The 144,179-nt window shown below is 42.0% G+C and overlaps 14 protein-coding genes across 14 annotated transcripts in view; 10 read left to right on the top strand and 4 right to left on the bottom strand.

Moving 5' to 3' along the window:
• The window catches only part of LOC123757870 (ras GTPase-activating-like protein IQGAP1), a 51,032-nt gene extending 29,964 nt beyond the window's left edge, over positions 1-21,068 (bottom strand). The window contains exons 1-10 of the mRNA XM_045741765.2: positions 20,923-21,068; positions 18,141-18,237; positions 17,451-17,685; positions 16,967-17,111; positions 16,295-16,452; positions 13,114-13,248; positions 12,744-12,828; positions 12,122-12,216; positions 3,757-3,949; positions 2,396-2,556 (exon numbers count right to left, since the gene is read on the bottom strand). Coding sequence (XP_045597721.1) covers positions 2,396-2,556; positions 3,757-3,949; positions 12,122-12,216; positions 12,744-12,828; positions 13,114-13,248; positions 16,295-16,452; positions 16,967-17,111; positions 17,451-17,685; positions 18,141-18,237; positions 20,923-20,941 — 1,323 coding nt within the window. The 5' untranslated portion in view covers positions 20,942-21,068. The remainder of the gene's footprint in view (positions 1-2,395; positions 2,557-3,756; positions 3,950-12,121; positions 12,217-12,743; positions 12,829-13,113; positions 13,249-16,294; positions 16,453-16,966; positions 17,112-17,450; positions 17,686-18,140; positions 18,238-20,922) is intronic.
• Positions 21,069-31,852: 10,784 nt separating this feature from the next.
• Positions 31,853-33,783, top strand: LOC123757869 (cuticle protein 19.8). Its single transcript, XM_045741763.2, has 2 exons — positions 31,853-31,920; positions 32,506-33,783. The coding sequence occupies exons 1-2, from the start codon at positions 31,909-31,911 to the stop codon at positions 33,469-33,471; spliced, it is 978 nt and encodes a 325-aa protein (XP_045597719.2). The 5' UTR covers positions 31,853-31,908; the 3' UTR covers positions 33,472-33,783.
• A 3,454-nt stretch (positions 33,784-37,237) lies between these two features.
• Positions 37,238-40,671, top strand: LOC123758077 (cuticle protein 19.8-like). The gene is made up of 3 exons (XM_069338656.1): positions 37,238-37,293; positions 37,507-38,056; positions 40,003-40,671. Exons 1-3 carry the CDS (start codon positions 37,282-37,284, stop codon positions 40,386-40,388), a joined length of 948 nt encoding a protein of 315 aa, XP_069194757.1. The 5' UTR covers positions 37,238-37,281; the 3' UTR covers positions 40,389-40,671.
• Positions 40,672-41,948: 1,277 nt separating this feature from the next.
• Positions 41,949-49,755, top strand: LOC138372932 (uncharacterized). The gene is made up of 5 exons (XM_069338655.1): positions 41,949-42,543; positions 45,160-45,263; positions 45,441-45,553; positions 47,198-47,301; positions 48,226-49,755. The coding sequence occupies exons 1-5, from the start codon at positions 41,956-41,958 to the stop codon at positions 48,763-48,765; spliced, it is 1,449 nt and encodes a 482-aa protein (XP_069194756.1). The 5' UTR covers positions 41,949-41,955; the 3' UTR covers positions 48,766-49,755.
• A 14,598-nt stretch (positions 49,756-64,353) lies between these two features.
• Positions 64,354-74,040, top strand: LOC123757868 (uncharacterized). Its single transcript, XM_069338654.1, has 5 exons — positions 64,354-65,022; positions 69,158-69,261; positions 69,439-69,551; positions 71,217-71,320; positions 72,243-74,040. The coding sequence occupies exons 1-5, from the start codon at positions 64,387-64,389 to the stop codon at positions 72,804-72,806; spliced, it is 1,521 nt and encodes a 506-aa protein (XP_069194755.1). The 5' UTR covers positions 64,354-64,386; the 3' UTR covers positions 72,807-74,040.
• A 2,173-nt stretch (positions 74,041-76,213) lies between these two features.
• LOC138372918 (adult-specific rigid cuticular protein 15.7-like) lies at positions 76,214-77,580 on the top strand. The gene is made up of 2 exons (XM_069338593.1): positions 76,214-76,438; positions 76,547-77,580. Exons 1-2 carry the CDS (start codon positions 76,427-76,429, stop codon positions 77,339-77,341), a joined length of 807 nt encoding a protein of 268 aa, XP_069194694.1. The 5' UTR covers positions 76,214-76,426; the 3' UTR covers positions 77,342-77,580.
• A 1,245-nt stretch (positions 77,581-78,825) lies between these two features.
• LOC138372998 (uncharacterized) lies at positions 78,826-85,165 on the top strand. The gene is made up of 5 exons (XM_069339045.1): positions 78,826-79,494; positions 82,044-82,147; positions 82,325-82,437; positions 83,746-83,849; positions 84,641-85,165. The coding sequence occupies exons 1-5, from the start codon at positions 78,907-78,909 to the stop codon at positions 85,163-85,165; spliced, it is 1,434 nt and encodes a 477-aa protein (XP_069195146.1). The 5' UTR covers positions 78,826-78,906.
• A 5,351-nt stretch (positions 85,166-90,516) lies between these two features.
• LOC138372917 (adult-specific rigid cuticular protein 15.7-like) lies at positions 90,517-91,844 on the top strand. The gene is made up of 2 exons (XM_069338592.1): positions 90,517-90,658; positions 90,767-91,844. The coding sequence occupies exons 1-2, from the start codon at positions 90,647-90,649 to the stop codon at positions 91,559-91,561; spliced, it is 807 nt and encodes a 268-aa protein (XP_069194693.1). The 5' UTR covers positions 90,517-90,646; the 3' UTR covers positions 91,562-91,844.
• A 1,204-nt stretch (positions 91,845-93,048) lies between these two features.
• LOC123758076 (uncharacterized) lies at positions 93,049-101,799 on the top strand. Its single transcript, XM_069338591.1, has 4 exons — positions 93,049-93,691; positions 98,516-98,619; positions 98,797-98,909; positions 101,647-101,799. Exons 1-4 carry the CDS (start codon positions 93,056-93,058, stop codon positions 101,796-101,798), a joined length of 1,005 nt encoding a protein of 334 aa, XP_069194692.1. The 5' UTR covers positions 93,049-93,055; the 3' UTR covers position 101,799.
• A 7,210-nt stretch (positions 101,800-109,009) lies between these two features.
• LOC138372916 (adult-specific rigid cuticular protein 15.5-like) lies at positions 109,010-110,297 on the top strand. Its single transcript, XM_069338590.1, has 2 exons — positions 109,010-109,109; positions 109,218-110,297. Exons 1-2 carry the CDS (start codon positions 109,098-109,100, stop codon positions 110,010-110,012), a joined length of 807 nt encoding a protein of 268 aa, XP_069194691.1. The 5' UTR covers positions 109,010-109,097; the 3' UTR covers positions 110,013-110,297.
• A 1,228-nt stretch (positions 110,298-111,525) lies between these two features.
• LOC138372915 (uncharacterized) lies at positions 111,526-119,842 on the top strand. Its single transcript, XM_069338589.1, has 5 exons — positions 111,526-112,168; positions 114,669-114,772; positions 114,928-115,040; positions 117,967-118,070; positions 119,005-119,842. The coding sequence occupies exons 1-5, from the start codon at positions 111,581-111,583 to the stop codon at positions 119,542-119,544; spliced, it is 1,449 nt and encodes a 482-aa protein (XP_069194690.1). The 5' UTR covers positions 111,526-111,580; the 3' UTR covers positions 119,545-119,842.
• Positions 119,843-123,175: 3,333 nt separating this feature from the next.
• Positions 123,176-127,654, bottom strand: LOC123758074 (uncharacterized). The gene is made up of 5 exons (XM_045742260.2): positions 126,841-127,654; positions 126,124-126,233; positions 125,769-125,878; positions 125,302-125,405; positions 123,176-123,728 (listed from the first exon to the last, which is right to left on the bottom strand). The coding sequence occupies exons 1-5, from the start codon at positions 127,615-127,617 to the stop codon at positions 123,192-123,194; spliced, it is 1,638 nt and encodes a 545-aa protein (XP_045598216.2). The 5' UTR covers positions 127,618-127,654; the 3' UTR covers positions 123,176-123,191.
• A 4,512-nt stretch (positions 127,655-132,166) lies between these two features.
• Positions 132,167-135,673, bottom strand: LOC123757866 (uncharacterized). The gene is made up of 2 exons (XM_045741760.2): positions 135,546-135,673; positions 132,167-134,433 (listed from the first exon to the last, which is right to left on the bottom strand). Exons 1-2 carry the CDS (start codon positions 135,555-135,557, stop codon positions 132,619-132,621), a joined length of 1,827 nt encoding a protein of 608 aa, XP_045597716.2. The 5' UTR covers positions 135,558-135,673; the 3' UTR covers positions 132,167-132,618.
• Positions 135,674-140,787: 5,114 nt separating this feature from the next.
• Positions 140,788-143,471, bottom strand: LOC123757867 (adult-specific rigid cuticular protein 15.5-like). Its single transcript, XM_045741761.2, has 2 exons — positions 143,337-143,471; positions 140,788-142,548 (listed from the first exon to the last, which is right to left on the bottom strand). Exons 1-2 carry the CDS (start codon positions 143,346-143,348, stop codon positions 141,901-141,903), a joined length of 660 nt encoding a protein of 219 aa, XP_045597717.1. The 5' UTR covers positions 143,349-143,471; the 3' UTR covers positions 140,788-141,900.
• Positions 143,472-144,179: the final 708 nt, after the last annotated feature.

Here is a 144,179-nt window from a genome sequence, read left to right as displayed (position 1 = left end):
TGGGCAACACATATGTACATGGGTATATATAGTGTGTGTATATAGTGTAAGAACAGCAACAGGAGAATGTTGAGAGGAGCTATTTTGGTGAGGGAGGTGACGTAATCGTAGCGTCGTCTGTGTGATTTTTCATGCAGTGTATGGTGGCCACTGTACTGTTTGGACACAATACCGGCTTACTTGCATAGTTCTGGTAAATAAAACATGTAGATAGGTATATAGAACATGTGTAATAAGAACTATAACAATATGGTGGGAGGAGCAATGTTGGCGAGTAAGATGTTGGAGTGAGGGAGACTACCTGGGTGTGGCTGCTCTCACTCGAGGTGTTCTGAATGTGTTCATGGCCAAATGCTAATATTGGCCCATACGAAGCAGCTCCTATTGGCCCATACGAGGCAGCTCCTATTGGCCCATACGAGGCAGCTGCTATTGGCCCATACGCGGCACCTGCTATTGGCCCATACGAGGCAGCTGCTATTGGCCCATACGAGGCAGCTGCTATTGGCCCATACGAGGCAGCTGCTATTGGCCCATAAAAGGCAGCTGCTATTGGCCCATATGGGGCAGCTGCTATTGGCCCATACGAGGCAGCTGCTATTGGCCCATACGAGGCAGCTGCTATTGGCCCATACGAGGCAGCTGCTGTTGTCCCATACAAGGCAGCTGCTGATGTCCCATACGAGGCAGCTGCAATTGGCCCATACAGGGCAGCTGCTATTGGCCCATACGGGGCAGCTGCTATTGGCCCATATGGGGCAGCTGCTATTGGCCCATACGGGGCAGCTGCTATTGGCCCATATGGGGCAGCTGCTATTGGCCCATATGGGGCAGCTGCTATTGGCCCATACGAGGCAGCTGCTATTGGCCCATACGAGGCAGCTGCTGTTGGCCCATACAAGGCAGCTGCTGTTGTCCCATACGAGGCAGCTGCTGTTGTCCCATACGAGGCAGCTGCTATTGGCCCATACGAGGCAGCTGCTATTGGCCCATACAAGGCAGCTGCTATTGGCCCATACGGGGCAGCTGCTATTGGCCCATACGGGGCAGCTGCTATTGGCCCATACGGGGCAGCTGCTATTGGCCCATACGGGGCAGCTGCTATTGGCCCATACGGGGCAGCTGCTATTGGCCCATACGGGGCAGCTGCTATTGGCCCATACGGGGCAGCTGCTATTGGCCCATACGGGGCAGCTGCTATTGGCCCATACGGGGCAGCTGCTATTGGCCCATACGGGGCAGCTGCTATTGGCCCATACGGGGCAGCTGCTATTGGCCCATATGGGGCAGCTGCTATTGGCCCATATGGGGCAGCTGCTATTGGCCCATATGGGGCAGCTGCTATTGGCCCATACGAGGCAGCTGCTATTGGCCCATATGGGACAGATGCTATTGGCCCATACGAGGCAGCTGCTATTGGCCCATACGGGACAGCTGCTATTGGCCCATACGAGGCAGCTGCTACGCGGTGTTCTGAATGTGTTGATGATGAATGTATATAGTGTGTGACAGTGTATAGTATGTAAATAGATTGTATATATACACAAATTAGCATGATACATAGTAAATATGTGCTGCATATGTGTACACAAGTTTCATGCACGTAACACAGTGTCTACGGACAGTACGGATGTTGTACTGCGATATTATAGTGTACGTGTTCATTATACATTGGATTGGCACATAAAAACAATGAAAATGTATTTGGAAAGGTGCGCAAAAAATGAACGAAAATATATTCGCGGCAACTCGCGCGCCCCGCCCCGAGTGCCCCACCGCCCCCGAGAGCTTACGGCACGGGCGCACGGGGAATGATGACGTCACGCCCCAACTTCCAGATCCCATAGCAGCCAAAGTAAGTACAATTTCAACTTTTTTTTTACATACCCATACTGAGGGAAGTGTTTTTGACACTTTAAAAAGAAAAAAGAATTTTTTCCAGAGAATTTATTTCCTGCGCACTGCGGGGGTGTCACATTTGGAGGCAACGCAGTTAAGGGGTTAAATTCCTTGATTATGTTTACTGGTTGTATCAACAATGATATACCACTACATTCGGAACATATATACAGTAATCCAGAATCAATTTTCTTGGCCTGTGTAGTATTTTTTTTTTTTAACTATAATAAGTAAGCCAGAATTTTTAATGATATACCGTATATGAGAAAAGCAGGATTTTCCAAAAAATAAATAGAACAAAATATTTTTGTTTATCTGCCTTTCTATCCTTGATGGGAAATGAAAGGTTCATAGGTACTGCAGCTAAAGGGTAAAACAAAACTTGTACACTGCTTGAATTAACATATCACATTTTCACTAACAATATAAATCTGCATATTCATATTTGTAATCTTCACTAACTATAAGTACATCTTACAAAGTATTTTATACTAACCTGAGCATCCAAACGAATGGCAGCCATCTCTTCATGGTAGAGTTGTGCAGCAAAGTCTAGTAATGGAGGAAGATCTGAAGCTATCGATTGCAGTGCCTTTAGTGTGTGTACAGGAGAGCCTTGTTTTAAACTTTGATTTATGGTAGCAACTCCTTTCCTTACTGCAAAACACAAGACTTGTTTAATAAGGGAGCACTATAAGAGTGAGAAATGTTCAAGAGATTGTGCAGTGTAAACAGAGGAACACATTAAGGGTACAATATTCGTTACTAAAAATTGTGGGTACATTTTCCAACACATTGGACATGATCTCCACGGCAGCAATATGAAATATATAGTAAATGTTTAGGCCAGGCCAGCTTACTGCTTCAGTTATATATACAGTATACTAATCATATACATATAGTAGTTACAAACCATCTATGTAAAAATACAAAGAAACAGAACACAAACAACTATCCATCCCTGCAATTCATGATGAATACCACTAAACCCTTGCCCTTTTCATTTTTGTGCAATTTCTACAAGCCAGTACCACAACTGATGCAAAAACTATGCACAACTGGGGAATAAGCCATACAAAAAATTCATGTGGTACAGTTTCGTGATTGCTGTTACACCTTTTGCCGCTTTAGCACTTATAATTTTCTTTTTCTTAGCAATTAAGGTGTATATCGTTGACATACATTTGTTGTACTGCCTAGCTAGATCAACAACCCACATACTATTTTCATGTTTGCGAATGATCTCTTGTTTTCCTCTATCGTCATCCTCACAACTATTTTCTTAGGTTGAACTTTACCACTTACTCTCTTGGAACCCATGGCATGATATATAGAACTTTTATGTTCGGAAATCAAAAAAGCAGAAAAAACAATTTAATTATTCACAAAGAATTCAAGCGCAGTCGTCACTAGGCGACTACCACATACTGGTAAACGGTGTATGGATTACCATACACTGGTAAACTGAGTGTGCCTCGCCCCATGCCCAGCAGAACTCACGTGCCTGACCCATACAAGTACAGTACAGTATCAACAAACGACTCGTACTCCGAGGCAAACTAATACACCAAGTCAAATTTCACAATGAAATTGACTTCGTACACCAAAAAATTTGTATTCTGGGGCATTCGTAGTCCGAGATTCCACTGTGTAACGATTAATATAATTTCCCAGACTCATTATTAGTATTTCTAATATAATAGTATTTATTTAACCCTCCTTTCTAACCACACCTTTCCACATTTGCTGGACAAGTCTCTCTAAAACCCTTTAAAGTAAACATTTGACAATTACTATTATTGTATAATAATAATAATACAAAAAAAGTAATGTTAAAATAAATTGCTATTTCCTTACATTTGTTATGATATTCAGCATCTTTATTGCTTGACGAGATGATTGACTGTATGACAGTTTTGCTTAATGAAGTTGATTGGTATGACATATTGAAGCTGTAGTTGAAGCTGTGGTTGTAAGAATGGGTTTGAGAGTTGGCCAGCTCCTTAGACAAGGCCACAAGGTATTCTTTGCCAAGGTCTCGTCTAATGTCCTGTAGAACAAAATCATTAAAAACTTTATGGGAATTAACAAAACAAAAAAATCACATGCAAAGTTTGCCCAATAACCAGGTAAACTTCATTTCATTAGTTAAATTAATAAAAAAACATTCTATCACCAGTATTTGCGGCTGAATTGACAGCGCTCTGGAGTTGAAATCCAAAGAGTCCAGGGTCAATTCCCGGCTGAGACATATACAAATTATCAGGGTTTCTTTCATCTGATGCCTTTGTTCACCTAGCAGTAAATAGGTACTCGGGAGTTAGACAGCTACTATGGGGTGCATCCTGGGGATGCGTGAACTTTTGAAATTTTCATTAAGTTTATTGTATATTTCTTTTAGCATCTTCCATTTCAGTGTAATATTTTATTGTGAAGAGTAGAACCCTGACAGTATTTTATATACACAAATTATGTTTTCTCAAGTAAGTAAGTAAGTAATTATCAAAAGAAGGCACCAAACCGGGAAGGCTATGTAGCACCATCAAATACGCAAAATAATCAGAGGGCGCTAAATATCACCAAGGATGCCAATACGAGAACAAAAACGCATAAGGCGAACGATATCAAAAGTATCCGAGTCACCAAGAATTCTATCGAGGGACAGGTGACCGCGAGGGGCGGTCGGAAAGCAAGACACACGCTCGTCCTGGAAGTCAGGACATTCAAGAAGGACATGCACGACCGTAAGAGGGACAATGCAACTAGGACAATAAGGAGCAGGGCGGCGCTCCATCAAGTGACCATGGGTTAAGCGAGTATGGCCAATACGCAACCTCGCTAGAGCTGTTTCCCACCGCCGGTTACGGTGGAAGGAGGACGGCCACGAGGAAACACAACATTTAAGAGTACGTAGCTTGTTACCAGTAACAGACAACCAAGAAGCCCGCCAACGGGTAAGGACTGAGGAATGGATAACCGGGTAAAAGTCGGAATACGGAATGCCTTTACGAGAGATGGGACAAGAGCGGACAGCTTCCTTAGCGGCAGCATCCGCACGCTCATTTAAAGACACGCCAATATGGCTGGGAACCCAACAAAACTCAACCGACTTAAATTTACTGTGAACGAGAAACAGCCAATGCTGGATCTCGACAACTACCGGATGAACTGGATTAAAGCACCCGAGAGCCATGAGGGCACTACGAGAGTCAACAACAACCACAAAGGAAGACTGACAACGAGAAAGCAGGAGACGAAGAGCATAGAGAATAGCATAAAGTTCCGCTGTAAAGATGCTAGTCTCCGGAGGCAAGCGACACATATAAGTGCGATCAGGAAAAACAACAGAGTAGCCAACACCGTCCGCTGACTTAGACCCATCGGTGAAGACAGAAACGGAGCGGGAGTGAGAAGAAAAGTGCTCGAGGAAAAGGCGTTTTAGAACTGTAGGAGGGGTAAAAGCTTTAGTGATACGAGTCAAGGACGTACAAAACCGCGGAAGAGGGACCCTCCACGGGGGCAAAGAAGGAACAACACGAGGAGAAACATCAGAAATACGAACGGAAAGAGAATCCTGCAGGCGAGATAACCGGACAGAAAGAGGGAGGTGGTGAAGAGGAACAGGAACCGCAGGAGGGGTAAAAGTTAAAGCACGACAGAGACGAGAGGAAGGATGTTGCAAGGACCGCGCAAGATAGCGAAGACAGTAGCGATCACGGCGGTCCTGGAGAGACAGGAAGCCAGTGTCAACATACAAGCTAAGGACGGGAGTCGAACGAAAGGCACCAGAACTGAGGCGCAACCCAGTATGGTGCAAAGCATCAAGACGGCGAAGAGTAGAAGGAGAAGCAGACGAGTAAGCAGGGCAACCATAATCGAGCTTAGACAGGACGAGAGAGGAATGTAAAGCAAGGAGAGTGCGCCTATCTGCCCCCCAAGAAGTATGGGACAAGACCCGAAGGAGGGTAAGGGACTTAGAGCACTCAACACGGAGGTAAGAGATATGGGGAGACCAAGACAAACGAGTGTCAAGGAATAACCCCAAAAGCTTCGCGGAATCTTTGTATTCAAGGGGATGACCATAAAGCGACAAAGAGGGACGAAGAACAACCCGTTTCCGCGTAAAAGTCATGGCACAAGTCTTAGAAGTAGAGAACTTGAAGCCATGACCTGTGGCCCAAGACGACACGGCATCAATCGCAAGTTGAAGCCGGCGTTGAAGGAGAGGCGAATCATCACCCTGACAACAAAGGGTAAGATCATCGACATAGAGAGCGGAGAAGACACCAGAAGGAAGAGAGGAAAGAAGACCATTGAGGGCAACCAGAAAAAGAGTAGTGCTCAGAACACTACCCTGGGGCACACCTTCGTATTGCTGAAAAGGGGGAGAGAGAGCGGTACCAAGGCGCACCCGAAAGGAACGACGAGAGAGGAAGCTGCGGAGAAAGAGAGGGAGATGACCACGAAGGCCAAAAGAATGAAGTTGAGATAGGATATGATAACGCCAAGTGGTGTCGTAAGCCTTTTCTAGGTCAAAAAGGACGGCAACAACGGAGGTCTTCGCAGCAAAAGCAGTACGTATATAGACCTCCAAGTTCACCAGGACATCTGTCGTGCTGCGGCACTTGCGGAAACCAAATTGAGAAGGGGAGAGGAGGTGATGGTGTTCCAGGAACCACATCAGACGAACGTTAACCATACGTTCAAAGAGTTTGCAGACACAACTTGTGAGAGCAATAGGGCGAAAGTCCTTAGGGGAAGTACCCAGAGACCCTGGTTTGCGAACAGGGAGGACAACGGCATCGAGCCAGTCCTCAGGGACTGACGACGACTCCCAGATCCGATTATACAGACTCAGTAAATACTGAGACGTGCTCGGAGGGAGATGGCGAAGCATCTCATAATGAATACCATCGGAGCCCGCCGCCGTAGAACCGCAGAGGGCCAGGGCAGAACGAAGTTCAGAGAGAGAGAAGGGATCATTATAGGGAAGCTGAAGATGAGTGCAGAAATCTAAAGGACGAGACTCAAGGACAGGTTTACGAAGAAGGAAAGATTGGGGAAGATGAAGACCAGAGCTAACAGAAGAAAAGTGGGAACCCAGTTCGGAAGCGACCTGCAACGGGTCCGCCACAAGAGTATCACGGAGGTGAAGGACCGGTGAAACATCGGGAACGAACTTACCCGCTATCTTGCGGATACGCTTCCAGATCTGGGCCAGAGGGGTTTCGGACGTAATTGTCGAGACATAAGATGCCCAACATTCACGTTTAGCCGTACGGATGGCCCTACGGGCCACCGCACTCGCTTTCCGAAAGAAAAGAAAAGAATCGGTCGTCTGCCTACGGCGGTGCTTCTTCCAGGCTGCACGCTTACAGCGGACAGCCCGAGCACAGTCCGCATTCCACCAGGGAACGCACTTCCGTGGACCCCGAGAGGAAGAGCGAGGAATAGAGCGGAGGGCAGCGTCGAAGACAGTGTCATGAAAAAGGAGGAGAGCGCGAGAGAGGGGCAGAAGGGAGAGGTCAGAGAGAGTAGCACTGAGGGAAAACAGGGTCCAGTCCGCCTTAGCAAACTGCCACCTAGGGAAAGAGAGGGAAGGGCGAAAAGAGAAAAAGGAAACAAGGATGGGGAAATGATCACTTCCATGGAGGTCATCAAGAACCTGCCATGTGAAATCTAAGTAAAGAGAAGAAGAGCAGAGAGAAAGATCAAGACAAGAAAGGGTGCGAGTTCGAGAGTCCAAATGAGTGGGCTCACCAGAATTCAGAAGAGACAGGGAAGAAGAGAGGAGAAACGGCTCAAGGAGGCGACCCCGGGTATTCGTCAGAACGTCACCCCAAAGAGAATGACGACAATTGAAGTCACCCAGCAGGAGCACAGGCTCCGGCAAGGAGTCTAGGAGGTGTTTCAAATCAGGAAGAGAGAGCGGGACACCCGGGGGGAGATAAATGGAACAAACTGTGTACCATTTCCCCACAAAGATACGAGCAGCAGAACAATGGAGAGGCGAAGGAAAAAGTAAAGGAACAAAGGGAACATCAGCCCGAATCAAGAGAGCAGAAGAATTAGAAGCCCCAGCAATGGCTGGGGGGGGGGAGAGAAAGGAATAGCCACGAAAACGACCAGGGCGAGCACCAAGCATCGGCTCCTGGAGACAGACACAAAGGGGCGAAAACCGCGAAACCAGAAGTTGGAGTTCGAGGAAATTGGCGTAATAACCTCGAACGTTCCATTGAAGAATGGACAACGACGAGAAGAGAAAGGACAAAAACAGAGAACAAGGAAGAAACAAAGGCGAAAGACCAACAGAGCACGTTAAAGAATATCAGGGTCGGGATCAGGGTCAGCAAAGTCAGGGTTAGGGGGCATGGGTAAACTGAGCAAAGACGGAGGGAAGGAAACGGGAGAACAGATCAGAGGTGGGCGGGCAGGGTCCGGAGGAGGAGGAGGAGGAGGAGGAGGAGACAACGGAGAGGAGCAGTCAAGGACAGCAGCAGGAAGAGGGGGAGTAGAAAGAGAGGAGCGCACCCCAGCAAGAGCAGCAACCGAAAGGGAAGCAGGGGCCAAAGAAACCTCCATAGCAGGAACAGGGGGCGCAAGCACTGAAACGGGAGTGGAAGGAGCAACAGAGCCAGAAGGAGGAGCTGAGGAAGAAAGCGAAGCCTTCTTACCCGCCGGGGAAGAGGAAGGAGAGGAGCCAGGCTTACGCTTCTGACTTAAAGAGACCGGCGTCCCAGCAACTACGTACCGGGCAACGGATTCCAGTGTCTCAACAGGAGAAGCCGAACGAGAGCACACACGACGGCCGTTAGGAAAGCGATGGACATCCGCCCGCACCGACAGGCGGCGGGGAGAGCCGATAGATGGAGGAAGAGGATGGGAAGGAGGATCGGAGGGGGACGAGGAAGGAGACACAGAAGACACGACAGACCGGGTAGAAGGAAGGGGAACCCCAGACAGAGGACCAGGAGGAGGATCCTTCGGGAGAGAACCCAAAGGGACAGAGGAGGGGGCAGTGGGCGCATCAGGGTCCAAGGCCCGGAAACGGTTGTGAGTCTGAGGAAGGCGGGAAGGACGAGGAGAGGAAGAGCGCAACACGCGAGCATAAGAGATATTAGCATAAGGCGGGAGCCGGCGAACCTGGCGCCTCGCCTCAGGAAAAGATAAACGCTCCCGGTGCTTCAGGTTGAGGACGGCTGCCTCAAGCTTGTAATGGACACACGCACGGGAGAAGGCAGGATGGGCCTCACCGCAGTTGAGGCAACGAGCCTGGGGAGAAGCGCACTCCGACTTAGAGTGACCTTCGCCACCACACAAAGGACAGAGAGAGACAGTCCCGGAGCAGCGGAGGGCACCATGCCCAAACCTCCAGCACTTGTTGCAGAGCCGAGGAGAAGGAATGTACTCCTGGACAGAGCACCTGGCACCAGCAAGAATGACAGAGGGTGGAAGGGTCCTACCATCAAAGGTAATCTTCACAACCCGGAGGGGTTGACGGCGACTACCACGAGGGGGACGAGTAAACGTGTCCACCTGGAGAATAGAATGGCCCTGGGCAGCGAGGATATGTCGAATATCGTCGTGGCAGTCGCGTAGGCATTCAACTGGACGTTCTTCGAGACCCGAACGGGGGTCTCGCCAAGGCAGGATAAGGCAGCCAAGCGGGAAGCAGCATCCTGAGAAGGAGCAGCAACGACACGCGTACCGAGACGAGTGGGGTTAAAAGTAATGGAGGCATCCACGGAATCAATGAGATGTCGATGAAGGGAGAAATCGTCAGGAGGCGCAGAATCAAGAGGGAGGAGATCAAAATATTTGGCCCACGAAGCGGGACCAAACAAGGCTTGATAGGTAGCAGAACTGGAAGGAATCGAGCGAGGGCGGCCGTGACGAGAACGGCGGTGAGAACCCCCTGAGAGAGAGGGGTTAAAAGGCGCAGTAGTAACAACTAGAGAAGGAGCCGCGCCAGGGGACGAGGTAGTCACCACTGGGGGCTCGGGGCTCGACCCAACCACAGAGGAGGGAGGGGAGCCAGGGGAAGGAGTCAGAGAGGCCAAAGGAGGAGCAAGGTCGGGGCCCAATGCAGCGGAGGCTACAGAGCCCGGTCTTCCAATACGGACCGACTCGGGGGCTTGGTCGCCCACCCCACGAGCCTGAAAAGGTAAGCCGGAAACAGCCGAAACAGGGGTTATCATCTTGACGAAATTACGAATTCACTCACGAATGTGCCCCCACACCCACCATGGAGCCACAATTAGAGGCAGGACACCCAACAAGAAGCTATCGCCGATCTTGTCGGGGCCTCCTAGGGGTGCGTCGTGAGTATACGCCCCACAAACGCCACCTTAAGAAACCGACAGTCCGTCGAGATCGGGTTCAGTGACGAAGTGGGGATTGACAATAAAAGGTTCCCCTCGCTCTCGACGTCGGGTACCGCAGTTCTACGGGTGCAAGAGTATGCCTCCTCAAGCACCCGGGCGTCAAAGTAGAAGAAGTCCAAGGGAAGAACCAGAACGAGCAAAAGGTCGGCAGGAAACGGCAAGCAGATAGGAGAAGAGGGGGGAGAAAAACGAAACAGAAGGAAAAGGAAAAGATGCCCAGCAGAATTGGAGAGGACGGCAGCAGGAGCAGAAGGCTAGAAAAGGACAGAGGACTGTCCCAAGGAGCATCACACTCCGGCAGCCGCCCACTAAGCCCCCAGACGGCGACAACGAGCTGAGCGGGGAGGGGGTATGTTTTCTCAAGCTTTTCCATTGCATTGTATAAACAATTTAAGTGCTTGGAGGCTATTTAAATGCTTCTCCAATTCTATATTAGCCATAAAGCAACTCTATTTTCTCCTCAGGTACCTCAAATATTTTGCCTGCCTTGAAAGGAGATGCAACCATGGACCAATATTCAAGACAAGAGAGTATCTGTTCCTTAAAAAGTATCATTACTGACATAGCATCCCTAGTTTTGAAGTCTTTCATTATCCAACCTATTCATTTTCTGGCTGATGATGTGCTGTAAAGGCTTCATCAGGCATTACTGTTTCTTGATCTTTTACTTGCTCATTCTGCTCTTTGGCCATCTTGCAGGTTGTACTCATTTTGTCTTTTACATACCAGTTGAACATTGTGCATTCAGTTACTCTTCAGAACATATTCTTGACATCCGAGGTTATTTTTACATGCCTTGTACCAAGCACATTTACATACTGATTCTTATGATGCCAGGCATGAAACTAGCTTGCAAGGATGAGAACCATCATCAAATAGACTGAAAATTTTTGCAGAACAGTGTTTGTACCTTAATCGGTCTGGATTTTTGTTTGCTTTACTATCACTATAAATCCATTTTATTTTAAATTTGTCAGTACACTACTCATTTACCAGCATCCCATCCTCGTTTAGACAGTACTTATAGTAACAATGTAAATCATCATACATATATATTGATGTACATATATATTGACGTACATGTATATATATACTATACTATATATATAGTATAGTACATATATGTACTATAGTAGGCCTAGGAATATTTAAGTTTGGTTTTTAAGTTAACACTAGAAAGTGAATAGTACAAAATTCTACTAATTGGCCATAATGCCAATATATACATACAATGGTCCACATAGGTACAAAAAGTACTATCCAACCAGGAAGACGAGTTGTTTACCAGTCATTTCCTTAGAATTAATTTTCAGGGCTATGTCTCCATGATCACATGTCAAATACCAGTACTTTGCAAAATCTGTGTACAGTATAATGTCAGCGTTTTGCTTTTTTCCAATACCGCCGGGATTTGATCACATTTCTTAAAAACCAGTGTCTATGAGGAGCGAGAAACAGATTTGAACTATTTAACAAGACACTTAACTATGCCCAACCTTTTAGCTTTACCATTTAGTGTACGAGAACTTCCTTATGTTCCTTCATCTCAGTCACCTGTGACCTAAACTGACAAAATTTTGTAATCAGAAACCTATTCAATTGTTTTATTTTATATATTTCATTGTGATAAGACAATAAATCTGGTATTTCCTGTTTAAGCACTAGAAAAAATGGAGCAAGTGATACACCTGCAGTGGAAAAAATGGTGCTAAAACAGCAAACTTCACAAAAGATTAACAACAGGATGGGCAGAGTCCCACCATATTAACCATTAAATGCTCAATTTGTGTACAAGAAGTTGACATTAGTGCAATTACTTTATTTCAATTTTCACTAACCTTGAGACAAAGAACTGGGCAGTAGAGTGCTTGGAGCAAGGCCTCAACATTCTCATCTCTAATCGCATCTTCTAATCTCTCCATAGCAACAGAGGCTGAAGATATATGAATAATTAGATGAAACTTTACAGTCTTTTGTGTACATTTATAATAATAATAAAAAAATTACTATTTAATTAACTTATCATAATTGGCAATTACAGATAATTGGCTAAAACCAATCACTGGTATATATTTATATGTATATATATGCACATGTATATATAACATTAATAATTGTGTAACTAGCGTCAAAAGATTGTTATTTGCTTAGCTAAACAAACTAGAGGGCTCAGTTCCTGAACTGATTTTGTGCCTCTCTAATCCTTTACACCACCGCCCACGGGATGGGTATGGGGTGCATAATAAAGAAAGAAATTGAACTGAAACCAATATTTAAAAATCAACAGAAAATGTTGTTCATAAAGAAATCTCTTTTACTTAACCTGAGAATACGCGTTCTCAAATACAGAAGATTGTACAATTAAATGAATCAGTTTGCCAAGCTAATAGCATGTGCTTTTATCTTTAATAGAAATAAACTCTTAAAAAAAATATTTATAAAACAGTTGTGGGGGAGAACCATTGATGTTGCCGATGTGTCCCTGGATCTCGGCCTGGGTGAGAAGTTCATCATAAGCATCTGGTATGTAGTCTTGATCCCGGCTCTGAAATGTTTTGACAAAAAAATTAGCAATGTCAATTTCTATATGGATAACAGGTTGTAATAAAGTAACACATGGTGCACACAAGTGTTGTAATGAATGTTTGACATTAGGATGTAAACATTTTGTTGAAGATAGATGTATGGTAAAGGCTAGGCGAGCTAAAAATTTAAGAACATTTGACAAAATTCGGTTAAATATGACTGTACAAACAGCATGCTGCCAGCCATTATATTAAAGACAAGAAGCATCAGTGGTAAACAGTTTCTGACAAAGCCTGAATCCAACCTTATTTATAGCCATTTCTCTTTTATGCATCTTGACATCAGAAAGATATTGCAGATAGCTGTCAATATTCTCTTCAAGAATATTCTGCAAATGACATGAAGGATTGCGAAGAGTTTCAAGCAACTCGTAATGATCCTGTAAAAAAAATAATCTGCATAAGCATACTCGATACTCAATACTATACTGTTGTGTGATATGGCACCACAGTTTTACACAGATACATTCCTCGAAATCCTGCACAAAACCAAACCATTTAAAGTATTATATTTTTTTAATTATTTAAAGGGAAAAAACATCCACTTCAGACAAATATGAATTAAATAAATCATGCAATACAGTCAAATAGACTATTCAGTTGTGAAGTTAATTCTTATTGATTCCAGTTTGAGCACTGTAAAAAAATTTGCTTTTAGTTACAACTATCCAAGTTCCTTTATTTAAACATTTAAAGCAATTTACTGTATATATTTAAACAAAATGTTTACTTGATACTGACAACTCACAGCAGAGTATGCAACAGACTTGACTTGTTAAACTGAAAAATAATATAAATTTTACAACTATGTGGAAGTGAAGGGCATGAAATCCATGCATGGAACCAGACTACTACTATATTAACAAAGTTTGCCTTGATAATTCATCAAAATTTAAGCATATTATTCATAGTTTTGTCAGGAGTGCATGTCTTTTCAAAGGTACTGAAAAACTCTTTATTGCTTCTAAATAGCCTATTTCATCATACATTCCAACTACCCTCCAAAATTATCTAAATTTGTTAAAACTACTCACTTTTTACTCAAAATACAATTCAACAGTTTGGTTCAATATTCAGGCCATCATCCTGTTTTGGTAGTACTTAAAGGAAGGATGAGGACCATAGTACTGTACATACACCGACGTACAACACAATTAGAAAGTAGAAATCGGTACAGTACTATTGAATTTGAACAGAGCAGAAAAAAATTTTCTACTTTATCCTCTTTCTGGGTGAGCCCCAATGACTCTCTGAAGCTATACACTGAACTAGTTTCTATCTACCAGGTTGCATCAGCTATGAGTTCTTAGGCCTACCAGAGACCAGAGGCAGAACCTGGCCCCCATCAAAAAGGTACAGGGAGCAGAGTGTGTTCTCCACCTCACTGGGGAAGGAATCCAGAAAGTCAAAAACAAACAATTGCATCTTTAGAAAATAGTGTAACTCGTTTGCCCCACCTTTCCCACTCATTTGGGGGGGGAGGGAGAGGGCTCACCATCTTCAGGGGTCTAAGCTGTCGGTTCTGGAGCAGAAATTCAAACAAGACCCACTTAACGACCTGAGAGGGAAGGTGGAGGGAATCAGGTCGCCACCACGGCTCACACAGAAAGAGGCATTTCATTACAGTTAATGCTGGTTATCTGAGGGGAGCTCCTTGTGGCTCCCTGAAGCTAACTACCCATGGAGAAGTAGTAACACATGGGAACTTACCAGGGAGGAAGATTAACCGCAAGAGTCAGGGAGAAGAGGAGACCCCTGAACGAGAGACAACCCAAGGCCACACAAGGATCCCAATGCCCTGGAACTTTTACCAAATACTGGACCATCAGAACCCTGTGAGATTGCCAAAAAAAACCCGCATCCAAATATCGGCCCAGGACATATTAGGAAGCACAGCTGTGAGAGCAGAATACTTTCTAACATCAAGGGCACAAGAGTAGAACAATGGCTGGCAAGACTTTATAACGCTGCAGAAGAAAGTACAGAAACCTCCCATCCTCGTGATCAGGGTACAGAGCAACATCCAGAGTAAGGCACAGAGATTCTATGCTGATGCGAAGAGGTCCACCTCCGGGCACCCATACATCTCACAAAGCCAAAGGAAGGAGGCGGCATCGATGGTCCACTCATGTAGACAGAAAGGAACTGGGACAGACTATCTGTAAGAACGTTGGACATTCCATGAATATGAATTGCATGGAGAACCAAAACTCGAGAACCCAGCTGAAGAGTTACTCACAGCATCCAGCTCCAAAGGACAGGAGGCTGAAGTGAACCATCCCCAATTGAGGCAATGAATCACTGGAGAACAGTCACTACCCAATGATTGCGGCAGTAGTGAAAGGGACTGAACAGGAGGTACCAGACACAGCTGCAGAAGCCACACTTTGCCCAGAGGAAAAACTATGCAGGGAAATTTCAGGCTCCCACACAACAGCAAGAGCAACTTTCGAGTCACCTGGGCCTGATTCAACACCAACAGTCTCTCAAACGAGGCCCAGCCAAGTCTGAACTTGGTACTTGACCAACTGGGGCTTTTGCCAGTTCACCAGGAACCCAAACCTGGCAAGCTAGGAAAGAACCAGATCCCTGGTATACAGACATATGAATTGACTGGGAACCCACAACAGCTAGTTGTCGAAGTAGGCCACTTAGCTGAACAGTGGAGCCTGCATAGAAGAGGCAACCTGGGAACCACTACAGCAATCAAGTGACCAAAACCACATCAGTGTAGGAACTGACAGCTCAGACCCCTGGAGATGGTGAGCCCTTTTTCCCCAAACAAGTGGGTGAGGTGGGGGTGAACAAGCTCATGTTAGTTTCAAGAGATTTAATAATAATAATAATAATAATTTTTATTTAGGCAAAGGTACATACATAAAGAGATTTTACAAAGTTTGTTGGCTTTATAGATTGTTTATTAATAGATTTGTTAATAGTTTGTTTATATAGTTGGAAGAGTCCATTAGGTGGGTATTGAGGCTTTGGTCTCTCTTAAACCCAGCAGTGGTTTCTTTCGACTCAATGAGTTTCTGGATGCCTCGCTAGTGAGGTAACAAAATGTCACCACTCCCTGCACTTCTGTGAGGAAGCCAGGTTCTGGCTCTGGCTCTCAGTAGGCCTAAGAACTCCACAGTTGATGTGACCTGGTAGATGGAAACCATCTGTGTATAACTTCAGGGAAACACAAGGGGTTCCTGCAGAAAATGGCAAGGACTGCAATGATGAGAAAAATGGCAAGGACTAATACTGTGATATTCTAAAACATGTAATGGATTAATTTGTGAACTGAAAACTTAAGAGAAATCTCTAACATCAGCACTTATAAAATTAATTATAAAATAGCAAGTACTTAAAAAAAGAAGGCACCAAGCAAGGAAGACTATGTAGCACCATTAGAAAATAGTAAACACTTTTTATACATACAGCCTTTTCAATTGCCTCATTGACAGCAATTACAGCAGCATGTAGAGTTGCCTCATCTACTGGCAACTCATTTGCAAGAATGCCACCAATCTTCCCAAACTGAGGTAGCTGACAACCATACTTGCTAAGTTCCTTCATCATAGCTTGCATTACTTCCTCTGTAAATACATTTAAAATAAAATACAGTATTTACTGCAAAATAAACACATTAAGCTTGATTCACAAGATTTAGTAACATGCCTCAGCACAAAACAGCAACACAGATATTGCCTATACATTTAACCCTTAAACTGCTTAGCTATTTAAAAGTCCTACATCCACGTGTACATGAAAAAAAGTATTGAAAACTCATAAGGATCACTTGCACATTGCGATTTCCTCTTGTGCTCAAATTGCTGATAGCAAATGAGCAGTGGAAGGGTTAACGAGAGCATGTCATACATATTACACCGTGAATGTTTAAAAAATACTTATAATAAATATACCCAATAAGAAAATCAGTTGGAGCAATGAGGCGACTCAAATTAGCAATCAAGGTACTCCCAGCCAACATCTCACCCCTGTACCATGACTTAGTATAAGTTATACAACCGTGGATTCCACTATATCCACCGGAAGTCTTGAGTGAAATATGGTATTACATAGTAAATAAGCATAAATTATGCCTCTAACCTGAGAATATAACTTTTCCATACAGGTTCTGTATCTGAGGAGCAATCCCAAGCCGAAAAAGATAGAGACTGAGAGCATGAAGGCAAAACACAACTCGAGGCATGTTCTTCCGATCATACACATCTGTTGTTTCAGGATAGAAGCTCTGAAATATAAAAAAATCAGTCATTGTTAAATAACAGCACTACTGTATTATATTAAAAAGAGTAACTTTAACAATATCTCTTTGCCTATAGAATTTTTAATTAATTCACAAAGTTGTTAAATGTACCAATTTTTATTTGGTTATTTCATACCTGTATCACTGAAGCTAAATGTTTCCTTCACAGTATATTTCCTCCTATTTCCTACTATCAAATAATAGTGTATAAATATATTAACTTTTCCTGTTTTATACTTATTGTCATAATTCTAATTTGTTCTAATTCTAAATGCCTATATAATTAGTAATTTATTGTTTTATTTTTACTGTACAAGTACTTACACTTGGCAATTTAATTTTTTCTAGGGCCTTGAGAAAATAGTTAATATTATCTGTGTGTCTGAATGTTAGCCCACTTGTTCGAAATTTGGTCAGATCTGCATCATATATACGCCGCAGCGGAACAGTTTCTGGCGCAAAGAAATGAGCCAGCTTTGCCAAGTAGACACCATGGCGTAGGTGGTGTTCTAAATTCTCAGCTTCTGGCAACACTTCATTGATACATGCTTCCATCCACCTGTTGTGAAGTCATAAATAATAGCCATAAAATATAAATATTCCATCACTTGGTAACACTGATTAATAACACTATATATAGGTACGTAACAATTTTGTTTATGCAAAAGTTACTATATAAAATACTTTATGTTAATGAATATTATTACAGTAGCAGAATCTTTGGTAAGCCAGGAGGAGGACAATGTTTGGTATTAACATACAAAAACAAATCCAACAATCCCTTTTAAGAACTTGGGCTGGTTTAATTTATTGTTGAATTTTCCACATAATTTTTGTTAAATGCAATGAACAAATTAAAGAAAAAAGTGTATCTAGCAACATACTCAAAGAAGAGAATACAACCCTTCTTTTATTGAATGTAGTAATACTACATGAATGTAGTATTCATGTAGCTGCAAAGACATGCACATTCTAAGCTCAGAATACGGTAATACAAACAATAATTAGTCTTACTTCTTTGCCTCCTCAAGATGACACAGGTACTGGTAAGATATATTTTTCTGACGCTGCTCATCCATCTCTTGAGCACTCAGGCAACCCTGCTCTTGTCCTGTCAAATAATAACCCAATTAGTTATATACCTTTAAGGTAAAATGTAATATAAGTTACTGTGTATTTTCATACTATAATGTACATCACAGAAATTCAAATTTTATAACAATTAAACTAACAATAGCTTCATTGTCAAGTAACTAATACTGAATAGCATATACCAGTACATATTTAATGATACATTTTTCAAACAAAATTCATAATAGTACAATTTGAAAATGTACTTTGTAAATTTTTCAAACTGATTTGCTTTATTGCAGTGAGTGTATCCTAAACCATTATTATGTACAGAACATGTATAAGTAAACAAGCATACCTATATAGCTCTGATTAATCATAATACGGCTCCAATATAGTCTAGCCTATAATATACAGTACACAGCTATACTGTACAGTGCTGGTAAAATTTCATTATAAATGTGCAACATGTTTCGTTTAGAGACTGGCACTAGGGTGAAGAGATAATTTGATGTGCAATAAAATTCTGGTCATATTTTTTTTATTAATAGCTTTGTGAATTGCATGTGCAGCAGCCACTCCAGTGTCATTTTATGATGCAACATTCCTTTCATATTATTTGTACAATAAGCAAAACTTTTTATGTCAGCCATGAATGTGATAACCAAGTGTCTGGAGGATGGCGACTAAGTGTCTAGCTAAGCAAGAATGAAGCGGCTGAATATTCAAGAGGGTTTCAAGAACCCTCAAGAACACAATAATTAGCTATAGATTAGACTTACAGTTCTCAATATGAACAATGCTCTGTTGTTACCAGTCCATATGTATTTTTATTTATTTATTTATACTGTATATATATATGCAAAAGTTCTTACATTCTAGTACTGCCACTAGCACGCATAGCATTTCAGGGAGGTCCCAAATCCAAATTTTCCCCAGAATATGACCCCTCCAATTCGTTTAACAACCAGGTACCCATTCACTGCTGGGTGAACAGAGGCTACAGTTAGGAATTGGCGCCTGGTCAATCCGTGCTAGCCAAGACACGAATCCAGGCCAAAGCGCAAGATACGAACCCAGGCCAAAGTGCTAGATATGAACCCAGGGCAAAGTCTTACCACTGCGACACGGAGACTGCTTAATGTAATCATTGGCACCACGGGGACTGCTTATTGTATTCATTGGGTACAGTACCATCTTTCTGCACCACCAAAATAGTGTTTATGTATCATCTACAGTTAACTTTATACCAAACACACTGGCAGCCTGTTAGGCTTATTGGTATCCCCATGGCCAACAAGAGATCATCTTCCCGATGCAACCCACAACAGAAGCCCAACTCCTTATGCATTATCTACTGCTAGGTGAACAGACAACAGGTATAAGAAAATATGCTCAAACATCTTGCCCCTGCTGGGAATTAAACCAAAGAACAATAGTAGTGAGCCGACTGTGCTAACCACTGCACTAAAAAATTTACTCCGTACACACCAGTAATAATGGTTTTATCCTGTATATAAAACAGTGCAATACCAATGGGCTTGTATCCAGCAATATTAGATAGGAGCTCATTTAGATAATCCTCAAATTACAGCCAGTAAAATGCTGTGGATCTCTGATACAGTGAAAGACATATAGAGAATCAGTTTTTTCAGCATTGTATAAAATAATAGGCAAACTAACATTGAAGGGGAACATAACTGGCTCACCACAAATGTAAATTATTTAGCTTTGAGATACTGCAATTAGTTTTAATACTTTAACCCATTATGTGAATAACATTTCAATCTTTTGCCAACAGAATAAATATAGGACCTTAATGCTGTAAAAATATATTTTGGGTTTCTGTAGTGCTATTGGATTCATTCTCGACTCAATTGGAAATCCTGCGTTCAAATCCTGGGCAGGACAGAAATGGTTGGGTATGTCTCCTTTCATCTAATGCCTCTATTCACCCAGCAGTAAATAGGAACCTGGAAGTTAGTCAAACTGTTGTGGGGTTGCATCCCCCAGGGAAGGTCAGTATTTTGACCTTGGTAGGGGGGGGTTCTAGGGAGGGGGGGACCTTGATATAAGCCTATAAGCCTTGATATAGGCAAACTAAACAAATACTCTTACTCTTTGTATCATTCTTGGAGATCATGGTCATTTTAGTTTGATAAACTCTGAATATACTGTTAATATGTGTGCAACTAGCTCATCAAGACTACAACTTGCTGAGCACAATAAACTTCCTTAACCCATTAACTTTCCTTAGCCTCTTAACATTTTGCACCAGGGGTCATAGGATGGGTACCAAGTTAGTAAAAACTAAGCTTACCTGAAAGCTTCGTTATTGGGTCTTTCAGAAACCCTTATTTACCAGCATATATATAAATTATATACCTGTATATACATTCTCCTTTGCCACTCGTATACTACGCTCAAAGACAAATTTAGTCACCATTAATAATATCGTTAAGAATATAAATCAAGTGAAACAAGCTGGGCCACAAGCCACTAAACTCCAGTCAACATCACTAACACCTCTCCCCCATAACTGGTCAGGTTTAAGTCAAACATCACCTTCGATAAAACGTTAGAGATAACTGATCACAGGAAGAGGTTAATAATCTACCCAACACATTAGTGATTAGCGAAGGAGTTTGCCCCATAACAGTTTTGTTCAGTGTTACTCTAGTGTTGGTGCGTGTATGAAGGCCACGGCCGCCCTCCCTCCACCTACCTCTCACAGGGGACGCCATCCTCTCCTCGAATCCTCTAATATCACGCTCAAAATTCAATAAAACTTTCCAAGTGTGTCAAAAATCACACATATCCGTGGCGCCACATCTTCGTATGTGAGGAGCCGAGCCCTCATTGGTCCAGTAATCAAGGCTTGTGATTGGCGGCTCCAGTTAAACTCGGGGTTCCGACTGGCTGTCTCGTTAATTTTGAATTTTCATTGGTTGTTATCATCTAGGGCGGTGTTTTAGTGTTTATTTTCATTCAAATCAGCTGTTTATCTGAGTACATGAAAGAGGATCTTCATAGCATGCACAGATGACCGCTCGTACAGGGGGAAGATATATTTATAACATTCATAACCGCCAAGCTCTCCATATATGTATATAAACATATTATTTTTTAGTTATTTTTATTATTTATTTATATACAAGAAGGTACATTGGGTTTGTGAGGATAAATAGCATGGTATTTATATTCTTGTAAAGCCACTAGTACGCACTGTGTTTCGGGCAGAAATTTCGGGCATATATTCTATAAACCAAATCATCAGAGACAGACAAACAGACATTCAAGTTCAACTTCAAGTATGTTTATTGAGACAAGAAAGAAATACATCTCAAAGAGATAGAGTAGCTTAGGCTATTTCTAGCCCCCCCCCCCCTCAAACAGACATTCTGTAAGTAGCAATAATATTAGGAATTATACATTTGTTCCATATTCTCATTAGCTCTGTAGATAATTAGATGTGCACTTAACTTATCCCTAAGGAGTTCCGTTTTCCAGGAAGGTCTACATTTATCCTAGATCCACTAATTAAAATTATTAATATTCTTCCCAAGTGTCCAACTAATTATAATTAATATCTCATCCCAGTCTGCTAGATGTTGGTCAGTTTGACAAGGTGAAAAGCTTGTAATATAAGCCATTGACAGCAAATCAACAGCCCGCTCCTGTGCCAGGTAAGTCCACTACGAGCTCACCATAGCCCGTGCTACTTGCCCCGCTCCTGTGCCAGGTAAGCTACGGGCTCACCATAGCCTGTGCTAACGGGGTGAGAATAGCTTGAGCTACCTCATCCCTTTGTGTGTATTTTACCTCAATAAACTTATTTAAATTTAAATTTAAATTTTAATAGCCTGTGCTACTTGCCCCGCTCCTGTGCCAGGTAAGTTACGGGCTCACCATAGCCCGTGCTACTTGAAACTTGTTCCGAGTAGCTGAATTTATAACAACAACAACAACACTAAACTCTGAGTCTTGAACAAATCGTCTCTAGGTCATGTGCCTTTGAGTCTTGTCTCTAAGACACATCTCTAGTGTCTTTGAGTCTTATCACCCAAAACTCGTATACATAAACATATGTTACATATCTTATAGTATAGTTATATCTACAAGAGGGAATGCCTGTCTGTCTATTTGCCTATTTGTCCAGAGTTGGAGGCCAGATTCTTGGGGATAGCCTCACCCAAATTTGCAGGAGGAATGGTCTGGTATACTGAACGGACGTAGGCTGGTTGGGGTTGGATATTTCTCAGACCTTGTTCCCCCCAGCAACCCTTCAAGAGATGGCTCTTTTGCATCCACCTACTAATCCTGGACGTATAGTAACTATCTCCCAACTTTTCACTGTCCATTTATCCTCTTATATAGAACTTCTTCCTTTCTTCTTCCTTTCCTCCAATAGTATTAACTCTTCCTCTCACCACTCACTGTTCTTGTTCCCTTCTTCCTTGTTATTTATTTATTTATTTATATACAAGAAGGTACATTGGGTTAGAGAGAATACATAGCATAGTATTTGCAATCTTGTAAAGCCACTAGTACGCGCAGCGTTTCGGGCAGGTCCTTAATCTAACAGATAATTTTAAGTAGGTAAATTCTAGCAGAATTAATAAAATGATAACAGATACATTGCAAGAAAAAAAATGAGATGAGAGAGAATAGTAAGTATATTAAAGCACATTGGTATATTAAAGCTCTGGTTGATTACATTGACATTGTTGTAGATGTAATTAGTTTTTTGTTTATACAGGCGAGTTCAGAAGCAAATGACTTGTGACTTCTGTTATCAGGCTGAGAGCTTTCTCTTCCCATAGCTCATGGTAAGCTTTATCCCACTAGTTTTCCTTGGAATACGACAAGCAAATCGGTTAAGAACCAGGTATTCAATTGCTGCTTGGTAAACAGAGGCGAACAGATACGGATTGATGCACAGAGAAGTCTCCCTAGCCAGGACTCGAACCTAGACACATTGCTCGCTAGGCGAGTGTGTGTGTTACCACTGCCCCACCGAATTTTGTTAATTATGGACCCCATACCCCCATCCTGTGCATGGGCGGTGGGTAATTGCCAGTATGGTCGTCTCTGCATGTTCACCCTCTACATTTCAATGATCACAATATTCAAGAGCAACACCAGTTCAATGCCGAATCAATGCCATTAACGTTAATTTAACGTTGAATTAACGTTGATTCAATGTAAAAAATCCACACTTCGATAGTGTACCTGCTGATGATTGATTGATAAATATTAAGCCACCCTAAAGGTGGTACGGGCATGAATAGCCCGTAATGTGCCTACTGGGATCCTGCTCCTTATATACTAGAGATGTCGCTATCCCGCACTAATCACACTGAAAGTGGCCAGATTAATTGTAATTCTGGTGCATTCTTTGTGTGGATAAGGAGGGTTCAAGGGTCAGTTCTGGGCGCGGTTCTGTGCGAGTGAAGGCAAACCAGGTATCCGTTGCAACAGTCTATTCAGAGACGTGACGCTAATGACAATGTAATACTTGAGGTGAGGACTTGGGAAGGAAATAAGTCCGAACTTGTCACCTGCGGGACGAACTGGCGGGTGACATCCAGTCACCTGTGAGAAAATCTGAAGTACTTTGTATTGCGAGTGGGAAGACCTGGAAGAGAAATGCGTCTTCCTGACTACTTTTAAAAGATCTGAACAAAAGAGTAGGTCCTCCTCACCTGCAGGATGACCTAGAGACGACAGTGCCATTATCAGTGATAATTCAGTGATGTCAAGCACACACGACCTGCACGAGGGCGTGAGGTCATACATATCAATGTTTGCAGACGATGCAAAGCTGTTAAGGAATGTAAAAACAGAGGAGGACTCCAGGACGTTCCAGGAGAATCTTGACAAACTCCAGGAGTGGGCAAAAGACATATCTGCTTTGGAGAAAGTTCACCACCAGGCGACAAAAATAATTCCTGAACTAAGTCGACTCTCATACCATGAACGGTTGAGGGCCACAGGGACTAACAACACTGTAAACCAGACATGACAGGGCTTATAACATCAAAACTTTTAAAATACTGAACAATTTGGAGGTATTGATCCAGACCATTTCTTCAAAAGGTCAGATGTAACACTAACAAGGAGCACTGGTTTCAAACTCAATAAGCCGCAATGTAGGACAGAAAACAAAAGATGCTTTTTTTCACCAATAGGGTTATAAACCCTTGGAACCGCCTACCCGCCGAAGCCGTAAATGCCATCACACTGCTGAATTTCAAAATCCAATTCGATAAAGTCATTAGGATAAATGGGGGGAGACCTTTAACAAGCCGCCGGCTTCTTGCCCTCATCGAGGCCACTAGAGCCCTCAGGTAAATTCAGGTAAATCAAATGGTTGCTGGCATTCAATCCCATCAAGTATAAGATAATGAAGATGTCAAAGGAAGGAACAAAAAAAATTCAGACGGCACCACTCCTGTGCCAGGTAAGTCCATTACAGGCTCACTATAGCCCGTGCTATTTGCCCCGCTCCTGTGCCAGGTAAGTTACGGGCTCACCATAGCCCGTGCTACTTGGAACTTGTTCCGAGTAACTAAATCTATAACAACAAAGGAAGGCAGGAGACCAGGAGGCATCTACACTATAAGGGGAAGGAAACTACACGAGTCTGAAAGAGAAAACGGTTTGAGAGTTACTGTAACTCCAGCACTAATAACAGAGATTACGTTTTAAAATCCGACTTTGTGCAAGCTTATCTGTTGATTGCTCATTGTGTTACTTATTTCTATAAAAGTCCATTTTATTTCCATTAAAATTCCATAGTCCATAAAAGTGGTGGTCTCAACTGCTGATATTTGCCATGTATAAACTTAAAGAAAATTGTATTCCTTCTGTTTATTTTGTTAAAATTACTATCTGCTGTTCTGTTGTAATGCCAGCTGTTCCATTCAACAAGTAATTATTGTCATTTATTTCTACTTCAGTTCAATTTTTGCTTTTAATTTTCACGTCATGCCCGAAACGCTGTGCGTATTAGTGGTTTTAGGCATAGTATATACTTGCTCTATTTAGAAATACAAAAATTCTGCGTGTAACTCATTTTGTATGTATGAACTTTTCCATAAATAAACATTATTATCATATTTAAAGTCGCACAAACCTGTGGTTTACCTTTCCCAGGGTTTAATTTTTTTTTTTAGTTTCCAAAAGTACACTAGTTTCAATACATATCACAACATTTGAAAAATGAACTATTATTGTTTTGTGACGAAAAAACATCTTTTTTACTGCGCTGGTGGCCAGCGGGCGGGCGCCTGTGACGTCACCGGTGGGCAGATGGAGGGCACCTGTGACGTCACACGCCGGGGACTTACCCTTCCTTGCCCTTCGATTAAGCTGTTATAAATAGGTAGATAGAGCTGATAAGTTAGCCAAAGAATCTGCCTTTAAAGGAGCCGTTGAGTGTAACCTAGGATTGTCAATGAACAATCTGAGAGCAGCAGTACACCGAGAACTTCAACAAGATCTTGTAGATCTGAGGCAAAGTGAAATTGACACCAGTAATTCCATCTATCATCATACTATCATGCAAGAGGAGTCACACATCTATGGATCATCCAATAAAATCAGCAGACTTCTAGATGTTACTACTGCTCGGCTTAGACTCGGTTACAAGTATCTCTGGGAATTCTCATTATCTGCCGATGTAGACCTGACCAAATGTAAACTGTGTCAACAAAATTATTCGCACACCCTCCGTCACTATGTGATGGAGTGCGAAAAGATACGTGAATTTAGAGACAATTCTATAACCAATGTTCGAACGATGTGTAAATATTTCATTCAAAATGATCTGCTACCAGAAATTTTAGCCAAATATCCCCAGTTTGCTAACTGTAGGTAGTAACTAAGTGACTGTAACCTATCCACCGCTGCCCACTGGATGGGGGGCGGTGTGCAGGACAAACATCTCAATTGTGACACTAGCTCTCCACATATGTCAGTTGCTTAATTTAGAAACTGTACTTGTGGTCGATCTCGAACCCCATTGTTGATGTGGCGACTTATATTGAATTTTGTAACTAGCTCATCAAGATTGTAAGCTGCTTAGCTAAATGAATTGTAGGGTTCAGTCCCTGAGCCCATTATGTGCCTCTGTAACCCTTTCCATTACCGCCTACAAGATGGGTATGGGGTGCATAATAAATGAACTAAACTAACTAAAACTATTTGTATTACCTTCTGGGTTATTTGAACTTTATTCAGTAAGATCATATTGCAGGCACAAGTGATTATAAAATCCCAAGGTGAAAAGTAAAACTTTAGAAGATGAACAAAGACTTACGGATTGGTAGTTTCAGTTTAATTAGTTTATCCTGGACGTCATACCACAACCCGTCCTTAGACCGAGTCCATTCCATCCAGCGGTCGACCCCAAAAACGCATTCATAAATTTTAACATGCTGTTAATTTAAAAAAGGAATTTTCTTAAATATAAATGAATATTATTTTATATTACTATATTGTGCATATTTAGGCACTGGTTAGGTTAGGTGTTTAGGTTGTGTTGGCGATTATTTGTATTTGTAGTACGTGGGTGGAGCATTTACAGCGTTGTGGTTCGAACAAAATTCGTCACTGAAGCACTTGTTCCGGAAGTGTTCGAACGAAATCAGTTGTGAGTCGTGTGTAAACGGATTTTCATTCATAACAGGGGGTTTGACGGGTGCATGAAATCACTTTTGGAGGACGGGCTGTTACACCAGCCCTTCCTCCAAATGTAAATTACAAGAGTAATTTTTTTCCCTTTTGTTGTTGTTGTTTAGGGTCCGTCTAATTACCACAAGCTACCACAAACTACACAAACTTCAGAAAGCTTCCTGGCAATACGTTAGTAATGAATAAATATGATATATTAAGTTAGGCTGACCTAACCTAACCTATCCTATCCTATCCTAACCTAACCTAACCTAACCTAACTTAACCAAACCTAACCTAACCTAACCGAAGCTTGGATCATCGACTTGATTTGGCGTCACCAGCTTTTTATTTTCGTCTAATTTCTTTATGAAAAGATACTTTTTCAGATTAAAATTATGTTTTTTCGTGTTGTACATTCAGCACCAACATTATAATGAGTAAATATATCATATTTATTAATTACTAACGTATTGCCAGGAAGCTTTCTGAAGTTTGTGTAGTTTGTGGTAGCTTGTGGTAATTAGACGGACCGCCCGTAGTGGCCTTACCTGGCACAGGAGGGAGGCTGTAACTTTTTTTTCCCTTGATTGATAAAGATTAAGCCACCGAAGAGGTGGCACGGGCATGAATAGCCCGTAAGTTTTTCCTTTAGATTAAGATTAAGATGAAGATTAAGCCACCCAAAAGGTGGCACGGGCATGAATAGCCCGTACATGGTGGCCCCTTTTGAGCCATCACCAGTATCAATAGATGATACTGGAGAACTGTGGAGGTGCGACTGCACCCTGCGTGACGGGAGATGTCTCCCACGTGAATTTGTTAATTTTTCCTTTTCTCGTATCGAACTTTTATACCCGTCTATCCCCAATTTTCGGTTGAATGGACTGATTTAAATCTAGTAACAAGGGATAGCTTTCCAACCTTTGAAACTACTGGAGATGAGGTTTATGTTACCTTACCTCACCTCTCAGTGAATGTCTCGTAAGTCAGGTACCATCCCAAGTCTCTACTCAAGTCACCTCAACAACTGTTACCTGGCAAAGCACTCCCTTGCATTTGATTAATGCATCTGTTTTACCCGTTTAGTAAAGAATGAAATTTATATATTCAAAGTTGTAAAACAGAGACAAAAGGTTAACCAGAACTAAGATATGCCTTTAAACGACAGTTAACATGCAAATGCAAGAGAGTATAAACACAAGGACAATAATGATTGCCTAGTAAAGAGATATGAGTCACATCGTACACTAGACAGTTCGTCAACGGATTTTAAAACTTACCTAACCATGCGCAAACTAGCCTATCACACCCGAGCATAACATAACCTTGGGTAATATATCCTAACCACCTAATGATATATATATGGTTTTGACAACCAGAAAACGAAATGTGTGCAATTTGGCCATATCTCTAGTAAAGTGCTCTCACAACTCCTACTTAATCATGAAATCAACAAGAATAATTTGAACATTAGATTCTGCTCTTTGATAATTATTCTGATATACTTTATGATGCACCTTTTACACGTCGTGCGTTCTTTCACATACTTACATGGATTACATACGTTAATTAGGTATAGCTATCTACTGCTGTCGATTATTATGCTAACAATCTACCTTCAGTTCTAATATGACAATATTACTTTAATTCCTAAGTCATCACAGATTTCTCGACTCACAATCGAAGATACCGGGTTCGATTCTCGAATGGGACAGAAATGGTTTGGCACGTTTCCTTTCACCTGATGCACCTGATCACCCAGCAGTTAATAGGTACCCGGGAGTTGGGCAATTGTTATGGGTTGTATCCTGGGGAAGTAGTTCGACTTAGGGGGACCTCGATATAAGCCTTAGTACAGGCTAATTCCTGTCTCAGACAACGGGGAAAACTAAAAAAATACACCTAGCTCCATCTAGGTGCGTACATATACTCCATCACGTTATTTAGTGGTGAGCTGGCAGACTGTTCCACCTAACAGGTGGTGTGATGGTCCACTAACAGGTAGTGTAATGGTCCACTAACAGCTGGTGTGATGGTCCACTAACAGGTGGTGTAATGGTCCACTAACAGGTGACGTGATGGTCCACTAACAGCTGGTGTAATGGTCCACTAACACTAACACACCTTCAAAAAGTTTTACATGGCAGACGGAGTGCTGGTTAATTATGGAGTCATCAGGATAACCTGTCCTCAGGGAGTAGATCCGCTCAAGAGAATGGATAGGAAACACTATATAATTAGTGCTGTTATCTACTCTCTCTCCATAGTTAGGTTAGGTTAAGGGTTACTTTAGGTTAAGGTTTATTTAGATTAGGTTAGATGTCATTATGTTTGGTTACGTTAATACGATGTATTATTGACGATAATGTAAAATATGGAGTTCGAAAACTATTTCAGTATGCCCAAAAATTTGGTTTACAGAAAACCAAATTCTTAAAAGAAAACGTATTGAGCATGAACTTTTATATTTCTCATATTTTTAAGTACTTACTTAAAAGTATAAGTGGGGGTGGGGGGATGAAGGTTCTAATGGTAATGGATTTGCTGTAATGACGGGCTCATCAGTAGGGAAAACCCCCTCGAGCAAACTGCACGTACTATAAGAGTTAGGGCTAAGACATTATTTCCTAACTATATTTGATATAATTTACGTGATATTACTGTAGTTCCATCGACTTATATTCTTATACAAAACTAACATTTTCACAAACATATAGCGGGTGGGGTGATGATGTGTGGATCACTTAGATGAAAGTGAGTGACTAAGTAACGGGTGATGGGTAACTGCGCGAACAGCCTCTCTCTCTCCACAGCTTAGGAGAACCTCGATAAAGGAAATAGGCTTCCTGTCCCCGACACTGGTAGACGTGAGGTACCTACAAAATACTGGAGTAATTGCCACGGCTCTTTGTTCCACATGCAGGCGACGAGTCACAATAACGTGGCTAAAGTATGTTGACCAGACCACACACTAGAAGGTGAAGGGACGACGACGTTTCGGTCCGTCCTGGACCATTCTCAAGTCTATTGTGTGCAGTCGACGACGACGACGAAACGTCGTCGTCCCTTCTTTGTTCCACATTTGTTTAATTTATAGAAGGTATTTTTGCTTATTGTATTCCAGTTTTTAAAGATGTGGATGTTTTTATTTCTAATATTGCTGTTAATTACAGAGTACTTAATTGTAGTACAGTCAGGTTCGTTCTCGACTCATAATAAAAGATTTCGGGTTTGAATCCCGCGCGGAACAGAAATAGTTGGGCCGCAAAGTCTCTCTTCCCCACCCCAAGGCCGAATTACTGACCCCGCCCAGGATGCAACAGCACAACAAGCTGACTAACTCCTGAGTACCTACTTACTGCTAGGTGAACAGAAGCATTAGGTGAAAGGAAATGTGTCCAAGCATTTCTGTCCCGTCTGGGACTCGAAACCCGGAATTCTCGGTTTTGCGTCGAGAACGAACCCGACTGTACTACCAGGACCCTCTATATATATTGGAGCGACTACATTGGTTAGAAAAGCAGCTGAAGAATGGGACACACTAGTGAACATTGTGCATCTCTGTTACGAACTCCTCCGTAACCGGTTCTTTTAAACTCTACGATCCTTCTCAAGTTCAGAGATCCCAAACTTTGGTGGAAATGCAGTGTGATGTTTAAGGTAAGAAATTAAATTGCACTTAAAAATATCACTTATTATTATCTACAAATACTATATACAACCCTCTGACGAGGTTGTCCAGCGCATCACTAGCCCTCACGCTAGCTAGCTTCAAAGATGACGGACACTATGTACACTCCTCTGACGAGGTCTTCGGCCCAACACTAGCCTTCACGTTAATTGCAGTTATGGTGAAGTCTTCAGGCGCCCCACTAGCTCACTCGTTAGCACGTTCAAACAGTAAAGTCTTCCAGCACTCTACTAATCTTCTGGTTAACACACCCAAACGGCGAAGTCTTCCAGCGCTCTACTAATACTAACCCTCTGGTTAGTTCTATCTGCCACCAAGATAATGTTATTAAAACGAGACTAAAACCAGTGCGCTAAAGCAGAAGTAGAAAAGAAACGGGAGAAAATGAGGAAACCCCACCTCCTTTTAAAAATTTGACCCAAATATCACAGAAACAAGGTTATCACCAATAATCGAACTCAATTACGGGCTCACTATAGCCCGTGCTACATGAACATTTCGTTCTGAGTAGCTCAACCTAAAACGACAACTATGCGGGCTCACAATAGCCTGTGCTACATGGAAATTTCGTTCTGAGTAACTGAATCTAAAACTACAACAATAACTCTATTTCGGCACAGTTACAGCCCCGCTCTTGTGCCAGGTAAGTCCACTATGGGCTCACCATAGTGGACTTACTATGGTGCTACTTGGGACTTTCTGTTCCGAGTAGTTGAATCTAAAACAATAACTCTGTCTCGGATACCTACCTGACATAGGAGATACTGTGATCTCTGTTTCGGACAACGAATACCGTCTTCGTGTTTTATTGACTCGTAAACACTGCTCCGGTCCTTGCACCATGGACGGCAATTTGGCCTTGCAAGAGGCGTAGTCCATAAAACAATAGTTGCACAGTTGCTTGTTTCACACATTAGTTGGAATTCAGTTACAATAAATTAGCTTCATATGAATTCCAGAAAAATAAGAGGTCTTAATTACGATAACGACGATTTATTTATTGTATTATTTTCGTTCATTATAAATAGCGTATAACCAAATTCGGAAAACTGTAGATAACACTGTCATCAACAGTGAGAAATAGCTACAAGTGCTCAGGAAAACAATGCTTTATATATACAGTGCCAGAGGCAATGTACACGTGGACGAAATTATAAAGAGTTGACTGAATATTGACGCGGGTAGGTGTGTCTGTACTGAGGGAGGGGCAGGGCAAGTAGCCTGAGGAGGGGAAGACGTGGAGATGCTCCAGAAGCCCCGCCCGCCCTAGACCTTGACAACCCGTATATAAAGAGCGTCTTGGCCTGGGCCCAGCAGACAGCTCCTTCTTGGTGGGTCAACATGAACGCTCTGGTGAGTATATCATTCTATTGTCTTTATGTATGCATAGTCCCTAGGATGTTGCAATGTAAGCACTCGAACTTGAAAAATCGAGACCGTTGACCTGCCACTCAGGCAATGGGGGGTTCATTATAAGGATAATTGTGGGGAAACAGCGCTAAACCATTATGACTATAGCACATGGAAGGAATATGAGGGGCAGGAAACTGGGTTATGACGACTGAGGGAAGGAATGGTGCCCATACACTTGGACCGTCGGGTATTAAACGCCAACCTGCATGAAGCGAGACCGTCGCTCTGCCGTCCAGTCCAAGTGGTTATAATGAAATAGAATGAGTGATAAAGATAATGTACCTCTGAGATACAACACGGCTGGCAGTGAAAGACCTCACGGGTAGGTCCGTGACAAGCTTACATGCATATGACAAGAATTACTATATTTTTTAACTTGTCTCTTTTGTACAAGTGATGATTTATTAAATGTTTTATTGTAAATGATCCTGCACGAGCTTAAGCACTACATTCAGTACATTGTTTTTTAATAATGGACATTTAATTTTAGTCTGCAAATATTTTAAAGGCACCTTATTATTTCAGACTGTACTCTCTATTGCGGCTGCGGTGGCCTACAGCAGCGGGCAGCTTCTAACTTACTCTGGCCTGTATGGTGGCTATCCTGGGATACATGGCGCCTATCCTGGTACATATGGCGCCTATCCTGGTGTCTATGGAGCCTATCCAGGTGTGTATGGCGCATACCATGGGCTCCTTCCTGCAGCTTCACCAATTACATTTAAATCTGTGGCTGCTTCACCTATCACAATAAAGGCTGCTCCCTCTCCTATCACCATCAATGCTGTAGCTCCAACACCTTTGACGTACAACGTGGCTCCTGTCGCTCCTGTGACTCCCGTCCAGTCCCAGTACCACGCCCAGGACGAGCTGGGCCAGTATTCCTTCGGCTACTCCGGCGGTCCTTCATCCCGAGCTGAGACTCGTGACGCCTTCGGCATCGTCCGCGGGTCGTACAATTATGTTGACGCTAATGGTAAGATTCAGACCCAGCAATATGTGGCTGACGCCCTTGGTTTCCGTGTAGCTGGCACCGATCTGCCTGTGGCACCAGATGCCCCTCCCGCAACTCTAGGTTCCCTGCCAGAACCAGTACAGGACACTGCTGAGGTCGCCGCTGCTAAGGCTGCCTTCAAGACTGCTTATGACGAAGCAGCGGCCGCCGCTGCTGCAGCTCCAGACACCCGCAAAAAGCGCTCCATCTCGACCATCCCAGCTCTCGGGGCTTATTCTCCCCTTCGCTTCTCCTACGGGTTCAACGCTCCTTTGACTTACGCCCACGCACCTGTGATAGGCTCTCCTCTCACTTACACAGCCGCCTTCCCTGGTCTCACCACCTACAACGCCGCCCCCGCCATCCCAACCTACACAGGTGCTCCTGCCCTCGGTTACACTGCCGCAGTTGCCGCTCCTGCTGCTGCCCTCCGCGACGCTCAGCTCCTCCGAATTGTGCACAACCCTGGGCATGCTGTCTCCTACCGCGTAGACTAGGCGTCGCAGAGTAAAACTGTTCCCACTGTCTCCACTCATGTGGTTATGTGTTGTAGAGCATCTGTCATAGATCACTTGATGTTTGTTGGTTCTAAGGCATCGCTGAAGATTTAGTTTGATTAAAATATCGTCAAGAAGTTGAATTCAAACTTTTCGATTAATTAATGCAGCATAAATTGTTTAGTAAGCATCATACCATCAAAATCTTTATGACTGACGTTGACGCACTCTCACATGTACTTATTGCTCATGTTGACCTAAAAAATTTTTTTTAAATGATATAGTTAAAATAAATGATTTCTGAAAATATAATGTTTCTATCATTCCCAAATAAACTGGGGCAATATTTTGTCCAGTCATTTACATCAGTTTGTCATTTACATCAGCATCTCTCATTCATTACCTATATGTCTTATCGACGGTGTCAGGAGTCATCTGTTACCACTAGTTTTGAGGGTTAAGACTGCATAGGGCTTGGGCATAACACTTTTACATATATGTTACTAGAGGGTTCCCGGCGTTGCTCGGGTGTCGAAGACATTCCAAGTAAACATTCATCTTCACTAAACGCTATCTCACAGTGACTATCTTAACAGCACACAACCATCATCACTACACAGTCTTCATCACTGTAACCATCATCACTACACACGCCCTACACTGTAGTCATCTACACTATCCACGATCATCTTGCTCAATCTCTCCGGACTGTCTTTATCACTGTAACTATCTTCATTTGCTGAAAATTAGCTCTATAATGGAATACTTGCTACAACTTTGAGTGCTTTTCCGTGGTGTAGTCTATTAAGTTCATATAATGCCTTCTTCTACTTAACCTCGCTGCGACACCTTGTCTTAAGGAAAACTCTAAACAAGAGGCGCGATATTTGACTTTCAAATGTTACCTTTGCACGAACAGAGTAATTTCGACGTAAATATCATCCAAAATACACAATTATGGAACTCGTTTTTGGCAACAGATAACACCCAAAACATGTTCACTTCATAAATTCAAACACTGAGTAAATGAATGGCTAATAACACTAAAATGGTATTTGATCAATTTCAAATATAACTGCACTGAGACAGATAACTTTAAAGAAAAAAGTGCAGTTCTTGCTTTGCAACAATCGAGATAACTATTAAGTGATGTGGAAAAATCGTAATAACCAAATAGGATAATAATTATTTAATAATGAGAGGCAGCGGTTGAGTTGTGAACTTGTAGTTTCTTGACACTTAAGCAACATGTTCATTATCGTTAATTATATCTAATCGTCATTAACACAAATAATACTTCTTTTCCCTCATTTAACCTACAGTTCCATGCACTCAAATTCATGCCACAACGAGACCGTTGTTGACGAACACAAATGATTTGCCAAAACCTTGTTTTTGGATCTTGTTCATCAAGATGACGTGAGGCATCTTGATGACAAGATGAATATTCATACTCAATTATGGATATTCATTCTTATGCTGTTGTTGTTGTTAAAGATTTAGCTACTCAGGACGAAGTGTCCATGTAGCACGGGCTATGGTGAGCCCGTAACATTCTTATGCCTTTCATACCCAATTAATACCCACCTCACCCAAAACATTTGTGTCATATCACCTCACCCAAAACAAATAAAAAGCATGATGTATGTTATGTGTAAACCAAGTCTTTGAAAATGTAAGAAGCCTTACGAAACGCTTCTAGGCGTCAGACCAAAAATAAAAGGAAAAGATGAATTTTGGAGAGTTAATATTTCAATTACCCTCGACAGCGAAGAAAAACGTAAGAAATATTGAGAAGATGTATGTCTTGTGTAATGTGTAAGTACTCAATTCATGGTAAGGTACTGCTTGGAATCTTAGCCAAATATGCAAAACTTGCTTACTGTAGGTACAGCCTGCACATGACTGCAAAGTTGCCGCCCAGTTGGGTGGGTGTAGAGCAAGATTAGTAAACGTGTAACTGACTCACCATAAATATAAACTGAGACTGTTGTGGGTCTCTTCTTAAATCACTTGTGATATAAAAAGACTCGATATGCATATGTGTATACATGTATGTATATATATATATACATTTAAATGTGTATGTAATATTAACAATTGAGTAACTAGTGGCACAAGACTGTCCCTTGCTTAGCTAAATGACGTTTACGGTTGAGTTCCTGAACCCATTATGTGCTTCTGTAACCATTTCCACCACCGCCTACGGGATGAGTATGGGGTGCATAAATAAAAAAATAAATGAATGAATGATTGGTAGTTCATACTAACCCAATCGCACTCTCTACCTCGCATATTATTACTAGCACCTCACATTGCTTCAAGGCATCAGCCTAATGCGCCACCGTGCGCGTGTAGTAGCCTCTGCTGTGGTGATCTAAATCGATCAAGATCATAATTGTAACTGCCAGTTAAAATCAATAATTTCGTTTCCTTCTTCAATAGCGGTCGGTTTCTTTCGCTTTACCATCAACAACAAAGTCCTCAACTCTCTTTCACGTCTTTCTTCATTCTATCTATTATTTAGTCACTTGTCCATCCTTTGTTTTATCATTAAGAAAAAATGGCGGGCAATATAATGCTTGTGCCGGTCCACCTATAGACGTAAGCCCGGCTGAAGGGCAACGCCACAGTATGCGGCTTGCGTGACGTCAAGAGTGCCCGGCCATCATCACTGTAAAAACTAATATCCTGTTTTGAACACAATAGATTGACAACTTAAACCCTTCCCCTATCTACGGGCTCACCATAGCCCGTGCTACTTGGAACTTTGTTCCAGGTAGAGAATCTTGAACAACAACAACAACCTTCCCCCAAGTTGGCCACTTATTTAAAAGAGACACTGAGAATCATGAAATACCAGCTATCGATATATTCTCCGGGTTTATAAAGTTTTTTGGCTAGTTTATGTACTGTGCACCCCCATACCCATCCTTTGGGCGGTAGTGCGAAGGATTACATATCCACATAATGGATTCAGGAACTGAATCACAATATTCGTCTAGCTAAGCAAGTTAAAGCATTGTCGAGTTAGTTACAGAGTTCATTAACATTTACATCAGCAGTGTATTTATAATTCTGGCTAGTCTTAATTAACATGGTTACAGAGACGCATATTTTGTGGTCCAATATGCTGTTGTTGCTGGAACTGGGTATGAGGTTTCTGGATCTGTGTGTGATGTGTCTGGAGCTTGGTATGGTGAATCTGGAGCTAGGTGTGGTGTCTGAAGTTGGATATAGGGAGTTTGCAGCTGGGGTATGGGGCGTCTGGAGTTGGGTGTGGAGTGTCTGGAGCTGGGTATGAGGGTCTGGAACTTGGTATGCATTGTCTAGAGTTAAATGTGAGGTGTGGAATATGTGGAGCACCGTGTAGAGTGTCTGGAGCTGGGTATGAGGGTCTGGAACTTGGTATGCATTGTCTAGAGTTAAATGTGAGGTGTGGAATATGTGGAGCACCGTGTAGAGTGTAGAGTGTCTGGAGCTGGATATGGTGTGTCTGAAGCCCGGTGTGGAGTGTCTGGAGCTGGATATAATGCGTATGAAGCTAGGTGCTGGGTATCTGATGCTCGGTGTGTGGGTGTAAGATGCCTGGAGCTGAGAGTAGGGGTATCAGCAGCTGAGAGTGGGATGCTTGCAGCTGGATATGGGATGTCTGGAGCAGGATATGGGAAGTCTAAAGTTGGGTGTGTGGTGTATGGAGCTGGGTGTTGAGATGCTCCAGAAGCCCCGCCCGCCCTAGACCTTGACCACCCGTATATAAAGAGCGTCTTGGCCTGGGCCCAGCAGACAGCTCCTTCTTGGTGGGTCAACATGAACGCTCTGGTGAGTATATTATTCCTTCTACATATCTCTCTTAAGAACAAGTGGTACTTGGTGTTATGTACACATAATGGCGTAATGAGTTATTTATTGCAAGTAAAAGTACGAAAAAACATTAGGAGGCGCACAGCACATTATTATGTCGTATATAATATACATTTAATTTCATAATTAATTTTTATTTGCCTTAATTTTAAAAGTACCTTATTATTTCAGACTGTACTCTGTATGGCGGCTGCGGTGGCCTACAGCAGCGGGCAGCTTCTAACTTACTCTGGCCTGTATGGTGGCTATCCTCGGATATATGGCGCCTATCCTGGTGCATATGGCGCCTATCCTGGTGTCTATGGAGCCTATCCAGGTGTGTATGGCGCATACCATGGGCTCCTTCCTGCAGCTTCACCAATTACCCTTAAATCTGTGGCTGCTTCACCTATCACAATAAAGGCTGCTCCCTCTCCTATCACCATCAATGCTGTAGCTCCAACACCTTTGACGTACAACGTGGCTCCTATTGCCCCTGTGACTCCCGTCCAATCCAAATATCACGCACAGGACGAGCTGGGCCAGTATTCCTTCGGCTACTCCGGCGGTCCTTCGTCGCGAGCTGAGACTCGTGACGCCTTCGGCATCGTCCGCGGATCGTACAACTACGTGGACCCTGAGGGTAAGGTTCAGACCCAGCACTATGTGGCAGACGCGCTCGGCTTCCGAGTAGCTGGCACTAATGTCCCCGTGGCACCCGATGTCCCTGCGGCTACTCTAGGTTCCCTGCCAGAACCAGTACAGGACACTGCCGAGGTCACCGCCGCTAGGGCCGCCTTCAAGGTTGCTTATGATGAAGCCGCGGCTGCCGCCGCTGCTGCCCCCGATAGCCGCTAAAAACATTGCATTTCGGCCGACCCAGCCGTCGGCATCTACTCTTATCACTTCTTCGGGTTCCACATCTAAATGACCTACGGTCACTTGTCTGTAATAGGCTCCCCTCTCCTACAGAGGTCTTTTCTGGACATACCACCTACAACACCGTCCCTGCCTTCACAGCCTTAACCGATGATCACAACCTCTGCTGCACTGCCACAGTCGCCGCCCCTCGTTTTTGCTGTCCGCGAGTCCGCGATGCTCAGCTTCTCCATATTGTTTACTACCAAGATGTCATGCTGTCTCCTGCCGCGTGGACTATTGGCATTGCATAGCAGAACTGGTCATGCTGTCTCTCCTGATGTAGGTTTGAAAAGGTGTTGTAGAGCATCTGTCATAAAGCACTTGGTGCCTGCTAGTTCTAAGAAAATGCCGAGGGTTTACATTGATTCCAGAAATTTTGGATCAGTAAAATCATCAATAATTCGGCGAAACGTATTTTATAACCACCAGCGCGTCAAGATGTTTGTGTTGGATGTTGACCTACCTTCATATCTGCATGTTACTCATGTTGACCTAAAGTTTTTTTTAAGTGAATATGTCAAATATATATATATATATATATATATATATATATATATATATATATATATATATATATATATATATATATATATATATATATATATATATATATATATATATATATATATATATATAACTGAAAACTCACACCCCAGAAGTGACTCGAACCCATACTCCCAGGAGCCACGCAACTGGTATGTACAAGACGCCTTAATCCACTTGACCATCACGACCGGACAAAATGAGGTGATAGCCGAGGCTATTTGAACCACCCCACCGCCGGCACTCGGATAGTAATCTTGGGCATAGCATTTTACCAAATCACCTCATTCTTTGGGGCACACGTGAGGAACACAAATTCCTCACGTGTGATTTGTGTTCCTCACGTGTGCCCCAAAGAATGAGGTGATTTGGTAAAATGCTATGCCCAAGATTACTATCCGAGTGCCGGCGGTGGGGTGGTTCAAATAGCCTCGGCTATCACCTCATTTTGTCCGGTCGTGATGGTCAAGTGGATTAAGGCGTCTTGTACATACCAGTTGCGTGGCTCCTGGGAGTATGGGTTCGAGTCACTTCTGGGGTGTGAGTTTTCAGTAGCATATTGTCCTGGGGACCATTCAGGCTTGTTCGCGTCTCATATATATATATATATATATATATATATATATATATATATACATATATATATATATATATATATATATATATATATATATATATATATAAAATATCTATTTTGTATATCATTGTTAATAATCCTATCCTAGGTAATCGCCAGTCATATTCTAATACCCTGGTAAACAATACCTTTTGACAACATGACTCCTACATACCCCACCAAGAAACTAATCACACACAACCCTCATGCTCAGCTTGCTTCTAAATTAAGAATCCTAGAACACATACACAATCTACAAACTGAAAACGACATTACACATACCATATGTATCGACATATCATATCACCTATCGGCCCAAAAACAACATTGTGTCAGTTGCACTGTTAGAACACATACGAAATGGAACTAGCGAGTCTAAATGGATTCAAAGAACTGCCACTCATATTAAAATGATGGGACTGCACGATGTATATACAGATGAAAGAGTACAGCACTTCCTTCCACCCTGGCAGATAGTACCTTTTGACATCCTGACCCCTGCTATGTTGACGCTAATGGCAAGGTTAAGACCCAGAACTATGTGGCAGACGCACTCGGCTTCCATGTGGCTGGTACCGATCTGCCCGTGGCACCTGATGCTCCCAAAGCTGCTGATCCAGGTCCTCTGCCCCAGCCCGTTCAAGACACCGCCGAAGTGGCAGCAGCTAAGACCGCTTTTAAAGCTGCTTACGACAAGGCCGCAGCCGCCGCCGCTGCGGCCCCTGACAGTCGCAAGAAGCGTTCAGTCGTGGCCGCCCCAGTTGTCTACTCTCCCAACGGCTTCTCCTACGGGTTCTCAGCTCCCTTGACTTATGCCAGCCCATCTATACTAGGCGCCCCTCTCACTTACTCGGCCGCCCTGCCAGCATATACCGGTGTTCCCGCCCTAGGCTACACTACAGCGGTCGCCGCCCCAGCTGCTACCCTTCGCGACGCTCAGCTTCTCCGTATCGTGCACAACCCTGGTCATGCTGTCTCCTACCGTGTTGACTAGATGTTGTAGAGTACGTAGCCCAGAGGCTGGTCGCTACCGTGTTGACTAGGTGTTGTAGATCACGTAGCTCAGAGGCTGGCTGCTTGGTACCTGTTGTACAGTTAACCTTTGTTAGTTGTGTTTTCGCAGGTAAAAACTAAATCAGGTATCAGTAACCGGTGAATTGCCTCTGGTCTGCTGTTAACAACCCATCCAGGCGTCACACAGTAGAGAGCGTATTCATGTTTCCACAAGTAAACATTATAAGCACTTTGTCAAAGACTTTAATAAAAGATTATTTTTACGCAATGATGTAATTATCCATTTTTAGAGTTTCCCAATGTGAAGCTTGTGTTCACATTAAATGGTAGAACAAATATTTAACAAGGGTAAGCCTTTAATGGACGACGTTCCGCTGTAGCGGTTATTTTCACAGGTAACATATGAACATACAAAGAGAACTTAAAATTTCATATGTTTGCAAACACTGGAGGGGCTCTGTGCCAACTACAGTACTTATTAGCAGTGTTTACTTAATGCATGGGTAGTGTGTAGTTGCCTGGGTACCCCATGATGCTATACAGTTCATGAGAGAGCTCATGGCAGAGTAGAAAATTAGTCGACCTCTCGCTGGAAAGTCCAGGGATTTATACCCCATTTCGAATTATATTTATAATGTGCTAGGAGGGGTCCCCCTAGACCTAGGTCCTAGACCAACTATTAACCTTTCTCATGATGCCTTGAAACAATTCACAACAGTTACTTAGCCTCCCAGTACTTATTTACTGCTGGGTAAATAGGTGTGAAGAACTGAATAAAGCGGGATAGAACCCCCACATTTTTCCTCAACTTAAATTTCATATTTTCCTCTGCCAACCACAAGTGAGTTAAGTCTCACTTTTTTCAAGGAGAATTTACCTACATCATTTGTGTATGTGCACAAGTAAAGAGTTACTGTTGGCATCAGCAGCATATTAGAGATAATATAAATCCACTGCCTCCCCAAAATTTAAAGGGTTAGGCAGTGATTTTAGGTTATTTTTCCAGAAAATCTTACATTCAGATCGCCTGCGATAGCTAGAATTGTTATAAAATAAGTTTGTTTTGTTGGAGAAGAACGTATATTGTTAGGATTTCTTAAGGTCGCTATATATTAACCTGTAAGATACAACTAAGATAGCATTTGTTCTCATAATGTTTACATCCACCAGATGACGTTACCAGTTATACTGTGCGCATCTTACGGTGTCCGAACTCGCGAGGCGAGACTTTACTTCTGAACTTTTGGTTTAAGAGAAATGTTCCCAAGTGCGTGGGGTAGAACTTATCTGTAGAGGTTATTAAAAACAAAGCAGCATCCATTATTAGTTCTGTTGTTTTCCTAACTGTTATTATAACGTTACACATATTTTTTATTTTTCTGGTGAACGAACGCGTAGTAGGAAAGTCAGCAAAAACTGTTTGTAAATACAGAGAATATTTTCCTCAAGTTGCCCTGTGACTCAAACTGATTACGTTTGTCGATACGTTTTAAGCACAAATAAGACGGAAAAACACAATCCACTATTGGCATACTTCCAAAAGAAACATGAAACATTTCATAAAATTATGTGCCGTAATTTCATTGACAACATTAATATCATTGATCAGTGTTTACAAGATTCCACCAGCGAGGCGGGCAACAGGTGGGTCAGCTCTCCCAGGCCACGCCAGCTGCCGCTCCCTCTTCACCATCACCCGGGCCGCAGACAACAACCTGTGGTTCCCAGAAATGTCTGAAGCTATCAGGAGGGTGCGACATCTTCTTCAGAAGAGGTCATCACCAATGGGAGCTACATCAGAGGATTACCGTCGTCTTGGGGAACTGCTGCCAGCTCTCTTAACCATTCAAGACAACAATAGCACTAATGGTCAAGGGGGCAACCAGACAAAGAGAGAACCATCAGCCACTCTTCGGTCAACTACCAGACTTGGTGCTACAGGCGGAGTGCTGCCGTATGTCCCTTGTACTATAGCACCCTTTGACGACCCTGCTACCGTCACCGCCTGTCTCAGGAAGAGACTGGCCAAGGGCGCTCTATGGATCGATTTCTTTGGTGACTCTAAACTCAGAGTGCTGTTTTATGAGTTTCTTCGACGAACAGACAGTGAATACCACTACAGGGTCAAACTTCAGGTATGTCGTAGGTTGCTAACCTTGGTTGTTGTGGGTGATGTTTGTGGTGAGAGAACAAAAGCCACGCATCCTCGGTTCTTGATAATATTCACGTTCACGAATCACATTCATTTGAACGTGATTCGTATACCACTAGAAATACAACAATCGTGTATTATAAGACTAAATAGACCATCTTTAATCACACATACTTTAAACGTACATAAGTAAACAATAAACTAGCAAGGATCTAACCAGCAATGTTAGGAGATTTCTCAACATTTTGTCGAGGTATGAATGTGGTGGTGAAGAGAAACTGGTGTAGTCTATCAAATGTTTTACTAGATCAGAGGGGGAACGGTTAGATATATAATAAAAATTTCTGGTGTGAAGTGGATATTTGTGCACATCGCTGATGCTAGGAGGATGGTGTTGTAGAAGGCAGATGTTGTGGGTGACATGTCCTACTGTAGAAGGCATGTGTTGGGCGCGACATGTCCTACTGTAGAAGGCAGGTGTTGTGGGCGACATGTCTTACTGTAGAAGGCAGGTGTTGGGGCGACATGTCCTACTGTAGAAGACAGGTGTTGGGGGCGACATGTCCAACTGTAGAGGGCAGTTGTTGGGGGGGGGGCGACATGTTCTACTGTAGAGGGCAGGTGTGGTGGGCGACATGTCTTACTGTAGAAGGCAGGTGTTGGGCGACATGTCCTACTGTTGAAGACAGGTGTTGTGGGCGACATGTCTTACTGTAGAAGGCAGGTGTTGGGGGCGACATGTCTTACTGTAGAAGGCAGGTGTTGGGGGCGACATGTCCTACCGTAGAAGGCAGGTGTTGGGGGCGACATGTCCTACTGCAGAATGCAGATAACTTCTTCACATTGTCTGGTCCGGTTACTGTGTTGACCACACAAAATACATATTATTACAAAGTTATCACAATTTTTAATACAGCGGCTTTCAGGTCTTTGGGCATTTCTTAGTTATTCTAAATCTGAAGTAATTTCTTTAATTTGAATGTTTTTAATAATTGCAGTAGATGGTACAAAGTCATATTCTATGTTTTCTCTCCTGCAAGCCTCATTGACCAATCAGTCTACATAGTCATCCAAAGTTACCAACTTCATCATAGGATGGGATTCACACGAATTTTATACAAAAGGAATTATCATTGGCAGAAATTACATTTAATATATATTACAAGGTACTTCATACATTTACTGTGATAAGTTATTTAAAGACAGCAGAGCACTTTTAGAGTCATAAAATATCACTCCGCCCCCATTGAGCTCAAGGTACTCAGTGGCTAGATTCTCAGCGTGCTTGTGATGTGCTTTAGACTGTGTAGTGCTGCTCAGTCGTCCAGTCTCTGCATACTAGTTGTTGTTGTTGTTGTTGTTTTAGATTTAGGTACTCAGAACGAAATGTCCGTGTAGCACGGGCTATAGTGAGCCCGTAAAGCAAGCATACTAGACATTTCATTTGCTTTATATACTGCACACGCACAACCTTCTCTACATGTGCTAAGTTGCACAGAACCATCAGTAGAAGCATACAATTCAGTTGGTTTGAGATCTTGAAGATGACTGCCAATAGCTTTCAGTGTTATGCTTCACAGTGTTATGCTTCATAGTTTCAGTGTTATAGGTTTGCTTTAAGCCAATGGGGTATGAAATGTATAGTGACCTACACATCATTACAAGGGGAATATAGTTAACAATTTTATCAGGATTAAGAAACACATTTAGTTGCAAAAGATTATTGGCATAACAGCTGAGCATACACTATAAACAACACTATAAGTTGTTTGTCGAGGATTTAAGGAACAGTCAGAGTTGTTTAGAATAGATCTAATTTAGAATTTAGTTTGAATAGTGCTGGGGGATCATTAATTTTCAAAATTTGGGCATACAAAATATTATTAAGTAGAACTATTCTCTCATAAATAGAGGATAGTCTTAGTTCTTTTCTCGTGTTAATATTTAGGAGTTCTAGGACAATCCAGGATGATACGCATGGCATCATTTTGTACTACATCAAGGCATTGTAATTGTTTAGGGGAAAAATTAACAAGGTGTAAAACGTATTAATCAACAACATATTGTATAAAGACAATATAAAAGTCACGAGAATATATTATGTTAATGCCAAATCCTTTGCCCACGAGAGTTTTGGGAGGTTTAAGGCGATCAACAAATGTTTTGCGAATGTTGCTGATAACATTTGTATCACTGACCTCGATTCCAAGATATTTCTAAGACTCGCAAGCCTCCACGGGCTCTCCATTAATAGTACAGTTAGAATGATGAAGAGAATGGGGAACAAGAACCCTTGTTTTATCATCAGAGATAATGAGACCACATTCTAATATTTTCTTGGAAAATGCATCAAGTAATGCTTGTAGTCTAGTTTTACTGTGTGTCATAATACAAATATCATCAGCAAAACTAATAACATAGGCACATCTTAATTCTTCTGGGCGTGAGGAACTCTGACTTGGTGCCTGTACCTGGGACGTGCAAGGGACGTGCAAGGGACGTGTCTGGGTGTGTGGATCACGTCAGCCACGAGACTAGTTTTAATAATACGATCAATCCTTCCTAATTGTTATTAATTTTTTATTGTTCTTATTTTTAGAATTCAACAAAACGTTTTGAGGAGTTAAGACTAAATTTCGGCAATCTACATCATGACATGGAGGCTACAACAGACCTCGAACCGCGTCTGCGCATTACATTCAGGTAGATAAAAATAATTGTGGATGAATGTGATATTCAACCTCCAAGTGTTGATACTCAAGTACATTCAATGGGATATCCAACTACATGTGCCCTCAACCAGACTCAGGGTAGACGTAGTCCCTGTTACTACTGCTACCACGACTATCACTGCTGCTCCTCTAGTAACTCTCGTCACAGTTTCAGACCGTTTGTGGAAATGGTGCCATCGTTGGTGAGAGAGAGCGTTGAGCTCCGACAGCTGGGCAAGTGGGCCAGGGGAGAGGAGAGACCACCTCAACTCTTGCTCCTTGGTAAGATCTCAGACAGTAATATATATCTTAAACCCCAGTTCGTGTCCCACGATATTCTTAAGCAGTTTTCGGGTGAATACAACATGTTGCCTGCCACTGTTTCATTTATTGTTAACCCAGTACTGAGGAAACTCTGCCACAGCTAGTGTGACGGCATACTAATTATCGTGTGAAGGGCTGGATTAAGACCGGATCAGAAACCTTTAGAGGCCCTAAGAACTTAAAAGATTTTGGTGGCCCCAAACATATCTAATTCAAAATATAAACAATCGGAAAGCGTAAAATAAAATTAATTTTTTCAAAATGAAACAAAACTTAGAGTAAGATGGAAAATAATGATTTTTTGTTTGTATATCACTATTTATATATGGAAAGTGTTCTCTTACTTTTTCTAATTGCAAAAATCTTTGATCAGATCCTCAAAACTCATCTTACGTAACTCATCTGATTCTATACCTAGTACAGATAAGGCATCCAGCCTGCCTTGTTATATTGTTGATTTCTTGGAAATTTTAATCTACTTCAACTGAGAAAATGAACGCTTAGCTGAGTAATTTGTGAAGTTTAATGTTAACAAATAAAATACAACAAATGTCTTCATTTGAAAAGGCACACTCGGTATTGCCTTCTACAATTATTTTATAAAGTTCAGCATGACTGAATCTTGTTTTTACCTTTTTATTTCACTGAACGTATGACGCATATATGAGCGAAACATCTGAAGCTCACATGAGAAGTTGTTTATATCCTCTGGGATATATTCAGTCCATTTTTGACAACACTAAAAATAGCTTTCAAGTTCAGATGATGAAGTAACATGATGTGGCACATCTCTTAGAAATGAAGATCTCTGCTATTTCTTTGTATATCTCTCCTCTTCTTATCATCTCAGTTTTAAGTTTGTCAACAATTGTGAAAAAGGAGGTGATACGAAATTTATCTCTAACATTCAGATCTGCTTCTGGCGAATCTACATCATTGGGTACCTTCTTTCTGATACATTTGCGAGTTTGAGCTGTTATGTGAATTAGTGATCCACGATCACGGTAGTGTGGTTGACAATTTATATGATGTGGGTGTGGATCAATAATTCCTCTGGGCTTTAGTAGCAGTCAGGGAAAGTCGAAAATTCCAGCTGGGCAGCGGTTAGTTGCGTCTGAAATATGTTTATAATAAGACTGCTCACAGCAAGGTGGATAGAACTTTTGTCTTCCATTTGTAGGGTCCGTTGTTCAAGTCTCCTAGTGCCCAGGTGAATGAAATGTTTATATATATATATATATATGTATACATATATATATATATATATGAGATGGTCCCCTTTCGGTCCCTCAACTGTTAATAAAATAAATATATTTTCTCGCGTTTGTTATATTATTTTTTCTGTTTCTATCAATATTATTGTTGAATAAATTCACAAGGGCCGTGATGAAGGTTCGAACTTACGTCCAGGATGATCCCTGACGCGCCTTAATTGACTGAGCCATGACTTGGTCAAAATCCCTTGTGGATTGATTCATATGATATATCACGCTATTGTGATTTCTGTGTGTATCTATTATTGTTGTTCTTACCATATTAGCAAACATTTGGAACTTCCATCAACTAAGCCGTATTTGGGCGCTATTTTTCAATATTCTTTAGGCTACACCACGTGGATGATGCAGAGAATGTTTGTAGCCTATTCCCATGACGTCTACAGCTACATTATGCAGATGCACAGGGCTGTAGTGCCCCTTCTCCAGCAGGTAAGTAAACATGGGTCACCATCTTTTGGAAACATTTTTGTCACATAATTGATTGCGTAACGCAATAAACAACTGTGTAAATTTGGGAAGAATGTATATATAGTGTGCGGGAGGGCGGACAATTGGTGTCGTGTTTACAAGGTGTACCGTCCATTCCAGCAACCTTCCTTGGGCGCTTGTGGGCGCGGGGGTGATATAGCCAGTTTAGTTCACTTATTATACACCCCGTACCCACTCTGTGGGCGGTAGTTGAAAGGGTTACAGAGGCACATAATGGGCTCAGGGACTGAACCCCACAATTTTATATCTTGATGAGCTAGTTACAAAATTCAATGTGCATCGTCACATAAACAATGGACTCGAGACCGACCACAAGTACAGTTTCTAAATTAAGCAACTGACATATGTGGAGAGCTAGTGTCACAAATGATAGCAACGGCTCGCTCAGACATCTTTAGTAGATCAAAATATTTAATGGATTGTTCCTCAGAGCCATATTATCTATGGGCCGTGTGCAATGTCCTGTTATGGATTAAATTCTGTAGTGCATGTGCAATGTGTTTAAGAAATATTTCGGTTCTTGCACGGCTCCATGTAATTTAGTACCTAAACTGGCAAGCTCACGCATTGTATTCTCCAATTATATTTCTTTATTATAGCATGTATTACAATGAACATTGGCAATTTAACACTTAATGTATCTAGAAGAAAGTATTATCAAGATCTCAGAGCACTAGGCACAGTGACAAGTAGTCACGTAACTTACTAGGTACGTACTGCCATTGGTAATCTTAACAAGTTTCAAAAGAATTCTTGGCCATCAAATACTATAGAGATTAAAAGAGAGAATTGAAACAGATAACACAGGATGTACAACATTTATTGCGTAAAAAAGTGTTGGAATAATATAACACTCTCTTTCAGATTTCTCAGAAGACCCGCGTCTTGGTGATCGCTGAGTCCCGTTACCGAGAACATGCGGTCAGCAACCTCTTGAAAAACTACAGGATTCTCTATGGAGATGCCTCCATAGACTGGAGCGCGATGGTGTTCCTGTATTACTTGCAGCAGTACAAGCAGCAGCAGTCTCCTCATCCACCGTCTAGGGCTTCCACTGCTCACACAACACCAGTTACTTGGTCACAAGATGAAAACCTACACCATGATGGTCCAACTCCCAAAGCACATAGTCAGACCATCCTGGACCATATGGTGCCCAGAGAGGCCGATGGTGGAGTGTGGTGGTGGGACACTGGCCTGCCCCTCAATATGGCTGCGATCGGTGAGTGTGATGAACTCTACCATCGTGGCCTGGCGTCCATTCCCGCCTATAATGGAGCACACCTTAATTGTTACGACTTTCATCACGCGGGCACAGCTACCCTCAGCGACATGGTGACCATGTTGTTCAATCTCATGTGTAATTCGCTCTCGGGTGCACACAGCACCTTCTGTTGCTCATGAGGAGTTGAGCAAAATAAAATATAAAGATATAATTGGGTTCCTTATGAACAGCAACAAGAAAACGGCCTCCTCTTAACACAGCATTCAACTTCGTATTTGGTCCGAGTGATGGTGAAGCACATGTCCAAATTTAAACAGGTCAATTACACACAAAATAAGCATGGACCATTCTAACTTGGGAATCCAACCACATCAGTTGATTTTTGGAGGCATGGGTCTGACCAGAATCTTTAAGCAATACTAATTGTTACGATCCCTTTCAGTAAATGACAGACATAACATAGAATAAAATTAATCATAAATTCTCCAGTTCCTTCGTTGGCTAAATTTCCTTCCGTTAAACTTGAAATTTTTCCTGTAGACGAGTCCAGGTTGACAGGTTTGAGGAACACCCTCTAGTGCGTCTTGTTATGACAGTCATCATTGGCCAGATGGAGACGAAGGTGTATCAATAAGAAGGGAAATTCATACGTCAGGAAGTGACATGTCTGAGAGAAGACAGCCCACACGGCCAGGCTCAGTACACCCCAAGATGACGCATGTGGACACTCAAGTCCTGGTGTGGTCGCTGTTTCAAACGGTTGTAAGGATTGTCCTCTGTTTTGGGGTTAATTAATGTACTATGTGGCGGGACACAGGATGCAAGTGGCAATTCAACTTAACATTCTATACAGCAATCATGTGTCACGTAACCATGCAGTAAAATTGTTGGTGGTAAAAATATTTTATTTAATCATTGATGCTGTGTAATGTGGAACAGACGAGGTCTTTGAAGTATAATCACTGAGCTCGCACACAACAGTAATAATAATCTAAGATGAGAGTAGCGGGTATATTGACTGTAATAAGAATGTAATCATCTCAGCTCATAGTAAAGCAAAAACCACATGTAGTCTATAATTATTCCATACTGAAAGTAATGTATGTGTTGGTGTGTGTGTGTGACAGTGTGAGCGGCACTGCTGCAGGGCAGTGAGAGTGCGAGCCGACCCTTGATCACCATCGTTTAATCACTCGGATTTGTAAGTTAATTATAGAATCTTTATCGATTTTGGAGCAGACGGGGGAACTATCGCTTAGTTCCGTCACCTGAGACTACTGTCTTGGACCTTTCCGTCACCTGAGACTACTGTCTTAGATCCTTCCGTCACCTGAGACTACTGTCTTGGACCTTCCGTCACCTGAGACTACTGTCTTGGACCTTCCGTCACCTAAGACTACTATCTTGGACCCTTCCGTCACCTGAGACTACTGTCTTGGACCCTTCCGTCACCTGAGACTACTATCTTGGACCCTTCCGTCACCTGAGACTACTATCTTGGACCCTTCCGTCACCTGAGACTACTGTCTTGGACCCTTCCGTCACCAGAGCTCACAAAACTAGCTAATTTGAAACAAAATGAACTAAACAAATATGAATAATTAAGCGATGGTAATAGCCCATTGTCAATAATTAATTGGTGTATATTTTGTCCTATTCCATAGATTATATATTTCATTGCTAAATGTAACTAAAGATGATTAGCTCAATAATATTCAATAAAATATTTATATTGAATAATTTAATTTAGAATATCATTATAGAGTAATTTTAAATAAAAAATATAAGTTATTAGATGAAAGGAAGAAACACAGAGGCAAGAGGTTTGAGTTTTGAAACAAGTGGGACTAATTTTGTCAGGGATTCAAATTCAATTTCAAACAAGTTTATTGAGGTATAAATACACACAAAGGGATGAGTTAGTTGAAGCTATTCTCACCCCGTTCAGTGCAACGTGTCCATATATATACATATATAACTGAAAACTCTACACCCCAGAAGGATTTGAACCCAGACAGCCAGGAACACTGTAATGAAGTATAATCGCCCTGTAATGAAGTAAGAGCGAAGAGGTAGAACAGCTTATTGATAGAGCTCGGGTTATCTTGAGATGATTTCGGGGCTTAGCGTCCCCGCAGCCCGGTCCTCGACCAGGCCTTCTTTTTGTTACACCCCCCTCCCTAGGAAGCAGCCCGTAGCAGCTGTCTAACTCCAGGTGCCTATTTACTGCTTGGTAACAGGAGCATCAGGGTGAAAGAAACTTTTTGCCCATTTGTCTCCACCTCTACCGGGGATCGAACCCGGAACTTCAGGACAACGAATCCGAAGCGCTGTCCACTCAGCTGTCAGGCGCCCAATTCCCCCAGATGCATGGGGGAATTGTGTAAAAACCTGGTTTGTGTCTCGGAGTGACTGCAGGATCAGTGGTAGGTCAAGTTGATTTCCCGGTTACGATTCTTTTATCATGTCATGTCGTAGTTCAGTCGATTAAGGTGTGTCTGGGATCCTCTCGGACGTAGGTTCAAACCTTCGTCACGGCCCTTGTGGATTTGTTCAGCACTATGCACCTTGGCGTATTTGGTACTTTAACCACTCGACCACCGTGACTGTACAAAAGTCATTGGAAGCCGAGGCTATATCTTTAACAACTGATCATCACTTGGTGGTAAGCTTGGGCATACCAAGCCCAAGCTTACCACCAATATTAAATATATATATATATATATATATATATATATATATATATATATATATATATATATATATATACATATATATATATATATATATATATATATATATATATATATATATATATATATATATATATATATATATATATATATATATATATATATATATATATATATATATATATATTACAAAGATATTTCATCGAATCACTTCACTTTGTGGGGCCACGGGAGCAACACAAATCGCATTTGTGTTGCTCACTTGGCCCCACAATTTGTAATTAACGGATTGGCTTTCTGTAACCATCCATTAGGCCCTTTCCTGGCGTGCTAGAACGCAACCAGCCATGAGGTCCTTTCCTGACATTTTGGAAACAACAAACACAATACCATGTAACTGCACAGTGCAACAAATAAATAGATGCCATATATATCTATGGCACAAGGATATATCTGCATTGTATACATTTTCAGCTTATGTTTCACCTCTAAGATATTGGATTGTTTCGTCATGAATAATGCATTTAAAGTAATTATGCATTCCTTCAACACTGCGCAAAAATATTCTCAAATAATGTTTACCAATGTCTTCTTAGATTCTCTGAGTACAGTGTACAGGTCCGCTAATAATATATGATATTATATTTTTGCTTCGAATTACCTTAACAGATTTCCTGTGTTTGGTGGATGGGAGCGTTCAGATTGTTTGTCCGTTATCATCATACATTCTTATATTATATTTTGTCATTAAATTGTAAGTGAAAATACTTAAAAAACAAACGCATACTTTAGGTCAAATTTGCTAAACGTCAAGCGGAAGATTTCGAAAAACATGAAAATCCTTGATCGACACCTTACCGAACTTTTCGCCATATATTTTTAATTTTTAGACGTTTGTTTAATTACTGTTTATGTCTAATGCTGGAGCTAATACCCCATGAACAATGAACAACAATAATATTCGTGCATATTTAACTTTTTTCATTTGCAACTATAACTCGTTTATGCAATTTTTTTCACATGTTCGAATATTGGATAAAACTTTGCTTGACCTATTACCTCTTATTAGTACTGTATATTAAATAGCTTATTCAAAATTAACAAATCTACAACTTATACAGTATTTCATATCATATGACTGATCCATTTTTATTTATTATTACTATCCGAAGTAAGAAAAACCATTTATAAGTTAGCTGGACTCATTTACATGTACGAGCGTATTCACCAAATGGTTAAATGTATACAATATACATAGCATGGTCCTGAAGCAACATGTCTTGCAGGTATAACAGTAATATATGCGGCACATGGAGGCTGTGGCGACGTCCTTGTTGGTAGTGGCGGGCTAGTATATAAGGGGCGCCAGCAGCCACTCTGGCAGGCAGCTCCTCATTGTGGATCAACATGAACGCTCTGGTAAGGCTTCCACTACTTACTATCAGTTTTTGCTGAACTCTTTACTCAGCCCCTGTGATACTTATGTAAGAACATTAAGGAGAATGTTATATTTTTCCCTCTCGCCAGACTGTGTACGCTTTCGCGGCTCTTGCGGCTTGCTGCGGTGCCCAGCTGTTTGGATATCCAGGAGCATACAGCCCCTACTTAGGCAACTTTGGAGTCTCTCCGAATAGCCTATTCGGTGCTCCAGTCCCAGTGTCCTCACCATCTTTCAGTCCTCTAGTGTACAACGCAGGAAACTTCGCTCCCGTTCAGTCCCAGTACCACGCCTAGGACGAACTGGGCCAGTATTCCTTCGGTTACTCCGGTGGTCCTTCGTCCAAAGCTGAGACTCGCGACGCCTTTGGCATCGTCCGCGGGTCATACAACTATGTTGACGCTAATGGCAAGGTTCAGACCCAGAACTATGTGGCAGACGCACTCGGCTTCCATGTGGCTGGTACCGACCTGCCCGTGGCACCTGATGCTCCTAAAGCTGCTGATCCAGGTCCTCTGCCCCAGCCCGTTCAAGACACCGCCGAAGTGGCAGCAGCTAAGACCGTTTTTAAAGCTGCTTACGACAAGGCCGCAGCCGCCGCCGCTGCGGCCCCTGACACTCGCAAGAAGCGTTCAGTTGTGGCCGCCCCAGCTGTCTACTCTCCCAACGGCTTCTCCTACGGGTTCTCAGCTCCCTTGACTTATGCCAGCCCATCTATACTAGGCGCCCCTCTCACTTACTCGGCCGTCCTGGATTCCTGGCTGCGCCACCAGAGGGTGCAGACGTCGAGCTCTGGCTGTCAGTGGTCGTTTGCCGTTGCTGAGTGGCGGTTGCTGTGGGGAGGGTGTGGAGCTCCCGCTGGTCGGGGCCCCACCTGCCAGTATGGACGGGGCTGGTACTAGCCGTATCAGAAGACTAGACACAGTGCGGCTGGATTTTTCTGCTGATGTGGGTTGGCCCGTTGTAGAAGTTGCCCTCCTCGACGTCCTCCGTGTTGACGTCCCCGAGCTCCTGGGCCTAGAGAAGTTGTCGCCCGCCCGTGTTGCGGTGTCGTTCGCCAAGTCAACTGTATACCGGGAGTTTGTGGCCCGCTGGAATGGCCGCACGCTTCCTCTTCCGGATTCGGCTGTGTCTGTAGAGATCTCGGATCCCTGGGGGCCCTTGACGTTTGTGAGTATTCACGGCGTGCCGGTGACCTTCCCCGAGGCGGCCCTCATGGCCTTGTTTACGCGGTTTGGGTCGGTGGTGAAGCACCGGTTCAATACTTTGAGTGCGGGCCGACTGAAGGGGGTCCGGCTGGGTTCACGCACGCTTGCAATGCGGCTCACAAGCCCTATACCGTCCAGGGTCTCATATCGTGGGCTGTCTCTGAGGACCTTCTATCAGGGGCAGACCCGGACGTGTTTCCGGTGTGGTGCTGAGGGCCACGTCGCGGCCGGTTGTGACGCTCCTCATACAGATGCCCCTTCAGTATTCCTAGAGGATGATTTTCCTCGCTTATCTGTGCGTGTGGACTCCCCGGCGGATTCTCGCTCTGTGTTCGTGCCTGGTGTGGATCCTGCGGCGGTTCCGGATGTCGCTACGTCTGAACCGGATGTGTCTGCCCCGCCGGTGAGCTCGGGGGACTTAGGGGCGCCTGTTTCGGACCTTCATCGTTCGATGCCTGTGGACGTGCATCCGCATCCGGTGACCTTGGGGGATGCTGTAGGAGTGGTGCCTGAGTCTCCTGCTGGAGGCCGTGTGCTTCCCGGGGCTGACGGTGCGGTGGTATGGTCGCCATCCCTGGATACCTCACGTGTGCAAACGTCTTCCCTTCCGCCTGTTGTGTCTCTTCCTTCTCCGACTCCGGTCTCCGTTCCTAGTGGTGGCTTTTTGCCCCGCGTTGTTGAGGCTGCTGTTCTGCGGGAACGTGCTGCCCCGATTTTGGGGCCGCCTGTCGATGGTTCTTCTGGGTCACCGCTTGTTGGGGGTGACAGCTCCGACGATCAGCAGCCTCTGTTTAAGCGCCGTCGCTCGGCTCGGGGTGCGTCACCTCGCCGGTCGTGGGCAGAGGAGCGGGATGAAATGGAGGATGATGATGTGGCCGACGCTGTGTTGCCTCCTGTGGTGCCTTCTGAGTTGGATGCTGTGCCTCCTGCTGGTGGCTCCCCTCAGTGGGCTGTTGCCCCTGGTAAGAGCGACCTTGAGGTGGTGTTGACGAAGGATGTGAAGCGGGGGGCCTCTGCTCCTGTTCCGGTTGGTGGGGGCTCTAGGGCCCTTGCGGAGCCACCCTCCGCGGGTCTCGGTGCGGTTCCTGACACCGAACGGTGTGCACGCCCTAGTGGGCGGGCCGGTGTGCGGCCTGCAGTGCAGTCAGAGGTGCTTCAGAGTGTGCGCCCGTGTGCCCAGCGTCCTCGGGGGAAACCTGTCCCTTTTGTCCTCTCGACCGGAGAGGTGCTCGACGGATCTACGGCAACTGTGACTTTTCAGTGTGATGACTTGGTGCGTCCTGTTCCCTGGTGCCCTTCTACCATCTGGGTTCCACGAGAGCAGTGTTTTGTCTCGGGTGTGCCGAATTCGATGCCTCGGCCTACTGCGACTCCTGGGTGTCCGATTTCTGACAGTCTCCAACTTGTTTGGGAGGCTTATTGTTTACGGTTTCCTGCTCGGGAGTACCCGGAGAAGTATGAGTGATTGGTTTATTGGTGTGTTTGGTTTCTGTCTGTATTGTGCATGATGTTTCCCCGGTGCCTGCGTGCACAGGAGGGTGACCTTGTCTGTGCGTGTGGGTGGTGTGGGTATTGTTCTTGCCCCTGCATGGCTTGTTTTCTTGTATGTTTTGTGCTATGCACTTGGTGTGTGTGTTTGTGTTGTGTTTTATGTTATTTATGTGATATTTATTTGTCACATTCTGTTTGTGTGTGTGTGTGTGTGTGTGTGTGTGTGTGTGTGTGTGTGTGTGTGTGTGTGTGTGTGTGTGTGTGTGTGTGTGTGTGTACTCACCTAGTTGTACTCACCTAGTTGTGTTTGCGGGGGTTGAGCTCTGGCTCTTTGGTCCCGCCTCTCAACCGTCAATCAACAGGTGTACAGATTCCTGAGCCTATCGGGCTCTGTCATATCTACACTTGAAACTGTGTATGGAGTCAGCCTCCACCACATCACCCCCTAATGCATTCCATTTGTCAACCACTCTGACACTAAAAAAGTTCTTTCTAATATCTCTGTGGCTCATTTGGGCACTCAGTTTCCACCTGTGTCCCCTTGTGCGTGTTCCCCTTGTGTTAAATAGACTGTCTTTATCTACCCTATCAATCCCCTTCAGAATCTTGAATGTGGTGATCATGTCCCCCCTAACTCTTCTGTCTTCCAGCGAAGTGAGGTTTAATTCCCGTAGTCTCTCCTCGTAGCTCATACCTCTCAGCTCGGGTACTAGTCTGGTGGCAAACCTTTGAACCTTTTCCAGTTTAGTCTTATCCTTGACTAGATATGGACTCCATGCTGGGGCTGCATACTCCAGGATTGGCCTGACATATGTGGTATACAAAGTTCTGAATGATTCTTTACACAAGTTTCTGAATGCCGTTCGTATGTTGGCCAGCCTGGCATATGCCGCTGATGTTATCCGCTTGATATGTGCTGCAGGAGACAGGTCTGGCGTGATATCAACCCCCAAGTCTTTTTCCTTCTCTGACTCCTGAAGAATTTCCTCTCCCAGATGATACCTTGTATCTGGCCTCCTGCTCCCTACACCTATCTTCATTACATTACATTTGGTTGGGTTAAACTCTAACAACCATTTGTTCGACCATTCCTTCAGCTTGTCTAGGTCTTCTTGAAGCCTCAAACAGTCCTCTTCTGTTTTAATCCTTCTCATAATTTTAGCATCGTCATGTGTGTGTGTGTGTGTGTGTGTGTGTGTGTGGGTGTGGGTGGGTGTGTAACCTCCAGTGCCCGTTTCGGGGTTTTCTCATTGTGCCTTAATTTGTTTCTTGGTTCTTGTATGTTTCGTTTGCATCCGTGTTTTCGCACTTTGCTATGTTTGTCCTGTATGTATGTATGATTTGTTTTCTATTGTCTGGTTTATATATTGTGTATTTCTTTTATAAAAATCTAATTTTGTATATGTATGCGTGTCTGGTGTATTCTGTGTATGGTTGTTGTGTCTTTCCATGTCCGTATGCGTCCGTTTGTTGTATGTCCATTATTATGTTTAAATTTGTATTCGGTCTTATGTCCCTGGAGTTTCTAGGGTCTTGTACTGCAATGTTCTTTTATGCCTGTGTTTCTACTTATGTTTTGTTGTTCTGTTCTTGTTCTTCTGTTCATGTCTTGTATATTGTGCTATAAAAACAAAAAAAAAAACTTACTCGGCCGTCCTGCCAGCATATACCGGTGTTCCCGCCCTAGGCTACACTACAGCGGTCGCCGCCCCAGCTGCTACCCTTCGCGGTGCTCAGCTTCTCCGTATCGTGCTCAACCCTGGTCATGCTGTCTCCTACCGTGTTGACTAGATGTTGTAGAGTACGTAGCCCAGAGGCTGGTCGCTACCGTGTTGATAAGGTGTTGTAGATCATGTAGCTCAGAGGCTGGTCGCTACCGTGTTGACTAGGTGTTGTAGATCACGTAGCCCAGAGGCTGGCTGCTTGGTACCTGTTGTACAGTTATCCTATGTTACTTGTGTTTTCGCAGGTAAAAACTAAATCAGGTATCAGTAACCGGTGAATTGCCTCTGGTCTGCTGTTGGCAACCCATCCAGGCGTCACGTAGTAGAGAGCGTATTCATGTTTCCACAATTAAACATTATATGTGGGAACCGACCTGTGAGATTTATATTTATTTAATTTATATGAATTTATATTTACGTTAATTTATATACTTCGATAGCAATTTGTATAATGATAAGTGGACTGTATTTCTGCAATAATCTCATAATCTCACAAATCGATCCTCTACACATTAGGGGGGGGTTATTAAATTAATATATGCAGCCAATCAAACTACAGTAATAGCTACATACATTGATGAGGTTCCTTATCTTATAGTACAGCAGGTTAGTCCACCAGGTATAACTAGGGTGTAGACACCAAATTATCCTCTTTGAGGTAGCTTCCATATCACCCAGTAACTGGTGCACAAATCTTGCATCCTCGTCTTGACCTGTCAAAAGTGCGCTAGCTGTGAAGCCAGATACCTATATATGACAAGTATATCAGAGAAAACAGTACATGGAACATGAAGACCTGGCTTAATTACCTTTAGTATGAGGCGATTTCGCGTTCTAACCGGGTCACCCTATATAATGACATTAATGGCCACTAATGATAGATAATGGGTTTCGGAAAGAACACTTAACTTGATTTGTTGACAGCGTGTTGACAGATGGTACACCTTTGGTATCCATAACACTACGTCCAAGTAAAATTAACAGGAGCCGAATTTGCTCCCGTGTGAGCCTCTGGTCTCTATATAAACAACAATGGCTGCCCTCCTTCCCCACTGACGCCTGGCCTACTTTGTCCAGATTTCAGAAAGTGATAGAAGGGTTACATTTACTCTACTTTAATATTGATAATTAAGTTATTTTATATAAGATGTTTTTATGATGGTAAAGTCCAAAGACTAATGTATTTAAGAACAATTCCCAGCAGAATAGCTGGTGAATTATAATAGTATGTGGTGATGATATCCCGTTTTCTATAGACGGTAATTCCACTACAAGTTACGTTTTCTATGGGTAACTTGTTGGTAATACAGTTATTATCTGTATGATTATTAAATGGTGTCGGATTTTCCGACATAATTCCCCAGGGGCTGCTCACGGGTCGAAGTCCTAATTAGAACAGACGAACACCGATACTCCTCCATCGAATTATTACATTAATTTGATGTTAGTAGTTAGTAATCACACATTTGTGTGTCTGTTCGTACAGGACGGATGTCCCGTACTAGAGTTGCAGGGGTTAGAAGTCTAATGCAATTTCATTTCCCTGTCAACTCTTGAAACGCTAATATTCAAGCCTAATTACATATTATTTAACCCAGAAGACTGGATGTGATCAAGTACTACAGTCAAGTATGATTCAGGGACTGCAGTGAGATCAGTGACATTAGATATAACTTGAAGTTTCTTCAGGTAACTGGTCACTGATATGTAAACACTGAGGCCCATGGAATACATCTTGATTAAATAATAAATGTATCAAATCAGTCATCAGATTTATTAGGGTTTAATTTAGTTAATTGATTCAGAGGATTGAATACCTCATCATTAAAGTAAAGTATGGTTCTGAGACTGCAGTGGGATCAGTGACATTGGTCGCAGTGACTTGTAGCTGTTTTAGGCTACTGTTCCCTGATTTGCCACTGAGGCCTCATGAACTCATCTTCAGCTTTAAATGATGATACTAACATCAACCTCTGTTGGTATAGTCAGCTGTAATCTCCTTAGTATAATGCTACTGGAGAAATATAATCAGCTGACAAATTTAGATTTCTACTGGTATTGTTTATCTGCAGGCATAGGTCTCCTCAGGCTTGATACTGGGCCTGAGAGTAATTTACCTCCTGCAGAGTTTAACATGGTTATACCCTGATATTTAGTAGGGCTACCGATGAATCGATGACAATAGTCTGTCCCTACAAGGAGACCGAAGTCGGTGAGGTGATCAGACTTAATATTATCTGCCAATTTTATTCCTCTATTTCTCAGGAATTTGGCTGTTGCTCTCAGACCTTGAACTTGTAGGTCTACTGGTATTTTGTCCACCACAATGGCTTGTACTCGACAGACGTACCTGCCTAAGCGTACTGATGGTTGTACCACCTGGTAGACTTGAGGTCCTGCATCTGTTACAAACCCTGAGATGTTGAATGACATCTGGGCTACAGGCCTTAATTGTAATTCATCTGCCAACTTTTTGGTGATATATGTTCTCTGGGATCCTTGGTCAAACAACCCACGGGTATGGACCTTGGCCCTCTTATTCAGGATGGTAATTTGGGCAGTAGGCAAAGTCGTATTACCTTTAGACTTTGCCGATTGGACACTCTTTGTTGGTTGCACCTTGCAGTACTGTACTGTGGTGGGAATGCTATCTTCCACCTTGGGGTTTGGAGACGTTGTTTTGGTGTCTCTGCACAATGCTGCATGGTGCTGACCTTTGTTACACTTATTACAAGGGTGTAATTGGGTATCACAATCCTTGATGTTATGTTTCCTGAGGCACCTCGTGCAATGTTGCAAATCTTTGAGTCGCTCAACACGGGCGTCACTATCAGGAAAATTAGAGCAGTGGTACATTGAATGTTTCTCATTGCAGAACAAACATGTTCCATAGCTTCCAGTACCCTTTGGTGTCACGTTCTTGGGTGACACAGTAACTATAGGCTTGGAGGGTCCCACTGCATATACGCCCACACTGCTACTGTTCCACTTTGGTGTTGAATTATATTGTCTAGATTGATTTGGAGTACCTTTGGTACTCTGTGGTTTACTATTATTGGTTTCTGAGGGTATACTTGGTGGTTTTAATTTGTCATGTGTTCGTAATTGATGAACTACTGACTTTAAACCTTCAGATATTTCATTCATGGATAAGATGCTATTATTGTAATGAGCACTCATTTGTCTCAATATGTCCCTAGGTATTTTCTCCTGGACAATTATTTTCAAGACCCACTCAGCCCCGTTTGTATCTGCTGTCAGGCTGAGGGCATTGATCAATGATTCTACCTCCAGCTTGAAGACTTGGAGTGAATCAGCTGAAGCCTCAGGTGGGGGTAAATGCAACAGCTCATGAACTAAATGTGATGTTCTTACTTCTGGATCAGCATAATTATCCTTGAGGAGTTTTACTGCCAGATCATAGCCGTCATTAGTTAATCTCAGATGGGATACTACTGTTTTAGCCTCACCTGATAATTGGCCTTGCAAATAAGAGAATTTACTACTCTTTGGTAAAGATTGTTTTGAGTCTACAAGGTCAACGAATTTGTTCCAAAATTCGTCCCAATCTTCCTCATCTTTTCCTGAGAAAGTGGGTAAATTAATTGGAGGGAGTCGAGCTTCTGCTTGACTCGTATTAGATGCAACTGTTGTTGTTGTTGCTGTTGCCTTGTTCTGGGCAATTAATTTGACATAAGGCTGTAACGTGGCCTGAGTGTGATCTTCATAATTCGCAAGATCAACCATAATGTCGTCTATTTCTGTTTCTGATAAATTGGTGTTGGCAAGTTCAGCCACATATGTTGCTATTTGACATTTGATTTGCTCAAATTTACCTGCAGCTGCTTGATAATAGCTTTCCAGGTCAGCATAATCAACTGTTGATTGTTGTGACAAATCTTCACATTTCTTGATCTGTCTTGTTAAGTGGCCTTTAAGACCTGCAAGGGTTCTTTTCATTCTCCCTGCATTATCCATACTGGCTCGTTGGTGAAGCCTTGTGGGGCTTGTACTTGGGCTGCTCATAATACTGAACAAGCTCTAATGGTAGCCTAGGGTTAAATTCTGCACTCACTAGGCAATAATCCTACCTCTACTAGAGGTTAGCACTTAAAATTAATACACATTATATATATACAATCATACACACTAATGATTTGAGTGATAAACCAGTGTCACTGGAAGTACCTTTAGGTTAGCTCTTCTATATCACCCTAGGATGGTAGAGACACTAATTAATCACTCAAAGGTGTAATGATCATAAGTAATTTATTATATATACAACTCAACTCGAGTTGTTAAAAATTACACCCAAAATAGGGTCTGGACCATGCATTAATGGTGTTAGGTTGTTCAATATAGTACAACTGACTATAGTAATAATGGGACTAGGATGAACAATAATAGTTCAACTAGTCAATGGTAATATCCTACCCTGTTGTGGGTTGGCAATTAGTAAATATTATACTGTGATCACTAGTGCAATATATATTAAATAATTCTCTATTTTGGAGAAATAATATACACAATTATTGATAATAGCCTCTTAATTAGCCTCTATGAAACTTCTAATATTATCTAGAAGTATTAAATATTATTAGTGACCTCGCGAAATAAAGTCCACAAAATTCGTAGATAATCTCTCGCGAAATGTAACACCACGAAATCCGTGAACAATCTCGCGAAGACACAGTCACTAATTTGGCTGGATTCTATATTAGCGCTGTCATTTCACGAAATAACACGCCACCAAATATCTGTGGGTGTGCATGAAACCGCTGACGAAGCTGAACTGGGCTGAGGGAGGCTCCTGAGCTCCCTCGAGGCTACGCTGCCGTCTATGACTGGCTGGCTTTGTTTAAATAACACTGCACTAGTATATTTAATGAATCCACTGGTTAACTGGTTCATCCGGTACTAAGATGACCAAATGTGGGTTCAAAGGACCGAATATTCCGGTTCCGAAGGACCAAATAATGTGGGAACCGACCTGTGAGATTTATATTTATTTAATTTATATGAATTTATATTTACGTTAATTTATATACTTCGATAGCAATTTGTATAATGATAAGTGGACTGTATTTCTGCAATAATCTCATAATCTCACAAATCGATCCTCTACACATTAGGGGGGGGTTATTAAATTAATATATGCAGCCAATCAAACTACAGTAATAGCTACATACATTGATGAGGTTCCTTATCTTATAGTACAGCAGGTTAGTCCACCAGGTATAACTAGGGTGTAGACACCAAATTATCCTCTTTGAGGTAGCTTCCATATCACCCAGTAACTGGTGCACAAATCTTGCATCCTCGTCTTGACCTGTCAAAAGTGCGCTAGCTGTGAAGCCAGATACCTATATATGACAAGTATATCAGAGAAAACAGTACATGGAACATGAAGACCTGGCTTAATTACCTTTAGTATGAGGCGATTTCGCGTTCTAACCGGGTCACCCTATATAATGACATTAATGGCCACTAATGATAGATAATGGGTTTCGGAAAGAACACTTAACTTGATTTGTTGACAGCGTGTTGACAGATGGTACACCTTTGGTATCCATAACACTACGTCCAAGTAAAATTAACAGGAGCCGAATTTGCTCCCGTGTGAGCCTCTGGTCTCTATATAAACAACAATGGCTGCCCTCCTTCCCCACTGACGCCTGGCCTACTTTGTCCAGATTTCAGAAAGTGATAGAAGGGTTACATTTACTCTACTTTAATATTGATAATTAAGTTATTTTATATAAGATGTTTTTATGATGGTAAAGTCCAAAGACTAATGTATTTAAGAACAATTCCCAGCAGAATAGCTGGTGAATTATAATAGTATGTGGTGATGATATCCCGTTTTCTATAGACGGTAATTCCACTACAAGTTACGTTTTCTATGGGTAACTTGTTGGTAATACAGTTATTATCTGTATGATTATTAAATGGTGTCGGATTTTCCGACATTATAAGCACTTTGTCAAATACTTTAATAAAAAATTATTTTTAAGCAATGATATTATTATCCATTTTCAGTTTCCCAATATGAAGCTTGTGTTCACGTTCCATGGTAAAACAAATATTTAACAAGGATAAGCCTTTAATGGACGACGTTCCGCTGTAGCGGTTATTTTCACAGGTAACATATGAGCATACAAACAGAACTTAAAATTTCATATGTTGCAAACATGGGAATGGCTCTGTGCCAACTACAGTACTTATTAGCAGTGTTTACTTAATGCATGGGTAGTGTGTAGTTGCCTGGGTACCCCATGATGCTATACAGTTCATGAGAGAGCTCATGGCAGAGTAGATAATTACTCGACCTCTCGCTGGAAAGTCCAGGGATTTAAATCCCTTTTCGAATTATATTTATAATGTGCTAGGAGGGGTCCTCCTAGGCCTAAGTCCTAGACCAACTACTAACTTTTCTCATGATGCCTTGAAACAACCCACAACAGTTACTTAGCCTCGCGGTACCTATTTACTGCTGGGTAAATAGGTGTGAAGAACTGAATAAAGCGGGATAGAACCCCTACATTTTACCTCAACTTAAATTTCATATTTTCCTCTGCCAACCACAAGTGAGTTAAGTCTCACTTTTTTTTTCAAGGAGAATTTACTTACATCATTTGTGTATGTGCGCAAGTAAAGAGTTATTGTTGACACGAGAAGCATAATAGAGATAATATAAATCCACTGCCTCCCAGAGATTTAAAGGGTTAGGCAGTGATTTTAGGTCATTTTCCCAGAAAATCTTACATTCAGATCGCCTGCGATAGCTAGAATTGTTAATAAATAAGTTTGTTTTGTTGAAGAATGTATATTGTTAGGATTTCTTAAGGTCGCTATATATTAACCTGTAAGATACAACTAAGACAGCATTTGTTCGTCATAATGTTTACATCCACCAGATGACGTTACCAGTTATACTGTGCGCATCTTACGGTGTCCGAACTCGCGAGGCGCGACTTTACTTCTGAACTTTTGGTTTAAGAGAAATGTTCCCAAGTGCGTGGGGTAGAAGTTATCTGTAGAGGTTATTAAGAACAAATCAGCATCCATCACTAGTTCTGTTATTTTCCTAATTGTTATTATAACGTTACACATATTTTAAATTTTATTAGTGAACGAACGCGTAGTAGGAAAATCAGCAAAAACTGTTTGTAAATACTGAGAATATTTTCCTCAAGTTGCCCTGTGACTCAAACTGATTACGTTTGTCGATATGTTTTAAGCACAAATGAGACAGAAAAACACAATCCACTATTGGCATACTTCCAAAAGAAACATGAAACATTTCTTCAAATTATGTGCCGTAATTTCATTGACAATATTAATATCGTTGATCAGTGTTTACAAGAGTCCACCAGCGAGGCGGGCAAGAGGTGGGTCAGCACTCCCAGGCCACGCCAGCTGCCGCTCTCTCTTCACCATCACCCGGGCCCCAGACAACAACCTGTGGTTCCCAGAAATGTCTGAAGCTATCAGAAGGGTGCGACATCTTATTCAGAAGAGGTCATCACCAATGGGAGCTACATCAGAGGATTACCGTCGTCTTGGGGAACTGCTGCCAGCTCTCTTAACCATTCAAGACAACAATAGCACTAATGGTCAAGGGGGAAACCAGACAAAGAGAGAACCATCAGCCACTCTTCGGTCAACTACCAGACTTGGTGCTACCGGCGGAGTGCTGCCGTATGTCCCTTGTACTATAGCACCCTTTGACGACCCTGCTACCGTCACCGCCTGTCTCAGGAAGAGACTGGCCAAGGGCGCTCTATGGATCGATTTCTTTGGTGACTCTAAACTCAGAGTGCTGTTTTATGAGTTTCTTCGACGAACGGACAGTGAATACCACTACAGGGTCAAACTTCAGGTATGTCGTAGGTTGTTAACCTTGGTTGTTGTGGGTGATGTTTGTGATGAGAGAACAAGAGCCACGCATCCTCGGTTCTTGATAATATTCACGTTCACGAATCACGATTCATTTGAACGTGATTCGTATACCATTAGAAATATAACACTCGTGTATAATAAGACTAAATAGACCATTAATACTTTAAAAAGTACATAAAGAATAAACTAGCAAGAATCTGGCCAGCAATGTTAGAAGATTTCTCAACATTTTGTCGAGGTATGAATGTGGTGGTGAAGAGAAACTGGTGTAGTCTCTCAAATGTTTTATTAGATCAGAGGGGAACAGTTAGATATATAATACAAATTCTGGTGTGAAGTGGATATTTGTGTACATCGTTGATGCCAGGAGGATGGTGTTGTAGAAGGCAGATGTTGTGGGTGACATGTCCTACTGTAGAAGGCAGGTGTTGGGGGCGACATGTCCTACTGTAGAAGGCAGGTGTTGTGGGCGATATGTCTTACTGTAGAAGGCAGGTGTTGGGGGCGACATGTCCTACTGTAGAAGACAGGTGTTGGGGGGTGACATATCCTACTGTAGAGGGCAGGTGTTGTGGGCGACATATCCTACTGTAGAAGGCAAGTGTTGGGGAGGGACATGTCCTACTGTAGAAGGCAGGTGTTAGGGGCGACACGTTCTACTGTAGAAGGCAGGTGTTTGGGGGCGATATGTTCTATTGTAGAAGGCAGGTGTTGGGGGGTGACATATCCTACTGTAGAGGGCAGGTGTGGTGGGCGACATATCCTACTGTAGAAGGCAGGTGTTGGGGGCGCGACATGTTCTACTGTAGAGGGCAGGTGTGGTGGGCGAAATGTCTTACTGTAGAAGGCAGGTGTTGGGCGACTTGTCCTACTGTAGAAGGCAGGTGTTGTGGGCGACATGTCTTACTGTAGAAGGCAGGTGTTCGGCGACATGTCCTACTGTAGAAGACAGGTGTTGTGGGCGACATGTCTTACTGTAGAAGGCAGGTGTTGGGCGACATGTCCTACTGTAGAAGGCAGGTGTTGTGGGCGACATGTCTTACTGTAGAAGGCAGTTGTTGGGCGACATATCCTACTGTAGAAGGCAGGTGTTGTGGGCGACATGTCTTACTGTAGAAGGCAGGTGTTGGCGACATGTCCTACTGTAGAAGGCAGGTGTTCGGCGACATGTCCTACTGTAGAAGACAGGTGTTGTGGGCGACATGTCTTACTGTAGAAGGCAAGTGTTGGGGCGACATGTCCTACTGTAGAAGACAGGTGTTGTGGGCGACATGTCTTACTGTAGAAGGCAGGTGTTGGGGCGACATGTCCTACTGTAGAAGGCAGGTGTTGGGGGAGCAACATGTCCTACTGTAGAGGGCAGGTGTGGTGGGCGACATGTCCTACTGTAGAAGGCAGGTGTTTGGGGCGCGACATGTCCTACTGTAGAAGGCAGGTGTTGTGGGAGCGACATATCCTACTGTAGAAGGCAGGTGTTTGGGGTCGACATGTCCTACTGTAGAAGGCAGGTGTTGGGGAGGGACATGTCCTACTGTAGAAGGCAGGTGTGGTGGGCGACATGTCCTACTGTAGAAGGCAGGTGTTAGGGGCGACACGTTCTACTGTAGAAGGCAGGTGTTTGGGGGCGATATGTTCTATTGTAGAAGGCAGGTGTTGGGGGCGACATGTCCTATTGTAGAAGGCAGGTGTTGGGGGCGACATGTCCAACTGTAGAAGGCAGATGATTTCTTCACATTGTCTGGTCCGGGTATTGTGTTGACCATACAAAATACATATTATTACAAAGTTATCACAACTTTTAATACAGCGGCTTTCAGGTCTTTGGGCATTTCTTAGTTATTCTAAATCTGAAGCAATCTCTTTAATTTGAATGTTTTTAATAATTGCAGTAGATGGTACAAAGTCATATTCTATGTTTTCTCTCCTGCAAGCTTCATTGACCAATCAGTCTACATAGTCATCCAAAGTTACCAACTTCATCATAGGATGGGATCCACACGAATTTTATTCAAAAGTTATTATCATTGGCAGAAATCACATTTAATATATATTACAAAGTACGTCATACATTAACTGTGATAAGTTATTTAAGGACAGCAGAGCACTTTTAGAGTCACAAAATATCACTCCGCCCCCATTGAGCTAAAAGGTACTGAGTGGCTAGATTCTCAGCGTGTTTGTGATGTGCTTGTGGTGTGCTTGTGGCGTGCTTGTGATGTGATTGTGGTGCGCTTGTGGTGTGCTTGTGGCGTGCTTGTGATGTGCTTGTGGTGTGCTTGTGGTGCGCTTGTGGTGTGCTTGTGGCGTGCTTGTGATGTGCTTGTGGTGTGCTTGTGGTATGCTTGTGGCGTGCTTGTGATGTGATTGTGGTGCGCTTGTGGTGTGCTTGTGGCGTGCTTGTGATGTGCTTGTGGTGTGCTTGTGGTGTGCTTGTGGTGTGCTTGTGATGTGCTTGTGGTGTGCTTGTGGTGTGCTTGTGGTGTGCTTGTGGTGTGCTTGTGATGTGCTTGTGATGTGCTTGTGGTGTGCTTGTGGTGTGCTTGTGGCGTGTTTGTGATGTGCTTGTGGTGTGCTTGTGGTGTGCTTGTGGCGTGTTTGTGATGTGCTTGTGGTGTGCTCGTGATGTGCTTGTGGTGTGCTTGTGGTGTGCTTGTGGCGTGTTTGTGATGTGCTTGTGGTGTGCTCGTGATGTGCTTGTGGTGTGCTTGTGGTGTGCTTGTGGTGTGCTTGTGGTGTGCTTGTGGTGTGCTTGTGGCGTGCTTGTGATGAGCTTGTGATGTGCTTGTGATGTGCTTGTGGTGTGCTTGTGGTGTGCTTGTGGTGTGCTTGTGGTGTGCTTGAGGCGTTCTTCAGTCTGTGTCGTGCTGCTCAGTCGTCCAGTCTCTGCGTACTAGTTGTTGTTGTTGTTTTAGATTTAGGTACTCAGAACGAAATGTCCGTGTAGCACGGGCTATAGTGAGCCCGTAAAGCAAGCATACTAGACATTTCATTTGCTTTATATACTGCACACGCACAACCTTCTCTACATGTGCTAAGTTGCACAGAACCATCAGTAGAAGCATACAATTCAGTTGGTTTGAGATCTTGAAGATGAATGGCTATAGCTTTCAGTGTTATGCTTCACAGTCTTATAGGTTTGCTTTAAGCTGATGGCTGTGAAATGTATAGTGACCTACACATCATTCCAAAGGGAAATATAGTTAAAAAAAATTTCAGGATTAAGAAACACATTCAGTTGCAAAAGATTATTGGCATGACAGCTGAGCATACACTATAAACAACACTATAAGTTGTTTGTGGAGGATATAAGGAACAGTCAGAGTTGTTTAGAATAGATCTAATTTAGAATTTAGTTTGAATAGTGCTGGGGGATCATTAATTTTCAAAATCTGGGCATAAAAAATATTATTAAGTAGAACTATTTTCTCATAAATAGAGGATAGTCTTAGTTCTTTTCTCGTGTTAATATTTAGGAGTTCTAGGACAACCCAGGATGATACGCACGGCATCATTTTGTACTACATCAAGGCATTGTAATTGTTTAGGGGAAAAATTAACAAGGTGTAAAACGTATTAATCAACAACATATTGTATAAAGACAATATAAAAGTCACGAGAATATATTATGTTAATGCCAAATCCTTTGCCCACGAGAGTTTTGGGAGGTTTAAGGCGATCAACAAATGTTTTGCGAATGTTGCTGATAACATTTGTATCACTGACCTCGATTCCAAGATATTTCTAAGACTCGCAAGCCTCCACGGGCTCTCCATTAATAGTACAGTTAGAATGATGAAGAGAATGGGGAACAAGAACCCTTGTTTTATCATCAGAGATAATGAGACCACATTCTAATATTTTCTTGGAAAATGCATCAAGTAATGCTTGTAGTCTACTTTTACTGTGTGTCATAATACAAATATCATCAGCAAAACTAATAACATAGGCACATCTTAATTCTTCTGGGCGTGAGGAACTCTGACTTGGTGCCTGTACCTGGGACGTGCAAGGGACGTGTCTGGGTGTGTGGATCACGTCAGCCACGAGACTACAGTTTTAATAATACGATCAATCCTTCCTAATTGTTATTATTTTTTTATTGTTCTTATTTTTAGAATTCAACAAAACGTTATGAGGAGTTAAGACTAAATTTCGGCAATCTACATCATGACATGGAGGCTACAACAGACCTCGAACCGCGTCTGCGCATTACATTCAGGTAGATAAAAATAATTGTGGATGAATGTGATATTCAACCTCCAAGTGTTGATACTCAAATACATTCAATGGGATATCCAACTATATGTGCCCTCAACCAGTCTCAGGGTAGACGTAGTCCCTGTTACTACTGCTACCACAACTATCACTGCTGCTCCTCTAGTAACTCTCGTCACAGTTTCAGACCGTTTGTGGAAATGGCGCCATCGTTGGTGAGAGAGAGCGCTGAGCTCCGACAGCTGGGCAAGTGGGCCAGGGGAGAGGAGAGACCACCTCAACTCTTGCTCCTTGGTAAGATCTCAGACAGTAATATATATCTTAAACCCCAGTTCGTGTCCCACGATATTCTTAAGCAGTTTTCGGGTGAATACAACATGTTGCCTGCCACTGTTTCATTTATTGTTAACCCAGTACTGAAGAAACTCTGCCACAGCTAGTGTGACGGCATACTAATTATCGTGTGAAGGGCTGGATTAAGACCGGATCAGAAACCTTTAGAGGCCCTAAGAACTTAAAAGATTTTGGTGGCCCCAAACATATCTGATTCAAAATATAAACAATCGGAAAGCGTAAAATAAAATTAATTTTTCTTACTTTTTCTAATTGCAAAAATCTTTGATCAGATCCTCAAAACTCATCTTACGTAACACATCTGATTCTATACTTAGTACAGATAAGGCATCCAGCCTACCTTGTTACATTGTTGATTTCTTGGAAATTTTAATCTACTTCAACTGAGAAAATGAACGCTAAGCTGAGTAATTTGTGAAGTTTAATATTAACAAATATAATAAAACAAATGTCTACATTTGAAAAGGCACATTTAATATTGCCTACAATTATTTTATAAAGTTCAGCATGACTGAATCTTGTTTATACCTTTTTATTTCACTGAACTTATGACGCACATATGAGCGAAACATCTGAAGCTCACATGAGAAGTTGTATATATCCTCTGGCAAAGCATCAGTCCACTTTTGACAAAACTAAAAAGAGCTTTCAAGTTCAGATGATGAAGCACGTCTCTTAGAAATGAAGATCTCTGCTATTTCTTTGTATATCTCTCCTCTTCTTATCATCTCAGTTTTAAGTTTGTCAACAATTGTGAAAAAGGAGGTGATACGAAAGTTATCGCTGACATTCAGATCTGCTTCTGGCGAATCTCCATCATTGGGTACCTTCTTTCTGATACATTTGCGAGTTTGAGCTGTTATGTGAATTAGTGATCCACGATCACGGTAGTGTGGTTGACAATTTATATGACGTGGGTGTGGATCAATAATTCCTCTGGGCTTTAGTAGCAGTCAGGGAAAGTCGAAAATTCCAGCTGGGCAGCGGTTAGTTGCGTCTGAAATATGTTTATAATAAGACTGCTCACAGCAAGGTGGATAGAACTTTTGTCTTCCATTTGTAGGGTCCGTTGTTCAAGTCTCCTAGTGCCCAGGTGAATGAAATGTTTATATCTACTGTAGTGTGGTAAAATATATATATATATATATATATATATATATATATATATATATATATATATATATATATATATATATATATATATATATATATATATATATATATATATATATATATATATATATATATATATATATATATATATATATGAATGGTCCTCTTTCGGTCCCTCAACTGTTTATAAAATAAATTTATTTTCTCCCGTTTGTTATATTATTTTTTCTGTTTCTATCAATATTATTGATATATATTATTGTTGAATAAATTCACAAGGGCCGTGATGAAGGTTCGAACTTACGTCCCAGACGCGCCTTAATCTACTGAGCCATGACTTGGTCAAAATCCCGTGTGGATTTATTCATATGATATATCACGCTATTGTGATTTCTGTGTGTATATATTATTGTTGTTCTTACCATATTAGCAAACATTTGGAACTTCCATCAACTAAGCTGTATTTGGGCGCTATTTCTCAATATTCTTTAGGCTACACCACGTGGATGATGCAGAGAATGTTTTTTGTCTATTCCCATGACGCCTACAGCTACATTATGCACATGCACAGGGCTGTAGTGCCGCTTCTCCAGCAGGTAAGTAAACATAGGTCACTATAATTTGGAAACATTTTTGTCACATAATTGATAGGCATAACCCAATAAAAAGCTGTGTAAATTCGGGAAGGATATATATATAGTGTGCGGGAGGGCGGACAATTGGTGTAGTGTTTACAAGGTGTACCTTCCTTGGGCGCTTGTGGGCCCAGGGGTGATATAGCCAGTTTAGTTCATTTATTATATACCCCGTACCCACCCTGTGAGCAGTACTGGAAAGGGTTACAGAGGCACATAATGGGCTCAGGGACTGAGCCCCACAATTCATTTAGCTAAGCAAATTACTATCTTGATGAGCTAATTCAAAAATTCAACGCACATCTTCACATAAACAATGGACTCGAGACCGACCACAAGTACAGTTTCTAAATTAAGCAACTGACATGCGGAGAGCTAGTGTCACAAATGATAGCAATGGCTCGCTCAGACATCTTTAGTAGATCAAAATATTTAATGGATTGTTCTTCAGAGCTATATTATCTATGGGCCGTGTGCAATGTCCTGTTATGGATTAAATTCTGTAGTGCATGTGCAATGTGTTTAAGAAATATTTTCAGTTCTTGTACGGCTCCATGTAATTTAGTACCTAAACTGGCAAGCTCACGCATTGTATTCTCCAATTATTTATCTTTATTATAGCATGTGTTACAACGAACATTGGCACTTTAACACTTAATGTATCTAGAAGAAAGTATTATCAAGATCCCAGAGCACTAGGCACAGTGACAAGTAGTTACGTAACTTACTAGGTATTTACTGCCATTGTTAATCTTAAGTTTCAAAAGAATTCTTGGCCATCAAGTACTGTAAAGATTAAAAACGAGAATTGAAACAGATAACACAGGATGTACAACATTTATTGCGTAAAAAAGTGTTGGAATGATAAAACACTTTCTTTCAGATTTCTCAGAAGACCCGCGTCCTGGTGATCGCTGAGTCCCGTTACCGAGAACATGCGGTCAGCAACCTCTTGAAAAACAACAGGATTCTCTATGGAGATGCCTCCATAGACTGGAGCGCGATGGTGTTCCTGTATTACTTGCAGCAGTATAAGCAGCAGCAGTCTCCTCATACACCGTCTAGGGCTTCTACTGCTCACACAACACCAGTTACTTGGTCACAAGATGAAAACCTACACCATGATGATCCAACTCCCAAAGCACATAGTCAGACCATCCTGGACCATATGGTGCCCAGAGAGGCCGATGGTGGAGTGTGGTGGTGGGACACTGGCCTGCCCCTCAATATGGCTGCGATCGGCGAGTGTGATGAACTCTACCATCGTGGACTAGTGTCCATTCCCGCCTATAATGGAGCACACCTGAAGTGTGGCGACTTTCATCACGCGGGCACAGCTACCCTCAGCGACATGGTGACCATGTTGTTCAATCTCATGTGTAATTCGCTGTTGGGTGCACACAACACCTTCTGTTGCTCACGAGGAGTTGAGCAAAATAAAATATAAAGATATAATTGGGTTCCTGATGAACAGCAACAAGAAAACGGCCTCCTCTTAACACAGCATTCAACTTCATATTTGGTCCGAGTGATGGTGAAGCACATGTCCAAATTTAAACAGGTCAATTGGACACAAAATGAGCATGGACCATTCTAACTTGGGAATCCAACCACATCAGTTGATTTTTGGAGGCATGGATCTGACCAGAATCTTTAAACAACACTAATTGTTACGAACCCTTTCAGTAAAGTACAGACATAACATAGAATAAAATTAATCATAAATTCTTCAGTTCCTTCTTTGGCTAAATTTCCTTCCGTTAAACTTGAAGTTTTTCCTGTAGACGAGTCCAGGTTGACAGGTTTGAGGAACACCCTCTAGTGCGTCTTGTTATGACAGTCAGCATTGGCCAGATGGGGACGAAGGTGTATCAATAAAAAGGGAAATTCATACGTCAGGATGTGACATGTCTGAGAGAAGACAGCCCACACGGCCAGGCTCAGTACACCCCAAGATGACGCATGTGGACACTCAAGTCCTGGTGTGGTCGCTGTTTCAAACGGTTGTAAGGATTGTCCTCTGTTTTGGGGTTAATTAATGTACTATGTGGCGGGACGCAGGATACAAGTGGCAATTCAACTTAACATTCTATACATAAATAATTCGTCACGTAACTATGCAGTAAAATTGTTGGTGGTAAAAATATTTTATTTAATCATTGATGCTGTGTAATGTGGAACAGACGAGGTCCTTGAAGTATAATCACTGAGCTCGCACACAACAGTAATAATAATCTAAGATGAAAGTAGCGGGTATATTGACTGTAATAAGAATGTAATCATCTCAGCGCATAGTAGAGCAAAAACCACATGTCTATAATTATTCCATACTGAAAGTAATACATGTGTAGGTGTGTGTGTGACAGTGTGACCGGCACTGCTGAAGGGCAGTGAGAGTGCGAGCCGACCCTTGATCACCATCGCTTAATCACTCAGATTTGTTAATTAATTATAGAATCTTTATCGATTTTGGAGCAGACGGGGGAACTATCGCTTAGTTCCGTCACCTGAGACTACTGTCTTGGAACTTTCCGTCACCTGAGACTACTGTCTTGATCCCTTCCGTCACCTGAGACTACTGTCTTAGATCCTTCCGTCACCTGAGACTACTGTCTTGAACCTTCCATCACCTGAGACTACTGTCTTGGACCTTCCGTCACCTGAGACTACTATCTTGGACCCTTCCGTCACCTGAGACTACTGTCTTGGACCCTTCCGTCACCAGAGCTCTTAAAACTAGCTAGTTTGAAACAAAATGAACTAAACAAATATGATTAATTAAGCGATGGTAATAACCCATTGTCAATAATTAATTAGTGTATATTTTGTCCTATTCCATAGATTATATATTTCATCGCTAAATGTAACTAAAGATGATTAGCTCAATAAAATTCAATAAAATATTTATATTGAATAATTACATTTAGAATATCATTATAGCGTAATTTTAAACAAAAAATTTAAGTTATTAGATGAAAGGAAGAAACACAGAGGCAAGAGGTTTGAGTTTTGAAACAAGTGGGACTAATTGTGTCAGGGATTCAAATTCAAAATCAAACAAGTTTATTGAGGTATAAATACACACAAAGGGATGAGTTAGTTCAAGCTATTCTCACCCCGTTCAGTGCAACGTGTCCATATATATACATATATAACTGAAAACTCTACACCCCAGAAGGATTTGAACCCAGACAGCCAGGAGCACTATAATGAAGTATAATCGCCCTGTAATGAAGTAAGGGCGAAGAGGTAGAACAGCTTATTGACAGAGCTCGGGTTATCTTGAGATGATTTCGGGGCTTATCGTCCCCGCGGCCCGGTCCTCGACCAGGCCTCCTTTTTGTTACCCCCCCCCCTCTCAGGAAGCAGCCCGTAGCAGCTGTCTAACTCTAGGTGCCTATTTACTGCTAGATAACATTAGCATCAGGGTGAAAGAAAATGTTTGCCCATTTGTCCCCGCCTCCACCGGGGATCGAACCCGGAACCTCAGGACAACGAATCCGAAGCGCTGTCCACTCAGCTGTCAGGCGCCCAATTCCCCCAGATGCATGGGGGAATTGTGTAAAAACCTGGTTTGCGTCTCGGAGTGACTGCAGGATCCGTGGTAATTCTAGTTGATTTCCCGGTTACAATTCTTTTACCATGTCATGTCGTAGTTCAGTCGATTAAGGTGTGTCTGGGATCCTCTCGAACGTAGGTTCGAACCCTCGTCACGGTCCTTGTGGATTTGTTCAGCACTATGCACCTTGGCGTATTTTGTACGTTAACCACTCAACCACCGTGACTGTATAAAAGTCATTGGAAGCCGAGTCTATATCTTTAACAACTGGACAGTACTTGGTGGTAAGCTTGGGTATACATATTTCATCGAATCACTTCACTTTGTGGGGCCACGTGAGCAACACAAATCGCATTTGTGTTGCTCACTTGGCCCCTCAATTTGTAATTAACGGATTGGCTTTCTGTAACCATCCATTAGGACCTTTCCTGGCGTGCTAGAACGCAACCATCCATGAAGACCTTTCCTGACATTTTGGAAACAACAAACACAATGCCATGTAACTGCACAGTGCAACAAATAAAAAGATGCCATATATATATCTATGGCACAAGGATATACCTGCATTGTATACATTTTCAGCTCATGTTTCACCTCTAAGATATTGGATTGTTTCGTCATGAATAATGCATTTAAAGTAATTATGCATTCCTTCAACACTGCGCAAAAATATTCTCAAATAATGTTTACCAATGTGTTCTTAGAATATCTGAGTTCAGTGTACAGGTCCGCTAATACCATATGATATTATATTTTGCTCCGAATTATCTTAACGGATTTCCTGTGTTTTGTGGGTGGGAGCGTTCAGATTGTTTGTCCGTTATCATCATACATTCTTATATTATATTTTGTCATTAAATTGTAAGTGAAAATACTTAAAAAACAAACGCATACTTTAGGTCAAATTTGCTAAACGTCAATGCGGAAGATTTCGAAAAACATGAAAATCCTTGATCGACACCTTACCGAACTTTTCGCCATATATTTTTAATTTTTAGACGTTTGTTTAATTACTGTTTATGTCTAATGCTGGAGCTAATACCCCATGAACAATGAACAACAATAATATTCGTGCATATTTAACTTTTTTCATTTGCAACCATAACTCGTTTATGCTATTTGTTTCACATGTTCGAATATTGGGCAAAAATTTGCTTGACCTAATAACTCTTATTAGTACTGTATATTAAATAGCCTATTCAATATTAACAAATCTACAACTTATACAGTATTTCATATCATATGACTGATTCATTTTTATTTATTATTACAATCCGAAGAAAGACCATTTATAAGTTAGGCCTCATTTACATGCACGAGCGTATACACCAAATGGTTAAATGTATACAATATGCATAGCATTGTCCTGAAGCAACATGTCTTGCAGGAATAACAGTAATATATGCTGCACGCGGAGGCTGTGACGACGTCCTTGTTGGTAGTGGTGGGCTAGTATATAAGGGGCGCCAGCAGCCACTCTGGCAGGCAGCTCCTCATTGTGGATCAACATGAACGCTCTGGTAAGGCTTCCACTACTTACTATCAGTTTTTGCTGAACTCTTTACTCAGCTCCAGTGATACTTATGTAAGAACATTAAGGAGAATATTATATTTTTCCCTCTCGCCAGACTGTGTACGCTTTCGCGGCTCTTGCGGCTTGCTGCGGTGCCCAGCTGTTTGGATATCCAGGAGCATACAGCCCCTACTTAGGCAACTTTGGAGTCTCTCCGAATAGCCTATTCGGTGCTCCAGTCCCAGTGTCCTCGCCATCTTTCGGTCCTCTAGTATACAACGCAGGAAACTTCGCTCCCGTCCAGTCCCAGTACCACGCCCAGGACGAACTGGGCCAGTATTCCTTCGGTTACTCCGGTGGTCCTTCGTCCAAAGCTGAGACTCGCGACGCCTTTGGCATCGTCCGCGGGTCATACAACTATGTTGACGCTAATGGCAAGGTTCAGACCCAGAACTATGTAGCAGACGCACTCGGCTTCCATGTGGCTGGTACCGACCTGCCCGTGGCACCTGATGCTCCTAAAGCTGCTGATCCAGGTCCCCTGCCCCAGCCCGTACAGGACACCGCCGAAGTGGCAGCAGCTAAGACCGCTTTTAAAGCTGCTTACGACAAGGCCGCAGCCGCCGCCGCTGCGGCCCCTGACAGTCGCAAGAAGCGTTCAGTCGTGGCCGCCCCAGCTGTCTATTCTCCCAACGGCTTCTCCTACGGGTTCTCAGCTCCTTTGACTTATGCCAGCCCATCTATACTAGGCGCCCCTCTCACTTACTCGGCCGCTCTACCTGCATATACCGGTGTTCCCGCCCTAGGCTACACTACAGCGGTCGCCGCCCCAGCTGCTACCCTTCGCGACGCTCAGCTTCTCCGTATCGTGCACAACCCTGGTCATGCGGTCTCCTACCGTGTTGACTAGATGTTGTAGAGTACGTAGCCCAGAGGCTGGTCGCTACCGTGTTGACTAAGTGTTGTAGATCACGTAGCTCAGAGGCTGGCTGCTTGGTACCTGTTGTACAGTTAACCTTTGTTACTTGTGTTTTCGCAGGTAAAAACTAAATCAGGTATCAGTAACCGGTGAATTGCCTCTGGTCTGCTGTTGACAACCCATCCAGGCGTCACACAGTAGAGAGCGTATTCATGTTCCCACAATTAAACATTTATAAGCACTTTGTTAAATACTTTAATAAAAGATTATTTTTACGCAATGATGTTATTATCCATTTTCAGAGTTTCCCAATGTGAAGCTTGTGTTCACGTTCCATGGTAGAACAAATATTTAACAAGGATAAGCCTTTAATGGACGACGTTCCGCTGTAGCGGTTATTTTCACAGGTAACATATGAGCATACAAACAGAACTTAAAATTTCATATGTTTGCAAACATGGGAATGGCTCTGTGCCAACTACAGTACTTATTAGCAGTGTTTACTTAATGCATGGGTAGTGTGTAGTTGCCTGGGTACCCCATGATGCTATATTGTTCTTGAGAGAGCTCATAGCAGAGTAGATAATTACCTCTCGCTGGAAAGTCCAGGGATTTAAATCCCCTTTTCGAATTATATTTATAATGTGCTAGGAGGGGTCCCCCTAGGCCTAGGTCCTAGACCAACTACTAACCTTTCTCATGATACCTTGAAACAACCCACAACAGTTGCTTAGCCTCCCAGTACCTATTTACTGCTGGGTAAATTAGGTGTGAAGAACTGAATAAAGCGGGATAGAACCCCTACATTTTACCTCAACTAAATTTTCATGTTTTCCTCTGCCAACCACAAGTGAGTTAAGTCTCACTTTTTTCAAGGAGAATTTACTTACATCATTTGTGTATGTGCACAAGTAAAGAGTTGTTGTTGGCATGAGCAGCATAATAGAGATAATATAAATCCACTGCCTCCCCAAAATTTAAAGGGGTAGGCAGTGATTTTAGGTTATTTTCCCAGAAAATCTTGCATTCAGATCGCCTGCGATAGCTAGAATTGTTAATAAATAAGTTTGTTTTGTTGGAGAAGAACGTATATTGTTAGGATTTCTTAAGGTCGTTATATATTAAACTGTAAGATACAACTAAGACAGCATTTGTTCTCATAATGTTTACATCCACCAGATGACGTTACCAGTTATACTGTGCACATCTTACGGTGTCCGAACTCGCGAGGCGCGACTTTACTTCTGAACTTTTGGTTTAAGAGAAATGTTCCTAAGTGCGTGGTGTAGAACTTATCTGTAGAAGTTTATAAATACAAATCAGCATCCATTACTAGTTCTGTTGTTTCCCTAATTGTTATTATAACGTTACACATATTTATAATTTTACTGGTGAACGAACGCGTAGTAGGAAAGTCAGCAAAAACTGTTTGTAAATACAGAGAATATTTTCCTCAAGTTGCCCTGTGACTCAAACTGATTACGTTTGTCGATACGTTTTAAGCACAAATAAGACGGAAAAACACAATTCACTATTGGCATACTTCCAAAAGAAACATGAAACATTTCATAAAATTATGTGCCGTAATTTCATTGACAACATTAATATCGTTAATCGGTGTTTACAAGAGTCCACCAGCGAGGCGGGCAACAGGTGGGTCAGCTCTCCCAGGCCACGCCAGCTGCCGCTCCCTCTTCACCATCACTCGGGCCCCAGACAACAACCTGTGGTTCCCGGAAATGTCTGAAGCTATCAGAAGGGTGCGACATCTTCTTCAGAAGAGGTCGTCACCAATGGGAGCTACATCAGAGGATTACCGTCGTCTTGGGGAACTGCTGCCAGCTCTCTTAACCATTCAAGACAACAATAGCACTAATGGTCAAGGGGGAAACCAGACAAAGAGAGAACCATCAGCCACTCTTCGGTCAACTACCAGACTTGGTGCTACCGGCGGAGTGCTGCCGTATGTCCCTTGTACTATAGCACCCTTTGACGACCCGGCCACCATCACCGCCTGTCTCAGGAAGAGACTGGCCAAGGGCGCTCTATGGATCGATTTCTTTGGTGACTCTAAACTCAGGGTGTTGTTTTATGAGTTTCTTCAACGAACGGACAGTGAATACCACTACAGGGTCAAACTTCCGGTATGTCGTAGGTTGTTAACCTTGGTTGTTGTGGGTGATGTTTGTGATGAGAGAACAAGAGCCACGCATCCTCGGTTCTTGATAATATTCACGTTCACGAATCACATTCATTTGAGCGTGATTCGTATACCACTAGAAATATAATAATCGTGCATTATAAGACTAAATAGACCATTAATACTTTAAAAGTATATAATTAAAGAATAAACTAGCAAGAATCTGACCAGCAATATTAGGAGATTTCTCAACATTTTGTCGAGGTATGAATGTGGTGGTGAAGAGAAACTGGTGTAGTCTCTCAAATGTTTTATTAGATCAGAGGGGAACGGTTAGATATATAATAAAATTTCTGATGTGAAGTGGATATTTGTGCACATCGCTGATGCCAGGAGGATGGTGTTGTAGAAGGCAGGTGTTGTGGGCGACATGTCATACTGTAGAATGCAGGTGTTGGGCGACATGTCCTACTGTAGAAGGCAGGTGTTGGGCGACATGTCCTACTGTAGAAGGCAGGTGTTGGGGGCGACATGTCCAACTGTAGAAGACAGATGACTTCACATTGTCTGGTGCGGTTACTGTGTTGACCATACAAAATACGTATTTTTACAAAGTTATCACAACTTTTAATACAGCGGCTTTCAGGTCTTTGAGCATTTATTAGTTATTCTAAATCTGAAGTTATCTCTTAAATTTGAATGTTTTTAATTATTGTAGTAGATGGTTCAATTTAAAGACAGCAGAGCACTTTTAGTCACAAAGTACCACTCCGCCCTCATCGAGCTTAAGGTACTCAGTGGCTAGATTCTCAGTGTGCTTGTGATGTGCCTGTGGCGTGCTTGTGGCGTGCTTGTGGTGTGCTTGTGATGTGCTTGTGGTGTGCCTGCAACGTGCTTGTGGTGTGCTTGTGGTGTTCTTGTGGTGTGCTTGTGGTGTGCTTGTGATGTGCTTGTGGTGTGCCTGCAACGTGCTTGTGGTGTGCTTGTGATGTGCTTGTGGTGTGCCTGCAACGTGCTTGTGGTGTGCTTGTGGTGTGCCTGCAACGTGCTTGTGGTCTGCTCGTGGTGTGCTTGTGATGTGCTTGTGGTGTGCTTGTGGTGTGCTTGTGATGTGCTTGTGGTGTGCTTGTGGCATGTTGTGGTGTGCTTGTGATGTGCTTGTGGTGTGCTTGTGGCGTGCTTGTGGTGTGCTTGTGATGTGCTTGTGGCGTGCTTGTGATGTGCTTGTGGTGTGCTTGTGGTGTGCTTGTGGTGTACTTGTGGTGTGCTTGTGGCGTGCTTGAGGCGTTCTTCAGTCTGTGTCGTGCTGCTCAGTCGTCCAGTCTCTGCGTACTAGTTGTTGTTTTTGTTGTTTCAGATTTAGGTACTCAGAACGAAATGTCCGTGTAGCACGGGCTATAGTGAGCCCGTAAAGCAAGCATACTAGACATTTCATTTGCTTTATATACTGCACACGCACAACCTTCTCTACATGTGCTAAGTTGCACAGAACCATCAGTAGAAGCATACAATTCAGTTGGTTTGAGATCTTGAAGATGACTGTCTGTTGCTTTCAGTGTTATGCTTCATAGTTTCAGTGTTATAGGTTTGCTTTAAGCCAATGGGGTATGAAATGTATAGTGACCTACACATCATTCCAAGGGGGAATATAATTAACAATTTTATCAGGATTAAGAAAAACATTCAGTTGCAAAAGATTATTGGCATAACAGCTGAGCATACACTATAAACAACACTATAAGTTGTTTGTCGAGGATTTAAGGAACAGTCAGAGTTGGTTAGACTAGATCTAATTTAGAATTCAATTTAGTTTGAATAGTGCTGGGGGATCATTAATTTTCAAAATTTGGGCACAAAAAATATTATTAAGTGGAACTATTCTCTAATAAATAGAGGATAGTCTTAGTTCTTTTCTCGCGTTAATAATTATGAGTTCTAGGACAACCCAGGATGATGCGCATGACATCATTTTGTACTACATCAAGGCATTGTAATTGTTTAGGGGAAAAATTAACAAGGTGTAAAACATAATAATCAACAACTTATTGTATAAAGACAATATAAAAGTCACGAGAATATATTATGTTAATGCCAAATCCTTTGCCCACGAGAGTTTTGGGAGGTTTAAGGCGATCAACAAGTGTTCTGCGAATGTTACTGATAACATTTGTATCACTGATCTCGATTCCAAGATATTTATAAGACTCGCAAGTCTCCACGGGCACTCCATTAAAAGTGTAGTACAGTTATAATGGGGAAGTGAATGGTGAACAAGAACTCTTGTTTATCAACAAATAATGAGACCACACTCTAATATTTTCTTGGAAAAGACATCAAGTAATGCTTGTAGTCTAGTTTTACTGTGCGTCATAATACAAATATCATCAGCATAACATACAAATATCATCATTCTTCTGGGCGTGAGGAACTCTGTCTTGGACGTGCAAGGGACGTGTCTAGGTGTGTGGATCACGTCAGCCACGAGACTACAGTTTTAATAATACGATCAATCCTTCTTAATTGTTATTAATTTTGTATTGTTCTTATTTTTAGAATTCAACGAAACCTTTTGAGGAATTGAGAAAAGAGCACGTCAATATACATCATGACATGGAGGCTACAACAGACCTCGAACCGCGTCTGCGCATTACATTCAGGTAGATAAAAATAATTGTGGATGAATGTGATATTCAACCTCCAAGTGTTGATACTCAAATACATTCAATGGGATACCCAACTACATGTGCCCTCAACCAGACTCAGGGTAGACGTAGTCCCTGTTACTACTGCTACCACGACTATCACTGCTGCTCCTCTAGTAACTCTCGTCACAGTTTCAGACCGTTTCTGGAAATGGCGCCATCGTTGGTGAGAGAGAGCGCTGAGCTCCGACAGCTGGGCAAGTGGGCCAGGGGAGAGGAGAGACCACCTCAACTCTTGCTCCTTGGTAAGATCTCAGACAGTAATATATATCTTAAACCCCAGTTCGTGTCCCACGATATTCTTAAGCAGTTTTCGGGTGAACACAACATGTTGCCTGCCAGTTTCATTTATTGTTAACACAGTACTGATGAAACTCTGCCACAGCTAGTGTGACGGCATACTAATTATCGTGTGAAGAGCTGGATTAAGACCGGATCAGCAACATTTAGAGGCCCTCAGAACTTAAAAGATTTTGGTGGCCCCATTCATATTTAATTCAAAATATAAGCAATAGGAAAGCGTAAAATAAAATAAAAAATTTCGAAATGAAACAAAACTTAGAGTAAGATGGAAAATAATGCTTTTTTGAATGTCTCTATTTATATTTGAAAAGTGTTCTCTTACTTTTTCTAATTGCAAAAATCTTTGATCAGATCCTCAAAACTCATCTTACGTAACACATCTAACTCTATACTTTGTTGAATAGTTGATTTCTTGGAAATTTTAATCAACTTCAGCTGAGAAAATGAACGCTCAGCTGAGTAATTTGTTAACTTTATTATTAACAAAATAATAAAGACATTTGCTATATTAAAATATAGCAAATGTCTTCATTTGAAAAGGCACACTCGGTATTGCCTTCTACAATTATTTTACAAAGTTCAGCATGACTGAATCTTGTTTTTACCTTTATATTTCACTGAACGTATGACGCACATATGAGCGAAACAGCTGAAGCTCACATGAGACATTGTTATTTAAATCCTCTGGAAAAGCGTCAGTCCACTTTTGACAACAATAAGAGTAGCTTTCAAGTTCAGATGATGAAGTAACATGATGTGGCACGTCTCTTAGAAATGAAGATCACTGCTATTTCTTTGTATATCTCTCCTCTTCTTATCAACTCAGTTTAAAGTTTGTCAACAATTGTGAAAAAGGAGGTGATACGAAATTTATGTCTGACATTTAAATCTGCTTCTGGCGAATCTCCATCATTGGGTACCTTCTTTCTGATACATTTGCGAGTTTGAGCTGTTATGTGAATTAGTGATCCACGATCACGGTAGTGTGGTTGACAATTTATATGACGTGGGTTATATATATATATATATATATATATATATATATATATATATATATATATATATATATATATATATATATATATATATATATATATATATATCACGCCTTCTGGGTCCCCTGAACTGTTAATTAGATGAATTTTTTTCTCACGTTTGTTATATTATTGTGTTAATATTTTTTGTTTCTATTAATAATATTATTATATATTATTGTTGTTCTTACTACATTAGCAAACATTATTCTTCAGGCTACACCTCGTGGATGATGCAGAGAATGATTGTAAACTATTCCCATGACGTCTACAGCTACATTATGCACATGCACAGGGCTGTAGTGCCGCTTCTCCAGCAGGTAAGTAAACATGGGTCACCATGATTTGCAAATATTTTGTCACATAATAGGCGTAACGCAATAAACAGCTGTGTAAATTCGGGAAGAATATATGTGTGTATATATATATATATATATATATATATATATATATATATATATATATATATATATATATATATATATATATACATATATATATATATATATATATATATATATATATATATATATATATATATGTATATATATATATATATATATATATATATATATATATATGTATATATATATATATATATATATATATATATATATATATATATATCTTTAGTAGATCAAAATATTTAATGGATTGTTCCTCAGAGCCATATTATCTATGGGGTCGTCTATGGGCCGTGTGTAATGTCCTGTTATCGATTAAATTCTGTAGTGCATGTGCAATGTGTTTAAGAAATATTTCAGTTCTTGCACGGCTCCATGTAATTTAGTACCTAAACTGGCAAGCTCACGCATTGTATTCTCCAATTATATTTCTTTATTATAGCATGTGTTACAATGAACATTGGCACTTTAACATTTAATGTATCTAGAAGAAAGTATTATAAAGATCCCAGAGCACTAGGCACAGTGACAAGTAGTCACGTAACTTACGAGCCACTTACTGCCATTGGTAATCTTAACAAATTTCAAAGGAATTCTTGGCCATCAAATACTATAAAGATTAAAAGAGAGAATTGAAACAGATAACACAGGATGTACAACTTTTATTGCGTAGAAAAGTGTTGGAATGATATAACACTTTCTTTCAGATTTCTCAGAAGACCCGCGTCCTGGTGATTGCTGAGTCCCGTTACCGAGAACATGCGGTCAGCAACCTCTTGAAACACTACAAGATTCTCTATGGAGATGCCTCCATAGACTGGAGCGCGATGGTGTTCCTGTATTACTTGCAGCAGTCTCCTCATCCACCGTCTAGGGCTTCCCCTGCTCACACAACACCAGTTACTTGGTCACGAGAGGAAGACCTACACCATGATGATCCAACTCCCAAAGCACATGATCAGACCATCCTGGACCATATGGTGCCCAGAGAGGCCGATGGTGGAGTGTGGTGGTGGGACACTGGCCTGCCCCTCAATATGGCTGCGATCGGCGAGTGTGATGAACTCTACCATCGTGGCCTGGCGTCCATTCCCGCCTATAATGGAGCACACCTGAAGTGTTACGACCCTTATCACGCGGGCACAGCTACCCTCAGAGACATGGTGACCATGTTGTTCAATCTCATGTGTAATTCACTCTCGGGTGCACACAGCACCTTCTGCTGCTCATGATGCGTTGAGCAAAATAAAATATAAAGATATAATTGGGTTCCTTATGAACAGCAACAAGAAAACGGCCTCCTCTTAACACAGCATTCAACTTCATATTTGGTCCGAGTGATGGTGAAGCACATGTCCAAATTTAAACAGGTCAATTAGACACAAAATGAGCATGGACCATTCTAACTTGGGAATCCAACCACATCAGTTGATTTTTGGAGGCATGGGTCTGACCAGAATACTTAAACAACAGTAATTGTTACGGACCCTTTCAGAAAATGACAGACATAACATAGAATAAAATTAATCATAAATTCTCCAGTTCCTTCTTTGACTAATTTTCCCTCCGTTAAACTTGAAATTTTTCCTGTAGACGAGTCCAGGTTGACAGGTTTGAGGAACACCCTCTAGTGCGTCTTGTTATGACAGTCATCATTGGCCAGATGGGAACGAAGGTGTATCAATAAAAAGGAACGTTCATAGGTTAGGAAGTGACATGTCTGAGAGAAGACAGCCCACACGGCCAGGCTCAGTACACCCCAAGATGACGCAGGTGGACACTAGTTCTGGTGTGGTCGTTGTTTCAATCGGTTGAAAGGATTGTCCTCTGTCTTGGGGTTAATTAATGTACTATGTGGCGGGACGCAGGATACAAGTGGCAATCCACCTTACATTCTATACAGCAATCATGTATCACATAACTATGCAGTAAAATTGTTGGTGGTAAAAATATTTCATTTAATCATTGATGCTGTGTAATGTGGAACAGACGAGGTCTTTGAAGTATAATCACTGAGCTCGCACACAACAGTAATAATAATCTGAGATGAGAGTAGCGGGTATATTGACTGTAATAAGATTGTAATCATCTCAGCTCATAGTAAAGCAAAAACCACATGTAAGGTTATCTTGAGATTATTTTAGGGCTTAGCGTCCCCACGGCCCCAGTTCATGTAGGTTATCTTGAGATGATTTCGGGGCTTTTTAAGTGTCCCCGCGGCCCGGTCCTCGACCAGGCCTCTACCTCCAGGAAGCAGCCCGTGACAGCTGACTAACACCCAGGTACCTATTTTACTGCTAGGTAACAGGGGCATAGGGTGAAAGAAACTTTGCCCATTGTTTCTCGCCGGCGCCTGGGACCGAACCCAGGACCACAGGATCACAATTCCAGTGTGCTGTCCGCTCAGCCGACCGGCTCCAATAAGCTCCATGCTCCTCCATGTAGTCTATAATTATTCCATACTGAAAGTACTGTATGTGTAGGTGTGTGTGTGACAGTGTGAGCGGCACTGCTGCAAGGCAGTGAGAGTGCGAGCCGACCCTTGATCACCATCGCTTAATCACTCAGATTTGTTAATTAATTATAGAATCTTTAACGATTTTGGAGCAGACGGGGGAACTATCGCTTAGTTCCGTCACCTGAGACTACTGTCTTGGACCTTCCGTCACCTGAGACTACTGTCTTGAACCTTCCGTCACCTGAGACTAGTGTCTTGGACCTTTCCGTCACCTGAGACTACTGTCTTGAACCTTCCGTCACCTGAGACTACTGTCTTGAACCTTCCGTCACCTGAGACTACTGTCTTGGATCTTCCGTCACCTGAGACTACTGTCTTGAACCCTTCCGTCACCAGAGCTCTTAAAAGTAGCTAGTTTGAAACAAATGAACTAAACAAATATGATTAATTAAGCGATGGTAATAACCCATTGTCAATAATTAATTAGTGTATATTTTGTCCTATTCCATAGATTATATATTTCATCGCTAAATGTAACTAAAGATGATTAGCTCAATAAAATTCAATAAAATATTTATATTGAATAATTACATTTAGAATATCATTATAGCGTAATTTTAAACAATAAATATAAGTTATTAGATGAAAGGAAGAAACACAGAGGCAAGAGGTTTGAGTTTTGAAACAAGTGGGACTAATTTTTTCAGGGATTCAAATTCAAATTCATATAAGTTTATTGAGGTATAACTACACACAAAGGGATGAGTTAGTTCAAGCTATTCTCACCCCGTTCAGTGCAACGTGTCCATATATATACATATATAACTGAAAACTCTACACCCCAGAAGGATTTGAACCCAGACAGCCAGGAGCACTATAATGAAGTATAATCGCCCTGTAATGAAGTAAGGGCGAAGAGGTAGAACAGCTTATTGATAGAGCTCGGGTTATCTTGAGATGATTGCGGGGCTTAGGGTCCCCGAGCCCGGTCCTCGACCAGGCCTTCTTTTTGTTACACCCCGCCCCCCCCCCCCCCCCCCCCAGGAAGCAGCCCGTAGCAGCTGTCTAACTCCAGGTGCCTATTTACTGCTAGATAACATTAGCATCAGTGTGAAAAAAACTTTTTGCCCATTTGTCTCCGCCTCTACCGGGGATCGAACCAGGATCTTCAGGACAACGAATCCGAAGCGCTGACCACTCAGCTGTCAGGCGCACAATTCCCCCAGATTCATGGGGGAATTGTGTAAAAACCTGGTTTGTGTTTCGGAGAGACTGCAGGATCAGTGGTAGGTCAAGTTGATTTCCCGGTTGCCATTCTTTTAACATGTCGTAGATAAGTCGATTAAGGCGTGTATGGGATCCTCTCGGACGTAGGCTCGAACCCTCGTCACGGCCCCTGTGTATTTGTTCAGCACTATGCACCTTGGCGTACTTGGTGTGGGGAAACTCCAGGCAGCTAATCTCTTTTTTTAAATTGATTTTAATAAGATAAAGTTATGTCTGATTTATTTTTCTTAGTAAGTAAGAATTAATGGAGTGAACTGTATATACTTGTAAACTGCCTGTAATTATCTTACTCACTAATGGGAGGGACAATTGGTAGCCTAAACCACTTTAATATGGCTCCTTCTTAAACTACCAATTGTTTACCTTTTATTATTATAATATACCACATGTGGTGGTCTAATCTACTAGTAATAATTACTAATTATGACTACTAATACTGTTAAAAAATGGCTTAGCTGTGCCAGTAGTGTGGGCCTGGTAAGGCGTGTAGGTGTAACCTCCAGATTGGGTGTGGCTCTGTGCCTCCTTGTGCTACGTAATGGCGGCTGGTGGGAAGAACAAAGCTTGTCAAACAAATAGTTAATGTGTATGAACCAACTGTCTGCTTAGATTCTTGCTGCTCCTCTCACAATTTACCTGTATGGAATGCAAGGAATTAATCAAAGTTCCCTAAACATATCAATTACAGGTATGGCATGAAATAGGTGGGTGTAATCTGGGGTACACGTACATTGTGTTTTGTTTTAGTCCTGTATTATGACCGACTTATTTATAAATGAAAAAAAGTGCACACTGTAATTTCAAATACAATACTTGATAAGCCGGATACTGTCGTTGTTGTGATGTTGATAGGCTGTGTTGCTGGTTGTTGACAGGTAATTGGGGTGTCTAGTTATTTCACCAGTCCTGGAGCCAAGTACAGCATATAGCTGCTGCTTTGTTATCATTGTGGAGCGGGAGCCTTGCTCTCAGTGGAGCCAACGCCCTGTTCCTGGTTCCTCTCTCATAGTAATTTTACATTAACAAGGGACCTAGCTACAATTTGATGTAAATAATTATATTCAGTCTTATTGATTACTTTTTTGTTAATTCTAGATACTAAACTAGTCTATTAACAATGTTTCATAATGTAAATATACGATGACATCCATGACGTCACGGAGTCCATGACGTCACGGAGTCTCCCATTTTCCATCCTGAAGGGATTACAGACTAAGGGAGACTGTGTTATATGTGAGTGTGTGTGTGTGTGTGTCGGTTTCCCGACACTTGGTACTTTAACCGTTCGACCACCGTGACTGTACAAAAGTCATTGGTAGCCGAAACTATATCATCAACGACCCGACAGCCGTTGGTGATTGATTGATTGATAAAGATTAAGCCACCCAAGAGGTGGCACGGGCATGAATAGCCCGTAAGTGGTAAAAAAAAAAATTCAGTATTCTGAGGTTGCATTTAATCATCAAGCTGTTATCGCGGGGGCGGATACTGCTTCACAGTCTTTATGAGGGTGTCCAACTGCTGGACACCTTTGTTGACCAGGAGAGTGGCTGTGTTGATGGCTTCAGTGTGGCCACTGCAAGATTCAGAAACTCTTCAAAAGTTGTAGCACTTGGTGGTAAGCTTGGACATATATATTTCATCGAATCACCTCACTTTGTGGGGCCACGTGAGCAACACAAATCGTATTTGTGTTGCTCACTTGGCCCCACAATTTGTAATTAACAGATTGGCTTTCTGTAACCATCCATTAGGCTCATATATTAACACGTTGTACTGAATGGGGTGAGAATAGCTTGAGCTACCTCATCCCTTTGTGTGTATTTTACCTCAATAAACTTATTTCAATTTCAATTTCAATTTCAATCCATTAGGCCCTTTCCTGGCGTGCTAGAACGCAACCATCCATGAAGACCTTTCCTGACATTTTGGAAACAACAAACACAATGCCATATAACTGCACAGTGCAACAAATAAATAGATGCCATATATATCTATGGCACAAGGATATATCTGAATTGTATACATTTTCAGCTCATGTTTCACCTCTAAGATATTGGACTGTTTCGTCATGAATAATGCATTTAAAGTAATTATGCATTCCTTCAACACTGCGCAAAAATATTCTCAAATAATGTTTACCAATGTCTTCTTAGATTCTCTGAGTTCAGTGTACAGGTCCGCTAATATCATATGATATTATATTTTGTTTCGAATTATCGTAACAGATTTCCTGTGTTTTGTGGATGGGAGCGTTCAGATTGTTTGTCCGTTATCATCATACATTCTTATATTATATTTTGTCATTAAATTGTAAGTGAAAATACTTAAAAAACAAACGCATACTTTAGGTCAAATTTGCTAAACGTCAATGCGGAAGATTTCGAAAAACATGAAAATCCTTGATCGAGACCTTACCGAACTTTTTGCCATATATTTTTAATTTTTAGACGTTTGTTTAATTACTGTTTATGTCTAATGCTGGAGCTAATACCCCATGAACAATGAACAACAATAATGTTCGTGTATATTTAACTTTTTTCATTTGCAACTATAACTCGTTTATGCTATTTTTTTTTTACATGTTCGAATATTGGACAAAAATTTGCTTGACCTAATAACTCTTATTAGTACTGTATATTAAATAGCTTATTCAAAATTAACAAATCTACAACTTATACAGTATTTCGTATCATATGACTGATTCATTTTTATTTATTATTACAATCCGAAGTAAGAAAGACCATTTATAAGTCAGCAGGACTCATTTACATGCACGAGCGTGTACACCAAATGGTTAAATGTGCACAATATGCATAGCATGGCATGAAGCAACGTGTCTTGCAGGAATAACAGTAATATATGCTGCACGCGGAGGCTGTGACGACGTCCTTGTTGGTAGTGGCGGGCTAGTATATAAGGGGCGCCAGCAGCCACTTTGGCAGGCAGCTCCTCATTGTGGATCAACATGAACGCTCTGGTAAGGCTTCCACTACTCACTATCAGTTTTTGCTGAACTCTTTACTCAGCCCCTGTGATACTTATGTAAGAACATTAAGGAGAATGTTATATTTTTCCCTCTCGCCAGACTGTGTACGCCTTCGCGGCTCTTGCGGCTTGCTGCGGTGCCCAGCTGTTTGGATATCCAGGAGCATACAGCCCCTACTTAGGCAACTTTGGAGTCTCTCCGAATAGCCTATTCGGTGCTCCAGTCCCAGTGTCCTCACCATCTTTCAGTCCTCTAGTATACAACGCAGGAAGCTTTGCTCCCGTCCAGTCCCAGTACCACGCCCAGGACGAACTGGGCCAGTATTCCTTCGGTTACTCCGGTGGTCCTTCGTCCAAAGCTGAGACTCGCGACGCCTTTGGCATCGTCCGCGGGTCATACAACTATGTTGACGCTAATGGCAAGGTTCAGACCCAGAACTATGTGGCAGATGCACTCGGCTTCCATGTGGCTGGTACCGACCTGCCCGTGGCACCTGATGCTCCCAAAGCTGCTGATCCAGGTCCCCTGCCCCAGCCCGTACAGGACACCGCCGAAGTGGCAGCAGCTAAGACCGCTTTTAAAGCTGCTTACGACAAGGCCGCAGCCGCCGCCGCTGCGGCCCCTGACAGTCGCAAGAAGCGTTCAGTCGTGGCCGCCCCAGTTGTCTACTCTCCCAACGGCTTCTCCTACGGGTTCTCAGCTCCCTTGACTTCTGCCAGCCCATCTATACTAGGCGCCCCTCTCACTTACTCGGCCGCCCTGCCAGCATATACCGGTGTTCCCGCCCTAGGCTACACTACAGCGGTCGCCGCCCCAGCTGCTACCCTTCGCGACGCTCAGCTTCTCCGTATCGTGCACAACCCTGGTCATGCTGTCTCCTACCGTGTTGACTAGATGTTGTAGAGTACGTAGCCCAGAGGCTGGTCGCTACCGTGTTGACTAAGTGTTGTAGATCACGTAGCTCAGAGGCTGGCTGCTTGGTACCTGTTGTACAGTTAACCATTGTTACTTGTGTTTTCGCAGGTAAAAACTAAATCAGGTATCAGTAACCGGTGAATTGCCTCTGGTCTGCTGTTGACAACCCATCCAGGCGTCACGCAGTAGAGAGCGTATTCATGTTTCCACAATTAAACATTATAAGCACTTTGTCAAATACTTTAATAAAAGATTATTTTTACGCAATGATGTTATTATCCATTTTCAGAGTTTCCCAATGTAAAGTTTGTGTTCACATTCCATGGTAGAACAGATATTTAACAAGGGTAAGCTTTTGTTGGACGACGTTCCGCTGTAGCGACTATTTTCACAGGTAACATATGAGCATACAAACAGAACTTTAAATTTCATATGTTTGCAAACATGGGAATGGCTCTGTGCCAACACAGTACTTATTAGCAGTGTTTACTTAGTTGCCTGGGTACCCCATGCTGCTACACTGTTCATGAGAGAGCTCATAGCAGAGTAGATAATTACCTCTCGCTGGAAAGTCCAGGGATTTAAATCCCTTTTCGAATTATATATATAATGTGCTAGGAGGGGTCCCCCTAGGCCTAGGTCCTAGACCAACTACTAACCTTTCTCATGATGCCTTGAAACAACCCACAACAGTTGCTTAGCCACCCAGTACCTATTTACTGCTGGGTAAATAGGTGTGAAGAACTGAATAATGCGGAATAGAACCCCTATATTTTACCTTAACTTAATATTCATATTTTCCTCTGCCAACCACAATTGAGTTAAGTCTCACTTTTTTTCAAGGAGAATTTACTTACATCATTTGTGTATGTGCACAAGTAAAGAGTTGTTGTTGGCATGAGCAGCATAATAGAGATAATATAAATCCACTGCCTCCCAGAGATTTAAAGGGGTAGGCAGTGATTTTAGGTTCTTTTCCAAGAAAATCTTGCATTCAGATCGCCTGCGATTGCTAGAATTGTTAATACATAAGTTTATTTTGGAGAAGAACGTATATTGTTAGGATTTCTTAAGGTCGCTATATATTAACCTGTAAGATACAACTAAGACAGCATTTGTTCTCATAATGTTTACATCCACCAGATGACGTTACCAGTTATACTGTGCGCATCTTACGGAGTCCGAACTCGCGAGGCGCGACTTTACTTCTGAACTTTTGGTTTAAGAGAAATGTTCCCAAGTGCGTGGGGTAGAACTTATCTGTAGAGGTTATTAAAAACAAATCAGCATCCATCACTAGTTCTGTTGTTTTCCCTAATTGTTATTATAACGTTACACATATTTTTAATTTTACTGGTGAACGAACGCGTAGTAGGAAAGTCAGCAAAAACTGTTTGTAAATGCTGAGAATATTTTCCTCAAGTTGCCCTGTGACTCAAACTGATTACGTTTGTCGATATGTTTTAAGCACAAATGAGACAGAAAAACACAATCCACTATTGGCATACTTCCAAAAGAAACATGAAACATTTCTTCAAATTATGTGCAGTAATTTCATTGACAACATTAATATCGTTGATTAGTGTTTACAAGAGTCTACCTGCGAGGCGGGCAGCAGGTGGGTCAGCACTCCCAGGTCAAGCCAGCTGCCGCTCCCTCTTCACCATCACTCGGGCCCCAGACAACTACCTTTGGTTCCCGGAAATGTCTGAAGCTATCAGAAGGGTGCGACATCTTATTCAGAAGAGGTCATCACCAATGGGAGCAACATCAGAGGATTACCGTCGTCTTGGGGAACTGCTGCCAGCTCTCTTAACCATTCAAGACAACAATAGCACTAATGGTCAAGGGGGAAACCAGACAAAGAGAGAACCATCAGCCACTCTTCGGTCAACTACCAGACTTGGTGCTACCGGCGGAGTGCTGCCGTATGTCCCTTGTACTATAGCACCCTTTGACGACCCGGCCACCGTCACCGCTTGTCTCAGGAAGAGACTGGCCAAGGACGCTCTATGGATCGATTTCTTTGGTGACTCTAAACTCAGAGTGCTGTTTTATGAGTTTCTTCGACGAACGGACAGTGAATACCACTACATGGTCAAACTTCAGGTATGTCGTAGGTTGCTAACCTTGGTTGTTGTGGGTGATGTTTGTGGTGAGAGAACAAGAGCCACGCATCCTCGGTTCTTGATAATATTCACGTTCACGAATCACGATTCAATTGAACGTGATTCGTATACCATTAAAAATATAACACTCGTGTATAATAAGACTAAATAGACCATTAATACTTTAAAAGTACATAATTAAATAATAAACTAGCAAGAATCTGGCCAGCAATGTTCGGAGATTTTTCAACATTTTGTCGAGGTATGAATGTGGTGGTGAAGAGAAACTGGTGTAGTCTCTCAAATGTTTCATTAGATCAGAGGGGAATGGTTAGATATATAATAAAATTTCTGGTGTGAAGTGGATATTTGTGCACATCGTTGATGCCAGGAGGATGGTGTTGTAGAAGGCAGATGTTGTGGGTGACATGTCCTACTGTAGAAGGCAGGTGTTGGGGGCGACATGTCCTACTGTAGAAGGTAGATGTTGGGGGCGACATGTCCTACTGTAGAAGGCAGGTGTTGTGGGCGACATGTCTTACTGTAGAAGGCAGGTGTTGGGGGCGACATGTCCTACTGTAGAAGACAGGTGTTGGGGGGGCGACATATCCTACTGTAGAGGGCAGGTGTTGTGGGCGACATGTCTTACTGTAGAAGGCAGGTGTTGGGGGCGACATGTTCTACTGTAGAAGACAGGTGTTGGGGGGGGCGACATATCCTACTGTAGAGGGCAGGTGTGGTGGGCGACATGTCCTACTGTAGAAGGCAGGTGTTGGGGGGGGCGACATGTCCTACTGTAGGGGGCAGGTGTGGTGGGCGACATGTCTTACTGTAGAAGGCAGGTGTTGGGCGACATGTCCTACTGTAGAAGGCAGGTGTTGTGGGCGACATGTCTTACTGTAGAAGGCAAGTGTTGGGCGACATGTCCTACTGTAGAAGGCAGGTGTTGTGAGCGACATGTCTTACTGTAGAAGGCAGGTGTTGGGCGACATGTCCTACTGTAGAAGGCAGGTGTTGGGCGACATGTCTTACTATAGAAGGCAGGTGTTGGGCGATATGTCCTACTGTAGAAGACAGGTGTTGTGGGCGACATGTCCTACTGTAGAAGGCAGGTGTTGGGCGACATATCTTACTATAGAAGGCAGGTGTTGGGCGATATGTCCTACTGTAGAAGGCAGGTGTTGTGGGCGACATGTCCTACTGTAGAAGGCAGGTGTTGTGAGCGACATGTCTTACTGTAGAAGGCAGGTGTTGGGCGACATGTCCTACTGTAGAAGGCAGGTGTTGGGCGACATGTCTTACTATAGAAGGCAGGTGTTGGGCGATATGTCCTACTGTAGAAGACAGGTGTTGTGGGCGACATGTCCTACTGTAGAAGGCAGGTGTTGGGCGACATATCTTACTATAGAAGGCAGGTGTTGGGCGATATGTCCTACTGTAGAAGGCAGGTGTTGTGGGCGACATGTCCTACTGTAGAAGGCAGGTGTTGGGCGACATGTCTTACTATAGAAGGCAGGTGTTGCTAGATATGTCCTACTGTAGAAGACAGGTGTTGTGGGCGACATGTCCTACTGTAGAAGGCAGGTGTTTGGGGGCGACATGTCCTACTGTAGAAGGCTGGTGTTGGGGAGGGACATGTCCTACTGTAGAAGGCAGGTGTTGGGGCGACATGTCCTACTGTAGAAGGCAGGTGTTGTGGGCGACATGTCTTACTGTAGAAGGCAGGTGTTGGGGCGGCATGTCCTACTGTAGAAGACAGGTGTTGGGGGGCGACATATCCTACTGTAGAGGGCAGGTGTTGTGGGCGACATGTCTTACTGTAGAAGGCAGGTGTTGGGGGGGCGACATGTTCTACTGTAGGGGGGAGGTGTGGTGGGCGACATGTCTTACTGTAGAAGGCAGGTGTTTGGGGGCGACATGTCCTACTGTAGAAGGCAGGTGTTGTGGGCGACATGTCCTAATGTAGAAGGCAGGTGTTGGGCGACATGTCTTACTATAGAAGGCAGGTGTTGGGCGATATGTCCTACTGTAGAAGACAGGTGTTGTGGGCGACATGTCTTACTGTAGAAGGCAGGTGTTTGGGGCGACATGTCCTACTGTAGAAGACAGGTGTTGGGGGAGTAACATGTCCTACTGTACTCACCTAATTGTGCTTGCGGGGGTTGAGCTTTGGCTCTTTGGTCAAAGGGGGGGAGGGGGAGGGGAGAGGGGACGTGTGGTGGGCGACATGTCCTACTGTAGAAGGCAGGTGTTTGAGGGCGACATGTCCTACTGTAGAAGGTTGGTGTTGGGGAGGGACATGTCCTACTGTAGAAGGCAGGTGTGGTGGGCGACATGTCCTACAGTGGAAGGAAGGTGTTTGGGGCGCGACATGTCCTACTGTAGAAGGCAGGTGTTGGGGAGGGACATGTCCTACTGTAGAAGGCAGGTGTTGGGGGCGACATGTTCTACTGTAGAAGGCAGGTGTTTGGGGGCGATATGTCCTACTGTAGAAGGCAGGTGTTTGGGGGCGATATGTCCTACTGTAGAAGGCAGGTGTTGGGGGCGACATGTCCTATTGTAGAAGGCAGGTGTTGGGGAGGGACATGTCCTACTGTAGAAGGCAGGTGTTGGGGGCGACATGTTCTACTGTAGAAGGCAGGTGTTTGGGGGCGACATGTCCTACTGTAGAAGGCAGGTGTTTGGGGGCGACATGTCCTACTGTAGAAGGCTTGTGTTGGGGAGGGACATGTCCTACTGTAGAAGGCAGGTGTTGGGGGCGACATGTTCTACTGTAGAAGGCAGGTGTTTGGGGGCGATATGTCCTTCTGTAGAAGGCAGGTGTTTGGGGGCGATATGTCCTACTGTAGAAGGCAGGTGTTGGGGGCGACATGTCCTATTGTAGAAGGCAGGTGTTGGGGGCGACATGTCCAACTGTAGAAGACAGATGACTTCTTCACATTGTCTGGTCCGGGCACTGTGTTGACCATACAAAATACATATTAATACAAAGTTATCACAACTTTTAATACAGCGGCTTTCAGGTCTTTGGGCATTTCTTAGTTATTCTAAATCTGAAGTAATCTCTTTAATTTGAATGTTTTTAATAATTGCAGTAGATGGTACAAAGTCATATTCTATGTTTTCTCTCCTGCAAGCCTCATTGACCAATCAGTCTACATAGTCATCCAAAGTTACCAACTTCATCATAGGATGGGATCCACACGAATTTTATACAAAAGTTATTATCATTGGCAGAAATCACATTTAATATATATTACAAGGTACTTCATACATTAACTGTGATAAGTTCTTTAAAGACAGCAGAGCACTTTTAGAGTCACAAAATATCACTCCGCCCCCATTGAGCTCAAGGTACTCAGTGGCTAGATTCTCAGCGTGCTTGTGATGTGCTTGTGGTGTGCTTGTGGCGTTCTTGTGGTGTGCTTGTGGTGTGCTTGTGGTGTGCTTGTGGTGTGCTTGTGGCGTTCTTGTGGTGTGCTTGTGGTGTGCTTGTGGTGTGCTTGTGGTGTGCTTGTGGCGTTCTTGTGATGTGCTTGTGGCGTGCTTGAGGTGTGCTTCAGTCTGTGTCGTGCTGCTCAGTCGTCCAGTCTCTGCGTACTAGTTGTTGTTGTTGTTGTTTCAGATTTAGGTACTCAGAACGAAATGTCCGTGTAGCACGGGCTATAGTGAGCCCGTAAAGCAAGCATACTAGACATTTCATTTGCTTTATATACTGCACATGCACAACCTTCTCTACATGTGCTAAGTTGCACAGAACCATCAGTAGAAGCATACAATTCAGTTGGTTTGAGATCTTGAAGATGACTGCCAATAGCTTTCAGTGTTATGCTTCACAGTCTTATAGGTTTGCTTTAAGCTAATGGGTGTGAAATGTATAGTGACCTACACATTATTCCAAGGGGGAATATAGTTAACAATTTTTTCAGGATTAAGAAACACATTCAGTTGCAAAAGATTATTGACATAACAGCTGAGCATACACTATAAACAACACTATAAGTTGTTTGTCGAGGATTTAATGAACAGTCAGAGTTGTTTAGAATAGATCTAATTTAGAATTTAGTTTGAATAGTGCTGGGGGATCATTAATTTTCAAAATTTGGGCATAAAAAATATTATTAAGTAGAACTATTCTATAAATAGAGGATAGTCTTAGTTCTTTTCTCGTATTAATATTTAGGAGTTCTAGGACAACCCAGGATGATACGCATGGCATCATTTTGTACTACATCAAGGCATTGTAATTGTTTAGGGGAAAAATTAACAAGGTGTAAAACATAATAATCAACAACATATTGTATAAAGACAATATAAAAGTCACGAGAATATATTATGTTAATGCCAAATCCTTTGCCCACGAGAGTTTTGGGAGGTTTAAGGCGATCAACAAGTGTTCTGCGAATGTTACTGATAACATTTGTATCGCTGACCTCGATTCCAAGATATTTCTAAGACTCGCAAGCCTCCACGGGCTCTCCATTAATAGTACAGTTAGAATGATGAAGAGAATGGGGAACAAGAACCCTTGTTTTATCATCAGAGATAATGAGACCACATTCTAATATTTTCTTGGAAAATGCATCAAGTAATGCTTGTAGTCTAGTTTTACTGTGTGTCATAATACAAATATCATCAGCAAAACTAATAACATAGGCACATCTTAATTCTTCTGGGCGTGAGGAACTCTGACTTGGTGCCTGTACCTGGGACGTGCAAGGGACGTGTCTGGGTGTGTGGATCACGTCAGCCACGAGACTACAGTTTTAATAATACGATCAATCCTTCCTAATTGTTATTAATTTTTTATTGTTCTTATTTTTAGAATTCAACAAAACGTTTTGAGGAGTTAAGACTAAATTTCGGCAATCTACATCATGACATGGAGGCTACAACAGACCTCGAGCCGCGTCTGCGCATTACATTCAGGTAGATAAAAATAATTGTGGATGAATTTCATATTCAACCTAAAAGTGTTGATACTCAAATACATTCAATGGGATATCCAACTACATGTGCCCTCAACCAGACTCAGGGTAGACGTAGTCCCTGTTACTACTGCTACCACGACTATCACTGCTGCTCCTCTAGTAACTCTCGTCACAGTTTCAGACCGTTTGTGGAAATGGTGCCATCGTTGGTGAGAGAGAGCGCTGAGCTCCGACAGCTGGGCAAGTGGGCCAGGGGAGAGGAGAGACCACCTCAACTCTTGCTCCTTGGTAAGATCTCAGACAGTAATATATATCTTAAACCCCAGTTCGTGTCCCACGATATTCTTAAGCAGTTTTCGGGTGAACACAACATGTTGCCTGCCACTGTTTCATTTATTGTTAACCCAGTACTGAGGAAACTCTGCCACAGCTAGTGTGACGGCATACTAATTATCGTGTGAAGGGCTGGATTAAGACCGGATCAGAAACCTTTAGAGGCCCTAAGAACTTAAAAGATTTTGGTGGCCCCAAACATATCTGATTCAAAATATAAACAATCGGAAAGCGTAAAATAATTATTTTTTTCAAAAAACAACAAAACTTAGAGTAAGATGGAAAATAATGTTTTTTGTATATCACTATTTATATTTGGAAAGTGTTCTCTTACTTTTTCTAATTGCAAAAATCTTTGATCAGATCCTCAAAACTCATCTTACGTAACACATCTGATTCTATACTTAGTACAGATAAGGCATCCAGCTTGCCTTGTTACATTGTGGATTTCTTGGAAATTTTAATCTACTTCAACTGAGAAAATGAACGCTTAGCTGAGTAATTTGTGAAGTTTAATGTTAACAAATATAATAAAACAAATGTCTACATTTGAAAAGGCACATTTAATATTGCCTTCTACAATTATTTTATAAAGTTCAGCATGACTGAATCTTGTTTTTACCTTTTTATTTCACTGAATTTATGACGCACATATGAGCGAAACATCTGAAGCTCACATGAGACGTTGTTTATATCCTCTGGGAAAGCATCAGTCCACTTTTGACAACACTAAAAATAGCTTTCAAGTTCAGATGATGAAGTAACATGATGTGGCACGTCTCTTAGAAATGAAGATCTCTGCTATTTCTTTGTATATCTCTCGTCTTCTTATCATCTCAGTTTTAAGTTTGTCAACAATTGTGAAAAAGGAGGTGATACGAAAGTTATCTCTAACATTCAGATCTGCTTCTGGCGAATGTCCATCATTGGGTACCTTCTTTCTGATACATTTGCGAGTTTGAGCTGTTATGTGAATTAGTGATCCACGATCACGGTAGTGTGGTTGACAATTTATATGACGTGGGTGTGGATCAATAATTCCTCTGGGCTTTAGTAGCAGTCAGGGAAAGTCGAAAATTCCAGCTGGGCAGCGGTTAGTTGCGTCTGAAATATGTGCATAATAAGACTGCTCACAGCAGCAAGGTGGATAGAACTTTTGTCTTCCATTTGTAGGGTCGGTTGTTCAAGTCTCCTAGTGCCCAGGTGAATGAAATGTTTATATCTACAGTAGTGTGGTTATATATATATATAAATATATATATATATATATATATATATATATATATATATATATATATATATATATATATATATATATATATATATATATATATATATATATATATATATACATATATATATTGGTGTATACTGGCAGCAGGTTTTCTTTCAAACATGTTTCATTGAATATGACCGCATATTCTGTATTTATTATTTTCATGCTAATGCTGATGCTAAGAAAATAGTTAGAGGGATAGTAGCCCTAAACCAGAAAATAATAAATACAGAATATGCGGTCATATTCAATGAAATATATATATATATATATATATATATATATATATATATATATATATATATATATATATTTGTATCAACCCATGTATATCTTGTAACCATCAAACACATAATAAAGCACAAAAAATAAAAAAGGAAGGGGGTGGTAGGAGAAAAGCACACAGAAACTGTATTGGAGGGGATCTAAACATTCCCTCTAATGCGTTATGCGTGGTTTCTTATGAGGCTATGGGTCCCCCTTCTTCCAGCTAGAGGTGGTACTGTGTTTATTTATATATATATATATATATATATATATATATATATATATATATATATATATATATATATATGAATGAAAACTCACACCCCAGAAGTGACTCGAACCCATACTCCCATGTATATAAGCGCCCTTATCATCCGCTTAATCAAGCGGATTAAGGCGCCCTGTAGTTACCAGTTGCGTTGCTTCTGGGAGTATGGGTTCGAGTCACTTCTGGGGTGTGAGTTTTCATTCGCATATAGTCCTGGGGACCATTCAGGCTTGTTCGCATTTGTGTTCCTCACGTGTGCCCCAAAGAATGAGGTGATTTGGTGAAATGCTATGCCCAAGATTACCATCCGAGTTGCCGTCGGGGAAGTGGCTCAAATAGCCTCGGCTATCACTTCCTTTTGACGGCCGTGATGGTCAAGCGGATTAAGGCGCCCTGTAGTTACCAGTTGCGTTGCTTCTGGGAGTATGGGTTCGAGTCACTTCTGGGGTGTGAGTTTTCATTCGCATATAGTCCTGGAGACCATTCAGGCTTGTTCGCATATATATATATATATATATATGTGTGTGTGTGTGTGAATGGTCCCCTTTTGGTCCCTCAACTGTTAATAAAATAAATTTATTTTATCGCGTTTGTTATATTGTTCTTTCTGTTTCTATCAATATTATTATTATATATTATTGTTGAATAAATTCACAAGGGCCGTGATGAAGGTTCGAACCTACGTCTAGGATGATCCCAGACGCGCCTTAATCGACTGAGGCATGACTTGGTCAAAATCCCTTGTGGATTTATTCATATGATATATCACGCTACTGTGATTTCTGTGTGTATATATTATTGTTGTTCTTACCATATTAGCAAACATTTGGAACTTCCATCAACTAAGCCGTATTTGGGCGCTATTTCTCAATATTCTTTAGGCTACACCACGTGGATGATGCAGAGAATGTTTGTAGCCTATTCCCATGACGTCTACAGCTACATTATGCAGATGCACAGGGCTGTAGTGCCCCATCTCCAGCAGGTAAGTAAACATGGGTCACCATGTTTTGGAAACATTTTTGTCACATAATTGATTGCGTAACGCAATAAACAGCTGTGTAAATTTGGGAAGAATATATATATAGTGTGCGGGAGGGCGGACAATTGGTGTCGTGTTTACAAGGTGTACCGTCCATTCCAGCAACCTTACTTGGGCGCGGGGGTGATATAGCCAGTTTAGTTCAATTATTATACACCCTGTACCCACTCTGTGGGCGGTAGTTGAAAGGGTTACAGAGGCACATAATGGGCTCAGGGACTGAACCCGACAATTTTATATCTTGATGAGCTAGTTACAAAATTCAATGAACATCGTCACATCAACAATGGACTCGAGACCGACCACAAGTACAGTTTCTAAATTAAGCAACTGACATATATGGAGAGCTAGTGTAACAATTGATAGCAACGGCTCGCTCAGACATCCTTAGATCAAAATATTTAATGGATTGTTCTTCAGGGCCATTGTCTATGGGCCGTGTGCAATGTCATGTTATGGATTAAATTCTGTAGTGCATGTGCAATGTGTTTAAGAAATATTTCAGTTCTTGCACGGCTCCATGTAATTTAGTACCAAAACTGGCAAGCTCACGCATTGTATTCTCCAATTATATTTCTTTATTATAGCATGTGTTACAATGAACATTGGCACTTTAACACTTAATGTATCTAGAAGAAAGTATTATCAAGATCTCAGAGCACTAGGCACAGTGACAAGTAGTCACGTAACTTACTAGGTACTTACTGCCATTGGTAATCTTAACAAGTTTCAAAAGAATTCTTGGCCATCAAGTACTATAAAGATTAAAAGCAAGAATTGAAACATATAACACAGGATGTACGACATTTATTGCGTAAAAAAGTGTTGGAATAATATAACACTTTCTTTCAGATTTCTCAGAAGACCCGCGTCCTGGTGATTGCTGAGTCCCGTTACCGAGAACATGCGGTCAGCAACCTCTTGAAAAACTACAGGATTCTCTCTGGAGATGCCTCCATAGACTGGAGCGCGATGGTGTTCCTGTATTACTTGCAGCAGTACAAGCAGCAGCAGTCTCCTCATCCACCGTCTAGGGCTTCCCCTGCTCACACAACACCAGTTACTTGGTTACGAGAGGAAAACCTACACCATGATGGTCCAACTCCCAAAGCACATGATCAGACCATCCTGGACCATATGGTGCCCAGAGAGGCCGATGGTGGAGTGTGGTGGTGGGACACTGGCCTGCCCCTCAATATGGCTGCGATCGGCGAGTGTGATGAACTCTACCATCGTGGCCTGGCGTCCATTCCCGCCTATAATGGATCACACCTGAAGTGTAGCGACTTTCATCACGCGGGCACAGCTACCCTCAGAGACATGGTGACCATGTTGTTCAATCTCATGTGTAATTCGCTCTCGGGTGCACACAGCACCTTCTGTTGCTCATGAGGAGTTGAGCAAAATAAAACATAAAGATATAATTGGGTTCCATATGAACAGCAACAAGAAAACGGCCTCCTCTTAACATTCAACTTGATATTTGGTTCGAGTGATGGTGAAGCACATGTCCAAATTTAAACAGGTTAATTAGACACAAAAGGAGCGTGGACCAGTCTAACTTGGGAATCCAACCACATCAGTTGATTTTTGGAGGTATGGATCTGATCAGAATTTTTAAGCAACACTAATTGTTTCGGACCCTTTCAGTAAATAACAGACATAATATAAAATAAAATTAATCATAAATTTTCCAGTTCCTTCGTTGGCTAAATTTCCATCCGTAAACTTGAAATTTTTCCTGTAGACGAGTCCAGGTTGATAGGTTTGAGGAACACCCTCTAGTGCGTCTTGTTATGACAGTCAGCATTGGCCAGATGGGGACGAAAATGTATCAATAAGAAGGGAAATTCATACGTCAGGAAGCGACATGTCTGAGAGAAGACAGCCCACACGGCCAGGCTCAGTACACCCCAAGATGACGCATTTGGACACTCAAGTCCTGGTGTGGTCGCTGTTTCAAACGGTTGAAAGGATTGTCCTCTGTCTTGGGGTTAATTAATGTACTATGTTGCGGGACGCAGGATACAAGTGGCAATTCAACTTTACATTCTATACAGCAATCATGTATCACATAACTATGCAGTAAAATTGTTGGTGGTAAAAATATTTCATTTAATCATTGATGCTGTGTAATGTGGAACAGACGAGGTCCTTGAAGTATAATCACTGAGCTCGCACACAACAGTAATAATAATCTAAGATGAGAGTAGCGGGTATATTGACTGTAATAAGATTGTAATCATCTCAGCTCATAGTAAAGCAAAAACCACATGTAAGGTTATCTTGAGATTATTTCAGGGCTTAGCGTCCCCACGGCCCCAGTAATTATGTAGGTTATCTTGAGATGATTTCGGGGCTTTTCAAGCGTCCCAGCGGCCCGGTCATCGACCAGGCCTCCACCCCCAGGAAGCAGCCCGTGACAGCTGACTAACACCCAGGTACCTATTTTACTGCTAGGTAACAGGGGCATTGGGTGAAAGAAACTTTGCCCATTGTTTCTCGCCGGCGCCTGGGATCGAACCCAGGACCACAGGATCACAATTCCAGTGTGCTGTCCGCTCGCCGACCGGCTCCAATAAACTCCATGGCTCCTCCATGTAGTCTATAATTATTCCATACTGAAAGTAATGTATGTGTAGGTGTGTGTGTGACAGTGTGAGCGGCACTGCTGAAGGGCAGTGAGAGTGCGAGCCGACGCTTGATCACCATCGCTTAATCACTCAGATTTCTTAATTAATTATAGAATCTTTATCGATTTTGGAGCAGACGGGGGAACTATCGCTTAGTTCCGTCACCTGAGACTACTGTCTTGGTCCCTTCCGTCACCTGAGACTACTGTCTTAGATCCTTCCGTCACCTGAGACTACTGTCTTGGTCCCTTCCGTCACCTGAGACTACTGTCTTAGATCCTTCCGTCACCTGAGACTACTGTCTTGAACCTTCCGTCACCTGATACTACTGTCTTGGACCCTTCCGTCACCTGAGACTACTGTCTTGAACCTTCCGTCACCTGATACTACTGTCTTGGACCCTTCCGTCACCTGAGACTACTATCTTGGACCTTTCCGTCACCTGAGACTACTGTCTTGGACTCTTCCGTCACCTGAGACTACTGTCTTGGACCTTTCCGTCACCTGAGACTACTGGCTTGAACCTTCCGTCACCTGAGACTACTGTCTTGGACCTTTCCGTCACCTGAGACTACTGTCTTGAACCTTCCGTCACCTGAGACTACTGTCTTGGGCCTTCCGTCACCTGAGACTACTGTCTTGGACCCTTCCGTCACCAGAGCTCTTAAAACTAGCTAGTTTGAAACAAAATGAACTAAACAAATATGATTAATTAAGCGATGGTAATAACCCATTGTTAAAAATTAATTAGTGTATATTTTGTGTATATTAATTAATATTTGTGTATATTAATTATTAATTAGTGTATATTTTTGTCCTATTCCATAGATTATATATTTCATCGCTAAATGTAACTAAAGATGATTAGCTCAATAAAATTCAATAAAATATTTATATTGAATAATTACATTTAGCATATCATTATAGCATAATTTTAAACAACAAATATAAGTTATTAGATGAAAGGAAGAAACACAGAGGCAAGAGGTTTGAGTTTTGAAACAAGTGGGACTAATTTTGTTAGGGATTCAAATTCAAAATCAAACAAGTTTATTGAGGTATAAATACACACAAAAGGATGAGTTAGTTCAAGCTATTCTCACCCCGTTCAGTGCAACGTGTCCATATATATACATATATAACTGAAAACTCTACACCCCAGAAGGATTTGAACCCAGACAGCCAGGAGCACTATAATGAAGTATAATCGCCCTGTAATGAAGTAAGGGCGAAGAGGTAGAACAGCTTATTGACAGAGCTTGGGTTATCTTGAGATGATTTCGGGGCTTAGCGTCCCCGCTAAGCCCCGAAATCCTCGACCAGGCCTTCTTTTTGTTACCCCCCCACCCCATCCCACCCCCAGGAAGCAGCCCGTAGCAGCTGTCTAACTCCAGGTGCCTATTTGCTGCTAGGAAACAGGAGCATCAGTGTGAAAAAAACTTTTTGCCCATTTGTCTCCGCCTCTACCGGGGATCGAACCCGGATCTTCAGGACAACGAATCCGAAGCGCTGACCACTCAGCTGTCAGGCGCACAATTCCCCCAGATTCATGGGGGAATTGTGTAAAAACCTGGTTTGTGTCTCGGAGAGACTGCAGGATCAGTGGTAGGTCAAGTTGATTTCCCGGTTGCCATTCCTTTAACATGTCGTAGATAAGTCGATTAAGGCGTGTCTGGGATCCTCTCGGACGTAGGCTCGAACCCTCATCACGGCCCCTGTGTATTTGTTCAGCACTATGCACCTTGGCGTACTTGGTGTGGGGAAACTCCAGGCAGCTAATCTCTTTTTTTAAATTGATTTTAATAAGATAAAGTTATCTTATTTATTTTTCTTAGTAAGTAAGAATTAATGGAGTGAACTGTATATACTTGTAAACTGCCTGTAATTATCTTACTCACTAATGGGAGGGACAATTGGTAGCCTAAACCACTTTAATATGGCTCCTTCTTAAACTACCAATTGTTTACCTTTTATTATTATAATATACCACATGTGGTGGTCTAATCTACTAGTAATAATTACTAATTATGACTACTAATACTGTTAAAAAATGGCTTAGCTGTGCCAGTAGTGTGGGCCTGGTAAGGCGTGTAGGTGTAACCTCCAGATTGGGTGTGGCTCTGTGCCTCCTTGTGCTACGTAATGGCGGCTGGTGGGAAGAACAAAGCTTGTCAAACAAATAGTTAATGTGTATGAACCAACTGTCTGCATAGATTCTTGCTGCTCCTCTCACAATTTACCTGTATGGAATGCAAGGAATTAATCAAAGTTCCCTAAACATATCAATTACAGGTATGGCATGAAATAGGTGGGTGTAATCTGGGGTACACGTACATTGTGTTTTGTTTTTGTCCTGTATTATGACCGACTTATTTATAAATGAAAAAAAGTGCACACTGTAATTTCAAATACAATACTTGATAAGCCGGATACTGTCGTTGTTGTGATGTTGATAGGCTGTGTTGCTGGTTGTTGACACGTAATTGGGGTGTCTAGTTATTTCACCAGTCCTGGAGCCAAGTACAGCATACCCTGGAAACACAAACCGAAACTGTCTCTATTTTCCGCTTGTTACAACTTGTAATAAAGTTGTTACATCTTGGCTTAACGTGTTTATGACGTATTAGAACGTTGTTACAACTTGCTATATTGGTTGTTATAACTGGTTAGGAGATGTTAAAACTTGTTCGAACGTTGTACCAACGTCGTAGTTTCGCTGTGTGTTTGGCGGGTATAGCTGCTGCTTTGTTATCATTGTGGAGCGGGAGCCTTGCTCTCAGTGGAGCCAACGCCCTGTTCCTGGTTCCTCTCTCATAGTAATTTTACATTAACAAGGGACCTAGCTACAATTTGATGTAAATAATTATATTCAGTCTTATTGATTACTTTTTTGTTAATTCTAGATACTAAACTAGTCTATTAACAATGTTTCATAATGTAAATATACGATGACATCCATGACGTCACAGAGTCTCCCATTTTCCATCCTGAAGGGATTACGGACTAAGGGAGACTGTGTTATATATGTGTGTGTGTGTGTGTGTGTGTGTGTGTGTCGGTTTCCCGACACTTGGTACTTTAACCATTCGACCACCGTGACTGTACAAAAGTCATTGGTAGCCGAAACTATATCCTCAACGACCCGACAGCACTTGGTGATTGATTGATTGATAAAGATTAAGCCACCCAAGAGGTGGCACGGGCATGAATAGCCCGTAAGTGGTAAAAAAAAAAATTTCAGTATTCTGAGGTTGCATTTAATCATCAAGCTGTTATCGCGGGGGCGGATACTGCTTCACAGTCTTTATGAGGGTGTCCAGCTGTTGGACACCTTTGTTGACCAGGAGAGTGGCTGTGTTGATGGCTTCAGTGTGGCCACTGCAAGATTCAGAAACTCTTAAAGCTCTTCTAAAGTTGTAGCACTTGGTGGTAAGCTTGGACATATATATTTCATCGAATCACCTCACTTTGTGGGGCCACGTGAGCAACACAAATCGCATTTGTGTTGCTCACTTGGCCCCACAATTTGTAATTAACGGATTGGCTTTCTGTAACCATCCATTAGGCCCTTTCCTGGCGTGCTAGAACGCAACCATCCATGAGGACCTTTCCTGACATTTTGGAAACAACAAACACAATGCCATATAACTGCACAGTGCAACAAATAAATAGATGCCATATATATCTATGGCACAAGGATATATCTGCATTGTATACATTTTCAGCTCATGTTTCACCTCTAAGATATTGGATTGTTTCGTCATGAATAATGCATTTAAAGTAATTATGCATTCCTTCAACACTGCGCAAAAATATTCTCAAATAATGTTTACCAATGTCTTCTTAGATTCTCTGAGTTCAGTGTACAGGTCCGCTAATATCATATGATATTATATTTTGTTTCGAATTATCTTAACAGATTTCCTGTGTTTTGTGGATGGGAGCGTTCAGATTGTTTGTCCGTTATCTTCATACATTCTTATATTATATTTTGTCATTAAATTGTAAGTGAAAATACTTAAAAAACAAACGCATACTATAGCTCAAATTTGCTAAACGCCAATGCGGAAGATTTCGAAAAACATGAAAATCCTTGATCGAGACCTTACCGAACTTTTCGCCATATATTTTTAATTTTTAGACGTTTGTTTAATTACTGTTTATGTCTAATGCTGGAGCTAATACCCCATGAACAATGAACAACAATAATGTTCGTGCATATTTAACTTTTTTCATTTGCAACTATAACTCGTTTATGCTATTTGTTTCACATGTTTTCACATAGGACAAAAATTTGGTTGACCTATTAACTCTTATTAGTACTGTATATTAAATAGCTTATTCAAAATTAACAAATCTACAACTTATACAGTATTTCATATCATATGACTGATTCATTTTTATTTATTATTACAATCCGAAGCAAGAAAGACCATTTATAAGTCAGCAGGACTCATTTACATGCACGAGCGTATACACCAAATGGTTAAATGTATACAATATGCATAGCATGGCATGAAGCAACATGTCTTGCAGGAATAACAGTAATATATGTTGCACGTGGAGGCTGTGACGACGTCCTTGTTGGTAGTGGCGGGCTAGTATATAAGGGGCGCCAGCAGCCACTCTGGCAGGCAGCTCCTCATTGTGGATCAACATGAACGCTCTGGTAAGGCTTCCACTACTTACTATCAGTTTTTGCTGAACTCTTTACTCAGCCCCTGTGATACTTATGTAAGAACATTAAGGAGAATGTTATATTTTTCCCTCTCGCCAGACTGTGTACGCCTTCACGGCTCTTGCGGCTTGCTGCGGTGCCCAGCTGATTGGATATCCAGGAGCATACAGCCCCTATTTAGGCAACTTTGGAGTCTCTCCGAATAGCCTATTCGGTGCTCCAGTCCCAGTGTCCTCACCATCTTTCGGTCCTCTAGTGTACAACGCAGGAAACTTCGCTCCCGTCCAGTCCCAGTACCACGCCCAGGACGAACTGGGCCAGTATTCCTTCGGTTACTCCGGTGGTCCTTCGTCCAAAGCTGAGACTCGTGACGCCTTTGGCATTGTCCGCGGGTCATACAACTATGTTGACGCTAATGGCAAGGTTCAGACCCAGAACTATGTGGCAGACGCACTCGGCTTCCATGTGGCTGGTACCGATCTGCCCGTGGCACCTGATGCGCCTAAAGCTGCTGATCCAGGTCCTCTGCCCCAGCCCGTACAGGACACCGCCGAAGTGGCAGCAGCTAAGACCGCTTTTAAAGCTGCTTACGACAAGGCCGCAGCCGCCGCCGCTGCGGCCCCTGACAGTCGCAAGAAGCGTTCAGTCGTGGCCTCCCCAGTTGTCTACTCTCCCAACGGCTTCTCCTACGGGTTCTCAGCTCCCTTGACTTATGCCAGCCCATCTATACTAGGCGCCCCACTCACTTACTCGGCAGCCCTACCTGCATATACCGGTGTTCCCGCCCTAGGCTACACTACAGCGGTCGCCGCCCCAGCTGCTACCCTTCGCGACGCTCAGCTTCTCCGTATCGTGCACAATCCTGGTCATGCTGTCTCCTACCGTGTTGACTAGGTGTTGTAGAGTACGTAGCCCAGAGGATGGTCGCTACCGTGTTGATTAGGTGTTGTAGATCACGTAGCCCAGAGGCTGGCTGCTTGGTACCTGTTGTACAGTTAACCTTTGTTACTTGTGTTTTCGCAGGTAAAAACTAAATCAGGTATCAGTAACCGGTGAATTGCCTCTGGTCTGCTGTTGACAACCCATCCAGGCGTCACACAGTAGAGAGTGTATTCATGTTTCCACAATTAAACATTTATAAGCACTTTGTCAAATACTTTAATAAAAGATTATTTTTAAGCAATGATATTATTATCCATTTTCAGTTTCCAAATATGAAGCTTGTGTTCACATTCCATGGTAGAACAAATATTTAACAAGGATAAGCCTTTAATGGACGACGTTCCGCTGTAGCGGTTATTTTCACCGGTAACATATGAGCATACAAACACAACTTAAAATTTCATATGTTTGCAAACATGGGAATGGCTCTGTGCCAACTACAGTACTTATTAGCAGTGTTTACTTAATGCATGGGTAGTGTGTAGTTGCCTGGGTACCCCATGATGCTATATTGTTCTTGAGAGAGCTCATGGCAGAGTAGATAATTATTCGACCTCTCGCTCTAAAGTCCAGGGATTTAAATCCCTTTTCGAATTATATTTATTATGTGCTACGAGGAGTCCTCCTAGGCCTACGTCCTAGAGCAACTACTAACCTTTCTCATGATGCCTTGAAACAACCCACAACAGTTGCTTAGCCTCCCAGTACCTATTTACTGCTGGGTAAATTGGTGTGAAGAACTGAATAATGCGGGATAGAACCCCTACATTTTACCTCAACTTAATTTTCATATTTTCCTCTGCCAAACACAAGTGACTTAAGTCTCACTTTTTTCAATGAGAATTTACTTACATCATTTGTGTATGTGCACAAGTAAAGAGTTATTGTTGGCATGAGAAGCTCAATAGATATAGTATAAATTCACTGCCTCCCCAAAATTTAAAGGGGTAGGCAGTGATTTTGTGTTATTTTCCCAGAAAATCTTGCATTCAGATCGCCTGCGATAGCTAGAATTGTTAATAAATATGTTTGTTTTGTTGGAGAAGAACGTATATTGTTAGGATTTCTTAAGGTCGCTATATATTAACCTGTAAGATACAACTAAGACAGCATTTGTTCGTCATAATGTTTACATCCACCAGATGACGTTACCAGTTATACCATGCGCATCTTACGGAGTCCGAACTCGCGAGGCGCGACTTTACTTCTGAACTTTTGGTTTAAGAGAAATGTTCCCAAGTGCGTGGGGTAGAACTTATCTGTAGAGGTTATTAAAAACAAATCAGCATCCATCACTAGTTCTGTTGTTTTCCCTAATTGTTATTATAACGTTACATATATTTTAAATTTTACTGGTGAACGAACGCGTAGTAGGAAAGTCAGCGAAAACTGTTTGTAAATACAGAGAATATTTTCCTCAAATTGCCCTGTGACTCAAACTGATTACGTTTGTCGATATGTTTTAAGCACAAATAAGACAGAAAGACGCAATCTACTATTGGCATACTTCCAAAAGAAACATGAAATATTTCTTCAAATTATATGCCGTAATTTCATTGACAACATTAATATCGTTAATCAGTGTTTACAAGATTCCACCAGCGAGGCGGGCAACAGGTAGGTCAGCACTCCCAGGCCACGCCAGCTGCCGCTCCCTCTTCACCATCACCCGGGCCCCAGACAACAGCCTGTGGTTCCCAGAAATGTCTGAAGCTATCAGAAGGGTGCGACATCTTATTCAGAAGAGGTCATCACCAATGGGAGCTACATCAGAGGATTACCGTCGTCTTGGGGAACTGCTGCCAGCTCTCTTAACCATTCAAGACAACAATAGCACTAATGGTCAAGGGGGAAACCAGACAAAGAGAGAACCATCAGCCACTCTTCGGTCAACTACCAGACTTGGTGCTACCGGCGGAGTGCTGCCGTATGTCCCTTGTACTATAGCACCCTTTGACGACCCTGCCACCATCACCGCCTGTCTCAGGAAGAGACTGGCCAAGGGCGCTCTATGGATCGATTTCTTTGGTGACTCTAAACTCAGAGTGTTGTTTTATGAATTTCTTCGACGAACTGACAGTGAATATCACTACAGGGTCAAACTTCAGGTATGTCGTAGGTTGTTAACCTTGGTTGTTGTGGGTGATGTTTGTGGTGAGAGAACAAGAGCCACGCATCCTCGGTTCTTGATAATATTCACGAATCACGTTCATTTGAACGTGATTCGTATACCACTAGAAATACAACAATCGTGTATTATAAGAGTAAATAGACCATCTCTAATCACACATACTTTAAAAGTACATAATTAAAGAATAAACTAGCAAGAATCTGATTAGCAATGTTAGGAGATTTCTCAACATTTTGTCGAGGTATGAATGTGGTGGTGAAGAGAAACTGGTGTAGTCTCTCAAATGTTTAATTAGATCATTGATTGATGAAGATTAAGATTACGCCACCCAAAAAAATTAGATCAGAGGGGAACGGCTAGATATATAATAAAATTTCTGGTGTGAAGTGGATATTTGTGCACATCGCTGATACCAGGAGGATGGTGTTATAGAAGGCAGGTGTTGTGGGCGACATGTCCTACTGTAGAAGGCAGGTGTTGGGGGTAGAGGGCAGGTGTGGTGGGCGACATGTCTTACTGTAGATGACAGGTGTTTGGGGGCGACATGTCCTACTGTAGAAGGCAGGTGTTTGGGGCGCGACATGTCCTACCGTAGAAGGCAGGTGTTGGGAGGGACATATCCTACTGTAGAAGGCAGGTGTTGGGGGCGACATGTTTTACTGTAGAAGGCAGGTGTTTGGGGGCGATATGTCCTACTGTAGAAGGCAGGTGTTGGGGGCGACATGTCACATTCTAGGAGGCAGGTGTTGGGGGCGACATGGCCAACTGTAGAATACAGATGACTTCTTCACATTGTCTGGTCCGGTTACTGTGTTGACCATACAAAATACATATTATTACAAAGTTATCACAACTTTTAATACAGCGGCTTTCAGGTCTTTGGACATTTCTTAGTTATTCTAAATCTGAAGTAATCTCTTTAATTTGAATGTTTTTAATAATTGCAGTAGATGGTACAAAGTCATATTCTATGTTTTCTCTCCTGCAAGCCTCATTGACCAATCAGTCTACAAAGTCATCCAATGTTACTAACTTCATCATAGGATGGGATCCACACGAATTTTATACAAAAGTTATTATCATTGGCAGAAATCACATTCATTATATATTACAAGGTACTTCATACATTAACTGTGATAAAGACAGCGGAGCACTTTTACAGTCACAAAATACCAATCCGCCCCCATTGAGCTTAAGGTACTCAGTGGCTAGATTCTCAGTGTGCTTGTGGTGTGCCTCAGTCTGTGTCGTGCTGCTCAGTCGTCCAGTCTCTGCGTACTAGTTGTTGTTGTTGTTTTAGATTTAGGTACTCAGAACGAAATGTCCGTGTAGCACGGGCTATAGTGAGCCCGTAAAGCAAGCATACTAGACATTTCATTTGCTTTATATACTGCACACGCACAACCTTCTCTACATGTGCTAAGTTGCACAGAACCATCAGTAGAAGCATACAATTCAGTTGGTTTGAGATCTGGAAGATGACTGCCAATAGCTTTCAGTGTTATGCTTCACAGTCTTATAGGTTTGCTTTAAGTTGATGGCTGTGAAATGTATAGTGACCTACACATCTTTCCAAGGGGGAATATAGTTAACAATTTTATCACGATTAAGAAACACATTCAATTGCAAAAGATTATTGGTATAACAGCTGAGCCACGCACGTAAGTTGTTTGTGGAGGATTTTGGGAACAGTCAGAGTTGTTTAGAATAGATCTAATTTAGAATTTAGTTTGAATAGTGCTGGGGGATCATTAATTTTCAAAATCTTGGCACAAAAAATATTATTAAATAGAACTATTCTCTCATAAATAGAGGATAGTCTTAGTTCTTTTCTCGTGTTAATAATTATGAGTTCTAGGACAACCCAGGATGATGCGCATGGCATCATTTTGTACTACATCAAGGCATTGTAATTGTTTAGGGGAAAAATTAACAAGGTGTAAAACATAATAATCAACAACATATTGTATAAAGACAATATAAAAGTCACGAGAATATATTATGTTAATGCCAAATCCTTTGCCCACGAGAGTTTTGGGAGGTTTAAGGCGATCAACAAGTGTTCTGCGAATGTTACTGATAACATTTGTATCGCTGACCTCGATTCCAAGATATTTCTAAGACTCGCAAGCCTCCACGGGCTCTCCATTAATAGTACAGTTAGAATGGGGAACATGAACCCTTGTTTTATCATCAGAGATAATGAGACCACATTGTAATATTTTCTTGGAAAATGCATCAAGTAATGCTTGTAGTCTAGTTTTACTGTGTGTCATAATACAAATATCATCAGCAAAACTAATAACATAGGCACATCTTAATTCTTCTGGGCGTGAGGAACTCTGACTTGGTGCCTGTACCGGGGACGTGCAAGGGACGTGTCTGGGTGTGTGGATCACGTCAGCCACGAGACTAGTTTTAATAATACGATCAATCCTTCCTAATTGTTATTAATTTTTTATTGTTCTTATTTTTAGAATTCAACAAAACGTTTTGAGGAATTAAGACTAGATTTCGGCAATCTACATCATGACATGGAGGCTACAACAGACCTCGAACCGCGTCTGCGCATTACATTCAGGTAGATAAAAATAATTGTGGATGAATGTAATATTGAACCTCCAAGTGTTGATACTCAACTACATGTGCCCTCAACCAGACTCAGGGTAGACGTAGTCCCTGTTACTACTGCTACCACGACTATCACAGCTGCTCCTCCAGTAACTCTCGTCACAGTTTCAGAGCGTTTCTGGAAGTGGTGCCATCGGTGGTGAGAGAGAGCGCTGAGCTCCGACAGCTGGGCAAGTGGGCCAGGGGAGAGGAGAGACCACCTCAACTCTTGCTCCTTGGTAAGATCTCAGACAGTAATATATATCTTAAACCCCAGTTCGTGTCCCACGATATTCTTAAGCAGTTTTCGGGTGAATACAACATGTTGCCTGCCACTGTTTCATTTATTGTTAACCCAGTACTGAAGAAACTCTGCCACAGCTAGTGTGACGGCATACTAATTATCGTGTGAAGAGCCGGATTAAGACCGGATCAGAAACCTTTAGAGGCCCTAAGAACATAAAAGATTTTGGTGGCCCCATACATATCTAATTCAAAATATAAACAATCGGAAAGCGTAAAATAAAATGATTTTTTTCAAAATGAAACAAAACTTAGAGTAAGATGGAAAATAATGTTTTTTTGTATATCATTATTTATATTTGGAAAGTGTTCACTTACTTTTTCTAATTGCAAAAATCTTTGATCAGATCCTCAAAACTCATCTTATGTAACACATCTGATTCTATACTTAGTACAGATAAGGCATCCAGCCTGCCTTGTTACATTGTTGATTTCTTGGAAATTTTAATCTACTTCAACTGAGAAAATGAACGCTTAGCTGAGTAATTTGTGAAGTTTAATATTAACAAATAAAATAAAACAAATGTCTTCATTTGAAAAGGCACACTCGGTATTGCCTTCTACAATTATTGTATAAAGTTCAGCATGACTGAATCTTGTTTTTACCTTTTTATTTCACTGAACTTATGACGCACATATGAGCGAAACATCTGAAGCTCACATGAGAAGTTGTTTATATCCTCTGGGATATAAACAGTCCACTATTGACAACACTAAAAATAGCTTTCAAGTTCAGATGATGAAGTAACATGATGTGGCACGTCTCTTAGAAATGAAGATCTCTGCTATTTCTTTGAATATCTCTCCTCTTCTTATCATCTCAATTTAAAGTTTATCAACAATTGTGAAAAAGGAGGTGATACGAAAGTTATCGCTGACATTCAGATCTGCTTCTGGCGAATCTCCATCATTGGGTACCTTCTTTCTGATACATTTGCGAGTTTGAGCTGTTATGTGAATTAGTGATCCACGATCACGGTAGTGTGGTTGACAATTTATATGACGTGGGTGTGGATCAATAATTCCTCTGGGCTTTAGTAGCAGTCAGGGAAAGTCGAAAATTCCAGCTGGGCAGCGGTTAGTTGCGTCTGAAATATGTTTATAATAAGACTGCTCACAGCAAGGTGGATAGAACTTTTGTCTTCCATTTGTAGGGTCCGTTGTTCAAGTCTCCTAGTGCCCAGGTGAATGAAATGTTTATATCTACAGTAGTGTGGTTATATATATATATATATATATATATATATATATATATATATATATATATATATATATATATATATATATATATATATATATATATATATATATATATATATATATATATATATATATATATATATATTGGCTGTTGATTGCTGGTGTTGACTTCTTGATGTGTAGTGCCTCGCAAACGTCAAGCCGCCTGCTATCGCTGTATCTATCGATGATTTCTGTGTTGTTTACTAGGATTTCTCTGACGATTGTTAGGTTGTGGGAAGAGATTATATGTTCTTTAATGGAGCCCTGTTGCTTATGCATCGTTAAACGCCTAGAAAGAGATGTTGTTGTCTTGCCTATATACTGGGTTTTTTGGAGCTTGCAGTCCCCAAGAGGGCATTTGAAGGCATAGACGACGTTAGTCTCTTTTAAAGCGTTCTGTTTTGTGTCTGGAGAGTTTCTCATGAGTAGGCTGGCCGTTTTTCTGGTTTTATAGTAAATCGTCAGTTGTATCCTCTGATTTTTGTCTGTAGGGATAACGTTTCTATTAACAATATCTTTCAGGACCCTTTCCTCCGTTTTATGAGCTGTGGAAAAGAAGTTCCTGTAAAATAGTCTAATAGGGGGTATAGGTGTTGTGTTAGTTGTCTCTTCAGAGGTTGCATGGCGTTTCACTTTCCTTCTTATGATGTCTTCGACGAAACCATTGGAGAAGCCGTTGTTGACTAGGACCTGCCTTACCCTACAGAGTTCTTCGTCGACTTGCTTCCATTCTGAGCTGTGGCTGAGAGCACGGTCGACATATGCGTTAACAACACTCCTTTTGTACCTGTCTGGGCAGTCGCTGTTGGCATTTAGACACATTCCTTTGTTCGTTCGTTGAAACGAACATACGAATGTGCCTAACGACGACTAACGTCGTCTATGCCTTCAAATGCCCTCTTGGGGACTGCAAGCTCCAAAAAACCCAGTATATAGGCAAGACAACAACATCTCTTTCTAGGCGTTTAACGATGCATAAGCAACAGGGCTCCATTAAGGAACATATAATCTCTTCCCACAACCAAACCATCGCCAGAGAAATCCTAGTAAACAACACAGAAATCATCGATAGATACAGCGATAGCAGGCGGCTTGACGTTTGCGAGGCACTACACATCAAGAAGTCAACACCAGCAATCAACAGCCAATTAATGCACAACTATATATATATATATATATATATATATATATATATATATATATATATATATATATATATATATATATATATATATATATATATATATATATATATATATATATATACATATATATATATATATGAATGGTCCCCTTTCGGTCACTCAACTGTTAATAAAATAAATTTATTTTCTCCCGTTTGTTATATTATTTTTTCTGTTTCTATCAATATTATTATTATATATTATTGTTGAATAAATTCACAAGGGCCGTGATGAAGGTTCGAACTTACGTCCCAGACGCGCCTTAATCTACTGAGCCATGACTTGGTCAAAATCCCTTGTGGATTGATTCATATGATATATCTCGCTATTGTGATTTCTGTGTGTATATATTATTGTTGTTCTTACTATATTAGCAAACATTTGGAACTTCCATCAACTAAGCCGTATTTGGGCGCTATTTCTCAATATTCTTTAGGCTACACCACGTGGATGATGCAGAGAATGTTTTATGTCTATTCCCATGACGCCTATAGCTACATTATGCACATGCACAGGGCTGTAGTGCCGCTTCTCCAGCAGGTAAGTAAACATAGGTCACTATAATTTGGAAATATTTTTGTCACATAATTGATTGCGTAACGCAATAAACAGCTGTGTAAATTCGGGAAGAATATATATATAGTGTGCGGGAGGGCGGACAATTGGTGTCGTGTTTACAAGGTGTACCTCCTTGGGCGCTTGTGGGCGCGGGGGTGATATAGCCAGTTTAGTTCATTTATTATATACCCCGTACCCACCCTTTGGGCGGCAGTGAAAAGGGTTACAGAGGCACATAATGGGCTCAGGGACTGAACCCCACAATTCATTTAGCTAAGCAAATTACTATCTTGATGAGCTAATTAAAAAATTCAACGCACATCTTCACATAAACAATGGACTCGAGACCGACCACAAGTACAGTTTCTAAATTAAGCAACTGACATATGTGGAGAGCTAGTGTCACAAAAGTTAGCAACGGCTCCCTCAGACATCTTTAGTTGATCAAATATTTAATGAATTGTTCCTCAGAGCCATATTATCTATGGGGTCGTCTATGGGCCGTGTGTAATGTCCTGTTATGGATTAAATTCTGTAGTGCATGTGCAATGTGTTTAAGAAATATTTCAGTTCTTGCACGGTTCCATGTAATTTAGTACCTAAACTGGCAAGCTCACGCATTGTATTCTCCAATTATATTTCTTTATTATAGAATGTGTTACAACGAACATTGGCACTTTAACACTTAATATATCTAGAAGAAAGTATTATCAAGATCCCAGAGCACTAGGCACAGTGACAAGTAGTTACGTAACTTACTAGGCACTTACTGCCATTGGTAATCTTTACAAGTTTCAAAAGAATTCTTATCCATCAAATGCTATAAAGATTAAATGCAAGAATTGAAACATATAACACAGGATGTACAACTTTTATTGTGTAGAAAAGTGCTGGAATGATATAACACTTTTTTCAGATTTCTCAGAAGACCCGCGTCCTGGTGATTGCTCAGTCCCGTCAACGAGAACATGCGTTTAACGGCCGCTCGAATAACCTCAGGATTATATATGGAGATGCCTCCATAGACTGGAGCGAGATGGTGTTCCTGTATTACTTGCAGCAGTACAAGCAGCAGCAGTCTCCTCATCCACCGTCTAGGGCTTCCACTGCTCACACAACACCAGTTACTTGGTCACAAGATGAAAACCTACACCATGATGGTCCAACTCCCAAAGCACATGGTCAGACCATCCTGGACCATATGGTGCCCAGAGAGGCCGATGGTGGAGTGTGGTGGTGGGACACTGGCCTGCCCCTCAATATGGCTGCGATCGGCGAGTGTGATGAACTCTACCATCGTGGCCTGGCGTCCATTCCCGCCTATAATGGATCACACCTGAAGTGTTACGACACTCATCACGCGGGCACAGCTACCCTCAGCGACATGGTGACCATGTTGTTCAATCTCATGTGTAATTCGCTCACGGGTGCACACAGCACCTTCTGTTGTTCATGATGAGTTGAGCAAAATAAAATATAAAGATATAATTGGGTTCCTTATGAACAGCAACAAGAAAACGGCCTCCTCTTAACACAGCATTCAACTTCATATTTGGTCCGAGTGATGGTGAAGTACATGTCCAAATTTAAACAGGTCAACAAAAAGAGCGTGGACCATTCTAACTTGGGAATCCAACCACATCAGTTGATTTTTGGAGGCATGGGTCTGACCAGAATCTTTAAGCAATAGTAATTGTTTCGGACCCTTTCAGTAAATTATAGACATAACATAAAATAAAAGTAATCATAAATTCTCCAGTTCCTTCGTTGGCTAAATTTCCTTCCGTTAAACTTGAAATTTTTCCTGTAGACGAGTCCAGGTTGACAGGTTTGAGGAACACCCTCTAGTGCGTCTTGTTATGACAGTCAGCATTGGCCAGATGGGGACGAAGGTGTATGAATAAGAAGAGCAATTCATACGTCAGGAAGTGACATGTCTGAGAGATGACAGCCCACACGGCCAGGCTCAGTACACCCCAAGATGACGCAGGTGGACACTAGTCCTGGTGTGGTCGCTGTTTCAAACGGTTGCAAGGATTGTCCTCTGTCTTGGGGTTAATTAATGTATTATGTGGCGGAGCGCAGGATACAAGTGGCAATCCACCTTACATTCTATACAGCAATCATTTGTCACGTAACTATGCAGTAAAATTGTTGGTGGTAAAATATTTTATTTAATCATTGATGCTGTGTAATGTGGAACAGCCGAGGTCTTTGAAGTATAATCACTGAGCTCGCACACAACAGTAATAATAATCTAAGATGAGAATAGCGGGTATATTGACTGTAATAAGATTGTAATCATCTCAGCGCATAGTAAAGCAAAAACCACATGTAAGGTTATCTAGAGATTATTTCAGGGCTTAGCGTCCCCAGTAATTATGTAGTCTATAATTATTCAATATTGAAAGTAATGTATGTGTAGGTGTGTGTGTGACAGTGTGAGCGGCACTGTTGCAGGGCAGTGAGAGTGCGAGCCGACGCTTGATCACCATCGCTTAATCACTCAGATTTGTTAATTAATTATAGAATCTTTATCGATTTTGGAGCAGACGGGGGAACTATCGCTTAGTTCCGTCACCTGAGACTACTGTCTTGGACCTTTCCGTCACCTGAGACTACTGTCTTGGTCCCTTCCGTCACCTGAGACTACTGTCTTGGACCCTTCCGTCACCTGAGACTACTGTCTTGGACCCTTCCGTCACCTGAGACTACTGTCTTGGACCCTTCCGTCACCTGAGACTACTGTCTTGGACCTTTCCGTCACCTGAGACTACTGTCTTGGACCCTTCCGTCACCTAAGACTACTGTCTTGGACCCTTCCGTCACCTGAGACTACTGTCTTGGACCCTTCCGTCACCTGAGACTGCTGTCTTGGACCCTTCCGTCACCTGAGACTACTGTCTTGGACCCTTCCGTCACCTAAGACTACTATCTTGGACCCTTCCGTCACCTGGGACTACTGTCTTGGACCCTTCCGTCACCTGAGACTACTGTCTTGGACCTTTCCGTCACCTGAGACTACTGTCTTGGACCCTTCCGTCACCTGAGACTGCTGTCTTGGACCCTTCCGTCACCTGAGACTACTGTCTTGAACCCTTCCGTCACCTAAGACTACTGTCTTGGACCTTTCCGTCACCTGAGACTACTGTCTTGGACCCTTCCGTCACCTGAGACTACTGTCTTGGACCTTTCCGTCACCTGAGACTACTGTCTTGGACCCTTCCGGCACCTGAGACTACTGTCTTGGACCCTTCCGTCACCTAAGACTACTGTCTTGGACCCTTCCGTCACCTGAGACTGCTGTCTTGGACCCTTCCGTCACCTGAGACTACTGTCTTGGACCCTTCCGTCACCTGAGACTACTGTCTTGGACCTTTCCGTCACCTAAGACTACTGTCTTGGACCCTTCCGTCACCTGAGACTACTGTCTTGGACCTTTCCGTCACCTGAGACTACTGTCTTGGACCCTTCCGTCACCTAAGCTTGCAAAACCAGCTAGTTTGAAAAAAAATGAACTGACAAATCTGATTAATTAAGCGATGGGAATAGTGTAACGTATCGTAAATAAAAGAAAGGAAAGAAATGAATAATGAAGTAATGGGTTAGGGTTTAGGGTTAGGGAGGCAGAGGTGGGAGGGAGGTGGGGGGGAGTAAGGAGTGGTCTGGGAAAGGGAAAGTTTAGAATGAGGCGGAGGGAGAGACTGAGAACACGGAGAGGAGTAGAACGTTAGTAGAGTAGTAGAAAAGGTAGATTGTTGAAGTAGAAAGAAGATGTAGAAAGTAGCTGCCACCATTCATTCAAGTTCATTACATACAAGACAAGGAATGGAACTTGTCTGTGCTCTAAAATTATCAAAGATGTTTGTATGCATCAACTCTATATGCTATAAGTATGTATTCATACAGGCAAGAATCTTTAAATCAGTATGCTCAGAGGGTTCTCCACTCTAGCTTGCAAAGTAAGAAGTTTTAGGAAACAAAATTAAAGTCACTCAAAAACAATAAACTAATTAATTATATATTTAACATGATAAGTAACATAATTCAAGCAATTAAACTTAATGTTCACTGTGTCAAGCTTAATATACCATGTGAGTCACCACACAAGACATTGAGGACACTCCAGCTGACTGCTCCATGCAAATCACACAGCACCTTACGTTGGAAATACATCAGATTTGTCACCTGAAAGTTCAACTCACCAAAGTCTCTGAATCTAAGCTGGATAGAGAGGGGGGGGGCTACAGTTGACAGGCAGAGTCCAACTTCTGGCCTAGGGAGGCCAGTCTCGTGGCTGGAGCCTTCTGGCCAGCGATCTAATTCTCGCTGCTGCTCAATTTTGCGTGTCTGATCTCTCAATCCTCTCGAATGTACAGTTCCCTGGGTATTTATGGGGAATCTGGGAGCTAAAATCCGCCTACCAGTTAGATAGCCTCAGGCTCTCTACATACTACGTCTGGACAGCAGCTTGTTTGATGGGAGACACCACCAACCGTCTGCAATTATCATATTAGCAGAACGCGGAGTCAGTTCACACGACATTACCCCTGGTCAACGTGTGGTCATTAACACTGTAGAGGTGTGACTTTTTAATTACTAAAGACAGACAGTCTGGCGCCTCAAATATCCTGTCTGGCTGACTCATGTTGTATGTAAAATAAAATATAACTAAACTAAATACCTTTATGGTGTTACAATAGCATTTTGTCAATAATTAATTGGTGTATATTTTGTCCTATGCCATAGATATATATATTTCACTGCTAAATATAACTAAAGATGACTAGCTCAATAAAATGCAAGAAAATATTTGTATTGAATAATTATATTTAGAATATCATTATAGAGTAATTTTAAACCCAAAATAAATGTTATTAGATAAAAAGGAAGAAACACAAAGGCAAGATGTTTGAGTTTTGAAACAAGTGTGACTAATTTTGTCAGGGATTCAGTTCAAATTCAAATATTATATATATATATATATATATATATATATATATATATATATATATATATATATATATATATATATATATATATATATATATATATATATATATCGCATGCAAGCAACATATGTCCTCTCATATCAGTTATAGATCAATGGCAACACACCCCATCGTCGGCCCCGTCCACAGAGTTGCACATGAGGTTGAGCAGCATTGTGATCTGGTCGGCTAACGAGGCTCTACCTGCATGCTGAGAGTCAGAACACCGGAAATATGGACTGTTATACAAGGGATGTGACACCAGCCCACGACGGTAAAGTTCCTCACACTCGCTGATCTCGGCCATGTTGAGCGGCACACCTGTATCCCACCACCAGACTCCACCACCGGTCTCTTTGGGCTCTAGATAGTCCCGACTAACTTCCAATTGTGGTCTGGGAGCTGGGCCGTCGCTGGCTCCGTCTTCCTCCTGGGACCAAGTGGCAGGTGCTGGGTGAGCCGGGAATGCGCGAGGCGTTGGACTAGTAAGTTGCTGCACTCTGTGTTGCTGCAGGTAATACAAGAGCACCATCTCGCTCCAGTCAGCTACAGCGTCGCTGAATGCTGTTCTCATGTTAAAGAGGATCCATGTAGCGTGCGGCCTGAAGCGACTCTGTGCAAGTAGCAACACCCGTGTTCTCTCCGAGATCTGAAACACCAAAACAATCAAGGAACTGTGTAAAACGAGAAACGTCTGAGACAAACAATACTCATTGTTCTTCTAAAACAAATGAAAATAGGAAATTCCTCAATGTTATCAAGTTTTGATAATGCCGCAAGTTCAATTAATATTATAAGTTGCAATATTGTTCATGGATATTTAACGTCTTAGTACTAAGAGGACGCATCCGAGATTTTTCGGTGTTTTTATTCGAGGAAATTGACAATAGAAAAAATGATGCATATCTGGACCTCAGCAAGACCTTTGACATGGTTCCATATTAAAGACAAGTCATGAAGGTTGAAGTGCATGGCAGCAAAGAAAACATACTAAACCGCATCAGGGAGTTCTTGAAAGACAATAAACAGTGGATGGATTTCACTTCTGGTGTGCCGCAAGGCTCTGTGCTGGGTTCGCTGCTTTTCATAATTTAAATCAACGATAGAATATTGAAGTTACTAGTAAACTTAGCACTTATGGATGAAGCAAAGATACGGTGCATAGTGGATACAGTCTTTGATGAACTACAAAGAGACGTAATCAAACTTCAATGCTTGGGGAAAAATAGCAAATACAGTTAATCGTTGAGAAGTTCAAATAAAATTACCAGAATGGATAAAAAAATAGGAGTCATAGAGGCACCCTAAGGCCGAGGCAGTAATGCATCAATACACGAAATGAAACTTGCAGGGTGCTGGAGTTATAATAAGAAATGTCAGCTACAGAAACACGAATATTATCCTTCATCTATATTTAACACTGATAAAACTTTACTTGGACGACGCTGTGCAGTTCTGGACGCTCTACTGCAAGATGGACATAGACTTGAGAATATAATAAAGATAAAGAGGTCGATACCTAGTATGAGGCACTTGTCTTGCAAAGATAGAATAAAGTCTCAATCTGTCTTCATTAGAGAGACGCAGAATAAAGAGGACATGATCGAGGCATTCCGGTGTGTTTGGGGCATAAACAGGGTTCTGAAACTGTTGGAATAGGTCACGATCCGCATCAATGAGTGCAAGCTGGATAAATTTAGTTTTAGGAAGAATATAGGGATATACTCGTTTAAGAATATGGTCATCAGTTATGGATGATTAGCATTAATGAGACAAAAAATTTAACATGTTTGAAAAATAAATCAGACCTGCCTAATATGGGCCAACAGGCCTGTTGCGGTATTCCCAATTTATTGTTTTATAGTGTATATTGGCCATTTCTCTCTCCCTCCATCTTGTAAATGAGGCGTGGTGTATGGAGGGATAGTAATATGAGAGAAAACCATCTTTCGGGAGTAGCAGTCACATCTGAATAAAAGATTTTGCAGTTCTATAAGTCAGTTCTCTGAAGTATATACACAACTATCAATATGTAACCAGCGAAACTTCACGTTTATGCTTACTAAAAATTAGATACAGTTTATATTGAACTTCTGTAACGAAAAGACGAGTGGGTTAAAAGTTTAAATTGAAAGTCTGATTCTTGGAGCGTCTACAGCAACAACAAATGACCCAAATGTACTGGCCTGCTAGGAGGAGGAAACCTGCACCAGCATACTGACCTGCTCCAGAAGAGGCGCCACCTGCTGGTGCATCTGCATGAGGAAGCTGAGGACGTCGTAAGGGTACAGCCACATCATTCTCTGCATCATCCACGAGGTGTAACCTGGGGAGGTTCGAGGAGCATTACCAACGACGCAGCAAGAGTGGAAGCTGGTGCAAGCTGTACAAGTTTTCAAACGCTGCTTGGAAGTATCTCGTTATGCTATCTAGAAACATTTACGGGCTCACTATAGCCCGTGCTACATGGACATTTCGTTCTGAGTAGCTAAATCTAAAACAACAACTAGAAACATATTGCTCCCATGCCACTAAAACTTCAGGTTAACAATCGTGTTTAGATTCTGGTTATGCAAGAATTGCATGTTTGCAATTTATTAAGGTTATGCAAGAAATTCCTGCAGGTTCGTGTGTGTATAGTTATTGTGAGTAGATTGCTGTATAGGTGAGACCTGACCCTACAGCTCACCTACAATGAGCAGCTGAGGCGGCTGCTGCTCTCCTGAGGCCCACCCTCTTAGCTCCAGCAACTCCTTGGTGGTATTAAAGTCGACTGGCAAGTCACTGAAAGACCTGAAGCTATAGAGAATATATATATAAATATTAAACCTTATCGCACTGATTAATACTAATTTGGGAAACAAAAATGTAAAGCCATATTTTACACATGAAAACTTTGAAAAATGCTTAAGATCTACTCTTGAAAAAACTAATGACACTGGAATAATCGCATATAATATAATAATAATCGCATATAATTCCTCAAATTACAGAGATTTTCGGAACTTTTATTAAGTATTATATTTTATATTTTTGGTTGAGACCTGTAGGTGATGCGCATGCGCTGTTCTAGTTGAGTGGTGGCGACCATATCCTCGTGCATCTTGACCTGCATAGATCTCTCCTTCACAGCATCCCAAGCCTCAGTTCTGTTCTGGTGGGGACGGAAGGGCGCGCAATTTAATTAAAGAATAGCTCGAAGAGAAAAGAAAAGCGGAGAGAGAGAGAGAGAGAGAGAGAGAGAGAGAGAGAGAGAGAGAGAGAGAGAGAGAGAGAGAGAGAGAGAGAGAGAGAGAGAGAGAGAGAGAGAGAGAGAGAAAGAGAAAGAGTAGGATTAGATTATAAGATAAGTTTAGATTTAGGGAAGACCTGGGTAAATACTGGTTCGGCAATAGGATTGTTGATTTATAAAACCAATTACCGCGTAACATAATAGAAGTAGAATCCCTTGATTGTTTCAAGCGTAGGTTAGACATATATGAATGAGATTGGGTGAATCTACCTCGTAAATCATACGAGGAGCTGCCTCGTATAGGCCAATAGGCCCATACAGAGGCAGCTACCTTCATTATTATGTTCTTATAATTGATTATAATAGGGATTACGAATAAAGGAGGTTAAGTGATCAACACTTAAAACTTATTATTAAATAAGAGTTACAGACACCGTAGAGCTTGGAGATGTATGTATATGTCATAGTGGTAATATAAAGTTTAAATTACAGTGAATAAAGCTACCTGCAATACTGCCACGTTACTCACTTGAAAGTGAATAGTGAAATTATACTCCCCGTTAGTCTTTAAGAGTAACTCATAAAATAACTCCCTGACTTTGGAGTCACCATAAAAAGCGATCCAAAGAGAGTCCTTCCTGTCCAGTCTCTCCCTGAGACAGGCGGTGACGGTGGCCGGGTCGTCAAAGGGTGCTATAGCGCAAGGAACATGTGGCAGCACTCCGCCGGTGGCACTAATCCTGCTGTAGAACCGAAGATTGACTTTTTCAATTTTCTCCCTCTGGTTGTGATCATGGCCAGTGTTAATATTGCCTTGGAAGGACAAGAGTGTTGGCAGAAGCTTCCCAAGACGACGGTAATCCTCTGATGAAGCTCCGGACGGCGTTGACCTCTTCTGTAGAAGATCTTGCACCCTTCTGATAGCCTCAGACATATGTACGTGCCACAGGTTGGTGTGTGAGTGTGGCGGCCTCCATGTGTAACTTTTAGAGGTCTCATTATCGTGAGTGTTTTGTCCAGAATGTTGCAGCGAGTGAGCAGCGGCCATTGTGTCGTTGTCTGGGGCCCGAGTGATGGTGAAGAGGGAGCGGCAGCTGGCGTGGCCTGGGAGTGCTGACCCACCTGTTGCCCGCCTCGCTGGTGGACTCTTGTAAACACTGATTAACGATATTAATGTTATCAATGAAATTATGGCACATACATTATATAAATATTTCTTGCTTTCTGGTAGAAGCATGCTTAGCGAACACGAAACAATAAACGTAATCACTGATTCGTCGAGAAATACCACATGACCCTTCCACATATTATTTTGTTCAATTTCCTTATACGCGTTCGTTCATCAGGAAACTGGGGACAAAAATATAACGTTATCATAACACAATCAAGAAAACCAGAGAATTAGCAATGAACGTTTTTGTAGTTTTCAGAATCTCTACAGATTAATTTGACTTCACATTTGAGAATATTAATCTAAAACCAAGAGTCCAGGAAACAAAGTCACGCTTCGCACGTTCGAACACCATAAATGGACAACTTGTATTGGCAGCTGATGGACGTAGGCCATTACTTATGAGGAACGAATGTTTTCTTTGTTTTTAACCAACATTTAATATAAGGAGTCCTGAGTACGTTATCTCAACCAAATTTAAATTATATACTAATGATTATAACTATTGCAGTTCAGGAGACTTTAATCAACCTGACCTTGAAATTACGTGCAGAGGGGGGGCAGGAGAGGACGACAAGGGTCGTGTCTCTGAAACACGACACACACGACAACACTACGCTGGAGGGCAGCTGTAAGCTTAATGCTCGCTAGGCTACGTAACTGTAAAAGGAATCTTCCCCAGTCGCTCTCCGAAATGTTTTGGTAGCATCGGAAATATATTATTGCTATTTAATTACCGTTAATCCTATAACTCTAATCACACACAAATATTGACGAACAAACTATTTTAACCAAATAATTGGTAAGGGACCGGACATTCAAGGGCCAGTGACTATCCACTCACACCCCGCTATGCCCAGTTCCTCACATCCCTACCAAGCCCATAACCCTGTCCCCATCCCCCATTCCCTACAACCCACCCTATGTTCAAGTTCAAGTATGTTTATTGAGATAAGCAATAAATACATCTCAAAGGGATAGAGTAGCTTAGGCTATTTCTACCCCCCGATGCGTCCATCTATACGTATACATCGCCCACCTTGTGTTGGTGCCGAGAATCAATGTCCCCGCGGTCCGATCTCTGACCAGGCTTCCTGCTGTGACCTGCCATCGAAATTATATAGTATGCCTCACGCCCGCACCTTAGAACATTATGTATTAAAGTGTCAACTTATTGATAACTATAGAAATAAGGAAATAACTAGTGTACCACATCAAATTGTTTGGATGTGTGATAATGGTATGATAGAAAGTATACTTGGGAGCTACAAGAATTTTGCCCCAAGAGTGTAACAATTATATGCTGTGCTTACTATATTAACCTGCAATGTTAAACGGGATTCTTGTAATGTTATTTGTCTATTTGTACTCACTGAATTTGTGCGCCCCTTGAGGGACTTGAAGTAGAGGGGGGGGGGGGGTAGAAATAGCCTAAGCTACTCTATCCCTTTGAGATGTATTTCTTTCTTATCTCAATAAACATACTTGAACTTGAACCTGTCATCGAGCCAGGCTCATTAAAGCAACGACCGTCCCCCAAGACGCATTTATCAATTTTAACGTATTGTGTATTAAAATAGGTTTGTTCTCAAATATATAAATTAATAGTATAAAATATTAAAGTTCTAGGTATAGTTAGACATAGGTTAGGTCAGGTGTTTAGGTTCTGCTGGCGATTATTTATATTAAAAGCAACCCGTCCTCGACTCAAGTCCATTACATCCAGCGGTCGACCCCACAGACGCATTCATAAATTTTAATATGCTGTTCATTCAAAACGGGAATTTTCTCAAGTATAAATTAATATTATAATATATTAGCATATTGTGCATATATAGGCATAGGTTAGGTTAGGTGTTTAGGTTCTGTTGGCGATTATTTGTATTTGTAGTACGTGGGTGAAGCATTTATAGCGTTGTGATTCGAACAAAATTCATCAGTGAAACACTTGTTCCAGATATGTTCGAACGTCAGCAGTTGTGAGTCGTGTGTAAACCGCTTTTCATTCATACATAGGGGGTTTGGCGGGTGCATGGAATCACTTTTGGATCTTTGTTTGGAGGACAGGCTGATTAAAAGTTCGTGGGTGAAGCATTTATTGCGTTGTGGTTCGAACAAACGTCGTCAGTGAAGCACTTGTTCCGGACGTCATCAGTTCTGAGTCCTATGTAACCCGTTTTGCATTCATAAACAGTTGGCGGGTGTTTAAAATGGACTTTGGTCTTTGTTAATGAGGACGCAGCCCGTCCTCATAAACAAAGACCAAGAGTCTTTCCATGCATCTACCAAGCCCCCTGATTACAAATGAATACGGTTTAACAGGCAACACGTCTTCACACTAGGTTGTTGAAAGCAGCGGCCGTCCTCCCCAGGCGCATTCATCAATTTTAACATACTGTGTATTAAAAATGGATTTGTTCTCATATATAAATTAATATTATTATACATAAAAATTCTATGTATAATTAGGCATAGGCTAGGTTAGGTTAGGCGTGTAAGTTCTGTTGGAGATTATTTGTATTTAAAGTACGTGGGTGAAACATTTATAGAATTGTGGTTCGAACAGAGGACGTGAGTGAAGCACTTGTTCCGGAAGTGTTCGGACGTCATCAGTTGTGAGTCGTGTGTAACCCGCTTTTCATTCATAAAGAGGGGGTTTTGCGCCTGGTTTAACGAGCTTGGATCTTTCTATGCGAGGACGGGCTGCTGGATGGAATGGACCTGGTCTAAGGACGGGTTAGAGGACGGGCTGCTGACCGCTGCTTGCAGTCTGACGTATGAGTCACAGCCGAATTGATCAGGTATACTTGGAAGTATTTATTAAGTTCTCTTTTTAAATATCGTGAGAGGTCGGCTGTTTACGCCTCTTATGTTTAGAGGGAAAGAGTTGACGTTTTAGGCCATTAATGTTGATAGAATTGCCTCTTAGCGTGCCTGTTGCACCATTGCTTTTCAATGAGGCCACTTTACATTTTCTGGCATGTCTCCTGGTCTCATGATGAGTTATTTCCGTGTACAGATTTGGAACCAGACCCTCTGATATTTTCCACGAGTAAATTATTATGTATTTCTCTCGCATGGGCTTTAGAGAGTACAGATTTAAGAATTTTAAACATTCCCAATAATTCCCCCCTCTCTCCTCCAAGGTTGGAGGAGAGAGGGGGGAAAGTTAAGAGTAAGGGGAAAATTTGAGAGATGAGAAGACAGAGGGGGGGAGGGAGATGGGAGACGACAGGAAAGAAGGGAAGAGGAGGAAAGGCGACCAGGATTTGAACCTGCGTTACCAGGGCTCACTCCACTGTCATACGAAGTACTGATACCACTACACCAGGTTCGTGTCTTCGCTATCTTGCGTGGTTCTTGCAACATCCTTCCTCTCGCCTCTGTCGTGTTTTAACTCTTACCCCTCCTGTGGTTCCTGTTCCTCTTCACCACCTCCCTCTTTCTGTCCGGTTATTTCGCTTACAGGGTTCACTTTCAGTTCATATTTCTAATATTTCTCCTCGTGTTGTTCCTTCTTTGCCCCTGTGGAGAGTCCCCCTTCCGCAGTTTTGTACATCCTTAACCCGAATCACTAAAGCTTTTACCCCTCCTACGGTTCTGAAACGCCTTTTCCTTGAGCACTTTTCTTCACACTCCCGCTCCGTTTCCATCTTCACCGATGGGTCTAAGTCTGCGGACGGTGTAGGCTACTCTGTTGTTTTTTCCTGGCAGCACTTATATGTGTCGCTTACCTTCGGAGACTAGCATCTTCACAGCGGAACTTTATGCTATTCTCTATGCTCTTCGTCTCCTGCTTTCTCGTTGTCAATCTTCCTTTGTGGTTGTCGTTGACTCTCGTAGTGTCCTCATGGCTCTTGGGGTCCTTTAATCCGGTTCATCCAGTGGTTGTCAAGATACAGCATTGGCTGTTTCTTATTCACAGTAAATTTAAGTCGGTTGAGTTTTGTTGGGTTCCCAGCCATATTGGTCTCTTTCAATGAGCATGTGGATGCTGCCGCTAGGGAAGCTGTCCGCTCTTGTCCCATCTCTCGTAAAGGTATTCCTTATTCCGACTTTTACCCGGTTATCCATTCCTCCATCCTTACACGTTGGCAGGCTTGTTGGTCTTCTGTTACTAGTAACAAACTTCGTACTCTTAAGAGTTGTGTGTACTCGTGGCCGTCCTCCTACCACCGTAACCGGTGATGGGAAACGGCTCTGGTGAGGTTGTATATTGGCCATACTCGCTTAACTCCTGGTCACTTGATGGAGCGCCGCCCTGCTCCTTATTATCCAAATTGCATTGTTCCTCTTACGGTCGTGCATATCCTTGTTGAATGTCCTGACTTCCGGGACGAGCGTGTATCTTGTTTTCCGACAGTCCCCCGCGGTCGCTTGTCCCTCGATAGAATTCTTGGTGAATTGGATACTTTAGATATCGTTTGCCTTATGCGTTTTTGTTCTCGTATTGGCATCTTTGGTGATATTTAGCGCCCTCTGATTATTCCGCACATATGATGGTGCTAAATAGCCGTCCCGGTTTGGTGCCTTCTTTTGATAATTACTTACACCAGGTTCGAATCCTGGTCGGGTCATAGAGTTCTTAGTAATATATTAGCTTGGGAACCATTTAAGCTTTCACACACTTTTATTAAAAAAAATATAAATTCCTTCTATGAATTTGTTTTTATTAATAAAACTATTTTTGTTTAATCGTTCATATATATATAATTGTTATTCATAAGGATACGCTTTGTACAGAAAGCTGTTTAGGATGCGATAAAGAATTTTGGAAGAGCTAAGAGGAAAAATATGATACAATAAACTAAACAGTCGACAACAGGTGAGTCTTATTAACAGAGGCGTGGAGAGTCTCGCAGTAAAATTAAATTAATAAATCACGATCGAGTATCAAAATATCACAGGATTAGTTTTGAGCGTTAGTTTTGATATTTAGACAATTTATGATCAATAGAATTTACAATATGGGGAGATAGTTAATTGGGTTATGAGGTTGCTCTGTGTATTTTCTAGGACTGGAGTTCTGCAAGACTGGCCAACCAACTATTCCTCAGAGATAACGTTGGAAAAGAGGATTTTTTTTTCTGAAGAACTGTGCCACGATAATAACAGATAACATGGGATTTTCAGAGCCTAGTGTGTGCCGTACCCTCGGTTCTGTTGATCGAAGTGGGTCCCATAGGTAGTGATGGAGGATGGGCCTGTCTCGAATCCGTATGAAAATCCGTTGTTGCCGTAACGGTCAAAATTGCCGTGTAGGTCTGAGTTGCCGAGAAGACGAGAAACTCTGCCTGGTCCCTCGTAGCCTGAAGGGCCGTTGTAGGAAGTGGAGACACTGTGTAAAGTATTATCAAGGACGAAAGCGTCGTCATGGCCGTAGGAGCCCGTGTGGGGATCAGACTCGCTCACGACTACGGGGCCGTTGACGACGCGAGTGACAGTCGAAATTGGGCCACCGTAGGAATTAGTTCCCAGAGGCCCGGTAGATGCCGGGAAGGTGGCGTAGGACCGCTTGTGGCGGTAGGAAGGGGCGTCGGTGTAGTGGACCGGCAGGTTAGTGCCGGTCACACGAAACCCGTAGTCGTCGGCGACGTAGTGCTGCGTCTGTACTTTGCCGTAGTCGTCAACGTAGCTGAATGACCCACGCACGTTACCGTAGGCGTCGCGGCTCTCGTCGCGGGCAGAGTTCCCAGCGTTGTAGCCAAAGGAGTACTGACCGAGTTTATCTTGGGAGTGGTACTGGGACAGCACGGGGGAGTATTTTGGGAGGCCGTAGGAAGTGGACACAGCTGGAGCCTTGTGGACAGTAGGGACGGCGGCTCCTGGGACAGCTACTCGGGCATGGACCACTGGAGCTGAAACTGCCGGTGTATGAATATTTGCGGACTTGAGGATTGGACCCTGGTGAACCACTGTTGTTTTACGGACAACTGGAGCACCATAGTTAACTGAACCATCATGGAACAATGGACTTCCGTGAGACAATGGACCATCATGAATCACTGAGCCACCATGGAACCCATTATCACCATGGAACCCATTATCACCATGGATCACAGAGTCACCATGAGACACAGGACCATTATGGATCACTGAGCCACCATGGGACACAGGACCACCATGGATCACTGAGCCACCATGGGACACAGGACCACCATGGGACACAGGACCACCATGGATCACTGAGCCACCATGGGACACAGGACCACCATGGGACACAGGATCACCATGGGACACAGGACTACCATGGATCACTGAGCCACCATGGGACACAGGACCACCATGGGACACAGGACCACCATGGATCACTGAGCCACCATGGGACACAGGACCACTATGGATCACTGAGCCACCATGGGACACAGGACCACCATGGATCACTGAGCCACCATGGGACACAGGACCACCACGGATCACTGAGCCACCATGGGACACAGGACTACCATGGATCACTGAGCCACCATGGGACACAGGACCACCATGGATCACTGAGCCACCATGGGACACAGGACCACCATGGGACACAGGACCACCATGGATCACTGAGCCACCATGGGACACAGGACCACCATGGGACACAGGACCACCATGGGACACAGGATCACCATGGGACACAGGACTACCATGGATCACTGAGCCACCATGGGACACAGGACCACCATGGGACACAGGACCACCATGGATCACTGAGCCACCATGGGACACAGGACCACCATGGGACCCTGGACCATCGTGAAATACAGGACCACCGTGAGCCCCAAGGCCGCTAGACAAGGAGTTTGAGATGCGCTTGCCGATGGTTGCCCCTTTGGACTTGATCACGGTCTCCCGGAAAATGGTCGGGGAGGGGCCAGTGTCTGCGTGGACCGCTGCTGCTCCTGCGTGCGGGCTGGCATCAGGGCCCTTGGCGCTCACCCCCACCACAACCAGGACGGCGCACAAGACATGCTGAAACATATGGAAATCAGCAATCAGACATCACTTACTAAATAAATTAGTTTTGCATTTCATAATATACAAAGGAGAGAGTCAGAATTCAGAGTCACGTAGTCCACTGGTGATCCACACAAGCAAGCAGCAGACACACACTTTTTTATAGTTTTTATGATGGTTTATGTTGAGGATGGGATTCCACGCCGGGGATGCATACTCTAGGATGGGTCTCACGTAGATCGGATTTTATTTAGCTTTGTATATGACGTTGAACGTTCCTGCGTTCCTCCTGAGCTGTTATCCTGTGTATATGTGGGCTTCCAGTGTTAAACTCGTTTACTTAATTTACTTTCACCTAATTTCTCTGTTCACCTAATAGTAACTAGGTACCCGAGAGGTAGACAACTGTAGCAGGGTTGTATCCTGGGGAAGGGCCAGGAGGTCGAACTTGGGAGGACCTCGATGAAAGCTCAAAGTATATATATATATATATATATATATATATATATATATATATATATATATATATATATATATATATATATATATATATATATATATATATATATATATATATATATATATACAGTATATATATATATATACAGTATATATATATATATACCGAAGCTTCCTGTCCCCAACGAAACTAATTACGCTTGTGCTATTTGAACTGGCTGATCCTTCCTCCTCGTTGCATATTGCTCTTCATGTCCAGCTGCGGAGCTTCAGCCAATAATCTTGCAGCCTATATCAGGTTTCATTCATGCTGACTTATCATCTCTTGGTGCAAAACTTACGAGAAACGTCTTTATAAAGAGAAATTGTAGAATGACGTAAGAGAAATGAGTATCAGATTTCATGTTATGTGTAAACATGTGGAACATGCCATGTATACATATGTAAAACACCTCATGTGTACTCATGCCGAACAAACTATATGCATACATTTAGAACACGTCGTGTGTGTTCTGTAAAACGCATCATGTGCAAAAACATGTAAACATATAATATACGTACACCTGTAGAAAACATGTACACACACAGAACATTATCTACAAAAGTTTCAGGATGTGGATTAAAAAAAATGCCAAATGAAAACTACAGGTTAAAGGCAAGATACTCACAAGAGCGGTCATGGCGGCTGGTGTCGTCACGGGCGCGGAGTGCTCGTATGACCCACCCGGCTGAAGGGAGCTGTCTGACGGACCTGCACTTCTCCTCCGCCGATATATATATTGCCGAGACCTGCACCGAGGCCCTGAACCCTGCGAGATAACGGCTAGAAATTACAGATCCGAGCATTACACAGTAGGCGACTGAGGCGGTGACGCCGTGGTTGGCTCTCCGTGACAAGTGAGACACGGATGGCCTTCATGGGCGCTGGGGGAGCCATTAGCCCGATTTTCTCTTCTTAAGAATCTTGTGGAATTACACGCTGATGGTGGATAGTATGTGTAGCGAGGAGGGGGGAAGGAGGAGAAAAGGGGGAGATGGATACAGGTTGAAAAGAGGGTGAGGATGAGAATGGATAATGGTGATGCGAAAGCCAGAGTCATAATTGCCTCTTCCTCATGCTTAGGTGCTTCATTGGGTCTACAAACGCTGTTCTGTACTTGTTGTTAATGAGTTTATGCCCAATGCAGCCGTAATTAGTTACTGACTAGACACCATTATGTACGCTGTGCTCTGCGTCATTGTTTTAGGCCTTACATGCAGAGTGTTAGTAGACACGATTGAACTGTGACCTTGTATCTCGTGTACCGAGCAATGTGTCGTGCTGCTCCTCGGCCCTACAACACGACTTCACTTTCGCACGCACTCACAAACACGTAGATTCTCCGCACCTTGAAATCACAATTGCGTGATGTATATACGAGAAAACATTGAAGCAGTACAACATACATGTATACATTCATCCATATATTGAAAAAAATTATTCATACATTCTCGAACACGCGAACACACACACACACACACACACATTGGGCAAATGGCCCAAATGAGCCACAGAGATATTAGAAAGAACGTTTTCAGTGTCAGAGTAGTTAACAAATGGAATGCATTAGGCAGTGATGCATTCTGCCTCCAAATTGTGTATGGAGGCAGACTCCATAAACAGTTTCAAGTGTAGATATGATAGTCCAATAGGCTCAGGAACCTGTACACCAGTTGATTGACAGTTGAGAGGCGGGACCAAAGAGCCAGAGCTCAACCCCCGCAAGCACAAATAGGTGAGTACACACACACACCGTATTTCCCTCACCTCTGAGACGCAGTTATTCAGCAGTTTATCACCATTTAACCATCACCATTTCCGGGGGGTATCCCAAATGCATCTCTCTGTAGACGTGACAGTCGTGAGGGTGGATGATCCAAGGGTGTGGGTGGTTGTGGTCGGGGTCGGTGGGGGGGGGGTATATAGTTGATGCAACAAGTGTTGGTTAGGCCAGGTAAGCTGGGTGGAAGGGGCAACCATAGTGAATATCAGTAATATTGACACATGAATGGACCAATAGTACCATAATGAAAAGTGAATTAAAGAAGCGTTTATAATGAACAGTGACAGTAGACACCGTTTAAGTTCAGACTTATATGTTCCATAGGAAATGTATATGTTTATCTCTCAGAATGTTTGGTAATATGTTTATTGTTTGTGATGTGTGTATATGTATGTATTAACACGATGTAACGAACGGGGTGAGAATAGCTTGAGCTACCTCATCCCTTTGTGTGTATTTTACATCAATAAACTTATTTAAATTTCATATATGTTCCAGGCACAGATACCAGCGTGTTCTATACCTGTAATTTTCCTTGAATTGTGATTTGTTGCTTCACGTTGGTTCAAGTGGTTAGAAAGTGTTCCTTAATTCTCTCTTCTTATAGCAACTCCTCTCCTGTCTCCATATCCTTTCCGAGTGCAAGATTTTAGTTTGCCAAGTGCGTTATTATAAATAATATTTATCTTATATTGGTTTTACTGTTATTAAGATATCATACCATAGGCAGGAACTCTTGTTAATCCTGTTTTTATTACTGCTTCATTATTATTATGAATATTATTGAGAAAATCCACTAGAACTATAGGTGGGCGCGAACCTACGACCCCGGTATTGACAGTCGCTATTATTATTATTATTATTATTAATTTATTTTCATTTGAGTTTGAAATTTGCAAGCTGGAGCTGCACATTTTCTATACAGTTATCTGTAGTAATAAGGGGATTCTATATATTTTTTAATACTATGTAGTTTTAACCATAAACTTACAAGGTTTTTTATTTATTGACGTAACACTATGATCTGGTGCAGCTCAATATTGACTTTTCTCAAGGTACTTAAGATAAGACTGTGGAAAGTAATCCCAAATTTATGGTGAGCACTCCATTATCTAATTTGGGAGTTGGAGTATTGTGTATCCCTTAGCTATAGGAGATGAGCGGCCCACTGTCAACAGGCTAGTTTCCTTATGCATTTGTCTGCAATACATTTCACGTGTCTTGTGAAGAGCACATTTTCATGGGATGGATCAGTGTTTTCTTGTCTAGTCTTATGACAAGACGATATTTGATGCCTCTGTAAGATGGCTATCAGTTGGGTTTTATCTGGGACAACAATAACTTGCTTCCGTTATCTCTAAGATAAAATGTATTTCTTAAGTCCTCCTGTCGCCTCCATTATTATTATTATTGCCTGTCTCATAACCTTACAAATATAAATGCGGAAAAATAACCAAAAAGCAATTACGAAGGACTGGAGGAACGGTAAGAAGGTCGACAGTCGACGGAGGGTGAAGTGAGAACGTCTTTCACGTGGAACGTATAAACGCGACGCAGATTGTGTTGGATAATATATCCCAAGGAAGGATAAGTACTTCTCCAGAAGAAGTGAGCAAGTCACTCTCCCCCGAGGACACCAAGTTGTTCAACAGTTCACAATACCTGCCAAGGACGTTCATTACCCTCGATTGCTGCCTGTCAATTGGCTATATATATTTTTTCTTTGTGGCTGACTGCATTCTTGAGCGATTCCCAAGTGTCTGAAAATGCACACTCGCTTGACAGTATCCTTGTGAGTTCTGAAGCTTTCTTGTATATTCTTTTTGTGAGAATAATAATTAGTGGTTTGGCAGAACCCGTGATATAAGTCACAACTTTCAAAGATCCCTGTTTAATGGAGCTCCCAGCAGATATTCAAAACACTGGCTCCGTATTGTGTTATTGAAAACGCTTAACGTGTTTCTAAACCTAAATCAAAATATATATATATTTCTGCAGGATGAGTATCTTAATTTATATTCTGTATGTGTTATATGCGTAATTCTTTATTGCTAATACACGCAGAATGCGTCCATTGTCCGTCTGCATGAATTAGTTGTGTTAATAGGGCTGTGTGGCCCCACACGTGTGATGCCAGCACACACACACACCAGGTCTGTGTGGTTAACTTTGGCTGCATTACAATAATAGGTTTATATTGATTTTGAAGCGTATAACAAAGGCAAGTAAATGTTCAGAGCTATAACGAAGTATTAAAGTTTTCCAGTGCTGAACAAAGAATTCTACTCACAAATAAGAACTGGGTGACTTTATCGATTTAGTTTATTGATGACCCCATGCCGGTCCTTTTGGGAGGTAGTTGAATGGTTAAATATGCATATAATAAGTTAGAGAATTTGACCTTAAAGTTTGCTTGGCTAAGGAAACTGCAGTGATAAAAATATATGTAAATAAATAAGATCTTGACCCGTAGGTAGGATAAAATTTGACAATGTGTTCTATTGTCAGTTTGCCATGTTTTTATTTTATTGTGGGGGAATGGGGAGGGAGACTAAGTTAGGTTAGGCAGTAATTCCTGATACAGTACATGACAGTTCACTTCATTTCTAAGCACTCTCAGGCTAAACTAACCATACTGAACTTAAGTGGTATGCTGGAAGAACCGAGGTACTGCATTTAATGATGCCTCGTTGTTTTTCGAAATGGACCAATCTTCCAGTCATTTTGGTTAAGACTCCACTTTTTACTCAGTTTGTACACAAACTATAAAATTTATTAAATGCCGCTTAAATCGCCAGTAGTTATTAACAGTCTATTGACACGCAAAGAGAATCTCTGGTAAGGCAGACTGTAATATTTCTGAAAGAAACATGTTTCATGAAACAACACATCTCTCGCTGGTGGGGGTCGTCTTCGACCGTAAAAGAACAACTCTTTGTACTTTATAATGTCTTAAAAAAGTTATGCGTTGCTATAAGGTTACGATAGACATGTCCAATAACATATGCGATCCCAGGGAATCTTTTACATAACCTATAGGGAACGCTTAACATGACCTAGGAAACCCTTTTATCTAACAACTAAGTGAAGTCTTTGCCTAATCTAACACAGGGAAGGAACATTTTAACATTTGGAGAGATCCATTTAACTAATAAAAGGATTGGGAATCCTTTTATTCAATCCTTTTATCAACCTCCAGAGGTTGATAAGCCTAAGCCCAACACCACCATAATTTTGTACATTTTCTATTGCAGCGTTCCTTAGCAGCTGTATTGTTGCAGTAATTATTTCAATGTAACATTGCTGTTATCATTAAAATTCCACATTTGTTCAGGTGTTTTTTAATGCCATAAAGCCTTATTAATACATTGTTGTAGATTGTGGCACTTGTAGTTTGGAACTTCAATCGTACTTCCTTTCACATTCAGCATTGTATTAACGAGGTATCACTTTCATAATCGATTGAGCATAGTTCTCTCCTACTTCTTACTTATACAAAACCGTTATCTGTTGCCAGAGATATATATATGTAGTGTTTTGTCTCCCCCTTGATTGATCCTCTACAATTTAGCCTGAAATGCATTCTTTTGTTAAACATGTCGCTCTGATTTTTTATATCTTAGTAAAACATTCCAAAGGAATATTACTCTTAGACAATTAAAGTGCATCATATTTTTACCGTTTGTGTCAATTTCCTTAAACAGCGTTCAACTGTATGCAGCAGTAGTAAGCATATGTTGATATTAGCTGTACTAGGCCTGTATAGTACAAGGAGAATACTGAACTAGGTGTGTGAGCAGGAACACTATTGTATCATTTACTCTGCTTGTAATGTGGTAGTCAGTTGACTGGTATTATGGATCTCAATAAGCTGGTACAGTATTATGGTTATCAATAAACTGATATGAAATTCAATAGACTGGTATTAAATATACTTAAGTGCGGCAGTATCAAGAGTAACTATCTAATTAATCTATGCTGGTTACATAAATTTCCCAATAATTTAAAAACTTTATGTTGTATATATATGGATGCAGCTACGTTACAATTATAATTATTTTAATTTATGGGAATATTCAAATCTGAATATCATTCTATGAAGATTTATTATATATCTTACATATAATTAGTTTAAATGAATGGAAATTATGAATGAAAATTAATAGGGAACCAGAAAATATTTTTCAGTTATTAGCAAGCAATTTATATACATCTGTTTGACATTTGCAAACAATAGGAAATTTCAGTACAAACACAAGCGTTCTCATATATGGCAACATTATATTATAATACAGATATCACAATAGCGTGACACATCAAATGAGCACGGCTCTTGTGGATATGTTCATTACATTATAATACTTAAGTGGAAGCCATTTGCACTAGACAACAACCGCTTTTCCTTAAACAGTATATTAATAATAAAATAGAGACCATAATTTCCCTATTAAGGCCTCTTAATCTCAATTAAGAATTTCTTAAGTGAAATTAAGATTTCTGTTTCTCAAGGCGGTTCTATATATAAAGGAGTTAAAGACGGAAAATATGCACTAATTTACACACAAAAATCACAATATCGTGATATATCAAATGAATAAATCCACAAGGGCCGTGATGAGGGTTCGAACCTATGCACGGGATGTTCTCAGCTGCGCCTTATTCAACTGTCTTGAGGTTATCTTGGGATGATTTTGGGGCTTTAGTGTCCCCGCGGCCCGGTCCTCGACCAGGCCTCCACCCCCAGGAAGCAGCCCGTGACAGCTGACTAACTCCCAGGTACCTATTTACTACTAGATAACAGGGGCATTCAGGGTGAAAGAAACTGTGCCCATTTGTTTCTGCCTCGTGCGGGAATCGAACCCGCGCCACAGAATTACGAGTCCTGCGCGCTATCCACCAGGCTACGAGGCCCTACTGACATGGTAACTGTGCCACGACATGGTAAAAAAGTTGCACCCTGTAGTAGTACTGCCCTCACTAGGATCCCGAAGCTTCTCCCGTGCGTACGTTCGAGCCTTCATCACGGTTTTTGTGGGTTTATTCATGCAGTAATTGTTTTTATTTAATATACTTTATATAACCAACACAAAACGTTCAATGCAATTCATCTGCGATCAACTGGAGAAGCTGTCAAATCAGAGTGAAGGGTTCGGCAGATTATACCTCAATAGTGGCACTGTTCAGTTTTTAATATGGTAGCTTAATGATAACCCCCATGAGTCGGCACCTCATAGCTGTTGTAAGGGATAACTGAGGGGACGCTGCGGAAACTATATGAAAAGCCTCCGGGTCCCCCGTTACCATGCACACCAGAGTAGCCCTGAACAGGAGACGTGTGAACCAAGGGACCCGCATGGGATAAGCTGCCCAGAGGTCCAGTAGAGGCTGGGAAAGTGGCATAGGAACGCTTATGGCGGTAAGGAGGCACGTCGGTGATGTGGACAGGCAGGTTGGTGCCAGCTACCCGGAAGCCGTAGGCGTCGGCGATGTAGTCTTGCTTCTGAACTTTGCCATACGAGTCGATGTAGCTAAAGGAGCCACGCACATTGCCATAGGCGTCGCGGCTTTCGTCGCGGGATGAATCGCCAGCGTTGTAGCCGAAGGAATACTGACCGTTTTTGTCTTGGGTGTGGTATTGAGATTTGATGGGAGCCACTGGGGCGCTGAAGACAGTCTTACTGTGAGAGATAGTTGCAGCAGGTACGTGGTGAGAGACAGATACGGCAGCTACGGGGACTTTATGGGCACCAACATTGCTGTGAAGGTTGTGGGAGAGCGTGCCGTGAGAGCCCAGGGTGCCGGCTTCAGTACCACACACAGCCACAGCAACCACCACGTACACAACTCGCTAAAATAAAGTATTATTAAATGTGAAAACAGTAATTTCAGTAATTTATAATGAAGTTCAGTAATTTTGTTCATGTTCTAAATGACTGTTATATTAAGATACAAATAAATCAATTTATTGTATATTAATTTTCAGTATATGAAGTACATGTCTTGATATTTGGTGGGTGATGAAACGGAAAATATAAAATCAGGACTATAGTCATGTTATTCATTCAAATGGATAATTTGAGATAATTTCTAAGCAGTTAGAAGTTATGCAAGCAGTTAGCGGATGATGCCGAGTTGTTAGGCCAGATAACTTATTGGATGTGTAGTGAGTGGTTTGGTCATCACAACTTATTGGATATTAAATACATCCTGAGGTCACACTTAGTAATCCCAAAAATCAAAGTAAAAGCTCAGTACGTACTGAAAAATGTGCGCATTCCAAACTAGGCTAACTAACATTTCCTTTCATTATTAACTTCACATACGAAACACAATCTTTGGGATCACAAATTTATCTTCCGTTAGAAACAAACCAATGATTTTTTTGCGCGCGTGTGTGTGTGTGTGGTTGGGGCGGAAGTTGTAGACAATAATATGAATGAGTTTGGGGGATATAAACAGCAGCTGCCTCGCATGGCTATCTTAAGTTTCCTGTATAATGTAAACTCAGTATATCAACGGGAAGCGTAATATACATTCCGGTGAATATCCATATTGCGTGTACTTCGTATGTGAAGTTTGTTGATAACATTTCAAACTGGTGCTCCCATAAGCAGTGTGGTTGAGGGTGATACTCACGAGAGCGTTCATCTTGCTACAGGTACACGACCCACCCAGGAGAAGGGAGCTGTCTGAAGGAAGACTCCGCACTACGATGGTATATACTCCGTAGCCTCAAGGTCCACGCACTCCCCCTATGGTCACCCACCCCACACACTCCCAGGCAAGAATGAAAAAAATCATTTTTAAAAATATTATCATGCTCTACTGCACATAAAACGAGCATATCCAGTAGCAGTTGACTGCAATTCCTACCATTTGTGAAAGTAAAGTTGGCTGCTCTAGCATGTGAATTACAGACTTAAGGGCTTTATATTTATTATTGAGCACTACCTGCAATATTCAACTTATCGATTGATCGATTGAAAAACTATAGTTAATGTTAAATATGAAGTACAACACTGCTTTTCTGTAACATTTTCTGTATGTATTACTTAATTAGTCCAAATGGCATACTAACTAAAGAAACAAAATTATGAACCTAACCAAGCAATCCTAGGTCTAATATATGCTGTCCTAGTCCTAGTACTGTGTATATATGATATATGAGCCCTTGGAATGCTAGGTTTTTTGTGCCTTTTAAAAAAATATATAGTACAAAACATTAACATTGTTGGCTGCAAGTCCATTTTTGTACGGTCGACCAAATAGTTGTTATAAGTACTATCATTTTAAGAGGATAGGTTGATTATATTATATTGTAACTTAAACTAATTTAAATTCAAATGAGTAAAACAATATAAATGATCGAAGTTTTACGGTCATATTTAGAAGACAATGTGGCAACACCAACTTTCGGACAAATGGAGAGATATTTGACAAGCCGCCGGCTTCCCGTCCTCATCGAGGCCACTAGTGTGT

The sequence above is a fragment of the Procambarus clarkii genome, chromosome 40 (assembly GCF_040958095.1).
Source record: "Procambarus clarkii isolate CNS0578487 chromosome 40, FALCON_Pclarkii_2.0, whole genome shotgun sequence".
Lineage (NCBI taxonomy): Eukaryota > Metazoa > Arthropoda > Malacostraca > Decapoda > Cambaridae > Procambarus > Procambarus clarkii.
The sequence above is the reverse complement of the archived record's forward strand: the minus strand, read 5'-3'. Positions and strand labels throughout refer to the sequence as shown.

Coding starts and splice junctions, on each gene's coding strand:
- LOC138372998 (XM_069339045.1), top strand. CDS start 78,907: ATGAAACATTTCATAAAATTATGTGCCGTAATTTCATTGACAACATTA. Junction 79,495..82,043: donor ACTACAGGGTCAAACTTCCG/GTATGTCGTAGG, acceptor TCTTATTTTTAG/AATTCAACGAAACCTTTTGA. Junction 83,850..84,640: donor TAGTGCCGCTTCTCCAGCAG/GTAAGTAAACAT, acceptor ACTTTCTTTCAG/ATTTCTCAGAAGACCCGCGT.
- LOC123758076 (XM_069338591.1), top strand. CDS start 93,056: ATGAGACAGAAAAACACAATCCACTATTGGCATACTTCCAAAAGAAAC. Junction 93,692..98,515: donor ACTACATGGTCAAACTTCAG/GTATGTCGTAGG, acceptor TCTTATTTTTAG/AATTCAACAAAACGTTTTGA. Junction 98,620..98,796: donor CGTCTGCGCATTACATTCAG/GTAGATAAAAAT, acceptor CTCTCGTCACAG/TTTCAGACCGTTTGTGGAAA.
- LOC123757868 (XM_069338654.1), top strand. CDS start 64,387: ATGAGACAGAAAAACACAATCCACTATTGGCATACTTCCAAAAGAAAC. Junction 65,023..69,157: donor ACTACAGGGTCAAACTTCAG/GTATGTCGTAGG, acceptor TCTTATTTTTAG/AATTCAACAAAACGTTATGA. Junction 71,321..72,242: donor TAGTGCCGCTTCTCCAGCAG/GTAAGTAAACAT, acceptor ACTTTCTTTCAG/ATTTCTCAGAAGACCCGCGT.
- LOC123758074 (XM_045742260.2), bottom strand. CDS start 127,617: ATGTGGAAGGGTCATGTGGTATTTCTCGACGAATCAGTGATTACGTTT. Junction 125,879..126,123: donor CGCATGCGCATCACCTACAG/GTCTCAACCAAA, acceptor TATTCTCTATAG/CTTCAGGTCTTTCAGTGACT. Junction 123,729..125,301: donor TGGCGCCTCTTCTGGAGCAG/GTCAGTATGCTG, acceptor TTGGTGTTTCAG/ATCTCGGAGAGAACACGGGT.
- LOC123758077 (XM_069338656.1), top strand. Junction 38,057..40,002: donor TGTCCCTGCGGCTACTCTAG/GTTCCCTGCCAG, acceptor ATGCTCCCAAAG/CTGCTGATCCAGGTCCTCTG.
- LOC138372915 (XM_069338589.1), top strand. CDS start 111,581: ATGAAATATTTCTTCAAATTATATGCCGTAATTTCATTGACAACATTA. Junction 112,169..114,668: donor ACTACAGGGTCAAACTTCAG/GTATGTCGTAGG, acceptor TCTTATTTTTAG/AATTCAACAAAACGTTTTGA. Junction 115,041..117,966: donor ACCTCAACTCTTGCTCCTTG/GTAAGATCTCAG, acceptor AATATTCTTTAG/GCTACACCACGTGGATGATG.
- LOC138372932 (XM_069338655.1), top strand. CDS start 41,956: ATGAAACATTTCATAAAATTATGTGCCGTAATTTCATTGACAACATTA. Junction 42,544..45,159: donor ACTACAGGGTCAAACTTCAG/GTATGTCGTAGG, acceptor TCTTATTTTTAG/AATTCAACAAAACGTTTTGA. Junction 45,554..47,197: donor ACCTCAACTCTTGCTCCTTG/GTAAGATCTCAG, acceptor AATATTCTTTAG/GCTACACCACGTGGATGATG.